The sequence below is a fragment of the Lotus japonicus genome, chromosome 4 (genome assembly GCF_012489685.1).
Source record: "Lotus japonicus ecotype B-129 chromosome 4, LjGifu_v1.2".
NCBI lineage: Eukaryota > Viridiplantae > Streptophyta > Magnoliopsida > Fabales > Fabaceae > Lotus > Lotus japonicus.
The window spans coordinates 69,594,026-69,735,671 of record NC_080044.1 but is presented as its reverse complement, the minus strand read 5'-3'; the positions used below and the strand labels follow the sequence as shown (position 1 = coordinate 69,735,671).

The window sequence follows — 141,646 nt, the reverse complement described above, 5'->3', positions numbered from 1 at the left end:
TGAGGCAGATATTCGTGCTGGTGATAGAGGCTCCGGCATGTGTTACACCTACAGTTGCAGTAAAGGTAGTGATATTAAAAATGTTCTGCATATCTGGATTTTCTTTTTACATGAAATGCAAATGAAAATTTTAATTTAAGTTCATTTAAATGCATGAGTCATATTTCGACTTTTCACCATGTTAGTATCCAAATTATGGCTTTCAAGTTTAATATAATTTCATTATCTGATCTAAGATGTTGTCAAATCCATGTTATGTGATAACAGTGCTAATATTATTTATATACTAACCTAGATATCAAGTTTAAGAAAACTAGAATTATTTGTGGCCTGAAGTCATTTGTTGGGGCTTTATCTTTTTTTCCAACACATTATAGTGTCATTATTTTGCCTTTATTATATACAGTGTTGAATCTGCAAAGCGTTAAGATAGTTCTTTGTCTAAATGGCCTAACTTTGTACTTGGCATTGCCTGAAACATGGCCTGGTCTTTCCATCTCCTTGTTTGTGAAAAGTCAAGGTACTGATTATCAGGAAAAACATGGGTACCATAGTAATGCAATAAGACTAATAAGCACATTTCACTATTGTGACTATGCTACTTTATTCATTTTCATTGTGTGCTTGCGCCTTCTACTTGTAATATTCCCATGATTAATGTCAGTGTTGGTAGAATGATGTTTGGAAATACAGCTAACAACACGGAATGTTGCCAAACTGTAGGAGCATTTGTGGGCGTCTCATTGGAAGGGAATATAGTTGCAACCAGAAGGGATGCCAATTTGCGCTTTTATGGTGATCCTTATCTCACCACCTCTGATATTCTACTTGGGATGGTGGATAGACCAAAGGCTGCTCAACCGTTGTACGCCAGTCTTCAAGCCCTATATTCCAGTTTACGCTACTAGCCCTTGTCCCAATTTCCAGTTGCAGAATTGCACTTGTCATTCATAGCATGATTGGTTCTGCAGAGTCTCGTATTCACATTGTTCTGTTTTGGATTGTGTTTCCATGCCATCACCAAATACCAATCCAAATTTGCAAGAGTGACAAACACTGCCCGTTGTATATACAAGTTCTAGCTTGTGCATGGAGTTCTGAAATGGGATTCTCATTGCAAAGTTGAAGTTGTTTTTATATTTGGTTCATTTGGATGAGGGATCTATGCGCTTATAATTTGGTTAAACATTATATTTATTTCAAATGATGTAAAAAGTTCAATACTCAACTTATATTGTGTATGATATTAGCCATAATTGTACATAGACAATCAATAATTATTTAACTTGTCGAGGATTTTCCCTGGGACTGAATTTTTAGGATGGTAATACTTAATTATTTGAAATCTGTTGATACCCACATGAAAATAAGAGTGCTGAACATGATTTGATGCAGAAAGGTTACACTGTCACATGGACGACAAGGCTTGGGAAGTCTTCTTCATAGACAGCTGTCTCATATATCTGAACTTTTCTGCTTTTCTTTTTTTGCTTGATAAAAATATTTGTGGCTACTATATTATGCATCAGTGTCACTGTCATGGATGTCTTAATAAATGGAGGGATCGGGTACAACTGTATAAGAAGGTGGAGGAAGGAACTGGACCAGTAAATAACATTATTTTTTAAGACTTCATTTATATTAATGTAAATGTAAGTTTGATGAGATAGGAAGAGAAAAAAAATCTCATATGTGAAGGGGAGAAAAAGGTTAAAGATGTTACTGTATATCAATCACCACTCAATAATTATTGGTAAAATTCCAGGCTGTTCAGAGGATAACTATGGTTTGATTCTGACTTATACCTACATGATTATTGGTTGGTCTGTAATAGAAGGACACGTTTCCGCTATTTTAGAGAAACTCGAAAGAGGGAAATTCGGTGTGCAAGAAAAATGGAAGAAATTAATATATCAAACTTTCCTCTTAACAAAAATATTTTGTCTTTATCTTATTTTTCCCCTGCATTAAAGGGTAACATACTAGCTGCAAAGTTGACTTTGAAGCTTCCATTCTTCCTATCCTATTCTCTAATGTTTGTTTATTGACTGAAGTTCGAAATTTGGCACATTGCCAACTACCAAGTTTGATCCTGCTGTTGGCACTCGGCAGATCTATCTATCTCCCATCAAGTTTTTGTTTTCAAGAAAAACTAAATGTATTCATTAAGAAGAAAAGTGATCATCAGAGTGCATTAAAGCGAGACCCCAGCTGAACGTCATCCATCCAAACCATAATACTCAAAGAAAAAGAATGCTTAGCTAAACTATCTGCCACAACAATACTAGTATGATGAAAAAATCCTAAAAGAATGTCATATAAGAAAAATTCCTAAAAGAGTGCTTCAACGCCACAAACAACTGAAAACAATCTGTCTCCATAAAATCAAAGTGAAAGCAGAGGTCATGAGCTAACGCTCACCGAAAGTCAAGGAACTCAACTAAAACAGGAGAAAAGGTCTCAACAAGAGAATGTGTCGTTGCTGCTAAAACCAAGCCATGACAATTACAAGCAATGAGACCAAGGCTAATCTGATTTGATGTTGAGAAAGAGACATCAAAACTGATCTTAACCACATTACCAAGAGGTTGATGGCTCGACGCCAAGATCCCGACTACTCCAAACTAGTATGAGATTGCAAAGAAACCACATACGATCGCGTATAAACCCGTTACTACTAACATTTTACAACTCTATAATGTGATTTATAGATTTTTTTTCCTTATATAAACCCGTTAAAGAAACTATGATAATTGCTCTTAAAAATTACTTTCATGAGGCTTACACTTATTGTCTTTAACAATAAGGATTTTCTTGCAAGGCAACAATTTGCTACAAATTTTTGACGAGCCTTATATTTAGTGGTTCATATTAATTCACAAAAATGTTGAAATTGACTCAAACTTTTACACATTTGTTATTTCACGGCTGCAAAAAACAACAAATAATCTGAATTTATATCTTCATTCTTACTAGGATGTAAGTTACCTTTCACTAAACCAACCCTTGTCGGTCAATAATAAGATTTATAGATTTCCTCAAGCACTGAAATTGACGTCCACAAATTTATATAGTTATAAAATTGAAGTCCATAAATTATTGCACTTTCTACTTATGAAATCTATGGCAATTGAGTTGATTAGTCAAATTTCTAATGTCAAAAAAGGAAACAAAGATAGAAGGTGGGTCAAGTTTCTCGTGACCATAATAAGAAAACATAAATTTCATCAACAATAATCGTGATCACAAGACAAAAATAAAATTATAAGTATACACAATAAGTGTGAGAGTAAATGATGTCAATTTTTTTTGTCATTAAATTATAATTAAAGAAAACACGTGTAATTGTAAAAGATGGTAGATTTACATGCGTGGCGGTTGGTTAACATTTCTTCCAGAAAAATCAACTTTAAACAAATATAATTAATTAAATAAATTCATATTCACAAAATAAAATAAAAATAAAAATAAAAATAAAATAAACATGTGGCGCCAAGTAAATAGACATTTTTTTTTCTATTTGTTTTTTTTTTTTGGTGTGACAGACTCTCTCTCTGTCTCTCACACACTGTGTTTCTCTTCTCAATTTCTCATCAATCATTCAAAATTTGTTAATCTCTCACTGTTTGTAATTATTGCAGTGCCGTTTTCTGTAGATCTGGTTGCAGTTTTCTCAGCTCTCAATAAGTTGTTGAGGTTGTGGGTTGGTGTGTGACGGAAAGGGGAACATTTCGGAACAAGCTTTTGTCTTGGTTCGTGTTTTTGCATCTGTTCATCGTTTTGAATTCAATTTGCTTTCTGGGTATGCTGGGAAATTCAGCCATTCAGCTGATTCATGGTTGATTCAGTTAGATTATGTTGTCTGAACTGGGAAGATGGGTGGTTTTTTGGTACCATAGCTGTGCCCATTGGCCTTTGCCCTTAATCTGAAAAATACCATTTGGTGACTACATCATGCTATTTGTTCCATTTTGCAATTTGTGAATTTAGAAGATGCAGGTTTATGTCAATTTTTTAAGTGATATTTCATATTTGGGGTTTGATGATTTGAGGGCTTTTGGGAACTAGCAATTGGAGTAGTTGACATAATTAGAAACATTACAAGCCAAGGTTTCCAGCTGTTAATAGCTTTTTAGGTTCAAATATTTTTGTCAGGGTTGATGTTTTTGGTTGTGGACAAGATTTTTTTAGCAGTATTATGCTTATTAGTTATTACTATTCCATTATTATTTGATCAGCATTAGAACTTAAAAAGTTGATTTATTAATGTTATTGTAGCTATTGATTTACCTTTGATTTGATTCCCAGTTCTTAACTCTCAGAATTAATTGGTTTCCTCTCATACTAGTCTAGTAGACTAGTAGTATATAACTAGTATTGATTAAATGGTTATTCTTATTTTGTAATAATTCATGATGGCTGGATTTGATTTGATTTGATATGGTAATGTAAGTTAGTACTGGTTTCCCCTAAGTTTTGATTTCTGAAGAATATTTATTTATTTACTTACCTGCATATGCTTTTGACCAGGATCATGGGCCCAGATACATGGAATGTTAACAAGGCTGGTCAATGAGGAACTCAATGAGTGGGCTCAGGTGGAATCACAGTCCATGGGCACCCCTGAAAAGAAAGTATCTGACTTCATTGATGTAGTTAGATCCTGGATCCCCAGACGGGCTGATTCACCAAATGTGTCCAGGGACTTCTGGATGCCCGATCAGAGTTGTAGGGTATGCTATGAGTGTGATTCTCAGTTCACAATATTCAACCGCAGGCATCACTGTCGAATCTGTGGTCGAGTTTTCTGTGCAAAATGCACTGCCAATTCTATTCCTGTGCCATTGGATGGGACAAGTACTGGTCGTGAAGATTGGGAAAGGATTAGGGTTTGTAACTTTTGCTTTAATCAATGGCAGCAGGCGGTAGCAACTGTTGATAATGGCACTCCTTCAGCCACCCCTTGTCTCAGCCCTTCACCATCTACAACAAGCTTGGTCAGCACTAAGTCTAGTTGCACCTGTCATAGTAGCAGCACTGCTGGTTCAGTTCCTTACTCAACCGGGCCTTATCAACGTGTACCATATAGTCCACATCAGTCTTCCGAAATGAATACAGTAACAGATGAGCAAGAAAATTTAAATTCTGGGAGCACAAATCCCTCTGCGGATGTAGAGAATTTGTCTTCTAACCAATTTAGTTATTGCTTCAACAGGTATCTGTTTCTCTGATGATTAATTATTTGGGGTTGCTGGATATGATTTGTCTTTCTGTCGCTGCTTTTCGATTTCAAATGGGAGACCTTTCCCCGTGGCGTTTGGTGCTCGTTTTGGGGGGTTTTTGGTGATGATGATAGGGGTTGTTTGTTTGTCATTAAAGCATGCGATTATGCTTGTGGGGTTTGTGATTGAGGTCCTTGTGGGTTTTTTGATTTAGTGGTAGGGTTTTTGCTAGCTTGTTTTGTTGGCTTGGTCAATGTACCCATGTTGAGAGGGGTTGTTTTTCAACTTTCTACATATTTCAATAAATTTTTTGCTTTCAAAAAAATAAATAAATTTGTCTGTCTCCTAACTATTCGGTTTCATTTGTGCCCTCCCATTTCTACTGCTGATGTAAGCATCTGTATCAAGTAAAAGCAAAATCAAGGATGAAAGTGAGCTAGAGTTCTGATCTATTGAGAATATTATCTTACAGAGATGAATCATAGTTTTGCAAATATGTGTTTATGTATGTGCGATGAGCTGTGGATTTTATATGGATCTGCAGCAAAATTTTCATGTAAACCTAATGGGGCAGATATATGGTGTGGTTTTTTGTAAATAAAAAGGGGGAGGTGGTGTAGATATGACTCATTTTCACATTTTTTCCAGATGTCATTTGTAGAATCCGATTCATTGACTGTTAGAAATATATTTACTAGCATCTCAATCTGTGATGGTTAATGTAGTTGTTATGCTCAGATATATTTTTTCCTGTTCTTACTTTTATCTTGTTTATTCTTCTGAATCAGGAGCGATGATGAGGATGATGATTATGATGTTGATACTGATACAGAATCAAGGCATTTCTCTCATGCCAATCACTATGACGGTCCAGTTAACATCCATGAGATAGACCGTGTCTATGGACCACATATAAATCATTCTGATGGTGATAACTTTCAGGAAACAAGTTCGAGTTGCCTAACAGCAACACCGAATCTTGATCAAGAAGGCGTAGATGGAGTTCAAGCTCCTGGAAAAGAAGCTGATGAGCATGATCATGATGGATGTGAAACATCTCCCTATCATGAGGAGAGTAGTAATGCGGAGCCTGTGGACTTTGAGAATAATGGACTTCTGTGGCTACCTCCTGAACCAGAAGATGAAGAGGATGATAGAGAAGCTGCTCCTTTTGACGATGAAGATGAAGATGAAGGTAGTACTGGAGAATGGGGATATCTACGATCCTCCAATAGCTTTGGCTCTGGAGAATCCCGTAACAGAGATAAATCAATTGAGGATAGTAGGAAGGCCATGAAGAATGTAGTGGAAGGGCATTTTAGAGCTCTGATAGCTCAGCTTTTACAGTCGGAGGAACTAAGTATTTGTGATGAAGAGAATAAAGAGAGATGGTTGGATATAATTACCACTTTGTCTTGGGAAGCTGCTACACTTCTGAAGCCTGATATGAGCGGGGCTGGAGGTATGGACCCTGGTGGATATGTAAAGGTTAAATGCATAGCGTGTGGGCATCCAAAAGAAAGGTAATGATAGTGGACTACTGGACTAAGAAAAGAAATGTTGATGGACTAACTCTTTAACCTGCATGCTGCTAGAGCTATTATTTTATTATTCTATTTCAGTCTTTTGGTATATTACTTGTGTGTCTGATTTTCATCTTTGTGCTACTGATAGCTCTGCATTACTTATGATTTCTTTCAGAATTTTCCCTGTGCCAGAAAAAATAAGAACTGAGAAATAATAATAATAATAGTAATATCTGCCTCCCCCCTCTGAAGACAAAAAAAAGAAATGAGAAAATGAGAAAAACTATGTGCTGATTTTCTTTTCTTTCTATTCTACATGGATATTTCATATCTGTCAAGGAGCTTTACGCTGCTTAAAGCCAATTTTTTGGACTTGATAGGTGATTCCGTTTTATTGAAGTACAAATGATTGTTTCGTTTCTTCTTTGTAAGGTCCTTTCCTCCTCTTACTGTTTGTCATATGAATTATGGTGGAAAGGACACACAAATAAGAAAAAAGCTGAGTTCATATAATTGCTAGTTCAATATAATTTACATGCACCTTTTGTCTGCTAAAGTGTATAAATTCTTTGTGCTTGTCCGGGGATGGGCTGCTGGGTCTAAGGCAATGTGATGATGGTAGAGTGTGTACTGGTGCAGGGCTATCTTCTTAATAGTAGAAGATACATGTTTTATGAGCAGGCTGGTCGATAGAAAAGTGTGTTATCTACTCCACATGATTCTCATTTTGAGAGAAGGTTTTATATGTTTTTTCATTATTTCTTCCACCTGTCTCTATAACCTTTGATGTTCTAATTTCTATTTCCAGTGTGGTGGTTAAAGGAATTGTTTGTAAGAAGAATGTGGCTCATCGGCGGATGACATCAAAAATTGATAAACCACGTTTTCTAATACTTGGAGGTGCTTTGGAGTATCAGCGTGTTTCTAACCAGTTATCGAGTGTTGACACTTTGTTACAGCAGGTTATCTCACACCCAATCCAGCTCGTAAAACTTGATAATTATATACCAATTGTTTGAGCATCTGAATTATTTTCACTTGGATCTGACTTATATTAGCTGACCCCATCTAGTAGGACAAGACTTGGTTGTCATTGTCTTATTGTCTGACGAAGTTCTGAATTTCATGATCTTTCAACTCTTCTCCAGGAGATGGACCATTTGAAGATGGCGGTTGCAAGGATTGCTGCTCACCACCCCAATGTTCTTTTGGTAGAGAAGTCAGTATCTCGTTATGCTCAAGAATATCTTCTCGCTAAAGACATATCGCTTGTTCTGAATATTAAAAGGCCGCTTTTAGAGCGTATTGCTCGTTGTACTGGGGCACAGATTGTCCCTTCAATTGATCATCTGACCTCCCAAAAGCAGGGTTATTGTGAAACCTTCCATGTGGACAAATTTTTTGAGGAGCATGGTACTGCTGGGCAAGGTGGGAAAAAATCAACGAAGACTTTGATGTTCTTTGAGGGTTGTCCAAAACCTTTAGGTTGCACTGTAAGTTCTATAACCTGACATATTTGGGGACATGGACATCATTGTCAGTACCTACACATATGTTGCACACAGTCTTGAACTTTTCTCTCAGTCCTATATCTTTGTTATCTTGAGAGTCATGGTTTATTATTTATCTCAAATGTTAAGTTCATATATTTCTTACCAATACATTCACATGATCTTAAGATAAAGATAACACAGGTGAAGACCACAAGAAGGGGAATTTTGTATTATGTATGTAGTTATTCATTATTTCTCTTTCAAACAGCGGATTAAATGTTACGCCGTATAACCATCCCAAATGATTAAGCTGGTGATGGAAGAGGGTACCAAAAATCGTATTGAGATCAGCACAAATATTTTAAAATTGCCGCTGCTGAAATTCATTACACAACTTAATGTTGTTGCAGCTACCCCAGTGAATTAAATGATCACAATGAATACTACTTTCAAACAAACAAAAAATCTCGAGCCTTCTGGATTTGATGTTTCTAGTGCTGCTGTTCCTAGCTATGTGTTTTAACTTTTACTTGTTTCAGCACTGGTAGAAATTCAACTTACATATATGCTGTAATCTGTAATTTCTATTTTTGATTGACATGATAAGGGTGTAGATTTAATGTAATTAGCATGGAATATCAAGTTGTAAAGAAAAGTTGAGTTGTTCTGTGGCTTCACTTTCTTACCCTATATGTGTTTATTTTTTTGGGCTTTACTTTGAAGATCTTGCTCAAAGGTGCCAATGGGGATGAGTTGAAGAAGCTGAAACATGTGGTCCAGTATGGAATCTTTGCAGCCTATCATCTGGCGCTGGAGACATCTTTTCTGGCTGATGAAGGTGCCTCACCTCTAGAGTTTCCCTTGAAATCTCCCATAACCGTTGCATTACCTGATAATCGATCTAGTATTGTGAGATCAATTTCAACTATCCCTGGATTTACTGTTACCACTCCTCGAGAACATCAAGGATCTGAAACTATTAAAGAGGTACCAAAATCTAATGATCGCCACAACACAGAAAGAACCCCATCTAGATGCAGTGGGTCCTTCGAAAGATCACAGGTTGGTGACTCCATCCACATGCATGAAGTCTTTGGAGAAGTCACCCGGCCAGTTCAGGATATGACATCTACCCACTGCAATAGTTTCCTCGCAGATACTGATTCTAAGGAGGATGTTAAGAAATGTCCCAAGGAATTTTTTCAATACAGACAAGATGAGAGCGGGGAAATGATGTTGAACAATGATCATATTTCAGATTCTTTTGGCACCTTTGAACCTTCAGTGCAAGAAGGCAATAACCACATCAAAGCTGTAGCATTGGCTTCACATCAAGGAGCTAACCCTGAGCCACCTATTGTAAAAATTGACAATTATAATAATGATGATGATGACATGCTACATTCGAAAGAAGATTTTCCTGCCTCAACTTCTGACCATCAGAGTATTTTGGTCTTTTTATCAACACGTTGTGTGTGGAAAGGAACTGTTTGTGAAAGGTCCCATCTTGTTAGAATTAAATACTATGCAACTTCTGATAAGCCTTTGGGACGGTTTTTGAGAGATCGACTATTTGATCAGGTATTTGTTTTTTCAGATTAATTTTGTATTAAATGAATTTTATTGCCAAAGGCTACCTTGTCACGTGAAAACTCAAATAAGATTAACATTTCCTTATTAGAGTTACACTTGCTGCTCATGCGAGATGCCTCCAGAAGCTCATGTTCAATGTTATACTCACCGCCAAGGGAGCCTGACAATTGCTGTTAAGAAACTACCAGAGTTTCCATTACCAGGGGAAAGGGATGGTAAAATCTGGATGTGGCACAGATGCTTGAAATGTCCTCGTGTAAATGGTTTTCCTCCTGCTACACGAAGAATAGTTATGTCTGATGCAGCTTGGGGCTTATCCTTTGGGAAATTTTTGGAGCTGAGTTTTTCAAATCATGCAGCAGCAAGCAGGGTTGCAAGTTGCGGTCATTCTCTCCACAGAGATTGTTTAAGATTCTACGGGTACGCTTCATGAATTGAATCTATGATAAATGGGGTATGGTTGAATATTATAATGAGCAAAAACTGTATAGAACTTGAAATGCATTCATTGTTGGTGCTTTTGTTTAATTAGCTATCACTATTCATTTAACAATGTATTCATCTACCAAGTCTAAAGTATCATAGAAGGATAATTTGATAGCGCCCCCTGTTGGCTTATTTCTTACTGGAATGGTTATGCACTGTACTCTGGAGAAATCGGAAATATTGCTGTGCAGGTTGCGACGTCCAATGCCTCCTCAATCCTCTTCATTCCTGCATGCTGCAACTTCTCCATGATTCATGGATTTCTCTATTTGCCTCCATCTTCCTCTTCTGGTCCTCTATCCTTTTCTCCAAAGCCTCCGGCGGGGCTTCATTCTTGACTAGGGATGGAAAAGGGTAGGATTTGGATACAGCACTAGAATAGTTGTGCCCATACTTGCAACTAAGAAAGGATCCATACTAAGATCCAAACCCACGTGAATAGCAACTTTGATGTCCATACCAATACCCAGCTGGTGCCTATGTACCCAAACTTGGACATGTCACCTGTTACCTACATTTAAATTAAATGAAATCTGTTGTCTCTTTGTTTCATCCTTTTTTTTGACAAACCAATAAAATAAAAATGCTATTTTATTGCTAAACTTAACTATGAAAAACTAACAAAACAAAGAACATTGACTAAAAGTTTAACATGTAACTCAATTTAAAAAATATTTCAAATCTTAAATATAAAACATTGCGGCTATGTATATTTGTGTGCCTGTAGAATATGGTTGTGTGTGTGTGTGTGGGGGGGGGGGTACTAATATACTGTAGCACCCATACAGGCACATTTTTGTGGTAATCAGCAAGGCCCATATCCATTAGGACCATACCTATTTAACTGGTAAAAATTCTAATTTCTCTCCCATGCGTTTGAAAGACCTGGTTCTCTTCTCTCTCTCTCTCTCTCGCCATCTGAAGACAACCGCACCTGCTATTGTGTTCTCTCAACAGTAAGATAACTACCTTTTACCTCTAGCTATTACTTAACAGTACCCAATGTGATAACAATACCAACAGTTATATGGCTAGTATGTTGTGTTCAGTTAAAGTGTATTCTGGTTCTTTATTGTTCTTCTATTCTTCCTAAAGTAAACTTTCTTCAATGGAGGTTTATTAACAGGTCACCCTGGGGGTTCAATCAGGTTGCTATGTTTTGGGGGTGGGTATGGGGTCAGTATGGCTGAATCACTCACAATTTTAGATTGAAATAGGGCCATCCTTCTTTGAAGTCTAGTATCAAACTATCAATAAGGCTTGATACTGAACTGTATCACTTAAGGCTTTGAATCACTTGAAATACGCATGGGCCCAATAAAAATGACATTCACATCCAACTTTTAATTGTCTTTTTGAATCATTATTTTCATTGTGCAGTTTCGGGAAGATGGTTGCCTGCTTTAGCTATGCTTCAATTCACCTACATTCTGTTTTTCTTCCCCCACCTAAACTTGAATTCAACCATGATACTCAAGACTGGCTACAGAAAGAAGCGCTTGAGGTTGATAAGTTAATCTTAGTTGAGATACAGCATCCACTTCTGAGTGCTTCTGTTTATGAGATCATTTTTCTTGTCTAGCAGGTACATGACAAGGCTGAAATACTTTTTAGTGAAGTGTGCAATGGTCTACATCAAATTTCAGAGAAGATTTCAGGTCCTATGCTGCAGGAGGGTGGAAATATTGTGGCAAAATTTAAGCTCCTAGTAGCTGAACTTAAAGGAATTCTGCAGAAAGAGAAAGAAGAATTTGAGGTGGGTGGTTTGAGACTTTGAGATTGCTTGCCCCTTTATCACTGACTCCCCTAATCCCCTCCATCTTCCTCGAAAAAAGACTTCCCAAATGATGGTGAAAAATTTCAACTGCATTTTTTGTTCTTATATAGACCTCCACTTACTATCAAGATTAATAGATATATTAATTGGGTTCGTTTAAATTTTGTTGATTTTCCTTGCTTGACTAAGAGGTGATAATACGTTGATTCTTGGTTTCGCATTTATCATGTTGAATTATTTAGGACTTGTTACAAAAGTTGCTGCATAAAGAGCCCAAAGCTGGCCAGTCTATGGTTGATATTCTAGAGCTCAATAAATTGCGCAGGCATATCCTTACTCATTCTTATGTTTGGGACCGGCGCCTTATATATGCTTCCAATCTAAGTAAAACTACTCTCCAAGAAGATTCAAGGAATTCCTATCTGAAAGAGAAGTCAATTAGTTCTAAGGAAAAGGTTGCTGAGAAAGATGCGGCTTCTAGGTTCACAAGAGGCCATAGCAGTTGTGACTCTCTTCATTTGGAAACAAAGCCTGATGGAAACCTTAATTTAGAAAACACTAGCCGCCTTAACCAGTCTGGTGAAGTGATTAAAGGCGAGGACAAAGGTAAAGACAAAAGTCATGATAAGGTTGATCTTTCTCTCTCTGGTGGTGCAAATGTCAATGATAAATCTAACTCTCTGGAGTTTGGAGGAGCTGGAAGGAGGGCTTCGCCAGAGGGGGGATCTCCTACTGTTGCTAATTTATCCGATACCCTTGATGCTGCATGGACGGGTGAAAGTCACCCTACAAGTTTATCATTCAAAGAAAATGGTTGTCTTCCTCCTGATTCAGCAGTTGTGACAGTTCATTCACCTGTGGCAAATATAGTTTCAACAACATCAAATTCTGATAATTATACTGCTGATATAGGTGGGACTGAGACAGGGCACATTAAGTTGCTTCCCAAAGGACTTGATGCTAGATGGAGTGGGATGCCTTTTGCAAATTTGTATTCGTTCAACAAAACATCTACCGTCAATACACAGAAGCTTGTTGAGTACAACCCAGTCCACATTCCATCATTTCGAGAGTTGGAGCGCCAGATTGGTGCTAGACTGCTTCTGCCTGCTGGTATTAATGACACCATAGTACCTGTCTATGATGATGAACCCACTAGTGTTATAGCACATGTACTCGTGTCAATAGATTATCACATACAAATGTCAGAATCTGATAGACCTAAAGACAGTTTAGACAGTTCAGTCTCATTGCCTCTCTTTGATTCAACAAGTCTACTTTCTCTTGGCTCTTTTGATGAGACACTTACTAATACTTACAGAAGTTTTGGCTCTTCTGATGAGAGCATGCTATCCACTTCTGGGTCTCGGAGTTCGCTGGCTGGGGATCCACTCTTATACACAAAGGATTTTCATGCAAGGGTTTCTTTTGCTGATGATAGCTCCCTTGGAAAGGTGAAATATACTGTAACTTGCTACTATGCAAAGAGATTTGAGGCTCTAAGAAAAATCTGTTGCCCTTCTGAGCTAGATTTTGTGCGGTCCCTTAGTCGTTGTAAGAAGTGGGGGGCTCAAGGAGGAAAGAGCAATGTTTTCTTTGCGAAAACCCTGGACGATAGATTTATTATCAAACAGGTTACAAAGACGGAGCTTGAGTCATTTATAAAGTTTGCTCAGGCTTATTTTAAATATTTATCTGAGTCAATCAGCACAGGAAGCCCAACTTGCCTAGCAAAGATTTTGGGAATTTATCAGGTATATTTTGTTAAATTAACTTCTTTTCTTATAGCATATAGAATTTTAACTAATGCCTCTTTTTGTATTTAATGTTTGTAAATTTAGGCTTAAGAGTAGTGTAATCTATTTAGGATATGTTTTCATATTGACCATCAGGTGGGAGTTTCTGGATCATTAGATTCTCCAAATATTTTTTGTGAGATTCATGTTCAATCTTATATTCTAGAATCTGTCACATGAGTTCAATCTTGTATTTGCATAATGCATCACAAATTTGGCTTGAATCTTTCCTGTGAAACAGCTTTTCCTGGTGCAAATGATTGATATATTTTTCAGCTCTCATTGGGTGTGCTTGTGTGTCTTTCTTTTCATTGAAGGTAACATCAAAACATGTCAAAGGAGGGAAGGAAACAAAAATGGATGTTTTGGTTATGGAGAATCTTCTTTATAGGCGTAACATTAGACGGCTTTATGACCTTAAAGGTTCTTCTCGATCAAGGTACAATCCAGATACAAGTGGGAGCAATAAAGTTCTGCTGGATCAGAATCTCATCGAAGCTATGCCAACCTCTCCAATATTTGTGGGGAACAAGGCAAAGCGGTTGCTCGAGAGGGCCGTGTGGAATGATACAGCATTCCTTGCAGTAAGTTTGATTGCCCTTTTTAACTTTATGCTTTACAAGTAGGATTCAAGTATGTTCATGCTTGACAGCTGCATTTATGTTCAGTGCATATTTGGAAACCTTTCTACAATTGTTTCTATAACTAAAATGAATTCAAACAGAATTGATTCTGAGGAAAGAGTAGCTACTTTCCAAATGCGTGCAGAATGCACTTTTCATCGGCTTCCTTTAGTACTTAAATTTCGGTGATGTAACATTGTTTTTATATATTGTTGCAGTCAATATATGTGATGGACTACTCATTGCTGGTTGGAGTGGATGAGGAAAAACATGAGCTGGTTTTAGGAATTATTGATTTTATGAGACAATATACATGGGACAAGCATCTTGAATCTTGGGTGAAGACCACAGGCATCCTTGGAGGACCCAAGAATGCTTCTCCAACTGTTATATCACCACAGCAGTACAAGAAACGGTTCAGGAAAGCCATGAGTTTATATTTTCTCATGGTGCCAGATCAATGGTCTCCTCCAGGTTTAAACCCCACTGGCTCCCAATCTGATCACTGTGATGAAAATTCCTGAGGGGGTCCATTTTGATTGATTTTGCATTATGTAAATGTCAAAGATTCCAGCTTCATCCCATTTATACCAGCAATTTTTGTCTGCTGCATTGTATTTATGTGATGCATGGTGCAGCTGTTATTTTGTGTCCATCTAGAGAACATCGAAGGTGCACCTTTGAAAAGGGTATGTTGGATCATGTCTATAAAGGGTAACTGTACAGTGAAATCTCAAAATTGTATATCGTGTATTACATCTCTTGCTTTGCGAGTTGTCTTTAGATTTTGATTTTTAAATATTCATAATTTAAGTTTTTCGGAAAAAAATAGTTATCATTTGATGTACTTGATTTTTAATTGATTTTATGTGTCCTGAAACATCCTGTTAAAAAAAAAGGTACAGGAAATAGAAAAAAATATATATATACATATATATTTAATAAAGCAAAAACTTATAATAATAATAGTTAAAAAAAAAAAAAAATCTAACCTAACCCCATAACCCACGCAGCCCCACACCCACAATTGCTTAAACCGTAAAAAAAAAAGCAATTCTTTTCTCTCTCTGTGCTCGTTGCTTTCTTTCTTCTCCTGTGCGCAGCTTTGGTTCTTTTCTCTTCTCTTCAATTTTCTTTCTTCTTCAAAGGAAACAAAATACTACACAATACCCCCACCATCAAATAGACGTTGGTGAAGAGAAATTATCTTGCAAGTGGAAAAGATGTTGGGCATGGTTTTGGGAGATAGGGTTTGTGCTAAAGAATGAGAAGAGTACCCACCGCTTCACGATTACTCAGTCGGGTTATTGAGGTATATCTATCACTTATTGATTTAAAGAATGATATTATAGTATATGTTAGACTTGAGTAGGATTATTTTAGGGGTTTGGGTACATAATTGGGGATTTCATAGTTGCTCACGGGTAGTACGACATAAGATAATTGTTGCTGAAGGTTTGAAGTTGATTTTTGGTGTTCAGATCTGCCGGTTAGTGGTTCGTTTGGTTGTCGCGCAGTTGTGGAGAGCAATCGTGTTGGTTCTTCGTAACTGTGAGTGGTTTTCAACTGCTATGACATATTTTTAACAATCTTATAACTGATTTAATTACTTTATCATGTGACCTATTTATCTAAATTGGGGAAACGTGTTTTAGTATGTTTGACTATCATTCTTGAACTCTGAAAGCTGATTTTATGAAACTGATTTTGAGCATGTTTTATGAATTGGTATGAGAAGAGAATGACATTGGGTTAATTTGGAAATTATGTGAAATTGAGATTGTGGACATAACTTTGATGCGCATACATTAATGCAGTATAGTTAATATAGTTCTATCTTCTGATTGTGGTATATGATTAGATTGATGGCTTTATGCGTATGAGAGCACTGAGATCACCTCTGATAGCATAAGATGGATTTTCTTAGAAATTCAAGAATCGTTTCGTAATAGAGAGAGCTAGAGAGCTTAGCAATTGATTTGAGATGCTAGGGCAGGCCGAGGACAGTGACTCTAGAGAGTGGTTCTAGTGGATACTTGTCAGGATTTGTTCAAAGTCGTAGAGTAGATTTTAGGGGTCTTTACAATCCATTTTTATTCTTAGAAGCATTTTGAGCAAGATCTACACGTTGTCCTACTTGTGTGAAGTTTCATCCCGTAGCTTGCTTTGGAGATGATTAGGTGTGCTGTTAGTGCGATTGAACATGTCATATTACGAGGAATTTCCTTGTGGTTGTGGTGCAACCTTTCTCTAGTAATGGATAAGTGTTATTAGGAGTAGCTTTAGCATCTTACCTGCTCCTACAACACTTGTTAGACGTGTTATGAGTTTTTTGGCCGAGGACGTGTAGTACCAAAAATTATGGTAAATTAAATGGTAGTTGAGGTTGATGATATGTTAGGAGAGTGGAGCTCGAGTCTTTGCTTTGACTCATCAAGATTCTTAGGCAACCAATGTAATGACAGTAAGTATACTCTTCATATGATCATGAGATGATTACGTTTGCTTAATGCTAAAGATCGATACTCTTTTTATCATTGGAGTCAACTTAGTGAATTATCTTCTTTCCTGAATAAGATGTTGGACGTTGCTATACCTCTTTGGGAGCATTTGGTAGTTGAGTTTGTGCACCATTCTTTTTAAGGTATCCATTGGAGATCGATTGAGAGTTGTTGATAATCGTTATAGCTTAAGACATGATTGATTTTAATGTGATCTTTGGATATAGATTGGTTAATCTTTTGGTCAACGATACTTTGGACTGTCATAAATAGGGTAGTGAGATTTAAAGTACATGGAGAATCTTTTTTCCCATTTCCGGGGAGCGAAGTGGACACCTCATAATCCAATTTCAGCATTGAAAGGTTACTACGAAAGAGTTGTAGGTGATAATTGATCTTGGTAGAAGATACTCAATTAGAAAAAATTGAAACAAGAAGAGATTTTTGTGGTGGGTGTTTTGCAGAATGTATTCCCTAGAAAATTTCTTGGTGTACCTTCCAATAAGGGGATAGAGTTTTCCATATACTTAGTTTCTGAACCAGATTTATTGTGAAGAATAGAGTCAAGACCATAGTTATGTGTTGACTACAAGCAGTTGGAGAATATGATGGTATTAAAAAAAAGGGAGACTTAGTGATCTAGGTACCATAAATGGAAAATTAAGAAAGAAAGAATTTTGAAGACCACTTACAGCACATGTTGTGACTGTAATGGGTTGTTGGTCATGCCTTTGGACTTAGTGACACCATTGCTGATTTAAGAATTCAGTGAACCATATCTTTGAATCCTTCTTTGAGCATTTTATGATTGTGTTTATTAATGATATTCTTAGTTATACTGAGGATAAAGAAGAGCTCTAGAAGCTTGTTGATAGTGGAGTTCCATTTGGGGCTTGCCCATTTCAACTTAATGTTGAGTGTTGACTTACATGCAAATTCTTTTTACTCTGGTAGATGTTAGAAAAAACTCAAGGTTAAGAATTGAAGAGGATTTTGATGGAGATGATGTTAGTGGTCCACCCAGAAAACAATTTTAACACTTATAGTTTTGGTGGAAAGAAGAAGCTTTTGCTGTAAAAAAAAAAAAAAAAAAACACCCTGGTTGGAAAAAAAAAAGAGAGAGACTTCTGAGTTTGCTAATTTACTGGTTAGAAGCTTTGGCAAATTGATCACAGTCATCTTCCTATTGCTTCATGTGATAATCCTAGGCAATCATGTAGTCCATAATTTCCTAATTATTGTATGGTTACTTGGTGCAACTGTGGCCATTACATCAGGTAGTTGCCTGAAGGATTCTAAGCCCTTTTATTCATTAGTTCCAGTAACACTTAAATATATTGTATGATAGCCTTTCAGTTAAAAAAAAATTGCAAAGGGTGAAGATGGAAGAGGATGTTTAAAGTGAAAAGATTTTATAGTTTTCATTAGACTTTGTTGACATTTAGTGATTTGAATGATAAATAGGTGTGCCTAATGTAGATTGTTTGAGGAAGAAATATTAGAGGAGACTCATCGTTCTTCATACACCATACACATGAATTCCATAAATGATTCAATACTTGAAAGCACATTTATTGGTGGGAAGGAATAAAATAAAATAAAAACGTAGTGGAATTTGTTTCTAAATGGTATGTCAAGGAGGTAAGGATAAGCACTAAAACCCAGTAGAGGTGCTTCAATCTATTGAGATAAGTGAAAGTGGATAGGTATTGCTATGAATTTCATGATAGATTTTCCTAGGACATCAAGGGGTTATGGTTCCTTAGGTGTGATTATAGATTGATTGTCAAAGTTGGCACACTTCTTGCCTGTGAGAGTACCTACACTGGAGCTGCGTATACTAAGCTATACTTGGATAAATGTGATTATTTACTTGCTGTACATGTGTCTACAATTATTGGAAAGCTCAATTCATTTCACAATTTTGGAAGTCTTCCTTGAATTGCTTTGATGACTCGCTTGAATTTAAATATTGTTTATATCTTGAGCTAATGCTCATACAAGCATGAGAGAGACTATTAAGATCTTAGAGGATATGCTTTGGGTTTGTGTTCTACAACAAAGAGGGAGTTCAAAGCAGTAGTTGTCTTTGTTTGAATTTGCTTATAATAACAATTGTCAATCTAGCATTTGGATGACACTATTTGAGGTTTGGTATGGTAAGTGATGCAGGTTACCAAATAGGTTGGTTTGAAATTGAATAAGCTAAACTTTTAGGCACGGAACTTTTCCATGATGTATAATTAGATGAGCATTTACCTTATGGAACATCCAGTAGCCATGGTTGATATGAGGGTGAAGTGTATGCATTCTAAGAGAATTGATTCAGTGAAAGTTCTTTGGTTAGGACCACGTGGTGAGGTGAAGAGAAATCTTAGGAACGTGGAGTAACCAGTATCTCTCGCTATTGGAAACTTAAAAGTTAGCTAAAACTATAAAATTCGAGGACGAATTTTTATAAGGGGGGAAGATTGAAACATCCTGTTAAAAAAAAAGGTACAGGAAATAGAAAAAAATATATATATACATATATATTTAATAAAGCAAAAACTTATAATAATAATAGTTAAAAAAAAAAAAACAATCTAACCTAACCCCATAACCCACGCAGCCCCACACCCACAATTGCTGAAACCGTAAAAAAAAAAGCAATTCTTTTCTCTCTCTGTGCTCGTTGCTTTCTTTCTTCTCCTGTGCGCAGCTTTGGTTCTTTTCTCTTCTCTTCAATTTTCTTTCTTCTTCAAAGGAAACAAAATACTACACAATACCCCCACCATCAAATAGACGTTGGTGAAGAGAAATTATCTTGCAAGTGGAAAAGATGTTGGGCATGGTTTTGGGAGATAGGGTTTGTGCTAAAGAATGAGAAGAGTACCCACCGCTTCACGATTACTCAGTCGGGTTATTGAGGTATATCTATCACTTATAGATTTAAAGAATGATATTATAGTATATGTTAGACTTGAGTAGGATTATTTTAGGGGTTTGGGTACATAATTGGGGATTTCATAGTTGCTCACGGGTAGTACGACATAAGATAATTGTTGCTGAAGGTTTGAAGTTGATTTTTGGTGTTCAGATCTGCCGGTTAGTGGTTCGTTTGGTTGTCGCGCAGTTGTGGAGAGCAATCGTGTTGGTTCTTCGTAACTGTGAGTGGTTTTCAACTGCTATGACATATTTTTAACAATCTTATAACTGATTTAATTACTTTATCATGTGACCTATTTATCTAAATTGGGGAAACGTGTTTTAGTATGTTTGACTATCATTCTTGAACTCTGAAAGCTGATTTTATGAAACTGATTTTGAGTATGTTTTATGAATTGGTATGAGAAGAGAATGACATTGGGTTAATTTGGAAATTATGTGAAATTGAGATTGTGAACTTGAAAAGCTTTGATGAGCATTGAAAAGTTGATATTGAGAATGTTATTTTGAAAAGCTTTGATGAGCATTTGAAAATGATTTTGAGACTGTTGATGAGACTTGTATTGGTTTGAGAAAACGGTTTTGGGGATCCTTGATAGAACCCCGTAGCCGTTAGCGGAGGTAACGACCTAGGTGCACCTAGCTAGTTTGATTCCGGGAGGAGAGGGCTATCCGTTAGATGAAGCCGCCAGTGCACGGAAAGGGCTATCAACGAGATGAAGCTTCCCCCGATGAGATTGATGAGATATGACATGATTTCGGGTGGAGAGGGCTATCCGTTAGATGGAGCCGCATCTTGGGTAAGATAATCCTTAAGAGGAAAGGGCTATCAATGAGATGTAGCTTCCCCCGATGATACGATGTGACTTGAGAAAGGAAAGGGCTATCCGCTAGATGGAGCCACCCCTATCGGAGAGGCCATCCCTTAGGAGGAGAGGGCTATCAGCGAGATGGAGCCGCCTCATGATTCTACATGTGTGACCCTATTAATTATATTTCTGGTTTTATGTTTTTCATATCTGTGCATGATTTTAACTGTATTTATTTGAAATGATTATTTATGAACTTTATGATTTTTGTCAAGTTCATAGTTGAAATGATTTAAACTGGTATTATTGATGATATAAATTGTTTATACTGAGCTGAGAGCGAAAAACTCGTGCCTAGTTTGTTTCCCCTTCCTGTTCATGGTGGTTGTTGACTGCTCACTAAGTCTTTGTGACTTACCCCATTCATTATTTCCCTTCACAGATTTTCAGGCAGCTTAGTAGCAGACTGTTGTCAGATTCAGATCATTCGACTTATTTCCTTTAGCAGGTTGTCATAGTGGTGTCTTTTATTTAATCCTGGTTATCTGCAGCTATAGGGAGTCCTAGGTGGATTTAGATTTAGGATTGTGATTTATTGTTATATTTTAAGAGTTGGCACTTGAGTGCTCGAGTTGGTTTTATATTTCACTTAAAATACTGGTTATGGAAGAACTTATTGGCAGATGTTGTTAATTTGTAACTATTGGAATTACAAAAGAGATTCTAGTGTTTTTATATATGTGTACAAAGATATTTTGAATAAATTGTTTGGAAAATGATTCTATGAGGAAGAGGCTTGCCAGGCTAGGGTGGTAGTCTGTGCGCCGGTCACAGCTTAGGATTTTGGGTCGTGACATGTCCAATCGTACGCATGTTAAGTAATAAGTAATAACTTTATAATTCTTTACATGCCAATTAAATTAAGTGTTTATGATAAGCAGACTCTAACTTATTGCTCCTGAAGTCTTGAGTGTGTGATAATGAAGCTCCTACGGAAACTAGGGGGAAACTCGGTTTCATTATGTTGGAATTTGCTGGAGAAATAGAGGATACATTTTACATGCAAGAATGCCACATGTGGAGATAATTGAACAACTATTCTCACATGATTATATGTGCATTACTTTAATTATTCTAAACTTGCGGATGATATAGTTCTGATTTAAAAAACAAGTAAAAGCGGTTAATTCTAAACTTGGAGAAAGATTTTGAAATCCAAAGGTTTTTGATTAAGCAAGAGTAAGACTGACAGTATATGAATTACAATTTCAATTTTAGTAAGACTGTTGCCTGTTGGAAGTAAAAGATGAAAATGAGATCATGCTACAAGATTCACAGTTTAAAGTACTTAGATATATTATACAAAATATTGGGAAAATGACAAATATGCTACATTTGAATTCAAGCCGAGTGGTTAAAGTTATCGAATGTTGGGGTTTAATATGACATGAGAAAAAAAGTTGGAGTGTCAGAAATGAAAACGGTAAAATAGATAAGTGGTTCTACTAGAAATAATAGGATACACAATAATCATATAAGATAAGATATTAAATCAATTAAGCGTACATACATGTTGTACAAAAGGACTTTTGAAGGCACCTGAGTAACATGTTCCTTAGTTCATCAAAGAGAGGCTGAGGAGAGCATAAAGAACATTTTTAGATATTGTTAAGAACGACGTCATTGTGAACAAAATCCCACAAAATTTGATTTTGATTGAGTGAAATGGCATCGTGTGACATACCGCCAACCTCTCTTTGTGGGGTTAAGGTTTTTTTTTTTGAAAAGGGGGTTAAGGTTTATGTCGTTGTACTATTAATTTTTCTGATAAGTGACATTTTTTCAAATCACAATATGATGAGTGGAAGTAAATATTTATTATTGGTTGGAGTAGAATACCAAGAGAAGAAATTTTGAGACTTTAAAAAATAGCACACTTTAAATGAAAATTTCAAGGAGACAAGTAATCGGAGACTTCTTACAACAAAATACCAGAGGAAGGCTGGGAAACTATATGGTTGGTTGCTGACTAAAGCAAAAAAAATATACAACAAAAAAATATCCACCAGTGTTCAGAAAAAGACACATCCGCGGCGAAACCACAACAACTCTGCCATCTCTTACTAATAATTCTACAAAATTATCTAGAATGAAATATAGTTATGTAACTTCAGTCTCTGTCTGTTCATAAGATTCTCCAGCGGGTAAAAATGGATATGAAGTCACTCAATGGTCTTTACAGATTAGAGTAAATTATCAAGCTCGGTTTGCAGATCCTGCACGGATTTCAGATTGATAATCTGGATATCTTCACTCGTGTATTCTGATTGTAGTAGGGATTGTATTTGGGTATGGGCTTCAACAATATTTGTCCTACATGAACACAAGAAAAATAGCACTTGATTGTTAAGATTCTGCATACCTAAAAAGTAACAAATTCTGAAACACAAACTCAAAATAATATCAACCAACATCAAGCAGTTGGCTCTAACCTAGCATTGTGTCATTACACGACAGATCAATAATCTAATCATCTGGTATTTCTACTGATAAAAAATATCAAGTCGAACTACTACCGCGTTTAGATTTTAGAAATTTTATTCAAGTGAAAGACATCAATTATTTGACAGTTTAAGCCATTCCCAAACTCTAAAAAGTAAAGAAAACCAACCAATGGGAAATAACTATCATGATGCACTTGTCACAGCACAGTATGTAGGAAAATGTTTAAAATGCAATTCACATTGTCTATGAACATACTTGATAGGTTTGAAAAGTATTGTTCTTGTTGATGAATTTTGTAGATAAAGCTTCATCTTCTCTATCACCACTGGCAGTTGCTCCTGAATAGCAGTCCTGACCTGTTTGATCACAGAAAAACAATGACGTTAAAAAGAACAAGATTCACTCAACAACATAAAATAAAAACTCATATAACCATGGATGACCAAGTTAAAAATAAATACAAATCTTGATGACGAGAGGAACATTTTTTCTTTTTTGACTTGTGTTTTAATTAGATTTGACTTCATAAGATGTATGAGTTTCTAGAAGACCACCTGTTATAAAAATTCAATTGGCGAGTGATGAACAACACAAGTCCTAGGAAACAGACCATCAGCCCTTATGGTTTATCTTAAGCTCGTGTCACTTTCGAACATAAGACAAGAAGCATTGAAGATAGCAAGGAAGTTTTGAAGAATGGAATGAAGTTCTGGCGCCCTTTGATTTGATATAAATAATTTTTTATTATCAACCAAGAGTGAGAAATCCTCAGGGTATCTTTTAAGAATAAAATGTTTTGTTGTCCAAAGAATAACTTATCTGAACAAGTACATATTTATGACCTACCTTCTGAACAAGTTCAGCCACCTTATCTGGGGAAGCAAAAGCCTGATCCTTCAGAGGTTTGGCCATTAATGACTCCAGCTTTTGATTCTGACCACCTGAAGATAATGCAACTTTGACTGCCGTAACCTACAAAAACAACACGAAGTTAGTTGAAATGTTTCTCTTTTGGAGTAATAAAAATAGTTAGACTTTCATAGCCATGGCTGTTTCAAATCAATTTAGTTACTAAAAAGAATAGACGTTACAACGATATATTATATATACTTGAATAAGAAATGAAATACTTCAGATGTAAAATTAAGACACATTTCAGATGCAAAATATTTCAAAATAATTGTACTAAACAAGTTGTATATAAAGTCTGGATTTGTTTTCAGTTCACCAGCTATCAAAGCAGCAAATAACTTGGTTACAGGCACAAACCTTTGTAACAAATGAAAGCAAAGGATCCACAACTAGCTTAGTAACTGCCATGATGAACTCTTCGCACGTGGCTTTAAGGCTTTTTTCCAGCTCCTGAAAGAAAATGTCAGAATGCATTAGATAGTAGTTTCAATTTTATTATGCAGTACAGGAATTAAAATAGCTGACGGAGATGTAGTCTATTATTTTAGTGCTTAATATTAACCTCTCATTCCTCATCTTCACTGAAAGTTCCACTTTAGTAATTATCCAATCAACTACTGCTGGGTATAGACTATCGCATATTCAATGGCTGATCACATATGTATGCACATCAAAATCAAATTAAATAGTTCAAGGGCCAAATGCCAAAGTAGATAATTTAAACTTAAATTTTGAGAGGGTTATGTCTAATCAATGTTTTCTCATCTAATTTTTGTATAAGGGGATAGTAACAAACTACCAATTTACCGCCAAAATGTTAAATATAAAACTACACATGTGCTTTCACTTAATTGTTTGTTTTTGAGATAGTAGGTCCATACTAGGGATGGCAAAATACCCGGACCCGCGGGTAAATACCCGCTTAGGTAATTGGACCCGCGGGCAGATGAAGCGGATATTTTTACTACCCATTTAGAAACGGGGCGGGTCCGGGTCCAGGTACCCACGGGTACCCATTTATTATTAAAAATTTATTCCAGGTGAATATTATTCAGTAGCATAGATATTTTTATTCCATTTGGTTCTACATATCAAGATATTTAAAGTTTACAAGAAAGAGCACTTTCTGCTACGTGAATAAACTCAACAAGTATTATTCATGATTTTAAAACACGCATAAAAACTATCTCTAGTTGCATCTCAAAGTTCTGATATATTTTCTACTCATCATAATGAACAACAATAACAAAAAGCTTTTTCCCCCAAGACCTATGCTCCAGAAAATTGACACACAAACCTGTGTTTCATGATTTTACTTTTTATACATCTGTGAAACTTTGAATAAAATAATTCCAATGAACAAATTCCCCAAAACAAAATACATGCATATTTGTGACTATTTTTGTGATATGTGAAAATTCTAGCATGAAGGATTTATTGTATATCTTAATGAATTTCTTAAAGTAAAGGAGCAGAAAATATTGTATGGAATAAATAAAAAAGAAAACAAAAAAAAGATATGGGGACCCGCGGGTACCCGGACCCGTTAAACGGGTACCCATTTATTCAGAGACGGGTCCGGGTAAATACCCGCGGGTAGAGGAGCGTGTCCAGGTCCGGGTACCGTTGCCATCCCACTCCATACAGTACTGGAGCTCTATAACCCAATGGTCTAAAGTTCAATTCTTGTTGCCCCCTTCAAATAAAACATGAGTGTGCTTTCACAAAATAGCTTGAACTTCCGTGTAATTGATGCATGACACAAAACATCAAGAAGAGATTGCTTTACAAGCAATTTGACCAAGTCATATTAATACCACAAAGTCACATACCTTCTTGGTATCAATTTGATTTTCCAAAACTCTTGGAGACAAGGTCCTCGCCAATGAAGTTGACCTTGACCAGTCAAATAGTGAGGCTTGACCTCTTAGAAGTCTTCGTAGATGCTCCTGAACCATATTCAATAAATTCAAATGTAAATATAGACTTTTCTGATGCATAATATATATGTGATGTTAAAGCTAAATCAGTAAACTCAAATCAAATCATAGACATCACAAAATATAAACAAGCAATCTCTATTACAAAAAGAAAATCTTCACAAAGCATCCACGTACTAAATTGAGAATTTCAAAACAGCAGACCCAAGGACACTGGAATCAAATGTATTATGAATAAGTGGTTCTTGTACTTGATTATATCATTGCTGATTTTACTTTCTAAATCAAATATATTATTGGGCTATCATACAGGATTTCGTTTCTTTCGTTATATTGTTTAATTTTCTTTTTCATCCCTTTGAGATTTCATGCCTTGCCCCGGTATACTTGTTATATACTTTGAAGAAAAGCTTTTCCCTATAAAAAAAAATACTTTCCACTTATTATTTGGTGCATTTATTCAATGGTTCTAGACATGGTAAAAACTGCAAGGATATCAGGTCAGGTCTTGTAACTATTGTTGTAGGCTTCCTTTAACAAGAATCATGACCATAGAAGAAGCAACATCTCCGTGTCCTAAATATTACAGTAGAGAGAATACTCATAACTACAGTAGTGCTTAATATTAAGTATTAACCTCTCAATTCTCATCATAATGAAGTTGAACTTTGACAAATGAACTGACTTGTACAAGACTTATTGGCCAAGTTCTTTCATTTTACTCATTCACAACATAGTGCAACGGAAACAGAAAATGAAACGAGTGCGAAGTTGATAAGTGTTTGAAGCAAGAAGCATTGCATTCAGCTCACAAAGCATTTTTAAAGGCGAAGAGACACTTACCAGCAAATGAGAGAAGTCAAGTTCCTTTTGTGTGACTGAAAATTCAATATTGAACGGTGCAATCTGGAAAACCAAAAACTGATTGATTACCCACAAATCATATAAAATATAATAATTCATAAAGGAAATTCGAACACACAGGATTACCTGCTCCCTTAAAATTAAAAGATGTTTTATAAGAAAGAGCTGCCCATCCATTTGTGATGATCTCTTTGCAATTAATTTGCTTGCTTTCTGTGGCAGACAAGAGGAAGCAGAAATCATAAAACAAGCTAATATTAGGATCTTGAAGAATGTCAAAATGTCCATGGCAGTTGTCAAATCTAAATACTCGACAACGAAAAGATAACATCAAGCAATTTGCCAAAAAGGCTTCCTCCTTAACAATATTTATATTACAATAAAGTAACCATGACATTATAGTCCAAATAGCTGATTTTTGCCTTACCTGAATAGATGTTGAACAAACCTCCACGGCTTCCTGATCGAAAAAACACTCCGGTTGTTAATAAATACTCCAAAAAAGAAATACAAGGTAAGAAAATTAAAATAGTTTAAAAATACCTGTGCTAAACCAGTGAATACTTCTGACTCTAAACAACGATACAGCTTTGAAAGACATGCTAGAGTTTTTTCTAGGGGTGGATACCATGTCTTAGATATATCTGGGTTGTCATCAGCCTGCATTATAAAGTAAATTGGAAATTAAAAAGATGGACACCAGAAAATGTCAAGCAATTACCACACAAAAATATAAGTCAGTTTGCCCAGCACAAAACACGAAATATGCTACATCACACATACAACATTATTTATGCATGTATGCGTGTAACAAGCACATGAGATATTCATTAATGAGTCCACAACTCTGAAAACGTACTACATGGAAAATGAAATAAGCAAAAACAAAAACACAGATGAATCAATTCATAGTTGTCACTAAGTTCACGTATGTAATTAAAGCAGCAGCGAACACCCAGAATACAAATTACTAAATTAGTCTACATTACAGGAAACTGCAGGGCTGAGAAGCATACACGGCTGATAAGCTAAAACAAGAAACTGCAGGGAAAGATACATTACAGGATTGATCTCCGATGTACTATCAGCAGACCTCTTCAGCCTTTCAGGATAGTCCAAGTCTTCATTAGTTGGTATGTAATTCGCAATCTGTAAAAAGATCCAGAAAAAAGGTTTCCAAAGTCATTTAATGGCCCAACTTCTTTCAAGAAAAGAAAAAAAGATGAAACTGCAGCTTGGAGTATATGAACAAAATTGACAGAGTTCTACATTTAATGGTCACTTTTATCCCTTTTAGTAGTAATAAGGAGGGCAAACGACCAGAAGGATTAAAAGGCAACAAAAAGAGATGTCTTCAACAGTCAAAATCAATAACTAAATAACAGAAGAAAGACTAAAAGTAACTCACCTCATCCCGTACATGAGTCCGAGCACGAAATGTCAACCGCTCATGCACATCTGCTAAAATTCTTTCAAATGTAGGACGAAGACCAGCTAGTGATTCACTCCTTCTACTATGATGTTCCCCCAGGACTTCCATTCTAAGTATATCAACAAGCTCACAAAGAAAATCAATATTTGTTTCATGAACAATTTTGGGACGCAGTGTATCATACAAATATGTTGACCTGCAAATTAAATTGATTAAATCATCAGGATTGCAGACACTATACAATAAGGATAGCATACAGAGTACAAACTAAACAATAAGAACAGATAATGAGAAAGATGGACTTATAAGCTGGAAGTATCGACAACCCTAGCAAGGTACTATATTGTAAGTTGAACATGTATTAAACTCCTTTCCATATCAATAACTACAAGAGCAGTAAGTTCCAACTTAGGCTAAGTGAGAGTAAAGGAATAAGTGGAATCCTTGAATAAGACAACCTTTTTTGTCTTATTTTGTTTACATTTTTTTTTCAATCTAGGCATTTCTTTCCTTTCTCCTAATCAAGGTTTCGGTTAAAAGAACATAAACCAAGTACACTTATGTAACAGGAAGACAAACTTACAGAGGATCCATTAATGGAGCTAAACTTGAAATATCCTTTGAAGACACAGGGAAAAAATGATCGAAGAGCTGATGTTCAAGTTGACAGACCTGCAATTCAAATAACAGCCAATAAGACTTTCCAAAGCAAGTAATATCATTTAAAAGTTCACATTTAGCATAAAAATTAACTAGAATAATTACATGATTTACATTTATTTTGCTGTTGGAAATCTATATGCTTTGCATAATATTGCAAAAAGTAAAAAATAAATTAAATAACACCAACTTGAGGCCTTGACCCCTTCAAACTTGGGGTAGGGTTAATAAACCCCACAGCTTTCAGTTTTAAAAATCTACTGAGACAGTCAATGGATAGGTTGGATTGTTGAAACGAAGATGAATAAAAAATCTTGTAATTTATGTGTGTGGACCACTATTTAGTACAGCCAACATCATAAAGCCATCTTAACACTTATATCTCATAGTGAAAATTGTCTGTATTAGATATGATCAAGTGCCACAAAAAGGCAGCATAATATCAAAAAGAACATACCTGTATTAGATATGCACATCCTGATCTGGTCAAGGATGGCAAGGACTCTTTCTTGGAAAATTCAGATATTCGTCGCTGAACTATAGCTCTTATCTTCATGCAATAAAACAACGAATCTTACAATCAGTTGACTATATATTTTTCTTAAAAAAAGAAAATTAGGTGTAATGACCAGCATGTAACTTCTCACCAAAGAGAGGCGCTGCTCACAGTATAATCTGTGGCATTCTGCAAGGATTTGACCATATTCTTTCCTTGAAGACCTACTTTCAATTTCTTCAAGCAGTGGCTTAAGCTGCAAAAGTCACAACAATTAATCAGCTGTGTAAAGTAGAGGACTAGAGGTAGAGATATGCTGCAGAAGAACTTTTTCTTCAAAGCTGACTATTGTGTTTTCTCTTTTTAGTCTGTAATACACCTTCAAATTCAAAGATCCATCCAAAATAGAAAAGAAAGGCTTACCTCACTTGCTGCTGCCTTGAAGCGAACATATATTACAGAAGCCTCTACTCCCTCAGAGATAGATGTTTTGCCATCCCCACTTCCACGAATTGCTTCCTGGACCTGATATGTAAAGGAATATTCCAAATTACTTTACCATAGTATTCAAAATGTTTCTTATCCTTGAAGTACATGTACATATATAATATCAACTCAACCTGTTAAATCAACTTAACCTGAGATGAGGCACCTTTAAGAACAGCAAGTACATGAGAACGCATCATGCCCAATGCCCGAGACTATAAAAAACAATGTTCCAAATTACTAAAAGTTAGATACTAATCAAACATGAGATATCACGGGAATTCCATCCAAAGACAGAAGATTAAAAGTAGTACATACTGTTTTCTAAAATCACGATATTCCTCATTGTAAAATTTATATACCTGGAGTTGCCGAAATTTAAGCAAGTAAACACTGGATTCAGCATACTGTGGATTGCTTTCAACATACCTAAAGAGTTAATTGTCAAGGAACACATTCATGGTCAACAACAAAAGCAGATGAGGCTAAAGTTAAAATTGACATTCTATACACTGAGCATACTAATGGCATAAAGTACAAGAATGAAACTGGATTTTTACTCACGAGATACATTCATCAAGCCTTTTGAGAAGAGGTAGAAAGTTTTCATTTCCAACATTCATGTTTGGAGAATAAAAATTGGTAGCAACCTGGGAAGAAGAATGTAAACAAATCATATGCACCACTTATAAAACATATTTGCAATTCTGCTTTACATTCACAACTTCTGAATAAAATAAATACTTTCAAACCCTATGAACAAGGAAATTACATAACTTCAATTTACGATAAAGATAAAATTACTACCTGCGGCACCAGCACAAGCATGCTGAACAAAGGTCACACGTAGAGTTTAAAAGAGTAAAGCAGTAGCAACAAATATGTTTTTGGAAACAGTAACTCTAAAGAAGTAAAAATTATATAAATTAAGTGACTGTTGTGCACAATGTTCTTACACCAAAAAATAAAATTTCCAATCAGTATCAGATGGTATAATTTGAGGCAACAAAATATAAATTGAATTATATATGTCATAAAAATTTCAAATGCTACAGAGTAATTATAACCTCTCCGAAACTCAATTTACACCATATTTCAAACTTCGCCCATTAGAACAGTAAAAAATAGCAATTTGATACAGGTTGTAGTTTTTCAACCCAGTCTTGGGCATTACATTAAAAACACATTTCACTATGTCAGAAGACTTTGGGAGATGATTTAATTACACGTTCCACAGGAAATGACTACTCTTAGCAGTAGCACTCGCTCATTGTTGTCTTTTCCTGGTATCTACTAGGATCATATAAATTTTGTATGGCCTCTCTCAGGTTGACATTGAGTTTCTAAGTCCTATTAGCATTTGTACATTCTCTAAAAAGCAATATGCTATTAGATCATGAATATAAAACAGGATAAGATGGAAAAATTAATCCAAGGAAAAGATCCAGTCAAGCCAGCAGTCAAACCTTACATTCTCCAGTTCATCAAAGTAATTGAGTTTACTACGAAGTGCTTCAGCAAAATCAATCAGTCTTTGCTTCTCCTGTACCTGTAATAGGGAAACAATGGAGTAATTCAGTCCTTCAGCTGAAGAAGAAATCTAAGGTGGCTGATTGGGGGGCACTACATTTTCAACTTCTGATAGCAACAATAGATCCAACAAAATGTGTTGCGTGTAACTCAATTAAACCCGGCTGATAATTTTCACAACCATGCATAAAGGGAAATGCAAAAAAGTAACCTAAAACGGTCACTTAGATTGACTTATTTTTCTGATTTATTAGTTAGCATGTACAAAAAAACCTATGCATTGTGGCCTATATTATTAAATGAATAGTAGACCACTGGAAACCATTACCCACAATGAACTTTCAATTCTTAACAAAATATGAGAAGTGAGATTAAGATGATAATAAGTAAGAAAACCACACCATTCGGTCACATGCATCGTGAAGTGTTTTAGTCTTTGTAGCTACTGCCTGATGCTGCAACTGCAGTTCATTGAATAAGTCTAGGGTGTCATCAACCTGCACGACATAAACGAGTCCAAATGGAAAAACAGTATTATGAAACAAATAGTCACCGCCGAATCAGATAGCCGCAACCAACTCAATTCATTCAACTAGATAGAAAAACAACCTGTTGGAGAATATCATCACATGTTTGTATGCGCTCGGTAAGAGTGTTCACGTAATGTTGATATTTCTCTTCTGTCTACAATTGAAGAACAAATTAAGTAAGAGTCCACAAACAAACCTAACAGACAGTAAAGCAATGGCAGTACGGCACAACAAAACATCGCTAACCTCTGATTTCATGGCAGATTCAAGATCCATAAACCATTTATAGAACTGCAACACATTCAATCAGGAAAAAAACTCAACTCAAGCCTTCAAAATTTCAAATCAAAGCACAAATCCTCAGATTGGAATACACAGCTTACCTGATTGGTATTAACCATAACAGCCTGAATAGCGCCGGAATCATCGAAACAGTTATCCTCAGTTTTAACCGACAACGTATTCTCTTGCACCGACGCAATCTCCTGAGCCTGCAAAATGCATAATCATGAACATTGAACACGAAGAAAGCGATGAAATCGCGGCTTGTTCGTAAATATCGAATTTGATAGATTGAATTGGCTTACGTGCTTGAGAGGCAATGGTCGTTCAGAAACTGCATGAGAAAGCGATGAAATCGCGGCTTGTTGGTGCTCTGTCAATGGAGCATTCTGCAGAAAAACGCAACGAGTTGAGAAATCTCAGATCGGAGTGAGATTTAGGGATTTGAGGAGATGATTGAATGGAATTGAAACTCGAAAGTGCGAGATCTGGAAAATTGAGAAGAGGAAATTGGAGGATACCTGTTCCCAAGTGAAAGCGAAGTTGTAGCCCCTTGAAATGGCAGCGGAATTTGGATGGGATTGAGGTGGAGGACCTCTGCTTCCCATTTTCCTCACTCACAGCTTCGTCGTCTTTCTCTGCTTCTGCAACTGCAACTGCAACTGCAACTGCTTCGTCTTCCCTTCTCTCCTTCCTTACATAACAGACTCAACAAAGCTCCCGGTTTCTCTTCAAACCCAAACGCTGCGTTTCTCTTCTCGAATTATTTATTATTTATTTATTATTGTCATTTAAAAAAAAAACTTGAATATGTTTGGGCTCCCTATAAAACATGGATCCTTAGGTTTTAGTCACTAATTTTTTTTTTGGGTTTTAGTTCTTGATTGAAAAGAATATGGTGGTATTAGTGTTTATTGTTAACATTCGTTATAAAAAATGTTTGCTAGCGGGCGGAGAGCGACGTAATCATAGGAGTTTATGAGACATCATTCATTTTCACTCTCTAGAGGAACTAAACCCTAAATTATTAATTGGTGCCCTAAACACTAACACACAAACATGATTGATCGAGGAAGAACGAAGGGAGGTCGTGAGGCGCGATGAAGGGGATCAACCCATCTTACCCTGACAAGAGGACGACATTAGTGTGATGCTCTTTTTCTTCATCTTTCTCACCATCATCCAAGGCGTCGTTGTGGAGCACGGTTGGAGTTATTGACATCTAAAACCTCCATAAACCCAAATAGACATTTATTGAGGTGCCCTAACTAAAATGCGAGTGTGTTTGATGTTTTGAATTTTTTCACTTTGCCCTAAAAGTTATTTATCCTCTATTGTGTGGTGACTAATATTTTTTCTTGAGTCTAGTATAATGAAACTATAAGTTACTATTGATATTTTTTTGTCTTGACCAATGTAACCCCACAATCGGTAGCCGTGAAACTGATCTCTCAGCCGTGTAAAAATTAACATAAACATATTATGAACACAAAAACCCTTTTTTTTTTAAGTACCAACACTTTTAGTTCATATTTGCTTAAAATTAAAGGGAAAAGGAAGAAGATACTTCATATTTTTCAAAATTGAAATTTGCTCGACCAATTATAGCTTTGCCCTGCTGCTTGTGTTTTCATGCTCATAAGTCACCAAGAGCATTGCCAAATATTCAATACAAGTATCAAGTTCTTACAGGTTTTGTTTCACATTTGCATCATTTTAATTTGAGTTGAGTAATGAGTACACTCAAAATTGATTTCATCCAAGTTAGAGATGCTTGATTATATTAGGAATTAATTATGGATTTAAAACCAACTTTGCTCTAAAACTACTCTTGGTAACTTCTGCACTGATCCAAATTCAATTCACTACTTCTTATGGTTAAATGGATTTTGAGGAATTGACCAAAAAAAATGGATTTTGAGGAAAGATTTTGGCATCAAAGCACGATTTTTCTTCATTTGTTTCACTATAGAAAGCAGAGTAGAAAAGAAAATTTTAAATTTATACTCAACCTAAAAGTTTTCATGCTTGTAGGGGGGCACGAAGTTGAGGGCTCCGTTCCCACAACTACCCTTTCCCTCCCTATCAATTTCTAGGGTGTGCTAGAACTCTAATAATCCGAGAAAACCATTGTTGTGCTTCTCTATTGCAACCGTGTCTGTATTTACCACCCATTTATTAATATCCATATCACCTAATGCTAAGAGAAACCAAGAGGAAAAAAAACTAGTAAAAAATGTGAACTACCAAACTGACAAACGTTGCAAAATTAGACATAGGATGCTTGCAAATCATCTGTTACCACTTACAAAAGGACAAAAGCAAACAAAAAAGAAACAAATTTAAGACATGCTAAAATTGTTCAGTCTTTAACATCCGAAACACCTTCAGCAAGAATCTGAAACCTTGCTTCAGCTTCGGCCAAACAAGGAGAACTTATCACTTTACAGATTCGTTCTTCCCCTCTACCTTTCCTGAGAGCTAACCTGTTATCAAAGAAATTAATTAACATCCAGGGTAAGAAACAAACTCAGAAAATAATAAAATAATTAAGAATGAACATTTCATATTTTGAGATTTAGACCTTGTTGTTGTAGCGTGAGCCATAATGTTGCCTCCAATAGGCTTGACCTGAGGTCCAGCAAAGACTGCAGAACCGTCTACTTGTGAAACTACTTGGTTTGTTATGACAATAGCCACACCAAACTACAATAGATAATCAAAACAATTTATTAGCTCACAATTAATTGTGTATATTAACTAAGAAAAGTTCACAATATATCAATAACTTCACATCTTAAGCAAAAATCTCCAATTAGTTCTAGAAGATTAAGTGCACTGCTAGCCTGACATGGATGTTTACCTCATCTGCTAATTTCTGAAGGCTCCTCAGGAACTTTGCTAGATGCATTTGCCGGGCTGAAAGCTCACCTCTTCCTGAGAAATCTGTCCTATAGAGGGCAGTAGCACTGTCTACTATCATTACAGCAAACCTGTGTGTAAATGCCATCAGAATATAAGCCTCAAAAGGAAAATTTTGGTTACCCGAACAGAAAAGAGCAAGAGAGTCCAATTCCGACAACCCCTAACACTACAACAAATGAACAAATGGAGCTTTTCTCACTTGCTGTATCAAACATCACTAGTAAAGAAGGAAAATCTTCCAACTATTGGCCGAATAAAAGAACGTGAATGAAATACTTCAGCTGGTGATAATCCTATTCCTAGCATACAGCACATGAGAAAACAATATAACAATAATCATGGTGTTATGCACTTGGGCCTCATTATGTGCATCTAAAAGAGAAATTCTTAACAATATTTGAGCAAAGGGGGTCATCAGAAGTCACACCTTGTTTCCACCATCATTGAAGCTGCTTCAAGCAAAAGCCGTGATTGATGATCAGTGTTATATGCTCGAGCATAAGCGACATTTTCCAATACATCAGCACCATTGAGTCCAAACCTGTAGCGTTTAGAAACATAAATACTTAAAGCACATATCACAGACACATGGAAGCGAAGTCATAACAAGATTCATTGTACCTATCAGCTATCTGTAAGAGTCGCTGAGGCCTAAATGTGCCCTCAGCATCTATGTACATAGCTTTTCCCTCACCACCCCCTTGATCTAGTGGCAACTACATCATCAACAATAAAGTCATATTAGTTAGACAAATGCCATAATATACTGACAGATAATTATGCATTCAAAACCTTCACAATTATTTTAATGCTAATATATCAACAATATGAACAGACAAGAACAACATCCATTCTGAATGATCATATCCTAACTGCTCTAAATCACAGGAAAAGAAGGTGTATCATTGTGTCTATCTATGCATGCTGCCCTGGACTATTTTAGATTATCATATGACAGAAAGCCCAAGAGCAATTGGTAATGCCACAAGAAGGAAAATACTTACTTGGCAAGTGACACACAGAGTGTGACACAACTGAGTCTTCCCGGATCGAAACTCACCATACAACTCAGTGATAGAACCTGTCTCAATTCCACCTGATAGAAGCAGCAATAACAAGATTAAGCAAGTCCCTTCAAACAGCGAAAAATACATAATGATCCAAATGCATACATTAACATAAACAATGTCTTTAGACTGACCATCCAAAATCTTGTCAAGCTCTCTTGACCCAGTGGTAATCTGAATAATTGATTCCCGCTGGACATGAAGCTCACTAGCACTAGTAAACCCCATCGGCACCAGCTTCGACGCTGTCAATAAACAACACAAATCAAACCCCACAAACAAGTAATGGGAAATGCCTAAACCCTAAACCCCAATCTTGAAATTGAACAGAATTGAAACAAAATTGAAGGTGAATCACTACCTGCTTCAACAATCTTGTCAACCTTTGCTTCACTGATACCTTTGATTTGCAAAAGATCTTTCCTGGGAGTGTAAGCGACAGACTCAACAGTGCAAATTCCTGCATCTTTCAGTTTCTTGACGTCGATGGAAGCTATGCCCGAAGCCTGATGATATGAAAAAAGGGGGAATGAATTGTGAAATTAAGGGAAAAGGGTCATCGAAAAGATGAAAAAGAAGGGATTTTGAGGAACCCATTAGGGGAATTCGTGACCTGAAGCTGTTCGATGGGTAGAGGTCCGTGTTGGATTTCTTCACCTTCTTCCTGTGGTTGTTGTTGGGCGGTTTTCTGGTGGCGCTGCTGCTCCATACTTCTGAACTGACCCGGCAACAAGGAGTTGCGATGCGGTGAGGGTCAGCGGAATCGGTGTGAGAAGGAGAGAGCGCGGCGATGGAAGAAACAAGAAAGGGAGGGAAATGGGAATTTTGAAGTGAAGGGAAAGCTTACTTCACAAGTTTGGTGAGTGAATAATAAATAATTAACTAAGAAAAATTAAGCAAGAAAAATCATGATTGGTCCAAAAAGATAGAGGGGAAAAAGAAATCCCTTTTTTAGTTTATTTTTTTCCTATTTGAATTGAAATTCCACTTATGGTACAAAGCTTAATTCCAAGTTTGGTGAGTGACGCACGTTTTTTCCAAAATTCTAAAAGGGTAATACTAAAAAACACTTTATATTTTCATTTCATCATTTTCTATCCTTATCATATATTGGCATTGGAGATGATTTTTAGACCCTAGAATAGTATACATACTTTGGACATATGCATTTCTAGCGGTTTGGGGCATAACTTAGCGAGTGACGGTTTAAAATCTCCACAAACTCGTGTGTTGATTGAATGTCCAATTTTGTGAGGATCTATGTATCGGATGTATTTGCATTATCTATAATGGACTACATAAGGAATTGCCCTAATATCATATTAGCAATCTGGTACACAGTTTCCAAATTTATGGTATAGGAAAAATTCTTTATATTTTAATATTGTTCATATAAAAAAATTATAAAAGTAAGAACAATAATAGAATGAAATAACCTGGGATTTTGGGGAGGGGAGTTTGAGCTTTGATAGTTAAAAATGAATAAAATAAGAGAAATCACCACTTTAAGCATTAATTCAATCTGGCCACAATGTTTCAACTAAAAACATGAATGTATGGAAGACATTACTGAATGCACATTTCAACAGGTAACCTATCAGCTATAACAACTCATTTGTGCCCCACCATGTTCCAATAATTTTGCATGCACTCAAACTAATAATTTTGTAATGGCCAGAGCATTACTACACAGTTCAAAGAAGTAACTGTTTCTCTTAGTAAGAGAAGGATTGGAATAATCCTTATTGCCATCATCAATGAACACCTCCTTGAATCCATCCTCACATGTCTCAGCATCTGACATAGCAGCAGACACCAATGTATCTACCTGGTCATAATCTCCTTCTGCAAATGCTTCTGCTGAGTCCTGCAAATTCTCTCTGGCTTCTTTGTATTCCTCTATGCAATCACTTAAGCAACGAGACATGTACCTGTTACTGTTGGTGACATTAGCAGTAGAAGATTTCAGCTTACACACATAGGACAATGTCTTTGCAGCATAATTTGAGCTCAGATTCAATGCAATCTCAGCCAGCTTTTTGAGATCTGAACTCTTGCTACTAGGAACTGATCTCAAGGAAGATACACACACTTTAAAATGAAGGGTGTGCTTGCAGGTTGCAGTGACCAAATCCTCTCCCTCTTCTGTGTTCTGCAGCCTAGCACATTGCCCCAGAAAAATAAAGCAAGTTATCAGCAAGACTGGCAGAATCAGAAACTGGTTCAAGGCTTTTCTTGATGCCATCTCTGCTTCTTGTTGTTTAGGGGCTGTGAGGGTGTTATATAATAAGGTTGAAGCTAGACTAATAGATTTTAGATACAGAAAAAATAAATTTAATAATTGAAACTTAAATGTGTGTCAGCTACTGAGTTGTTTAATTAATACATAATGTGGATGCCAGGCTTGATTGCAAATAGAATACTACTAGTTTATCACAAAGCGAGTAGATCAACTGCGAGAGATTGTTATAATTTAAGCAGAGATTTTAGGTTCGAATCTTTTTTAATACAGTTTCGTTAAATAGTTGTTAGAGAGAGTTTTTTTGTAAATATTGGTCGGTGGTTCTACCCGATTCGAACATGATTGCATGATTGCTAAGTATACTTGTGGTTTAATAAAAATATAGAAATGGTGAGTGAGCTGTGAATTATTTGAGTCGCTTCCTCTGTTTGTTCACAAGAGGTGTGTGGTTGATAGATCAAGACAACTCTGTGCATTTATTTTGTCTTATAGTATAAAATACTGTGGTCCTTTCGGCTACAAGTGCTGAAAGAAAACATAACACTCACTCATTGCAACTACTGAAAAATTGATTAAACATGGAGTGACTTTTTCTTTATTTAGTTTTTGTAGTTTTCATATATAAAATAATTGTAAATCCTATGAGTTTCATTGCGAGAGCAGTTTACAAGCCACAATTACTAAATAATCATAAAATTAGAAGCTCATGCTCAATTTTTAAGATGATTTTTGTAGAAGGGTTGTTTTTCTTTGCCAAGATGACAAAGTGTTCTCAGACCCAAAGGCATAGCACTAGTCTTATTAGGTCATTGTATTTACCCTATTCATGATGAGGACAGAGGAACTCATCAATTAGAAGCTGCACTGAGAGGATGACAATATTGCAAAATGGTAAAATTCTATGAACATATCAGATTTCAGATGGACAACAGGAACAGATAAGTACTTGTATATAATTCTATTTACTTTATCATTTGGTGATACAATCCTATGCAAGTTTTTCCATTCCACTGTAATTAGTCCAACAATACAACTCAAGATTAAACATTTTCAAATTTTTTATGGTTAAAAAGAAACAAAAAGTAGAAAAAAATATTAAAATTCATCAAAACCATTAAGTCACATGTCATTGGCTCAATAGCATTCAACTAAGTAGCATGGATTGAATGGTGCATGCATTTGAAGCCAATGTACCCGTTTGGACGCAAACTAAAGAACATTTAATGATACTTATTTAGTTCATTCTCTAGCAGATAAGCTCTGATAAGCTCTAATAAGTCCGCATCAGAACAGACTCAGTGTTTATTTGTAGAAGCCCTGCACAGCAGGCACACCAGAGCCCTGAACCCAAGAGCCTCTCAAGAAAGTTCCCACAGTGAACTTGCTAGCTTCATCTCTGTTAATAACCTTGTAGCCAGGCCACTTGACCCTAGCGTTGGTGCTTGCACCAGGTCCATTGTTGTTGAACTCAGCATAATACAATGTGTTGAGTGCAAAGTTCCCCATCCAAGGTGTCCACCCATCAGGATGAATGAAATCACCAATTTCAGATTCCATAACAATAGTTCTTGAGAACTCCTTCCATGGCCTCCCAAGGTAGCTTCTGATCTTGTCCTTCACAGGAATCAAACTGGGATCAGCTTTGATTGTACATTTTTGAAGAACAATTCCAGTGGGTTGGTGCTTGTCCATTCTCCCTTGAGCTGTGACCATGTTTTGCTGGTTGTCCATTGGTTTTCTCACAACCATGATGCAGTTTTGGAACACCACAGCTGCATCACCAAAGATGAAGTCTATTGTGCCTGCAACTATGCAGCTTCTGTAGAACTGTCTGTGGGTTTGTGTGTAGAGGGTGTCTTGGTATCCCTCAAAGCGGCAATTGGCGAAAACTGAGCGATCTGCTTGTACTCTTGCAGCCACTGCTTGGTGCCCTTCAGGGCCTGCAGTGTTTCTGAATCCCATTGCTAGGCCCAAGAATCCATCTCCAAGCACCACTGCACCATGCATGGTAAAAGGAGTTTAGTACTTTAGTTTTATCATAGATATCTATTTCTAAGACTCTCAAACATGGAACCAAGCACACATTGAGTACCTCGTTTGCACCACTTTTGTTTTTATGGTAAAGAGAGTTTAGTACTTTAGTTTTATTGTAAACTTACCAAAACTTGCAGTTTGGAAAGTTCTGACTCCATCCCTGAAGTTTTTGCTGCCAGTGATGATACTCTTTTGGGATCCATCTCCATACATGGTAACATTTTGCATTTTCTTGGTCACTGTCACTTGCTCATCGTACACTCCTTCTTTAACATAAACCACATACCTGCATTTTTTAAAACCACTAAATCACACCTCACATGGTCAAACTCAAACATTCCTAACATAATAAAAATGCAACTTAGGCATACATGTCTGATTTCAGGATTTGCATAGAATTCATGACATGTTAACTCAAAAGCTAAGTGTGTGTTAAATCAGCGTTAAAGTAAGCTGAAAGTGAAATGATTTATGTTTGGATACATTTATGAAAATGTAAATTTTGTTAGGTAATGTTGTGAAATCCTATCGTAAGATCTCACAATTGAATATGTTCAAACAAAAGCTATTCTCGCTAGCCTCTACCAAATTGATTTCGGATCTCAAATGAATTCTCTAAAATGACTCTAACATCAATATTTTCATCCATAATCAATTTTACTTTGCCAGATTTGTAAGTTCTAATCAGAAGCGACTCTTGAGCATTTCACCCTGGCACCACCAAACATGCTATTATTATCAATAGCAATAAGATGATGGAAAATGGTTTCAAATTGTGGTATGTAACCGCAATGTAACAGGTTTTGTTGTCCCCGCATCAGGAATTGCTGCCTCAACATGACCACATTAGGTGTAGGCCTGTTGGAATTGCAATTTAAAACCCTGGTGGAATTTCCTCTTCCATATACTAGGTGCTAATGTGAATTAGTTATAGAGAGTCTAGAGGATTGAGAGGAGCTAGCATTACCTTCCTTTATAAGTTGCAGGGATTTTGTTCAAAGCTTCAGAAATGGTTTTGAAATCTCCACTGCCATCTTTCGCCACGGTGACATTAGGTTTAGGCCTGTTGTCTGCAGCCTTCAACAACCTTCTGTCATCAACATGAACCCAAGAAGGAAATCCATCACTGTCCAAAGAAGCAGCAGGGGAATTGGAATTCTCAGACAGCAACAAACGACCGCTTGCAAGTGTTTGGAATGTAGAAAGCACCGTGGACACCTGCGAAACGATGGCGAGGGAGTTGCTAATGAACTCATTGGTACCATTGAAGAGACCCTGGATGTCATTCTTCAGCTTTCCCTCGGGGAAACCATCGACACAGGTTTGCTGGAAAGAGATGACAGCACTGAGCCAACTGTTCAAGTCAGGAGATCTTGAAGAGAGCTTGGAGAGTTCAATCTTGCCCAATTCTGAGATGGAGGTTGCTAAGTCGTCTTTCGCGTCGCGAATCAGCTGCTTGCAATCCTCAAATGCTCCTTTCTCTTCTTCAGATTCGAACTTGAAGGAGTTGGTTTTGTTAAAAGCCTTGTTCACCTCTTCCTCTGCATATTTCACATAAGTTTTAAGAAGGTCTTTGGGATTTGAAAGTTTTGGATCATCCTTCACTGCCTTGTTGAGAGGGCCTTCACATTTGTCCTTGTAACTTGCATTGCTGCAAACAAGTTTCACCATCTTCTCTGAATGTTGAACATGTTGTCTGCTGCTTGTGGATGAATCTTGGTCATGACCCTCTTTAGCATTGTTACCTCCAAAGCCATATTCTGTGGTGGCAACAAAGAATGCAGCACCAATGATACCAACAAGGAGAATGGTGGAGACAACACCAATAATGATCCTTTTCTTCAGCTTTTGCCTCTGCTCATTCCTTCTTCTTTCTGAGATGACGTCGAAATCTTGGAATGCCATTTTTGTGAGAAATTGTCTAAGGCAGAGGGTTGGCTCTCTCTGCCTTAGGGTGCAAACCAATCACGGGGAAGAGAGATGGTAAGGGATTCCAAGGATGGTTAGTCCTAAATTTTCCAAGTTGGTTTGTGTGATGATTTTGGAACTTTAATGTGGTTGGTTTGCATGGGTGACACCAAGGTTGGAGTGGACGAGAGAGATTTCAGGTGTTTCTATGTTTAGAAAGTTGGTTTAAAGGATGTGTGACAGAAAACTAATATTAGCACCTTCAATTCCATTCAACCTTGTTTCCCTTCATTGACACCAACTTTCAATATCCTTCTCTCCTTTTTTCTGTGACCAAAAGTAGAACACAAGTATAACGAGTAAACAAACCCAACATGGCATGCTGCCACATCTGTTCCCCAAGCAAATGCACACCAGCAAAATCAGGAACAACCTATCATGTTTAAATTTGGTTTATTTGTACCTTTAGTATTTTGATTCACTCTTCCTCCTAAAATTATCCATGCAGTTTGTCCAATCTAGCTAGGATCAAGTTTAAACTTATGATAGATAGATAGATATATAGCTCACCTTTTTCTATTTCAAATCACGCACCGTGCATTGAGTCAAATAAATAAAAAGTCCTCGTAAAAAAATAGTGCTTTCCACTGAATACTCATACACCTAATACATTACAATTTTTGGTGAAAGATATGGTATATTTCATTAATGTGGTTTAACGATTTATCCAATGTAATATACTGATATATAAGCAAATATTCAGACTTTATCTCATACTATAAAAGACAAATAGCCTCAGAACATAATAACATATATAAGAGCCTATGGTAGTATGGTTACGATCTTGATTGTTGTACAACCTTACACTGAGGTAAGTATAGTAATGTGATGATGACATACAATTGAGAGGGTCCTATTAAATTTATTTGTTAGTTAAAATTCATATGAAACTCGCTAAATTAGAAGTGAGATTCATATTTCTAGAGAATCTCACATAAATTTCAATCAACCTTAAAATTTAAAATGAATGTTGACTATTTTTTTTTAATGCGACAAAAGTTACTTTACTTTGACCAATATTGTAAACTTAGATGGGAATATACAAATAAGTTTCCAATTTTTCACAGTACTTAATTTAGGCTACAAATGTTGGAGTTCCTATAAAATAGAGGTCATTTGACTTTGGTCTCTATATGACGGTTTTAGTCCATGCTGTTAATCTTCTTTTAAGGAACGTGACGGAGCTAACATGGGGTGACATAGTTATTTAACACATCATCAACTTTGCCCTATCATATCCTACATGGATATTGAGTCCATGTGGCAAACAGTACATATAGAAATTTGTTTTGTTTCAATGTACAAAGTAAAATAGAAAATGTACAAAGCTTGAAAAATTATATATTTGTCCTTGCAGTAAATATATTATCCTTGGAGTATATATATGCTATTTTTTTAAACATATATATGTTCTTTAGTACTTGAAAAATACTTAATATTAATTTTTTTTAGAAAACATGCTCTCATTTCGACAAATAGGGATTCATCATATATAGCAAAAATACTTGAGATATGCTGTTATGTTTTATTATTATTTTCCCACGTTCCATTTAACTCTTCCTGTTATACTCCTTGCAACATACAACAGATCATAAGCTTTCCAAACCAGCATGCTCTAGCCATCCCTTTTACTAAAGAAACAGGCAGACATGTGAATCAAGAGCTTAGAAACAGGCACATATTAAATACTAGCAGTGCCAGAACCTTAGCTTATTTGCAATGGTTGATTGAAGAACATGTATTTGTCATCCTCAAGGATCTTCCTGAATCTGGCATTTCCCAGCCTCGGCCACCCATAGATCAGTTGTTTCCTCAATGTACCCCTTTAAACCTTGGTATGTCCAGTCATCAGTAGTACAAATGCCTTTACTAATCATTTCTTTGAGGAGCTCTTCAGCGTGTTCAACTTCATTTTCTTTGTACAAGGCTACTATAAGTCCATAATAAGTGGTAATGGTAGGATCAAATCCCATCTTCAACATTTCATCACGGACTCTCAAAGCGTTCTTCGCGCCACCTTTTTCATAAAAATAACCACCAATGAGTAAATTGCAACTAATATAATCAGGTTTGATCCCCCTTGTCTTCATCTCATCAAAAACTTTCTGAGCTTCCTCTATTTCCATACAGTTGCAGTACCCTAGGATCATATTATTATATGTTACATGATTGGGCTGAATCCTTTTCTCCACCATTTCATCATGAAGGCTTATGTGATTACTCCGATTCTTGCGTCTGGCATAACCGGTCATGAAAGTGTTATAAGTATAAACATCCGGCTTCAATCCTTTTTCTTGCATTTCTTTGATCAAATCTTCAGCTTCCAATTCACTCCCTACATCAAACAGTAACTCAATCAACAAAGTGTAAGTGACAAGAGTTGGCTCTATCCCTCTGCTTATCATCTCATCTTTGTATGCAATAGCCTTATCTATATCCTCCTTACAGCATTGCTGATGAATCAAGGCATCATATGTCACTGCATGTGGCACCAATCCTGACTCTGACTCTAACATCTTTGCAAGTGAATCAGATGCTTCCTCAAGCCTTCCTTCTTTGTACATGACAAAATTATAAGAATTAGAGCTGTAAGCATCCAGACAAAGTCCTGAATCCTTCAATGTCTGAAACATGACACAAGCAACTTGGAACTTGTCTCCTCCATAGTGTAGGAGTGTGTTATACTCATATATAGCAGGCTTCAGCCCAAGAGTGTCCATGTGCCTAATAAACTCCTCAGCCTGGTTTCTATTCAACTTGAGGAACAAGTCATTACAGGTTTCAATCTTTGGCAGAAATCCCTTTTCCTTCATCAAGTAGAAGGAGTTGAGAGCCTCATCGGGCTTGTTGAGTTCACAATAAGCCGTGATGAGAGCATCAAAGAGGTTGAGAAGCTCCCGGGTACGTGCCAGTTCGTTGAAAATCGACTCTGGGTTGGCGGCGCCGGTGAGAATGAGGGGGTGAAGGAGGCGGTGGACTGAGGGTTTGGGGTATGAGAAGCGGTAGAGGGTGCAAAAGGAGAAGCATCGACTGGTGAGGTCGAAGGAGGTGAGAATGGAAGGGGTGAGGAGTGGGGCAAGGTGTTCGATGAAATGCCGCTGAGAAGATTCGATTGAACGCAGCAGGAGTGCGGATTCAGTGATTGGTGGTGGTGGTAATGTGGTGGGCGTGGGACTAGAAACAGCAACGGAGGAGGAGAAATAGCTGCGAGTTTTGGAGAGCGATTTGAGGATGAGGCTTCCAAATCGCCGCCGCACCATAACCGACTGCATCTCTCTCTCTCAATGTCTAGTAGTAAGTGCTTTGTTGTTCCCACATTAGCTGAGTCTCAAAGGATCTATTTCTTTGCACTTAAAGTCTAAAACCAACAAAATTGAAGCATAGGAACCAAAGTCAAGTGACTAATAGGGACCTCAACTAAAACATTAAAATCAGCCATGCAATTTTTGTTGTTAATTTTACATTGTTAAGGAGGACTGAGAGGAACAAGTTAAATCTATTCACTTTGTCTCTTTTTTAATCAAATCCCTTCATCATAAGGGAAGGAAGTAGAACCAAGCCACTCATCCCCAATAATGAACTCTGAAACAGTGAAGTTATAGGCATCATTGTAATCCATTAAATGGTACCCAGCCCAATTCACTCTGTTCTCAGTCCCTGCCCCAGGCCCATAATTCTCATACTCTCCATAGTACAAAGAGTCCAATTCTTCATCATCAGAATCAGACCACTTAGTCCACCCTGTAGGGTCAATGAACTCATCAATGTAAGACTCAAGAAACACAGTACGAGAATACACCCTCCATGGTCTCCCTAGGTAGCTCTTGAAGCTCCTAGAGTTTGAAAACAAATCATCCGTAGCTAAAATTGAGCAGTTTTGGATTGAGATTCCTGTGTCCTCATCAAGGGAATCTCTTGATTGTGCTGTAATGACAGTGAATTGGCCAGGTAGTGGCATTCTAGACACAATGTTACATGCTTGTAACACCACTGCTGCATTGCCAAATATGAAATCTATGGTCCCAAAAATGTCACACTCTCTATAGAATTGCCTGAAGGAGTGAACATAAAGAGTGTCTTGGTAACCAAGCATGGTGCATCTGTAGAAAGCAGTTAAGTCTGCATTCACTCTCAGTGCAACTGCTTGATGCTTCTCTGGCCCTGCCGTGTTCTCAAAAGCTATGTCACGTGCTAGAAATCCCTCCCCTGAGACAGCTGAAAAAGAAAAGAAAGAATGATTATGCTATTGAAATTTTGGGGACTTACAATAAGAAACATGGGAGAATTTTCTGTTTGAAATTAAAACTATAACAAAAATGTACTACTAATATTTTTGAGTGTTTGAAAATCATTCTAATGCAAAATCGATTTTGGAAAAAAGTTTCAGTGCGTAGCTTCTAAGTATTAGAATTAATTTTGAGTAAAAAATAACCTAATTCAAAGGCATAATTAGATTATATAGTGTGTTTGAATAATCATTTTCAGAATTGACCGTGAATAGAATTGATTTTGTAGAAATTGATCATGATAAAAGTGAGATAAAAAGTGAAGTGATTTATTTATATTTGAGTACATTCATCGTAAAGGTGAAATTTACAAGGGTAATGTTTATACTTGTGAAATCTCATATTTGATTATGTCGATCTATAAGCTATAATTTTAATATGTTTGGATCAACTTATTTTTTCTCATAATAAATTTTTGCACCCTAAAGATACTCATAAAAGCTTCTCCCTAAATTGATTTTGAAACAAGAATCAATTATGAAAGAAAATATTCAAACACACAAAAATTGATTCTATGAATCAGTTCTATAAACATCTCTATCAAAGTGGTGCATGTTCTGAAACGTTTATTGATTCTGAAGTTATAGTTGGGGAGAAGCTTTTATGAATAGCTTATGGGTTATGGGGAGAAGTTATCAACATTTCTTTTACATTCTTTTCCTTTCCTTATATTATGTACTATGGGTTTGGATTTTGGAGTACCCCTTATACTCTCCCCTAATACAATTTTGCTTATAAATAAAAGGAATAGCTTTTTTTTTATTACATACGCCTAAACCCAACAAACTACACTCTCAAATAGAGAAGCATCAAACATATAAGGAATAATTCAAAAAGAAGGAAGAACATCATAAATCCTCATATTCATGGCTTTCAAAATTAACTATGATGAAATAAATCTGAACCAAACATGCAAAAGACATATCAGGCACATTGGTAGTTTCAATAAAGGGTTTACTTACCTAAAGTTGCAGATCTGAAAGTGGTCCAGCCATCAACAACACTTCTATTGCCAGTAATGGCAGTGACATCCCTTCCATCACCAAGCAGAACAATATTGGTCTTATAAGTAGGGATCTCCACATTTTCCTCATACACCCCTTCTTTCACATAGATTATTGTCCTATAAAAGCTGTTATTTGGAGCAAAATCAATGGCTTCACTTATGGTGCTAAAGTTCCCTGTTCCATCTGCAGCCACAACCAGCATAGGCACTTCATCACTGATTTCAAGGTCTTTTTTGGTTGGAAACCATGTTGATGTTGGAGCACTTTTCTCAGGCTTAGGAATCATTGAAAGAGAGTTACTGACATGTTTATAAGTGTTGATCACAGAATTCACAAGCACTGGCTTCAGGGTACCAGAAGCAGAGTCCAAACTTTCTAGACATGTGTTCTTGTTGGTGAGTGCTGCACTGAGGTAGGTTCTTGAATCAATTAGCTTCCTTGAGTTCTTGGAATGGATCCCAGATAATGATTTTTTTAAGGAAGCCAAGGTGGATTGATGGAGTTCCCTGCAGTCTTGGATTGTTCCTCTTTTGTTCTCTTTGATGTCTGAGTGTTCTCCTGCATTGTTGAAAAGTTCAGATAGCTTTGTGGTTTCTGATATTGCTGCTTGGAGGGACTGAAGAAGGGTGTTGAGGATGTTTGGATTGATGTTTATGGAGATGGAAAGCTTGGATGAATTGAAGCAAGCATCAGGGTATGGAGTAGTTTTGCACAAAGATTTTAAGGAAGAGAGATTTGCATGAAATGTTTTTGTGGATGCATTGGAGGAGTAGCAGGAGATTGCTAAGAGGAGGAGTAGGAAGAGTTTAGGAGATGAAGTAGCCATGAAATTTCATGAAAACTAAGAAGAGAAAAAAAAATGTTAAAATGTATTCACAAGTTGAAGAATTTCAGTATTTAACTCCTCTAAATAATATACCTAGTGAACATTGATTAGAATCTAAAACAACACTGACTTTTGTTTTAAGTGTGTGTTGGTTGAGTTGTGGATACAAAGCCAATACACTTCTACCCAAAAGCTATATACTCTAGAACTTCTAGATTGATTTTAAACTTAAATTGGTTTGTAAAAGCTAATTACATTTTAGACTAGTTACCAAGGTAGTCAAATCGAGATACGTATCGTGTATCGTTAGACCCTAATTCTGTGTCGCGTATCGTATCGTAACGTGTATCGTAAGATACGGACACAAAAAAAATTAAGTCATAAATTAAATAATATACTAATATATCATCTAAATATAGTTCAAAATAATCAAAGATCCAAGTCATAAGTAGAAAAATAGTCTCACAAAGTTCAAGTTCAACCTAATTTCAAGCCATAAGCCAAACTAAAGTACTAAACATCAAAGAGATGAAATTAAATGCCCACTCCCTAATTCCAAGCCATTAAAGGGCTGCTGAAGTTGAACGTGAAACATGAAAGGGCTGCTGAAGTGAAGTTGAACGTGAAAGGGTGAAAGAATAAAAAAAAACATCACTTTTTAGAGCAATTTACTAATTTTTAATGAAATTAAATGCCCACTCCCTAATTTTTCTAGGGGAGTAAGATGAAACGGCATTTGAAAAACTGTTTTTGTATCGTATCGGGATACGTATCGTGCGATACTCATGCGATATGTGCGATACAGGTCACGATACGAACACAAAAAGATACATACATGGGATACGTATCGTTTGGTTGATTTTCATATCGTATCGGGATACGTATCGTGCGATACGCACGATACTAACTACCATGCTAGTTACCATTTTCTCAGGTGAATTTTCACGCAACGGTAAAGTTGTTGCCATGTGGCTTTGCGACCACATGTTCAAGTTTGGACTCACCATCTTGCGAAGATGCAATGTAAGACTGCCTATGTGAGATCGACATAGTCTTGTCCAGTCCCTCCTAGACCTCGCGTATAGCGGAAGCTTTTTAGCACTAGGTTTATATTTTAACTCTTTTCTCATAATCAAACACACTTTAACCACTTCATTTAAATTGCCTATTTGACTGAGAAGCATGAAAATGAGCTTATGGACAGGGCCACAAGGGGGTTGCATGGTGCACAAAAATTAAAACCGGCCTCACTAATTTTCCAAGATTTATGCTCATTGCTTTGGGTGGGTCACATGTTTTGTTTTACTTGAAGACCAACTCTTCTACTATTCCCAGGTAGAATGTGAAAGCTATGACTGAGGAGAAAAAAAAGGATAAAGGGGAACCATCTTTTCACCAAGTTGATGGTGGGAACTTGGGAAGTTGCTCTCAGAAGATACTGCAATCTTTGATGCATGCGGGTGAAAGAGAATAATCTCAGACAGGAAAACATTATTGACTCCTTTATTGGTCATTTCTGTTTGGGGTTTTTATAGCTAGCAATGAAAATAATGCAATGCTTGGTGAGCAACTGTTAATCAACTTGTTTAAGAAAAAGAAGCTGCTTGTGAGTAGATTTTGAGAGTGAGAATCGATTCTAAGAGGAAAGAAATGATCCAAACATGCTATAGCATAAATGATGCCTTCATAGATATGGTTAAAACTATGTCCTTAGAGTATTAAACTTTGACAAACTTGAACATGTTATAATTCTGCAATCTATGCAGGTATGGACACGCAAAAGTATTTTTCAATGAACATATGTATATTTTTTGCAACTTGAGCTCTGAGCCGTAAAATCACGGGATAAGTTAGAGAATGTGCAGGTCACTTGTCACTAGGTGAACAAAGTCTGCTAAAATCTCACATGTATATCTATGAAAGTTGAACAATAATATATAAAATTTAGTCAGCAAGCCGGTTCTTATATTATCAATTTAGAAAAACTCTTACATCATTCTGATTGCCGCTTTGTCTCGGCTAATTGATGAATGGGTAATTGTTCAGTTAATAAGAGATAAGAGATAACAATGTGTTATAAAAATACTAACATTTTAGTGATCAGTGAGAAGAGGTGGTGAGGGACACAATCCTCTAAATTAGAGAGAACATGAAAAGCTACCCATTAATTTACTGCCTCCTGCCTGAGTGTGACGCTCAAGACAAGAGTGATCTCATAGAAATGAGAGTGCACATTCTTTTTTTTTTTTTTGGTCAAAGAATGCACATTCAATTACATAATAACTTTGATGAAAGAGGTGGGCTTAGAGGTCTGAGGAACAAAACGCAAAATAACTACAAGTTTCAATAGTAAATAGTAGAACCGTAGAAGCGCACTATCTAGAAGGAAAGGCCCGAACGAAAATTTAGCAAAAAATAAAAAATATTGTCCTCCGTCATTAAGCCCAGCCCAGCCCAGCCCATGTTGGGCCAAAGAGTAAGATAGTGGGTGCAGTTGTCCCCTTTGCTCCTATGTGCATCCGCCCTTGTTACGTGAGAGGTGTGTTAAAAGAAGTATAATGTGTTGAATACCTGTTGATGATAGCCTTGTAGCAGAGATTGCTGACGGCAGAGCCGGTAAGGTAGAAGAAGTGACGTTTAAAGCTGTGAATATTAAATTTTCACTTATGTTTGCAGCAGATCTACTTTGGAATTGAGCTTTGGAGTCGTCGTCGTTTCTCGTCCGCCACTGCAACTGTTCTGCTACCGTCTAGGGTTTGGAGACCTAGGGTTTGTTTGGCCCAGTTTACATGGGCTCAGTGCTTTGGGCCTGACTCCTGGGTTGTACTTGCAAGAGTTCTTTTAATCTCCCTTAATTCTAACTCAGTTTAAATGTTTCTAAGGAGTCACATGCTTAAGTGTTAATGAACTGTCTTTGTAAGTTAGTTTGAGCTTATGTCCCAATTTTCTTCATTCAATATGTACGATGATATGTTGTAAGTGTCGTTTGGCAAACTCTTTGGGTATTTAATGAATTATGAACCTTTGACAAAAAAAATATGAAGTATAGTGTAAATAAAAATGACTAGTGTGTACCATTTCTCGTAATACATATAACACTTGCAGTTTGATTGTCACAAACTACATAGTTTTTTTAATTTGTTCTACAGTTTGTGGCAGTTAAAAACCGTCACTCAAAACAAATTGCAGGTGTTAATGGTGTATAAAAAACTCGATGTACACCACTCAACTCTGTAATATGAATGTGTGATTTACCTGACAACTTAAATAATTGAAATAATTATTTCATGACATATATCTCATTCCTTCAACTTTAATTAGTTTTAAGTATTTTTTAGATGAAAATTTAGCATGCCTCCAATTGAAAAGTTGGAGTTTGCTTGTGTTTGAGTGGGACTGCTTGTGTTTGAGTGGGACTGGGAGCAGCTTATAGTCTATCTTCTTGGGAATGAAAAGAAAGTATAAGTGCATTATAATTGAGTTGTATTAGTGTCTCAATGCTCGTAATTTGATCGTTGTTAGTAAATCTCAAGGTTATGAACAAGTAGAAAAATTAATGAAAGCAATTATCTGATGTTTCAGTGATTAAATTTTCGTTGCGTGATCTTGATGTATCAGAATCATAAAGTTAATAATTGTTAATTGAGGATCTAAACAATTACAATCCAAATAACATTGTGATTGCTTAAACAATTTTTGAACTAAAATCATATATAGTACTTAGTTAACAATGCAATAAGTAAAAATGGTACTTTTCCTTACAATTGTATTGATTTGATGAACTACTTGTCAATTGATAACTCAACTTTTGTTTAGTGAACCTATAGTTATCATCACCTTTCTTTCTTTTTTTGGTTAAAATAATTATCAACAGCTGTAATTGTAAAAATTAAGAGACCAAGTCTAATAAAAACCTGAAACTACAAATGGGAAAACATAAAAATAGCATCAACCCTAATTATAATGCTTTGAGCATCAAACCACTCAAGTCCTCAAAATAAAAAACATAAAAAGGAGCCAAAAAATCTCATCTGGCTCGATACCTTTCTTAATAGGACCACTCTGACCTGTTTTGCCATATATAGAGTTCGTTTATTTCAGTATCCATGCAGGTAATAAGCATATTACCCTTGTATTCAAACTTTTTGCAGTTTTGGCCCAAAATGTGTTGGGTGCTGGGCCCATTAGATGGTGGCCTGAAACTACAACCAAGTGGATACATACAAGCACTCTGCCATGCCATGCTTTTTGTTGGGATGTCATTAGCAATATCTATTTATAAACTAATTTCTCGTGCAGTGATTTGCCCACCACACCTCTAATTAAACAGAAATTTTTGCCAGATTGATGAAATATTGTTGAGGCTCATTAAGGCCAAGTACAAAACTCTTTAACCCTGCATAAAGTCATGCCAGTAGAGATGCAAGATAAAGTGACAAAAAGTTATAAACAATTGATATTTTATCTCAAGTAAGTAAGTAGTTAAATTTTCCACTCTAAACTCTGGTTAATAGAAGAAACTTATTGGGTTGTTCCTTCTCACTTAGTGTGTTGACTGTGAGTCCGGAATTAGTCTCATAATTACGAGCGTTAACCATACATCATATAAAACAAAAATATATGGCGAACTACATATACATTGCTTCAGGCGGATCTAGACCTTATATATCAGTGTGACTAAAACCATGAGAACAACAGTACAGTAAAGAAACAAAAACAATAAAACAGGGATAATGTATTGTATTGGATGACTTGATGAACACAATAATTTGAGTGAACATTAATTTCATGATGGATATGAACAACAGACACAGTATCAAATACATTCAGGAAGAGAATAAAATGAAAGCAACACACAATTGTAAGAGACTTGGTTTTTTTTTATCAACTAAGGTAAGATGTATTGAAATGGGAGTACTAGGTGTACTCCAAACCCACTTACGGTAAGAAAACACAGAACTGTGAAAAGCAAAAGAACAAAGCAACAATTCTGTTTTGCTTACACAGACCTGTTATCCACAAAACCCAAACTCAAACATAACTGCATATACAAAAAAAAAACCAACGAACACAAGTTTCAGTATAGATACAATTGCCTCACAAACCAGGGTAAAATCTTACACATCTAGGATTGTGAATTGGATAACACAAGTTTTAACTCATAAACCAACACGTCTCACCTAAAATCTTACACAACCACAAAAAGAACATGCGTGAGAGGTTTTTCTTTTGTCATATTCTTTTTTAGTAATGCTTTGTCAAGCATATAAATTTTTTTTAAAAAAAAAAAAAAAAACTGGAAGCCACACCCTGCCATAGTATGGGTCCGCCCATGCATTGCCTCATCCATCCCAAAAAAAATAAAAGGAGCAAACAATTTATTTAACTTCACATTAAAATCTTATGCATTAAAATCTATCTGGACTCTCTTCCTCATAAGCTTAACTTGAAAATTTGTTGAATTTTCAACCATATAGAAACTCTCAAGTCCCAAGAAACAAAAATCTTTATTAATCAATCAGTAATTACTAAGGGTGAACATTCACCCTTCACCCTTTTCTTTCAATCTTTGTTCTTAATTTGATACAATTTGAATCACACTAACAAGATTACTCAGTTTCTTTCAAACTAACAATCCAGCATTGTAACTTACACCTGTGGAAGGCAACCACAAATCCCCCTTAATAAATTGATTCACAGTGAAGTCCATAGCTTGTGAATTATTCAACACATGATACCCTCTCCATTTCACCCTGTTAGCAACTCCACTACCTGGTCCTTTATTCTGGTACTCGCCAAAGAACAATGTGTCATCATAAGTCGTATTAGTCTCCCACTCTAACCACCCTTCTGGATGTATCATCTCACTCATGAACGATTCCATGAAAACTGTTCTTGAAAAATTCTTCCAGGGTCTTCCAAGGAATGTTTGGATGGAACCATTTGAAGGTTGAAAATCAGGATCTGGAATAATGGTGCAGTTATGGAAGGAGAAGCCACTGGTTTGATTCGGATGTGTTCGACTTTGTGCAGCAATTGTGTTTTTCTGATCCTTCAAGGGCTTCTTGGGTTGGATTAGGCAGTTCTGGAACACCGCGGCCGCGTTGCCGCAGATGAAATCAACCGTGCCCCTGATTCTGCATTCCTTGTAGAATTGCCTTTGGGAGTGAGCGTAGAGGCTGTCCTGGTAGCCTTTGATCCCACATCGGTAGAACACAGAGAGGTCGGAGTCTGATCTTAGTGCTACTGCTTGTTTATTCTCTGGCCCTGCTGTGTTCTCAAAGGTGATGTCTCTTGCTATGAAGCCTATAGCACTTACAGCTACCCATGCACAAGAAATGGAATTGTGTTAGGATGTGGATTTTGCTATGGGTTAATGTTAATAATAGTAAAGTTGTTGATACCATAGCAATTACATTTTTTATCATTAATAATAAACCACTAGAACAGTGATGTGCAAGTATGATTTATGGTTTCAATAGTACTTCACCCATCCTAGCATTTTTACTCTTTTAAGTCATCCCTCCAAATAATCATGCTAATTTTTACAATTAAATTATACTTTTCATATAATCACACTCTTGTGAGGGTCTGTTTTCACACTAAGTTTACACACACAGTTACTATTTTTCCCATAGGTCAAAGTTTTTCTCGCCTTGAAATTTGTACTAAATTTGAAGAATGTGTGTAGAAATAATATAGAATTTCACCTCTTTTACCATAAAAAAAAATGTACACCTCAGCCTTTATAACATGTGTGTTTTACTTTTAATTTTAAATGATGCGGCACAATTTAATTGGTGAAATAGAAAATGAGTCATTCGAGACTAACGATTAACGAAAGATAAGAGAAATGAATAATGATAGAGAGTGAGTGATGTCTTCTCCTTACCAAATGTAGCTGTTCTGAAGGTGGTTATATTGTCGTGACCATAGCTCCGGTTACCAGAAATAGTTGTCACATCCATGCCATCACCAACAATCATGATGTTCCATTTCTTCTTCTTGATCTCAACATACTCCTTATAAATACCCTTCTTCACATGTATCACATAACGCGTCATGTTGTACTCAGGTGCATCCTTCACCGCATCCATCACCGTCGTGTAGTTCCCGCTCCCATCCGCCGCCACCACCACATCCGCTGGCGGCGGCGGTGCATCCTGTTGCAGAAGCTTCTCATCCTCTGCTTTGACCCAAGAAGGAAATTCACCACTGTTGCTAATGTTTGACGGATCAGAGTCAGGGACCACTTGAAGAAGTAGCTCATTCTTCACCAATGATATCACCTGGTCAAGTCCACCTGATACATGATCCTTCACATTGCTGTTTGTACCTTCGAATCCATCAATGCAAGTCTCTTGATAAGAAAGTACAGCACTTATCCATGTTCTCAAATCAGAGCTTAAGTTTCCAGTGCCATTGTTCTTATTCCCTGGAATGTCTATAGTAAGAACAGGGGAAAAAACAGAGCATGTTAGAAAATGTAAGAACAGGGGAAACAGAGCATGTTAGAAAATGATGGTGTTAGTAGTGGAAATGGTACCTTGGTGGTTCTGGGTAGCGGAAATAGACCATTTAAGATTTTCGTAAGCCATGTCAAACAATTCTAGACAGTCAGAAATGGCATTTGAGAGACGATTATCATTATCCTGATTAACTTTGGTGAAGGGTGAGAGATTGTATGAGACATTTTGAAGAAGATTAATGACTTTGTTTGCAGAGTCAATGAATCTGTTTGGAGAAACTCTGAGACATGATAATCCTGAGAATTCAGTGATGGTAGAAGCGGAAGATGGGGTGGTGCATGGTTGAAGAGACATTATCAGCAAGAGGATGAGTGTGGGAGTGAGTGTTGAAGAGATAGCCATTTTGGAAGGAGGAAGAAGAAGAAGAAGAAACTGAGTTTTAGGATGCAATGGCTAGTGAGAAGTGAGATATGGTGAGGAGTATATAAAGGGAGAGAGATTGGATGGAATGCAGCTGTGGAAATTTCAGAGCGTGGGCTCTGAAATTGAAACGAAGTAAAGAACAATGAATGTGTCAAATTCTTTGATCTTCACAGTTCACACTACATTTCAATACCATAAATGTGAGGCTGATAAAATAATTAAGAAATTAGAGAAAAAAATACATAGACTGAATATGAAAAAGAACAAACAATCTCAGATAAAACTGAATCACTCTTAGTTGGCACCAGATGCATGAACTTTGGGATATCTCTATATTGGGCTAATAGTGCAAACAGATTGAATATCATTTTTTAACTCAATATATTAAAAGTTTTTATAGGTCATATTTCTTATTTTGTCTTCATCACACACAAATGTGAAACTTTAACTCACACTTAATTCTCAATATTTACTCTATGAATCACCACCACATTTTCTACCTCTCAAGTTTGAGCTACTACCACTTGTAAGGAAGACTTTCGATATAACTAGTTATCATCGTAATCACATCAATCATCGGCTTTGATAATACTCTGGGCTATGAGATACGCAAGCACGGACAAAGGGTTCTCTACACTGGTCTAAAATGCAAACAATAAGTGGATTAGACACCACATTTTTAGTCAAAACCTTGAGACATTGAGTGTATGAGTCATCTTACTTATAAACTGCTTAACATTTTTTCACTAGTGTGAGATTTCTTATTCACATTTGTATCTAGAATTTCATCATTGTTAATAGTGATTAATCCTCTCACAGTGTGTGCTCGCACTAAGAGTAAACAGTTGACCATGAGATGTGATAAATTCTCATGGGTAGAATTTGATCTAACCTCATAGTCAAGCGATGGGGTCACAACCACCACACCACAGCTTGTGGTTATGTTCTCGCCTTTTGTTGGTTTTAAGGTAACTGTGGCATATCACTTAGCAAAATGCAAGAAACGATAATTTTATACGCTTAATCTTTTATTGACATCCCAAATCAAACGACACTAAGAGAGATATAAAAAATGAAAAAAAAAAGAGAGATTTGGTGTGTGATTTGATAAAAAAAAAAGTAAGAAGTACAGAGTATTATCAAACGCCACAGTGATATTGATAATGTTATACCTTTTATTAATTTCTTTTATATATATAATTATAATAGTTAAATATGTATTTAGTCACTCAAAAGTGAATTGGATTTGATTTCTTAAAATCCACCCTGTTATTATCTAATAAATTTGAGACCTCACTCTCACTCTGGAGAGTGAGGCACTCAAACAACACACTCTCCCTCAGAAATTAACACGTCAGCTTTTAAATAAAAAATACTCATTCTCTCCCTTATTTCTGCAAGTCGTGTTTATCACGCGCTGTGTTTGTTTCTGGTTTTCTTTGATTCGGTACTCCCTTCTATACTTTCATCAACTCTTTTACTCTCCCAAAGCTAAAATCCCTCATTCTACTCATCAATTTTACTATCCCAAATCAAATCCCTGAATCATCTCCCAATTTAACCATCTTTCTTCAATTTCAAATTTTATTTATCTCTTTCACCCTCCCAATTCGAATCCATGAGACAACTCTCAATTACGGTCATTTTACAATTTCAAATTCCGAATCTCAATTTCGGTCATTCTCCTTAGTACCTTTTATTTTCAAGACGTTCTTCTTTGGGTGCTTTTCTTCTTCATTTCTCTGTTTATGTTTCATGTGTTTTGAATCCATATTCTTCCAATTTGACTTACACACTCTGTAATTAGTTCTAGAGATCTGAAACCGCTCAGTTTATTTGTTTCTGTATGTTTAATTGTTTAGTATTTCAATGTTTCTGATAGATGAGATTTGCTTTGTGGAGGGTGCAATCATAAGGGGGGACACATGGAGTTGTTGTTATTGATTAAGATTTGTACCTAATTCCAATTGACACTATGAAAATAAAGGTGAAGGCAAGTATTTACTACTTAACAAATTTGTTATGAATGACGTTGAAAATCAGATGGATGTTCGAGGAGCTCTTGGTGATTTCTTTCAATCACAACTGAAGCTCTTTTACCGTAGCTACAATGCTGCTGCTGTTAGGATACACAGCCAAGAGCTTGATATGAATTTTAGATGGCTTGGAAAGAAAAATTATTGTAGTATTTCTGTATCAATCTTTTCATGAAAATTTTGTGCTTGCACTAACAGTTTTGTAGAAAATTAATAGAAATGTAATTCTCAAAATTGAATTTGAGAATCACCAATCTCTGTTGCTCAAGCTGGATAATGGTATTGGTTGGGTTCCCAGCTTTTAGTGCCTCATGATATGAAGCTAGGAATATTTGCCTCTGACTTGCAACTTGCAAGGTGAGGGTATTATGAGAAAACCAAAAAGACAAACAAGATGGAATTTGAGGATTATGCCATTTTGTGTGCAGCTTAATTAAATGTTATGATTCACCAAATACACAGCTTGGTTGTTGTCTTCTCTGTAAGTTACATCTTAATATATCTGTTAAGTATGAGGTGGTAAAGAAATATATGGTATATTCTTTATTTACCTTAATGAGCAGAGGTAGTGAAGTTCATTATCTCAACAATGTAAATTAAATTTTTGAATGACAGCCACATAATATGAGGGTGGGAAAATGTACTTCCATATATGATAGAACCAATGCTTCTGTGGTAAAATGAGGGTGGGAAAATGTGCAGCATATGAGGGTGGGAAAATGTACTTCATAAACAAGGTTTTTTTTGTTACAATACTCTTATTAGTTTTGAGACTATCTAAAATATTTGTGTCTTTTTAATGTCTCATAACTAATAATAGGGGTTAAAAGTAAATGATAAAACAAGAGACAATTTTTTTTTAGCACCAAGCGAATCTAGAGCTAGAAATCATGTGAAAAACTTCCTGATGCTCTGATATATTAAATAGGCAGATTTTTTCTAATAAATATTTCTTCATACAAACATTGAACAAAGCAATAAAATAAACAAAATTTCTTCATAAATAATATAAAATGAAAATTTCAATATACTGAAATTTTCTTATGTTCAATTTTTTTTTAATATATTAGAGTTAAAAACCCGTGCATTTGCACGGGCTATGTGCTAGTTTTTTATAGTTTTAATCCGCAACATTAATGAAATAGATGATGTTGATCTATATGGTGTTTTTTGTGGCAGTTAAAAAACTGTCATTAGTGCACAAAAGTCGCCACAAAATAAAAACATGACTAACTTCACATATTTCATTAAAGTGCCCACTAGGGTGGACAAGTTTCAAACTGGTCCACCATGCACCAAGAGGTTATATGGGTAAATTATAAAATGAAAAATATATTAAAAATTCAATTCTTAAAAAGAAACACTCTCTCTCCTCCCTCACGCCTCTCTCCTCTCTCTCTCAATCCTCTTCACGTTTCTTCTTCTGGAAAATACCCACCACCATGGCCTTCCTTCTTCATATTCTTCTGGCAAATCACCACTACCATGTGAAAGCACGAGCTCTATCTACCTTGCTCTATCTTGCCTCGGGTTTTCCCCTGTTTTTTTTTCCTGTTTTTTTCCAATCTGTTTCCCTTGGTATGGTGTTACTGTCTTATTTCTTATTTTCTTTTCCTTGTGCCAGGAGTGAATCGAACCCAGATCTGAAAGGAGGAGTGAATCGAACCCAGTTTTGTAAATTGGTTTTTCCCTATCTACTTCCATCTGATTGCACGATTTTTGAATATTTCTAGGTTTATGTGAATGTGTGTTGTAGGATCTGCTTGATTTATGCCTAGAATAAATGGAAAATTATGAAGAGGCAAAGAAAATACAATTAGCCTACAGCTTGGGAAAAAAGTGTGGACAAGAAGTACTGTATGGTAAAATTACAAATGCAGGGAGAAGAGGAGAAGTAAAACAAAAAATAGAAACAGATAAGAAAATGTGCCCAGTGGAAAAAAAGAAAAGCAGATTGTTCCTGCGATTCAGTTCCAGCGAGAAGGGGAAGGAGTGGGGAAGAAGTGTTTGACATTTACATTTTTATCCTTTTTTCATCCATCCATTCTTGACCATCAAATTAAAGAATATTCCAAGATGCCAAGATCTAATGGTGATAAATTATGGTGCACCGGTGGACCAGTTTGAAACTTGCCCACTCTAGTGGGCACCTTTCATTAAAGTTGATGATAAAAATCTGTAGAATTCTTTTGGAGGGATCAAATTCAATTCACCTCTACTTTATAATGACAAAATACTTATATACCCCTACTTAATGATTATGTGAATGACACATTTTAATTATGTAATAAATAATGTCATCGTTGTAATCAATGTATTCACGTATATTTTGTGTTCTAAATGAAAGTAAAATTCTTCTTGCAAATGTTAATTTTCAAAAGGATTTTGTTATATCAACATTTGAGTTTCTCTTTTATCATATTTCCATTAAAGTTTGGGTGAGTTCAGCTCTGATCACCCACTGTGAGTCAGGGCATGGCTTCGAGGCCCCAAATCGCTTACTGAGTACTTAAAGATTAACCGTATAAATTGAACACACATTTTTTTGAGAGAAGTGTTTTATTCTTACCAACTAAGTTAACGTTTTTTTTTTAAAAGACTGCAATAATGCTTAAATTGAAACCGGCATCGACGCCAAAGTATCAGAGATTACAAAAACAATAGCTTCAGGAGGTACCTCCTCAATGCACACTAAACCGGCGAATGAGGAGGCATTCCTGGCTAGAAAATCAGCAACCATGTTCCCAGAGCGTCTAACAAAATTAAAAACCATAGAATTAAAAGAACGACTAAAAAGAGCACACTCATTAAGAATTGAGCATAAATATGATCCTCCGTCAGGTGGCAACTTCCATTGTTGAAATAATTGGAGACAATCCGTCTCAAAGCAAACTTTGCGAAACCCAAGTTGGAGAGCCAATGAAATCGCCCATCTGAATGCCAATGCCTCCGCCATCACCGCCGATGAAGCACCCACCGGAAAATCAGCCGCTGCCGCGAGGACCAAGCCCTCACCGTCACGCGCAACCATCCCTATCCCTGCTCGAGAATCTCCTCTGAATGAAGCATCAAAATTGATTTTTATTATGTCCATAGCTGGCCTGGACCAGGTCGCGGGAAGCCCAGCTGGTTGCCGCACCGATTCCACCGCCAAACCGTCCACTGCGAGCATGGCTGTGCGTTGCAAGGCAGCCTCACACGAGAACCGACGACCTTCAAACATGAGCTTATTCCGGGCTTCCCACAGAACATATGAACCTGTTTGCCACACAACCACCACCTCCGATTCGGCCTCTGCTAGAAACCTCTGTATAAAATCAGATAGAGATGTGAACAAATCCAGCCGCATAGAGAGAGGGTGAGCAAACCAGAATGCTCTAGTAACAGCACACTCCATCCACACATGCTCTACTGTTTCCTCAGCCATGCCACATAATACACAATAAGGATCAACGTCCAAACCTCGCCGACGTAACACGCTCCGCACCGGCACAAAGCCATTACATATTCGCCAAACCAGCTCTTTACATCGAGGCAAAGCCATGGTGTGCCAAAGCTTCTTCCATAACCCGGGTTCCAAGACCGCAACAGCTGAGGAGGCAGACGAGGAGGCCAAGGTTCTCTCCTTGAAAGCTCGAACAAAAGCATAACCTGATTTTGAAGTGTAAGAGCCATTCACCGTGTCCGGCCAAAACAAAACATCATCACCACCACGCATGGGTATAGGCAAGGCTAGAATTTGTGCTGCTGTTTGAGGACAGAAAACAAACTCCACAAGGTCCTTGTTCCACACCCCACCCTGAGCAATAAGATCACCAACCCTGTGTACATTAAACTCCTCAAGTAAATCATCCCGGTAGCTAATGGGACAGCCATGTGGTAACCATTTATCTGTCCTCACGTTCACTTTGCGACCATCGCCAATCCTCCATCTAGCACCCTCTTTGAAGATCCAGCTAGAACTCAGAATACTGGACCATGCGAAACTCGGTCTTGACCCCTTCTTCGCCTCCAAAATTGAACCATTTGGGAAATACACCCCTTTAAAAACTTGTGCTAGTAATGTCTCCGGATGTGTATATAGTCTCCACCAATTCTTGCCAACCAACGCCAAGTTAAAAGAATTAAAATCTCTGAAACCCAAACCGCCATCACATTTAGATCTACTTAAGTTATTCCAAGTAGTCCAATGGAGGCCTCGTCGAGCCACATCACCACCCCAGAAGAACCTAGCAATCATTCTTTCAATTTCTGCACAAAGACCATTAGGCAAGACAAAACATGACATAACATATGATGGAATAGCTTGAGCTACTGCTTTAATTAAAACTTCCCTTCCTGCCCGAGAGAGAGATCTCTCTTTCCACCCCTTTAGTTTCTTCCAGACACGGTCCTTAACAAAGTTAAAAATTTGAGATTTAGACTTACCAACAATGGTCGGAAGTCCCAAATATTTGTCAAAACTTTCCACGGCCTGAACTCCTAACAGCTGTTTCAGCTCATAAAGTCGATTCTGAGGCACATTGCGGCTAATTGAAAGCATTGACTTATCCAAGTTAATCACCTGACCGGAAGCACGTTCATAGGTGGAAAGAATGTGTTTCACACTCTCCGCCTCCTGATCCGTGGCTCTAGCAAACACAATACTATCATCTGCAAAGAGAAGATGAGAAATCACAGGCGCACGTTGCGCAATTTTTATACCATGTAAGGCACCTGAAGCAATAGATTTTTGAATTAATGCAGAGAACACTTCACCACATAAAATAAATAAATATGGGGAAAGGGGATCCCCTTGACGGAGACCTCTACAAGGTGAAAAACCCGGTTGAGGGTTTCCATTAAGCATGATTGAAAAGTTCACAGTAGTCACACAGCTCATAATTAAGTTAACCCAATACAATGGGAAACCCATCTTGAGCAGGACACCTTCCAAGAAGGGCCACTCCACTCTGTCGTAAGCTTTTGACATATCAAGTTTCAAAGCCATCATGCCATTCCGGCCACAAATTTTCTTCTTCATATAGTGAAAACACTCATAAGCCACAAGTGCATTATCAGTTATTAAACGCCCTGGAACAAAAGCACTTTGAGAGATACAAATGAGGTCATGAAGAATAACCTTTAGCCTATTTGCAATGGTCTTAGTAATAATCTTAAAAATCACATTACAAAGATCCGGTAAGTTAACGTTAACCGTTGAAAAGAAGTTAATTTAATTTACTATTACAAATGCAGATTTTGCTCACTTTTTTTTTGAAAGTGATTGCTCACTTTAAAAGAAGTTAAATTTCTTCCACATTATGGTAAATGATTTTTGCAACTAATCAAAAGTTAAAAAACTTGCTCTGAGCTGCAGCAAAACACATACTCATTTGGTTGCCACATCCATCCCCAAAAAGAAAAGGTATAAAAAAAACAGCATAGTTTGTTTCACATTTAAAATCTTCTATAATTACTTTTCTGGTTTTCCCTCCTCTCTTGGTAGCTTCTTTCAGAAGCACTTATACAGTTCCATACATGAAAATCTTTCGAATTTCCATACATACATACATAAACTCCCAAGTCTCAATCCAAGTAAGATAAATCTCTAATAACTAATTACTTAAGGTGATCAAACATCAACCCCTTCTTCACCCTATAATTTCAATCTTTGTTCATTGATACTGAAGGAAATATTTTCCGTGCTTATTATTGATAATAGACCGAGTATTTATACAAAATACAGTTGACTAAATAATATTGACTAAACCTAATTACTAACGTAATTACAGGAAATAGAATAAATACATTATTCCTATTATTCTATTCTATCACACCCCCGCAGTCGAAGCGGGAGGTTCACCGACGCTGAGACTGGAACGAAAATCATCAAAGAGGACCCGAGGAAGGCCCTTGGTAAATATATCCGCAATCTGATGGCGGGAAGGAACATGAAGTACGCGAGCCTGACCACGCGCGACCTTTTCCCGAACAAAGTGGATATCCATCTCTATATGTTTAGTACGCTGATGGTGCACTGGATTTCCAGAGAGGTAGATGGCACTAACATTGTCACAGTGGACCAATGTTGCCTGAGAAAGAGGAAAATGAAGCTCGAGAAGTAAATTGCGGATCCAACAGGACTCGGAGACAACATTAGCAACACCCCTGTATTCAGCTTCAGCACTAGAACGAGAGAGGGTGGGTTGCCGCTTAGACGACCAAGAAATAAGATTGTCACCGAGGAAAACACAGTAGCCAGAAGTAGAGCGTCTGGTGTCAGGACATCCCCCCCAGTCAGCATCCGTATAGGAAACAAGTTTCGCAATAGGGGAGGGATACAAGTGAAGACCATAAGTCAGAGTGCCACGAACATAGCGTAAGACACGCTTGAGAGCAAGCATATGCTCGGTGTGGGGAGCATGCATGTGCAAGCACACCTGCTGAACAGCATAGGAAATGTCAGGACGAGTGAAGGTGAGGTACTGTAAGGCACCAGCAAGACTCCGATACAAAGTGGCATCCTCACAAGGAGTCCCAGAAGAAGAACTGAGCTTCTGCTTGGTGTCAACCGGAGTAGCAGAAGGGTTGCACGACGCCATGCCGGCGCGGGCAATGATCTCACTAGCATAAGTGCTCTGACTGAGGAAAAGGCCACCGGCATGCCGAGTGACAGCAATGCCAAGGAAATAACTCAGAGGACCCAGATCCTTCATAGCAAATTCTGAAGCAAGAAGTGCCATAAAGGATTTGCGGAGAGCATGAGAAGAAGCAACAAGGATGATGTCATCAACATATAGCAGAATATAGGCAATGTCAGTACCCCGCCTGAAGATAAAAAGGGAATGATCTGAACTGCTGTGTTGGAAGCCAATAGAGGAAACATAGTCAGCAAACCGCTGATACCAAGCACGAGGCGCCTGTTTCAGACCATAAAGAGACTTTTTCAGACGACAGACATAGTCCGGGTGCTGAGAGTCGCGAAAGCCCAATGGCTGATGCATGTAGACAGTCTCATGGAGATCACCATGCAGAAAGGCATTCTGGACATCCAACTGATGAATGGGCCAGGATTTGGAGAGAGCAATGCTGAGAACTGTCCGTATGGTAGCCGGTTTTACCACAGGGCTGAAAGTCTCGTCACAATCCACACCTGCAATCTGAGACCTGCCATCACCTACAAGACGAGCCTTATAACGCTCAAACAAACCATTAGACTGCTTTTTATGGCGAAAAATCCACATACAGCGAATAACATTAACATCATCACAAGGACGGGGAACCAACTCCCACGTATTATTTCTAATAAGTGCATTAAATTCAGACTGCATAGCGGACTTCCAATTGGGATCGGATAAGGCTTGGTTTGGGTTACGAGGCAAGGGTGAGATGGACGGGTCATCAATAGAGACCGAAAGGCTAAAAGGCTTTTTAGGTTTGGAGATGCCGTGCATGCTACGGGTAGTCATGGTCCGTACGGGTGGTGCAGGTGGGACCGGAGGCAAAGGCAAAGGCGATGGAGAAGCAGGAGGGGAGGCGGGAGCCGGTAAGGGAGGCGAAGAGTCAGTGGGACTCGACGGCGGGACCGAAGGGTCAGGTGGTCGGGATGATACGGTTTGCCAATGGTGGATCAAATAAGGAGGGAGGTCCTCGGTGAAGCACTCATAAGAGGGGGCAGGAGTCAAGGAGAGGTCAGCAAAGGGGAATCGGGTTTCATAAAAAATGACATGCCGCGATATTATAATTTTTCTGTGTGACAAATCATAACATTTATAACCTCTGTGATTCATCGGATACCCCAGAAAAACACACGGAGTCGATCGTGGTTGCAATTTGTTTATTGTAGCTGAAGGAAATAGAGGAAAACATAGACAACCAAAGACACGTAAGTGTGAGTAGGAAGGGTCGCGATGATATAACAGCTGAGTAGGAGAATCATTCTGAAGAGTCTTACGTGGCAAAATGTTCAGAAGGTACGTTGCCATTTGAAGGGCATGATGCCAAAATGAAGGAGGAACTGACGAATGAGCTAGGAGGGTGCGGATCATGTTGTTAATGGTGCGAATTTTCCGTTCTGCTTTGCCGTTTTGAGAAGAAGTGTGAGGGCAAGAGAAGCGAAAAATAAGGCCATTAGCAGCACAAAACCGATGAAAGGATTCATTGTCATATTCACGTCCATTATCACATTGAAGACATTTAATATTTGCTGAAAATTGTGTTTTAATAAGTGTAGCAAGAGTAGTAAACAGTTCATAAACCTGAGATTTCTTGCTGATCGGAAACGTCCATAAAAAATCAGTGTGATCATCCAAAAACAAAACGTAATAACGATGACCAGCAGTACTTAAAACAGGAGACGTCCATAAATCACTATGCAAAATATCAAATGGTCTCAAAGTAATAGTTTCAGATGAACTAAAAGGCAACCGAACATGTTTGCCTAAAACACAAGAGTCACAAACAGAATTAGAACGCGAAGGTGACAATTTGAATAATAATCATAACTTCTATAATAAGTACACTATTTCCAGTTCCCTTCAAACTCACAATCCACCAGTGTAAGCTACACCTGTAGAAGGCAACCACAGATTCCCCTCAATAAATTGATTAACAGTGAATTTCCCAGCCTCTGAATCATTCAACACATGATACCCTCCCCATTTCACTCTGTTACCAACTCCAGCACCAGCTCCATAATTCAAATACTCACCATAGAACAATGTATCATCAAAACTTGTATTCCACTCTAACCACCCTTGTGAACTCACCACATCACTCATGAACGATTGCATGAAAACTGTTCTTGAATACTCCTTCCACGGTCTTCCAAGGTACGTTTGGATGGAACCAACTGAAGGTAGAAGTTCAGAATCTGCAGTGATATTGCAGTACTGAAACGAGAAACCAGATGATTGACCAGGATCTTTGCGCCCTTGAGCTGTGATTGTGTTTTTCTGATCCTGCAAGCCTTTTCTAGCTTGGATGTTGCAGTTTTGGAAGACGGCGGTGGCGTCGCCAAAGATGAAATCCACCGTGCCGGTGATTCTGCATTCTTTGTAGAACTGCCGCATGGTGTGAGGGTAGAGGCTGTCTTGGTAGCCGGTGATGGAACATCGGAAGAACACGGCGAGGTCGGAGTCGGATCTCAGGGCTACTGCTTGGTGTTTCTCTGGGCCTGCCGTGTTCTGGAAGGTGATGCCTCGTGCTATGAATCCTCTACCACTGACAGCTACACATGCATAAGAAGAAATTGAGTTGGGGTTAAGGTTTTTAATTGTGGCACATGCTCATTAATTTGATTTTAATTAGGAGTTAGTTGTGGATATGAATTGTGTTAGTTGATGTTTAATGTTAAGATTTGAGGTCCTACAAGGTGTTTGTTGAAAGTTCAATCTATTTTTAAGATTGCTTACCTGCAAAGGTAATAGAAAAGTGAAACCCCTCTTTTTTTCCAACATAAAATAGACGAATTGAAAGAGATATATCCGGACTATTGGGCAGGATGCTAGTGACATGTTGGAGAGAGCGGCAAATGCTCACTCCTAGGCATGAGCACTAGTGACATGCTGGAGAGTTGCCCACCAACTAAGATTTTAATGACAGCAGGAGAACTCGAACCCTTAATTTATTGGGAGGTGAGAGTTAAATCTTGTTAATCCAAGTTTCTTGAAACCCTCTTTTGTGGGTGTGAACAGAAGATTGTATCACAAATCAGTGCATCTTTTGAATTTTCATCATATTAAATGCTTGTTTAGATATCCAGTTAGCTAAATTTTCATTAGATTTTTTCCTAAGCTTGCTTTGTTGCAGTAAGATGACCGACCTGTCTGAAAGCGCTAGAGAGAAGATAAAGCGGTAAAAACCCCGATCATTATGATATCAAAATCATAATAGACAGAAGCAACTTCACTTAACTTTTGCAACTGTCCATTATAATTTGGGCTTTACTAATTATGTGTTATGTATCCAAACGCACTAAATTTAAATTGATGGCAATTTTCATTTCTTAGAGAAATTTTTAGCCTATAATAATAACTAGGAAATGAAAGAATGAGAAGATAGATGATGAGTTGTGGTGAGTGAGCAGTGTTAGTACCAAATGTAGCTGATTTGAAAGTGGTCCAGCCGTCCCCAAAGCTCCGGTTACCGGAAATAACCGTAACATCCATGCCATCACCAACCATCATGATGTTCCATTTCTTCTTCTTGATCTCAGCATACTCTTCATAAACACCCTTCTTCACATATATCACAAAACGTTTCATGCTATAATCAGGTGCCGCCAGCACCGCCTCCATCACCGTCGTGTAGTTCCCGCTCCCATCCGCCGCCACCACCGCATCCGGAACCACCCCATTTTCCTGTAAGAGCTTCTCATCCTCTGCTTTAACCCATGAAGGAAATTCACCACCCTTGCTAGTGCTTGATGGATCTGAATCAGGGACCACTTGGAAAAGAAGCTCTCTCACCAAGGACATCACTTCCCCTAGTCCACTTGATACAAGACCCTTCACAATGCTGTTTGTACCTTCAAATCCTTCAATGCAAGTCTCTGGATGTGATAGTACAGCACTCAGCCATGTTTTCAGATCAGAGCTTAAGTTTCCAGTGCTATTATTCTTCCCTGCAACAATTAAAATGTAAGAACAGGGGAATAACAGAGTATGTTAATACAAAACAACAATGCTATGGCCTATTATGAAGGAATATTGCAAGAAATTTTGATATGTGACAAAGATAAATGAGTTATTTAATGGAAATCATGGGTTAACTAGTAACTTTTAGTATTTTCTGTTAGAAAATGTAAGAACAGGGGAAATAACAGAGCATGTAAGAACAGAGGAAAAACAGAGTATTTTAGAAAATGGTGGTGTTAGCAGTAAACATTGTACCTTTGGGGTTCTGGGTGGCGGAAATAGACCATCTAAGATCTTCAGAAGCCATGTCAATCAAGTCCAGACAGTCAGACACGGCGTTTGTGAGACGAAAGTTGTGAAAAATTCTGCTGGCGAAGGGTTTGAGAATGGATGAGACATCTCCCAGAACATCAATGACTTTGCTTACAGAGTCAATGAATCTGGTTGTTGAAACTCTGAGGCAGGCTGATCCTGAGAAATCAGTGACGGAAGCAGCAGAAGATTGGGTGGTGCAGGCTTGGAGGGACAGGATTAGCAAGAGGATGAGTGTGGTGGGAGTGAGTGTTGAAGAGAGAACCATTTTGGAAGAAAGAAGAAAATAAAAATTAAAAAACAAGTTTTAGGATGTAATGAGCAAGAAAGTGAGAGGTGGTGAGGAGTATTTAAAGGTAAAGAGATTCGATCGAATGTTGATGTAGGAATTTCAGAGGGTGGGCTCTGAAATTGAAAAGAAGCAAAAGAACAATGAATGTGTCATATTCTTTCATCTTTACACCACATTTCAGTGGCGTAAATGTGAGGCTGATAAAATAAACAAGAAACTAGAGAAAAGATATAGACTGAATATGAAAAAGAACTACTCCATGCATGTACTAGTAATTTGTAATCAGTATCAATCTCACATAAAAAAAAACTATAGTACTAGTAATTAATTAGTGACTAATCATCATTTTGAATAATTAAAAGCTGTGAATGAGTTACACTGTTTCAATTACCAATCCGGTTTTTAAAACATGGGATCAACCCATGCATGTACAATCATATCCTTGGTCAATAGTCATCAGACAAAGGAGCATGGCCGGTCCCCGAATATGATGTAAATTTCCCAGGCCAATGGTCTTAGGCAGGCCAACAGGCCAAGATTTTGAATTCCATGGTTTGAGTAAAGTTAGTAAAAGATGCAGACATGCACTCTAAAATTAAAGTATTCCAGTCCTTGTGATAATTAAATAACAAAATTCATGGAGGTATAATTTTGTTAACTTAATAGACCTGTGATCATGGATGGTTGAAACTTTTATATATATCAAAAATGGAAAGCCCAGGCTTAGTCGGTTAGTCCAATGCATGATAGTTTAGTGTACCCTACAAGTCTAAAGGCTTTTGAATTTGCAATTTTTCGGTTTCATTTTTCTAATTTGTTAACTAACTGAGTATCTATTTTAAAATTTTTGTACATTTGATTTTAATTTGCCAATTTTACCTTAAGATTTAATTTTATTTTCAAGTATATTTGGTGGTCATGGCTGCTGGAGAGATTTAGGGAGAGACTTTTACTATTTTGGATAAGGGGAGAAGGGAGGAGTAGAGATTTGGAGGAGAGGAAGGGGAAAGTTTAGGTTCCTCAATTAATGGTGATTTTGGAATGAGTGGTCACGGCGGCTCACTAGAAATAATGTTGGGAGAAAGGGTGGTGGTGGGTGAGAGGAGGTGAGGAAGAGGAAGAAAACGGGAAGGAGAAAAATGATAAAATATGATCAAAGAAATTTTTGGGGACTAAAACGGATGTGAAAGGGCCATATAAACAGTCATATGTGATATGACTGACTAATTACTTGATAAAAAATGACTAGCATTATAAATTTATGGTATCACGTGTCATTATTTAAAAAAGAATAAAAACTTTGTACTAGAAGCTATGAATTTTTTCCAATGCCATTTTAAACTCAAGTATATTAGTGAGAGACCATAAACATATTTAAAACTTATTATTATTACTACTAATATCTAAAATCACTTTGTCATCAAATTTATCCTTACGAAGTAAAAGATCATTCTGATAGCCGACAACATTTGCAAAATGAACATTTTTCATCTTTCACGTTTTTTCCTTTAGACTTTACAAATCTTCATGAATTATGGATATTTAACTTGTATGTGATTAAGCTCTCAGCAATAAAACACTTTAAATTATTCATATCTCTAAATTGAAATGTACTCATGTTACTTATCATATTTCTTCCTTTCATCCAAAAAATCTATCAAAATTCAAAACTAGTCATTTTTTATAGGCAATTGAATTACTTGGGATACAAGGGTACCCAATCCATAGTTACTAAAAATCAGCACACTCATAGAGCTAAAAATCAGCACACTCGTCATTTGTTGACTTTTCTTTAACAAGCTGCAGTGTACTCTTCCTGACTAAAATTGAGTGCACTAGCCACTAGCTAGGTGTTTATAAGATTTGGCGTGATGCCATCAAAAGCAACACTTGGCTCTTCATCTTTGATACTCCCCCTCATTCATTAAACTCATTAATCAAACACATTACCTCCATCTACTTATCAAAAAAAAAAAACATTACCTCCATCTACCATCTTCTAATTTGTGGAGCAAGCTAAGTGTCAATCAAATTTAGCTCACGGCCTTTTTTATGGATTGAATCCACTCTAAATCTTTCATCTCATTAGCTTTTCTTCTTCTAAAGCTCAGTCAAGACCCGTTGGTCTAAATAGTCTTCTATTGTGCATTGCTAGCTATAAAGAGAAGTCCATCCTCCTATAAAAAAACTACTTCAAAGTAGCTAGCCATAGCACGTCTCTAAAAAAATGATAATTGATGAAAACCAATCTATATATCTTCAAATGACTAGTGCCGCACATCATTGTTTCTCTGTTCTCTTGAACCTCAGCTCTTATACTATTGTTAGATTATGGGATGCCTAAACTTTAAGAAATGTTTGGTAAAAACAAAACCACACTAGTGAACTAGATATCATATATTTTACCTAAAACCTTAAGACATTTAATGTATTAGTTATTTAATTTCGCTTTATACTACTTAACACTTTCTTTTTTAATTAATGTGATATTTCTCACCCACATTATATATCACAACAAAATTAAGAATTGTGATTCATTAAAGCTACATTCATAAGCTTTATTGAGCGTGGAATCAATTTCGATCTCTCACATGAGAAACTAAGCATGTACTAGATTTCTAAAGTTAGATCCAATAAAAATAAATAAAAGAACTCCAAAGTAGTATCAGTTGGTTTTTTAAAACTGCATGGTTTTTTTTTGAAAAGAAAACTGCATGGTTAAAGAATCTTAAATGATCAAATTTTGTAAGAAACGTCACAGTCCTCTTGGAAAAGGAAGGCCTGCCGTCCAAAGAAGATAAATAAATAAATAAAATATATGTGTCAAAGAATAATAAAAGTGTGTTTGGATGCCGAAACACATTATTTCAAAAGCGTGTTGATAGTACATAGTTTCTAAGAGTGAAATCAAACACTCACTAAATCATCAAAACTTATACGTGTAAATCATTGAAAAATTCTCTCATGTTTTCAGATGATGAAGTTTTTGTGTCTATCTTCATTTTATATGTACTAAATATTTAAATGACATTATGTGAATGTTTATTAGGAAAGAGATAGATATAAAAACTTCTAACATGTATGAGAAAAGTGAAAAAAATTCACATGAGAGAGACTCTCACATATTATGGATAATTAATAGGGATGGCAATGGGTAGGGTTTAGGTAGGGTACTATAGTACCCATCCTCATACCCGTGTTTTAAAAAATTACCCATATTACCCGTTCCCATACCCGCATGGGTAGCAACTTGAATGCCCGTCCCCAGAGGGTACCTATATGCCCGTACCCGTGCCCATTACCCGCAATTTAGCTAACAAAAATATATTTTAATTTTCACTATTTTTGTTAATAGAAAACAAAAAATACAACTAACTTTTTAAATAAAAAACACTAATATAAATACAAAAGATTATCTACGTAACAAATAAAATCATTCAACTAAGAATATATTTTTTTAGAACGAATAAGCAAGAAAGATATAACTTAATTTTTATTTTGGATTTATAATATAGTCCTAAAGTTGTAGGTTATTAACTTACTAATTTTAAAAATAAGTGGGAGTAAATTAGCAATGATTATGAATACTTTAAATAGTCACATATTTTTTAAAATAATTAAGTTTGAAAGCTATAGCTTAACTTAATTTGTTCATATAATACTAAATAATAATAATAATAATAATAATAATAATATGTGTGTGCGGGTATGGGGCGGGTTGGGTACTATAGTACTCATACCCGCACTCATACCCATTACTTTTTACGGGTAATTATCCATACCCAACCTCATAGCCATCTAGCGGGTTTTTACCCTACCCATAACATGTATTTTTTACGGGTATTCTATGGGTCCAAGACCCATTGCCATCCCTAATAATTAACAAAAATCATTAATTAACACTATCAAAAATCATATTTCTTGACAAAAATAACAGATGATGGAGTAAATTTGTAGCAAAAGCATAAAATGGTTTAATGAAAATTAATTGCACCCAACCATCGGATATCACGGTAATGAAGCTAAAAAAAAGTCAAAAGTATAAAGACATAATCTTATCTTCAGCATAATCTTCCCCTCATTATTTATGTCATAAATTATTAATACACATATGACCTATATAGACCTGGATGCAAATGCAATAAATAACTTTGGAGTAACATCTATGCATACCTTAATTAATTATGATGAGTTGGGTTAAGTAAGACAGATGTGCATGTCATCTCATGAATCTGATTTATTAGAGAAACATCAACATCGGAGGTTTGGTTCATAGCAATATATTCATAGTCATCCCAAAACAATAAACATAGTGTGTGTTTAGATCGACGTTGCACAAAATTAATTCTATTAAAGTTTCGTATGTTAAATGTGGTTCCCACTAGGGTGGGCACTTTATAAAACTGGTCCATGGTGGACCAATGCCTTAGAACCCTTGGATATAGGAATCTAAGAATATTTTTAAAATGGGTGGTTAGGATTGAGTTAATTTAAAAAGGGTAAAAGTGTCATATCCTCTCTCTCCCTACCTGAATTCTTTTCCAAACTTTCCTCTGTCAAAAAACTCACTCTGGCCGGCCTCCGCCTCCTCCGCCATCATCCGCCACAAGCCAAGGTCGGGATGCACAGAGAAAATGGGGAAAGGGGAACCGCTTAATCAGGTATAAAAAAAATTGGAAATTTTTAGTATTGTGCTAATGGGTTTTGCTCCTTGATTTGCTTATCTTCATCTTGAACCCCTTTCTTCTCATGCAGCACCCTTTTCTTCTTTTTCCTTTCCCTTGGATTCATGATGATGAGGACGATGCGTTAAGGAAGAAGACCCATCAACCATTTTCACAAATTAACAGAGGTTCCCAATAGTCAGATCGGAGTGAATCTGACCACCGCCCTCTCCTAACTCGCGCCTCCGACCACCACGCAGACCACAGCACCAGCGTTCTCTGCGAGCTTCGGGTCTTGATCGGAGTGGCTCATGCACCATGTGAATATGATCAGAAGCTGCTTCTGGTTGAAGAGGATTGTTCGGTAGACAGAGGAGAGACCGAAATTTGGGAGAGAAAATCCAGATCTGAAGTCAGTTTGTAGATCTGAACGAAAATCCATCATCTCTTCATAAAAAATCAGAAACCCATCCCCTCTTCATCCAGCTTGTAGCTCCTGTGACCGAGTGGTAGCTCGGAGCTCCAGTGATCGACGCTGCCGTGCTTCACAGAGGGGGTGAACAAGTTGAGCGGCGGGAGGAGGAGGGGGATATGGTATGGATGAGAAAGTGGAAGAGAAGAACAGGAAGGGGGAAAAGTCCAGAATAACCCCTGGTCCACCGGTGGACCAATTTGAAACTTGCCCCACCCTAGTGGGAACCATTAAATGTGAGTAAAAAAATGTGATTTATGTTTGAATATTTTTATTAAAAAATAGAGTAGATTTTGTATTATAATTTTATAAAATTTAGTTGTAAAATCTGTTAATAATATGTTAAGGCAATTGTCAAGTAGAATTGATTCTGTTTTACAGGTGGGTCCAAACATTATTTCAACTTATTAGAATTGATTTTGACCGACTAAAATTAATTTTACATAATTGATTGTAGCAGGGCCGGCCCTGGGCCTGTGCAAGCAGGCCCACAGCCCAGGGCCTCCAAAAAAAAGGGCCCTCAAAAAAAAAATTGAATACTTTTTACAGTATTTTTACTTAAAAAAGCGCTGTAAATAGTCAATCTTTTATAGCGCTTCGTACAGCTGTATACTATTTAACAGCGGCGAGAGGTCCGAAGCGCTGTAAAAGGCCTTTTTTTTTTGGCTTAGTGTACCTATTAAACTTTCTTTAAAAAAAAAATTTAGGGGTCCATTTTTATTATTAATCCAGGGCCTCCAAAATGTCGGGACCGGCCCTGGATTGTAGTATCCAAACATGCTCATAGTAAAATGAAAAGGAAAAAGGTCAGAAACAGAGGCATGCATTAAAGCCAAAAGCGACTTGCAACTTTAGAGCATCTCCAATGGAGTCCTTATTTTGAGATCTTAAAATAAGATCCGGATCTTATTAGATCCCACCATTGGAGCTATCATACATGGCATGAGATCTTAGCAAAAGCTAAGATCCGTGCCTTAGCTCAGGTACTCTCAAATGTGAGATCTTAAATAAAATAATATTTTTTTCTCTCTCCTCCAATACCATAACCAAAGTGAAAAATAAAGAGGGAAATAAATCATATAAATATATTGGGTATTGTGGGCCCGGTCAAAAATAAAATAAGATCTCAACCACTAGAGTGAAATGTGCATAGAGACCTTATGAGTGTCTTAAATTCTATGTGGCAATCTGGGCCCACAAAAAAATGAGTAAAGTCCCAAAATAAGTTCCTACCATTGGAGATGCTCTTAGAGAACAAGTTCTAACTAATGCTAGCTACAAAAACAAAAACGCGTTTATACAGCTTGATTTCATTTCCATTTTGCTTTATATATGCATTCTAAAGCATAAAAGGAAGAGAAGAAAAGAAAGATGTTAGTGTTAAAAAAGAAAAGAGGATCACAAAAACGCGGAATCTGAAATCTATTTGTGGATCTAGCATGTGTTGTGGTTGGGGCTGGGTCCATTAATTACAGTCAAGCTTATCTCCAAATCAAAATCAAAATTAATTAATGGGTCAGTTTGACTCTTTATTTAAAGAAATTAACTTTTGGGTTTATTGTGTGGCCCTTCATCCATATTTTTGGCAATCTTAATTTTTGATAGAACATGTTTAACTTCCACATTAATTAATAATTGCATACCAGTAGCTGTGTGTGTTAAATTAACATACATTTCAACAATTATGATAAAGAAACTTATTCATATACAGTACAATTTTATAAGTTACTACAATTATATACTACTCCTTAATTTGTAGATACATCGACAAACAAGTTTAGATAAAAGTAGGCCTCCTTGTTATAAAATGCATAATAAACTTTTTAGTACATTGACATCAAAATGCCTGAATAATAGTGTGAACAAATTTTTTATGCATGGGTGACAGCTAAATTCATGAATATAAGCTAGCACTTAAATTTAGAATATATATACAATCAAGCAGGGATGTATCATATAAAAAAATACTTTTATATGAGAATACAAGAATAAATTACGGCCGTCAGATCTAATCGTAAATGGTAAAGATTAAAATATGAAGTTACATGACATTTTTAAGTGATTATGTGACTACTAAATTATTTTAATCTTAACCATTAACCCACTCTTTGACAAGCACTTGAGCCTAGTATTCATGGTTAATGATATTTTGGGTATAGAATTTCTTATGGGTGAGAGATGACGATATTAAATATTGGCATTGTCAAAAAATTTAGTTAGTTATTTTAAATTTTAATATTGTGTCTCTGTTTCAAAATAATTACTCATAAAGGTAGGAAATACACATGCATATTAAGGTTTTTAATGTAATTAATACGATTAAATTTTTAAAACATATTATTTATTTTTCTATTTTACCCTTTGAGATAAATTTTAATCTCTCACCTTTTATTATTTTCATAAGGGTATTATATGAAAATACATCAACTAATGCTTTCTTATAATTCTTAGTAAACAATTATTACAAAACAAATTTTTTCTTTAAGTAAACAGTTATTTTGAAACGGATTGAGTAGTTACAACTACTATCTTTAAAAAATTATTAACTATTTTAATTAGATTCAATTTTAAAATTTATTTATCTCAATAATCAGTATAAAAATAAAAAAGACACCCGCAACTCTAGGTAAACACACACCCACACAAAATTTAGATTTGGAACGGTCATTTTTCTTCTTTTTCTTTTAACATTATGGTTTCTACTTTATTATTGTTTTTCTTGGATAATTTTTTTTAAAGTAAATTCGGCTTCGGTCACCGCCACAACCAAAGCATACCTCAAGAGTCAAGAACCATAAACGCTTATAGAGATTTTACAAATTACCCACTAATATATGGAGAGAAGTTTCTTTCAAAAAACTAGTTAGTTTATCATGAATAGTTAAGTAATAGTTAAAGTAATTTTATAATTTATGTATTACTCCATGATGAGTTTTAACTCTAAGTCTATATTTCTTTATCATGCTTTAACATTTATTCACCTATCTATGTGTGTAAGGACAAAACTACATATGTTACAAATGCAATAGAATCTGAAAAGAAAACAAAAGCTTAACCATCTGAATCAATTAGCATCGTACAATTTCAAACACCTTACGTGAAAGAGATGAATTCCAATGAGTTGTATATTCTTAGCAAAACATGAAATAGAAATATCACCAAATTAAATCACATTTGTCATCGATGCTCAATTTGGTGCGTAGCAACACGCTTCTAATCTCAAGTTACTTCACGCCTGCGACTAAATATTGTTTCTTGTACTTATGCAACGTGACAAATTATTATTATTGCACAGAATGCATTTTTTACTTTGATTGATCATCATATTAAATTTTACAAAAACTAAACAATAATAATTGGAATATAAGAAAATTAATGAAGATTATAATATACATGTAAAATTTGATGTCATAAGTAAAATATTGTTAAGTTTCATATTAATGTATAATTTTATACATATGATCTTATTAACAAGATGCAAGTAAGATCTTATTTTATTAGGTTGTCAATAAAATTTTAAAAAATACTATTAAAATTAAAATGGGGAAAATAGAAAAACTTGAGATTTCAGAACACGGTTTCTCTTCCTTATTTTCTATATAGCCAGTGTCATTCTTGACATCTACTATGTGTTTGACAAATTTACAGAGAGACTTGGAGGAAGGGGAAGGAGTTGTGGAGGTTGAGGAATGGAGGGAAGAGGGAGAGGGAGGTCTGGGCTTGTTGGAGGTTGGATGGTGGTTGAATGGGAGGAGGAAGAGAAAGAGAAAGAAGGGGAAATAGGAGGAGATGGACCAAAAGTGATTATGAAAATTTAAGAGGGACTAAAAGTTTTTTTTTGTGTGCGGTCAAACTCTGGTTGGTTTTAGAAAGGAACATATGGGCTTTTCCTCAAAGCCTGAACTTGTTTGGTGGGTTTGGCTCATATCCAGCAAGTCAGGGAATAAAGTTGGGCCTTGGCATCATTTCATTTGGGCCCAATCCATGCCATGTACAATTTTGACCCAAAAATATATATATATCCATCTACCGACAATGAATTATGAAAGTATATTTATTTTTTACATGAAGAAGTTTTTCCTGTTGGTAATATTGAGTCATCAATTTGTTGTTAGTGGATATAGAGTAGTGATTAAAGTTAAGAAAATATAAGAAATATATTAGAATTCTCCTAGAATTCTGTTAAAAAAACAAAGAATTCTCCTAGAATTCAAAGAAATAAATACCAGATGTAAAGGACAAAATACAAACTTTACTTTAATTTCAAGTGAAATTACCATAAAAAAGAAATGAAAATTAAAAATAATATTGATTAATTAAACATTAAATACGCATTAAAAAATGAAAGAACAGGTCACATGTTATCTAGTACTATATATATGTCCTTTCCAAATTTTTAAATGTATAAAGCAACGTGAAGACAATATAATCATGTTTTTTAAATAGGATAAATAATCATAAATAGAAGAACATGAGACATTAAATATAGTCATGGGTACATTGCAATATATTTATACAGTAAAATGGCAAAATTCCGCAAATGATAAGAGTAGGACGACAGATATTGTGCTTATCCAATTTGGTATCGTACAATTGTCAATTAATTATATGAAAGAAAGTTACATACGTAAAGTATTTCAATATAACACGTGGATAAAAATTAAAGATTATTTCTTCTTACATAGTTACATCTATAGATTCAAGTATTTTCAGATGTGTGTAATTGTATCTTAAATATAGGTCAGATGAAAAGTTAAAATATATTTATTCAGTTATTTTAAATGTTTATTTTATTTTATTTGAGGCTCTTGTATTAGGTGTTTGATGGAGTTGAAAATGTTACTAATAATGATTATTTGGAATAAAAATAGAAAAATAAAATAAAAAATAGTGTTTTAATTGTTTAAAATTGTTCATGTGACATGACCTCTAATCTATATAAGTTGATAACTAATTACCTGAAGATATGATGTGACTCAAGTAAAAGAAATGTAACGACGCGATATTTCATGCTTCAATTTTTATACTCTCTTTATTTCTTAATATGTGTCAATTTAAGGTTGTGACACATATATTAAGGAATATCATTTAATGTTTTAGTTTTATTAAAATTATCATTTAACTTTCTAATATACTCCCTTCGTTCCTATATATAAGTCACAAATAACTAATTCTCTTAGATTAAGAAAAGTAGTTAATAGTAATAAATTTGTAAAAAAAATGATTTACTTTCCTAGATTACTCTTATTTACTTTCCTATGATTTTCTCTCTCCAAGTTAATACTTCTAAAGTTTATCATATCTTTCATATTAAATATGATGGTGAATTTGGAAAAAAATATTTAATGCTTCCTAGATATTAGAAATTGACTTATATTTTGTAACAAAATTTTTTCAAAAAATGTGACTTATAATAGGAAACGGAGGGAGTACTTCTTATCTCTTTTATTAATTATATTTTTTAATTCTCCTGTCATCAATAATTTAAGGGTACAATTGATGAAGTATAATTCATGTTTTTTAAAAACTGTAAAAGTGACGAGTAAATATGAAAAACAAATTGATTAAAATGGTGGCAGTTTTATATAGAAACATAAGAACATGAAAAGTATATTATAATAGATAGATATTCCCTTTGAAGGATAATTTGTCACAAAGCTAATCTGTCAGGATAATTTGGAGTCTGCACCCATCTCTTTTGGTTTTTGTTCATGGATGGGTAGCCTTTTGTTTTTTTTTGGGCTTAGTCCCTCATTCAAAAATAAAATAAAATAATGAATATATAAATAAATCATTTTACTAGTGGGTCACAAATTAATAAATAAAGATATCCATAAAAATTATTTGTAATGTAATAATACCTTACACTTTTAATGATTATACTATTTTATTTTGTAATCATTATACTTGTATAAATTTAATAGTATGACATTATATATTAATATAATTTAAAATTTTAGTTTTAGTTAATCTTTTAATTCTTAATAAATGCAAGAAAATCCTTGATCTTTATCTTATTCTTAAAATTTAGCATTAATGTTCTTTTAAGCAATAGATAGGATCCTAATCATATCCACATGGATAAATTCACACTAACCCATCAAATTAAGATAAAAAAACGACTCATTTCAGCTGGAAAAATGTATATTGAGTCAACCCATACCTCAAATAGAGAGTGATAAAGAATATGACGAATGAAATGATAAAAAAATTAATAGAGATATGAAGATTGAAAGTGGATAAACATGAAATAACAAAAAAGAAAATGGGTTTGAAACTCACTCACATTATTCCCATCACAATCACATGTGATTGTTTGGTCACTTGTTAAGTTGTTTTGCCTTGTCAGAGCCGAATTCTGCAAAAGTTATATGTCTTGTTACGTATCTTCATTTGATTCTTAGTCTTACCTATGATTCTGAATCATTCACATTTTAAGGTTTTTTCATATTAACACTAGTCTTTCAAGCTGACACAGGGACAGGGAAGGAACCTTCTGCACAATCTTCCATTCATTCTAGTCTTGTTTTCTCTCATCAGTTGATTATACACTGATCATATACTCCTCCTTCAACTGTAAGAATATCTTCTATGTAACTCTTTTCTCTTCTAGACGTAGTTTCACTCTGCTATCATGGTTGTTTTCCCCATCCCCTGTACTCAGTGTAGTTTTTTATCATAATCAATAGTAGGAAGAGCTTGGATTTTTATTTGTATATTGAAACTGGGGGTTGGTTTTTTTTGTGTTTTTGTATTTGGGTTGATGAAGGATTTAGCATAATATGTAGCACAATTGAGTGTTGTATTTGTATTGGAACAGGTAACAGGAGTATGCTTGGGAACGGGGTTGTTGGGATTCTAGCAGAGTCTGTGAACAAATGGGAAAGAAGGGCACCGTTGACCCCATCACACTGTGCTCGATTACTTCACGGTGGCACAACCGTGTCTAGAATTATTGTGCAGCCTTCTACTAAGAGAATTTTCCATGATGCTCTGTATGAGGAAGTTGGCTGTGAAATATCCCAAGACTTGTCACAATGTGGTCTCATCCTAGGGATCAAGCAACCAAAGGTTCTTTTTTCCCTTTTTCTTGGGTTAATTTAGTTATGTGTGGACTGTGAAAGTTTCTTGTTGCCTGTGTTTTTAGCTGATCAGATAGATTTTTGATATATATGTGTCGCATTTTGATATATGGTTTTTGATCGAACTCAATGACGTAATGTGATTCATATGTTTGACCTCACTTAGTGGGAATAGCTTACGACATACCTATAAGCTGTTTTGAACTTTTTTTGTAAGCTGCTCAGAATAGCTTATGATTAAGTACTTATACTTACTTGTAAGCTATTTTAAGCATATTTCAGGAAGCTTCTCAAATTGGCTCAGGGCTTAATTTAGTTGTTTGCCCAGACATACTCATGATCCTTCTTCTTGTGGCTTTCGTGCAGCTAGAGATGATATTACCAGATAGAGCTTATGGCTTCTTCTCCCATACCCATAAAGCACAGAGCGAAAACATGCCTTTACTAGATAAGGTACTTTATCTAATTCTTCATGTTTGAAGCGTGAGTTAAAATTTGTGGTGTTTTCTTGCCATTTCTAACTTGTTGTTATGTCACCCACCTTTTTGTAGATTCTAGCTGAGAGGGCATCGTTATTTGACTATGAGTTGATTGTTGGGGACAATGGGAAAAGGTTACTTGCATTTGGAAAATTCGCTGGTAGAGCTGGAATGATTGATTTTTTACGTGGATTAGGACAGCGTATGTTTCTCATGACACAATTTTTGTCATATTTCCTAGTTGAGTGACTCTGAGTGTTCTTCAAACTTTACATCTTATTTGTCTATGTTCCAGGGCTTTTAAGTCTTGGATATTCAACACCTTTCTTATCACTGGGATCATCTTACATGTACCCTTCCTTGGCTGCTGCTAAGGCTGCTGTCATTTCTGTTGGTGAAGAAATTGCAACCCAGGGATTGCCAGTGGGGATTTGTCCCTTGGTTTTTGTATTTACTGGTTCTGGAAATGGTATGGTAATAGAGTCTTTGAATGCGCTTTTGTTAGTAAATGATACTGTACCTTTGCTTATTGCATGTCCTTTCTTCAGCAGACATAAGGACAAGTGACTTTAAATTGATCCTTGTGGTCATGAAGTAATGGTTTCTGATATCCCAGTTACTTCTCTTCCTTATTAATGTTGAAAAGTGACTCTTATGCGAAAGATTGATCTCTTCCTTTCTTGTAGTTTGTTCTGGTGCACAGGAGGTATTCAAGCTTCTTCCTCATACCTTTGTGGATCCATCTAGACTGTGTGAGCTAGAAAAAATGGTAAGCTATGATTGGACTATTGGGATCACTATTGTCTCAGTACTTAGCCTTATTATGGTAATTTGTGGATCCACTTACTAATAACATGTTTGGATTAGCTTTTCTTTCCTCATATTCAATTTAGACAGCCAAAAGCTACTCACAGAAGCTTCCCCCTATAATTGATTTTGACTTTAGAATCAATTGTATAAGGATTTCCATAGATGCACTACGTCTTATTATGTTTCGGTTTTAGATTTTAAGGCTTATGGTTTAGGAAAATATAAATAATAGAGGTGCATAATAAAAGCCTATTATTGTTATAAATAAATGAAATTATTATAAACTCGAGTTTACATCTGATTAAAGTAATCAACTGATAAAACCTTGAAAATGTTTTGTTGTTGTTGCTATGGAGATGCCTAGCATGTCTCTTGTACTTTTTCTCATATGTCTTTTGTTTAACAGGACACAAATCATCCAAGGCATGCATCAAAAAGAGTTTTCCAGGTTTATGGTTGTGTTGTGACTGCCCAAGACATGGTTGAACCCAAAGATCCTTCGAAAGTGTTTGACAAAGTGAGTTAGTTGATCTTGATCTCTTCTATGTCAAGCAGGGGGTGTGATTTAAATCTAGTATACTAACCTGATCTGCTCATTTCAGACAGACTACTATGCACATCCTGAACACTACAATCCCATTTTCCATGAAAAAATAGCACCATATGCATCTGTTATAGGTAAGTCCTTTCATGCTTGTTACTGATATTGAGGCAAATTATATGCTATTACTTGTCACGCTGAATTATTATGGACAGCCAATAATTTTTGTTGTTGTTTTGAACTTAATTTATTATAACATACTAAAATTGCTTCAATTGAGTTCTTCTTGCTCACTTGTCAAAAGAAATATTGAAGAAAATCTAAGTCTGCAATGTTTTATTTTATTGCTGAAGATACATGTTATTCAGTCTAAAGGATTTTAACAAGTCTGGAGTTACCTCACCAATCACCACAAATTAATGTTTTTGTTTTTTTATACATTAGCCTGAAATGCTTCATGATAAAAATTATTTTTTCTCAAGTCTTTTGTGCTTTTCCATGGAAGATATATCTAATTCATATGTTGCTAGATCAAGAAGAACTAGAACAACTACTTCACCACACCATGTCCTAGTAGTTCTGTTTTTGATACATTTGGCCTAAGAAGTTTCTTGATAAACTATTTTTCTTAATAAGCAATATTACTCACATTTACATGTTTTAGTCAATTGCATGTATTGGGAGAAAAGGTTTCCTCCATTGTTGAGCTATAAGCAGACTCAAGATTTAATGAGAAAGGGGTGCCCGCTTGTTGGAATAGCAGACATAACATGTGATATAGGGGGTTCTATTGAGTTTGTTAACCGCACTACATCAATCGATTCACCCTTCTTCAGGTATACAATGTCACTATTTTGGGCATGTCGTGTACTTTAGTTTCATCTACACTATTTCTACGATAGAATTTATCTTAGAGACTGATAGTTTTGCTTTAGAGTCACTGAATGTTGCATTGAATGTCCAGCATAAAATCTTGGATTTTTATACACCATGACGCCTTAAAAATTTCTTACCATGCAAACCAAGTCCTACCCATCTAAAAGATAGAAGAGGAGGCCTAAGAAGTATGGTAGACCATAATACTTGATTTTCTGTTTATAGCAGCTATCACATTTGTAGGTGATACTTGGGCATAAATATTATTTCGGCTTACATTACAATGTCTATTCAATTGTGAATATTTACGTTATGATATTTTTATCTCTTGTATGTTGTCATATTGTTGTTAGATATGATCCCATAACCGATTCCTACCATGATGACATGGAGGGGAATGGTGTGATATGTTTAGCTGTTGACACCCTTCCAACAGAATTTGCAAAAGAGGTAGGTGCTTTCTCATTTGCTATTTCCTTTACATCCATTGGATTAGAGAATGCTACAGGTTTGGAAAATGATTGAATATGCAATTTCATTATGTTTAGGCTTCCCAATATTTTGGAAACGTACTGTCCCAGTTTGTCATAAGTTTGGCTTCTGCTACAGACATTACAAAGTTGCCTGCTCACTTAAGGAGAGCTTGCATAACCCATGGAGGTGTACTAACCTCCTTATATGATTATATCCCTCGCATGCGGAACTCTGAATCAGTGTATGTGTCTGTTTTATATTGCTTTACTTGTTATCTGTAGCCTTACCTTTGAATTTGTGAAAGGTCCTTTTCATTCATTTTGTTGGGTACTCTTTTACGGTTCCTGTTATTCCCACTCTTAATAATAGGAACATATTTTCTTTTGGCTTGCAGGGAAGTATCAGACAACTCAGAAAATTCTTTAACTAACAAGAGTAAATACAATATATCGGTGAGTTCCTTAGTTTCAATATTATTATCCAATTTGTTGTACTGTACATGCCAAATTAACTTGTTTAGTAGATAAGCATGGTAGTCATACTAGTTGCTACTTAATCTTCTGATCTAGAATGCTGGCTATAACTGACAGGTATCTCTGAGTGGTCATTTGTTTGATAAGTTTCTGATAAATGAGGCGTTAGATATTATTGAAGCTGCTGGAGGCTCCTTCCACTTAGTCAACTGCCGTGTGGGTCAGAGTGTTGATGCTATATCATACTCCGAACTTGAAGTAAGTAGCCATCTATTTATTTATGATTCTTGTATCAAGTATAAACCTCGTGAACCTCTTATAATTAATGATGTATCAACATGCTGTGTTTTCAATAGGTCGGTGCAGATGATAGAGCTGTTCTGGATCATATCATTGATTCTTTAACTAATCTTGCTAATCCAACTGAAAATTATAATTCTTCAAATCAAGATTTAAATAAAATTTCACTTAAGCTTGGTAAAGTCCAAGAGAACGGTATAGAGAAGGAAACTGATTCAAAAAAGAAGGCTGCAGTTTTAATTCTTGGTGCGGGTCGGGTCTGTCAGCCAGCTGCTGAGATGTTATCATCATTTGGAAGGCTTTCATCCAGCCAATGGTATAATACATTGTTGGAACATGATGTTGAAGACCAAATTGAGGTTGAAGTCATTGTGGGATCTCTGTACCTGAAGGATGCAGAGCAGGTACTTTGACTAAAATATTTGCTTTTACATCAGTTCTTCCCTGGAAGCAGAACTGGTTTTTTCATAGGGATCCTATATTTGATATTAGAATAATCGTGCAGATTGTTGATGGAATTCCAAATGTTACTGGAGTTCAGCTTGATGTGATGGACCATGCCAATCTTTTTAAGTATATTTCACAGGTATAATTGTCTTTTAGATAATAATTTCTGCCATTATCTTGATTGATTCATGAGAAAGCATCTTGCAATAACATACAAATAATTGAGATAGGATTTGGCTGGATACAACATCTTGAAATAACTAAATAGTATTAACCTATATTATAGTTACAATTTTAATTTTCCCATCATGTGTTAATGCTGACTATAATTTCCATCTCGAGACATGTTTCAACATATTAATATCTATTTTGTATTCTTGAGGTCTTGATAGCAGCCTTAACATTTTTTTTTTCTTTGTCTGCAGGTTGACGTTGTTATAAGTTTGCTGCCTGCAAGTTGTCACATTGTTGTCGCAAATGCCTGCATTGAGGTGCTTCACAGTATTTTTATGTTATTATTCAATATTGAACTGAAATTATATCTATTCAGAAAGAGGAAAAAGCAATAAAATCAATGACATCAGATTTTGGAAGAAGCATATCCTGAATAGATTATTTTTAAGGCTGCAACAATTGTATAATTCATAAATTCGCTCTTATGATTCGTGATAAGGTTTGAAATAAGTTAAAGATTGGTCTTCCTCAGGGGAAAGGAGATCATAGAAGTGATCTAGGAAAATTTCCCCACTCTGACCCAATGCTTTCTTTAGTTCTATGGCCAGAATCTTAGAAATAACACATGTCCCGACTCCTGAATTGTATTAATTTTTTTTTGGCTAAAAATCCTATTGGTTGTATATGTATATGACTATTCTTTTTTCTTGCTTAATAAATACATGTTTCTTGATGCAGCTGAAGAAACATCTTGTCACTGCTAGCTATGTTGATAGCTCTATGTCAATGTTAGATGATAAGGCTAAATATGCCGGTGTAACAATTCTTGGTGAGATGGGCTTGGACCCAGGAATAGGTATGGGCTTTTCTAATTATCGAGATCTGCTTCCAGGGCTTTTGCAACATAAATTAGTCTTATAAGAGTTCAGCTGGGTTGATGTAAATAATATAAAGTCAGATATTATATTTATAACTATTGTTATCACTTCTCAGAGAGATTTTCTTTGAATTTATGATCTTGGCAATGCACCAGCTTAACTATTGTCTTATGTTTATTTTCTGATGGTATGGCTGACCAGCCTCCAATACTTCATCAGAGAAATTTGAAAGATATCCTTAGAAAATATATATTTAATGGATTGCATGTTATATACATGACATGTCGTCAAACTTACACAAATTCCTTAAAAAATACTCACTTACTTACTTTATCCCATCGCACTGATTAAAACAAGCTCATAAACTTCTAGAAGCTGGTCATATTTCCTAGAAGCTTATTCTTGTTTGATGATTCAGATCACATGATGGCAATGAAGATGATCAACCATGCACGTATGCAGAAGGGAAAAATAAAGTCTTTCACTTCTTACTGTGGTGGACTTCCATCTCCTGAAGCTGCTGATAATCCACTAGGATATAAATTCAGGTACTTCTTGGAATGTCTTGTACCAACGTAATGAAAACTCTATGTTTTGATAGTTTAAAAGATGGCATTTGGAATATTATGAGGGTTGTAAGTTTTCCTTCACAAGAGTATCACTTATTGATTTGATGTGATGACATAGTGGTCAATAAGTTCATATCATAGTTGATTTTATGCAACATGAACATTCTGAATGAAAACGTATTCTTGTCTCAAATATCTTAATATCTATGTTGACTTAAGTAATGAGCAACTATATACAAATATCTATTATCTTCATTCAGTGAAAGCTTTGTAATTGAGTTTGGTTTTGAGGTTTGCAATATGTTACCTTAAAATCCCTCCCAAGAGATCGCATGGTGTTTTTTAACTTAAATGCCTATGAACTATGTGATAAACAATAACTGATTTTAGTATATATATGATCTAGAGGACATATGGATATTCTAGTGACCAAAACCCAAGTGCTTTTAAATTTCTCTTGACTTGTAGTTTTCATCCTTAGGTAGTAAAAAATTTGATGGTTGTTGGTAACTTGGTATAAGAATTAAGAACTCATTGGTTACCCATTATTTCAGTTGGAATCCTATTGGTGCCATCCGAGCTGGACGCAATCCTGCCACCTACAAATACCATGGCGAAACTGTACATGTTGCTGGTATGATTTTAATAAATTGGGAATATAATTCTATGAAAGCAACAAGTTAAGATATATTCTCTGTACTTTTATTTGTTTTTAGGATCCAAGTCTTAAGTAATAACATGCTTCTGTAACATGTATGCATGACTCCCTTTTAATAACTAGCATGGAATTTTCTGTATTTAATTTCAAGAGAAGTCTTGCTTAATTTTGGTTACTTTACTTTTTCTGCATCACATGAGTCGTTCCGACTTCCGTCCCAGCTGACTCAGTCTCTTTGTTACATTTGCTTGAAATGTTAATAACTCACTACATGATACTTTCTTTTGGGACAGGGGAAAATCTTTATGATTCAGCTACAAGACTAAGGATACCTGACTTTCCTGCTTTTGCTTTGGAATGTCTCCCAAATCGTGACTCTTTGGTTTATGGAGATTTATATGGAATAGGATCTGAAGCATCAACAATTTTTCGTGGAACACTCCGTTATGAAGGCATGGTGCTATATGACACTATTATTTTCAGACAAACATTTGACACTCACACTGATTTATAAATAATACAGTTCTCTAAACTTGTTTAAACTACAATAGTCAATATTTGGTGAAGTTGTACCATTTCTGAAACATCTTCAATTTAACTATACCTGATAAGTTTGAGTATACAGTGTTTATCTCTCAGGAACTTATTTGTGGTAACTCTGATGTTCAGGTTTTGGTGAGATCATGGGGTCACTTTCTAGGATTGGTTTATTTAACAATGAAGCTCATCCGATTCTAAAGAATGAGCCGAGACCAACTTTTAGAAAGTTCATGTTTGAACTTCTGAAAGTTGCCAGTGACCATCCTGATGGACCATTGATGGAAGAGGAGGACATCACGGAAAGGATATTAAAACTAGGGCATTGCAGAGATCAAATTTCAGCAATTAAGACAGCAAATACAATCATGTAGGCAATTTTCCCCTCGAGCCCTCAGTTATTTTTCATTTGGAAAATTATTGTTTTAACTTGTTTGAATTTCTCTCATGTAGATTCTTGGGACTTCTGGAGCAAACAGAAATTCCTGCTTCCTGCCAAAGCGCTTTTGATGCTGTCTGTCTCCGCATGGAGAAGAGGTTATCCTACTCTAACACAGAAAAGGTATATTACTACTCAATTATATCAAATCGCAAGTGATATTTAGGAACGAAATGTTGTTAAACAAAAATATTAGCAAGTTTGGATCAGCTTATCTTTTCTCAGAATCAATTCTGACAATCAGAAGCTACAAACAGAAGCTTCTCTTGAGAACTAATTTTAGTTTTAGAATCTATTTTAGAAGTTCCAAATATACACGGTGACTGCTTACTAAAACTTCTCCCGACACGAACAATAAACAGTTAATTTTTGTTTCTATGTTCCACATTAAATACTGCTAAAGTAACTTCTTTGCAAGGAATGTGCAGAGATTACGTATCAAAGGATACATTTCATGTCTAGTTCATTAATTTCTATCTGATTTTAAGCAGGATATGGTGCTTTTATACCATGAAGTAGAGATAGAATACCCTGACAGCCAAATTACAGAGAAACACAGAGCTACTTTGCTTGAATTTGGGAAGACTCACGATGGAAAAACCACCAGTGCCATGGCCCTTACTGTTGGTATTCCAGCTGCTATTGGAGCTCTGGTACTTTCTATCAACATCTGTCACTAGAAACTGTATTTCAATTAAATGCTTTAAGTGAATTAACTTTATCCGTTTTTGCAGCTCTTGTTGACAAACAAAATTCAGACAAGAGGTGTCTTAAGGCCTATTGTACCTGAAGTATACACTCCAGGTGAATGCATTATGTACTTTTTGATGTTTGTTTGTTATGAATTTGTTGAAAATATTTGGCTCCTCTGAATGGAGTGTCTCACTTTAGATCAATCAACGGCTGCGATGACTTACTTTACCAAACTAATGAGCATACTTGGCAATCACATGGTCATAAAATCGCAAGTGATCATATATCCACATGATAGTTTCATTGTCTTGATTTTCTTTTTATTAGAAATTGAGATTGTGCATCTTTTTCGGATCATGATTCTTTAGTTTCTTATGGCCTAAAATGATTCAGATTCCTGTGTTTTCTGCTTATTATTCTCTTTTATTTGCAGCGCTAGATATTATACAAGCTTATGGCATCAAGTTGATTGAGAAGAATGAGCAAATTGTCTCTGAAGCTGGCGTTTGATGTATTTAGGTGTACATAATACCCCATCCAGCATTTGATGTAAATAATAATTGCTGTATTAATAGAAACGCAACTGCAATTGTGCACAAGTGTCAGAAATGACATCATCATGGCTGAAAAAGCACCCTTGGAAACTCTTGAACTGAACAAGCCTGATCCCCATTTCAATAACAAGCTTTTTACTGTGCATAATGATGCACAATGGTCATGAAGAATAATTCTAAATGCTGGTTTGAAGAAAAGTTTAAATAACCGCCATTGAATGCGATACTGCTGTTCTTAGATTTTACATCAACTTCTGGATTAGATAACTTCTATATATTAGAGAAACTATTAACTTATGTTACTTACAAATGACTCATGCCTATGTTGACACCGGTGCAAACGAATATCAACACACACTTTAGTATAAAAAAATGAACAATTTTTTTTCTTAATTGACATTATCAACTCGGAGTCGAAGCACAACTATCATGACATACATTTTACCTGCTGTTTTTAAGCTTAAATTCCACTAAGTCCAAAAGTTAAGTGGACCAAAACACATATTAAACGACATTAAAGTGTACCTATAAGAGATCATACAATTTGATGAGCACGATTAATCATAAGATTGAACAACCATATAATTTATGTTCCACTTCTACATTCATGGAAGGCATTAAATAAATCTCTAACTAATTATTGATATCCAATGCACCATCTTTCAGCTTTTCGCGAGCAAAATGTCATAAGTTTAAAAATAGGATTTCTCAGTTTAAGATGTAAACCGGTAATATACCAAGACTATGTCTTTTACTTTTATTATGATGGACTTGGAGTCAAAGTACTACTTTATCCATCATGTCATACATTTTACTTTACAATTTTTCGGCTTGAATTCGCACTAAGTCCAACAATTAGGGTTTGTTTGTTTTACAGTTGAATAAAATTAAGTTGGATGAATTAATATTTAATAAAATGAAGTTTACGATAATAAGTTTGTGTTCAAGAATGTGTTCGAAAATGGTATATGAAAATTAAGTTTGATGAATTAATATTTGATAAAATAAAGTTTACGATAATAAGTTTGTGCTTAAGAATGTGTTCGAAAATGGTATGTAAAAGTAAGTTTAGAGAAATTTATGTTATTTGGATAGAATAAAGTTAAATCATTTTTAAAGATAAAATTACTAAATTGGATATTGTGGGTAATAGTGAAAAGTAGTAAAGAAAGGAAAATATGGTTAATAATGTAATTATACTACTAAATTGGAAAATGAAAAAGCGAGCGTGTCTAGTTAAGCATTGAAAGTAGGTTAAAAGTGGTTAACCCGCTTCCCGATGCACATTGTTCTGAAAAGCCAAAAACACCATATTTGTCCCATTAACAAAAAGGACTTTCACTTATTACAAAACATTAATACAAACATAAACTATAACCTACCTTAAATAAAAGTTGGTTAAGTGAAATGAAGTTAATATTACTTCATTTAAAAAAGAAGAAGTTAATACTACTTAAACTTTTTCCAAACACCATTTCAAAAAAAAAAAAAAACTTTTTCCAAACACAAGGGTCAAGGGACATTTTGAAAAACTGAAGTTAAGGTTGGAAAAACTGAAGTTAACTTTACCACAACTATAAAACAAACAAGCTCTAAGTGGACCAAAACACAGATTAAACCACAATAAAGTTTACTACCAGAGATCATACAATTTGATGATCAAGATTAGTCATAAAATTTTACAGCCATATGATTCAGATTCCACGTCTCCATTCATGGAAGGCATTGAACAAATCTCTAACTAAATATTGATATTGTAAAATCAGGAGAAATTCCACAATAATGAACAACTTCCTATTCCAATCTTCATCGAAGTTGCTCAAAATGGGAAAAAGAATCTAAACCATGTCATTTATATATTTATTAACCATATAACCCTGTAGGTGGTCTCCTTGCAGCCACCTCAAATGATTTCACTTCTTCAAGAATGTACATTATACATGGGTAATTTCAACAAATCCTTGCCATCACTGACATCAATTGTTGTTCCACTTCTTCCCAGTTCTTAACTTTGGTCACCAAGGGGTGCTTGTCAACAGCTTCATTCTTGCTCCAAGGATATGAGTTTTCATAATCAAATAGTAGGACTTCAATTCCAGCTTCAGCACACTCTGTGGCATACCTTGGGTTATCGTCAATAAGAACCTTGGCATTTAAAGACCTGTTAATGGCAGTACCCAAGCAATTTATCAGCAATTAAACATTCTAAACAGCTAGTGAAGAATACTTGAACAAAGAGCATGAAGGTTTTAGGCCAAATCACAGAAATGCAGGTGAATAAGTGTACCTACTTCACCAGAAATGCAGGATTAAGGGTCATACCTACAAATCTCTGACTTTGGTCTTGACAACCCATCAAGTGCAAAGTGGTTACCAAAGTGAATCTCATGAAAGAGTCCTGGATAATTCTTCTCTATCCATTCAATTGTGTGGTCCTTAATTACATTCTGCCGAGACCTGATCATATAAGAACAATTTGGGTTAGTTGATCCTGATAATATGCCTTTGAAGGTTGAAGAAAAAAGTTCAATGCCAAAAGCATACGTTACAACTGAGAGGCTACAAAATCTTGATAACTTTTGAAGTGCTGTCTTAGCACCTGGGAGAGGGTGGATCCCTGATTTGAAGTATGGTGTCTTGAAAAACTCATGAACACGAATATCAGCTGCAGAACAAGATTTTGATATCGAACGAGTCCATTAGTCATTTGGAAGCATAAAATAATTTCATCAGGCAAAATAAGAATATTATTGAACTGCTTGACCATTTGAGCAACCCAACATCATACATTTGAAATAATTAGTCCCCCTTTTTTGGATTACTAGGGGTGCTCCCGTTGAAATTGTATTTTCAGGAAAACAAAACTATTAGAATTGCACTCAGTTGACAATTAAATTCATGGAGAATCTGATCGCGAGAAAGATCCTCCAGATTTCAAAACAAGTAACACTTAAAACAAAGTAGTTGGTATATCATAAATGGGAAGGATTTTTTTTATCATCCAACAGATTTACATAAGAAACTTAAGAGCAAAACTGTAGAAAAATAGAATATGGCAGTCTGATGGATACACAGTTTACCTTCATCGCGTGAGCAGTTCCATATCTGCAGCAGAAATAAAGGTTGCATCAGGCTCCACATTCTAACATGCACAAATATATGCAATGGCTTACATTAGATGTAAAAAGTAAAGATTATGCTTTTAGCAGTTAATTTTTCTTTAATAGCGCCGCTAGTGCACAAGCCAATCCTGATGCATACAGTAAGTTGCAGTTCAAGACAATAATTATAGACATACTCAGAAAGGAGGAAAGTATAATATCTGGAAATTCGAATTAATGCCATCAATGAATTAAATTATATGAGTGTCCCTAACTGATGTTTAAAGGTACATGGTTCAACATTTTTGTCTCGGGATATCGTCTGTGGTACCATAGGCAAATGAAACAGTATAAAAAAAACAAAGATGAAGCCTTAATACACATAAAGCACTTTAAGTGGCAATTTAATGATGATACTCTATCTCATTATGCAAAAGGAAGTTCCCCACTCATAATCTATTGGTAACATGAAAAAGAAACTGAAACCCACAATTCTAACACCCCAATCTGACAAAACCATGATTTTGATGTGTACCATCATTAATAGTAGATTACCATTAAGATTACATTCTGGAATATAAACACCAAAGAAAATTAATGCAGCACAAGTTTAATTTCAAAGGAAGACAAAAAAATTCTAATGCTACATTATTATGAAAGATGAATAGGGGGCAAAAATCAGCCTCTGGAAGAACATGCAAGTTCCTCTTCATTTACATTGTTTAATATTATTAAAAATTTGCAAAACTCAAACTCGTATCATGAAGATATAGAAGTAACAAATAAGCGAACAAATAATACCTTAAAGAACTCGTACACATGATATTCAGAAAGTGAATGATTTGATGAATATCGATCTGCAATGAACTTGTTGAGTGCCGACACGAAATTTCCTAATACTGCTCACAAAAAAAGAACACGAGCAACATACACATCAGAAAAAACAAAAGTGGATGATAAAAAAACTGTATTAGCAAATCTACAATAGAGTAAAAAATCAAGAAAAGAAACAAAGATAATTTAAGGTGGTACAATGCGACAAAGATGAAAATATTACAATGGACTAATGGAGAGTATTTACACAATGCAAAATAAAATAAAAAATGAAATCACCAAAGAAAACATATGGATAGACTGCATTGAAGAAATTGTAGAATTAGATAATTCAGACACTTATGAAAACGACACATAGAAACACCGGTAAAGAGAGAAGAGAACAGTCCAATAAATAACTAGAAACATAGGAAAACCAGGAATAACTACATGTCTAACCATTAAGAGAGATATAGATTTGAATGATCTATCTCTAGACTCGGTTCATGACAAGACTTTACGGCAACATTTAATCCATGTAGCTAACCCCACCAAAAGGGAAAATAATTTGATTGTTGTTATTGTTATTTTATCACACACACTGTGAATGTAGGGGATCATCAATCATTATACACACACAGAGTTGACAAGTAATCATTATTTAGGGTGTGTTTGATTTTCAGTTGGGGCATCCAAAAGTATTTTGGCTCTTATGTAACTTTGTGCCACTATGATTGGCAAATTAAAAACCACATTCACCCAACCCACTTTTAGCCCCAAACCAACTTTCATCTCAACTCACCAAATTGTGACTTCTACATTCATCTAACACACTTTAAACCCCAAACTCCATTTTGAAATAAAAGTATCCAAACATAAATCACATTACAACAACCCACTTTGACCCAAACTCTGTTTTGCAAACCCACATTCACTCAAACTTTGTTTTGCAAACTGAAATCCAAACAATAAATAAGAGTTGAGTTTATTCACATTAGCAAGGAAAACCCAAGTCATACTGCTCAAGAATGACACTATTAATCAAGCCCTAAGCTAGACAAGAATTTTGCAGCTATCTATCAGCACGAATCCAAAAAAACGGATCAACATATCAGTGCCACAGTCAAGATTCTGCACAAGGTCTTCATAATTCAAGTCGATAAAGTAATGGTGCAAAACATATAAAACTTTGAAGACATGCTATGATTTTTTTTTTCAGAAAGTCAAATGAATATATTGAAAACTAGGAAGCACAAGGGGTGCTTCAACCCCATTACACAACATCCAAATACATTTTGAATTCACATACCAAGCCTCCTATCCCAGAATTCATAAAATCAGCAAAGGATAGAAAGAACTAAACTAAACTACATCCATCAATCAGAAGCTATATATATTCTACCAGTTAAGCATACATATGGTTCCCTCTCCCACTCGTGAAATGTGTACCTAAAATCGAAGACATGCTATGATATTAAAAACAAAACAAGAAGTGGCACAAACACATGCAATTGCATAGGACAATGCACCACCACTAAAGATCATGAGTATCTACTAGCTCAGATTTTAGAAAAAAAATTGGTGACGCATGTGGGAACAAGTTGTGTAATCAATTTCGAACGCAAAGGAAAGGTCACGAGATTATCAATTTGAGTCAAGAAACTCCACAACTAGAGTTTTTTATTTGCGATCTTCATGGCAAGTGACAAAGATGAGTGGCTACAACAAGAATGAAAGGTACCCTCATCAACATCAACAGCAACAACAAGTTTCTGGGACAAATGCTGATCAACATCATAATAAAAAGAAGTTGAACAAGCACATACAATTGCATACATGCCCTCATCAACATCAACAGCAACAACAAGTTTGTGGGACAAATGCTGATCAACATCATAGTAAAAAGAAGTTGAACAAGCATTTACAATTGCATACATACCCTCATCAACATCAACAGCAACAAGTTTGTGGGACAAATGCTGATCAACATCATAATAAAAAGAAGTTGAACAAGCATATACAATTGCATGCATACCCTCACCAACATCAACAGCAACAACAAGTTTCTGGGACAAATGCTGATCAACATCATAATAAAAAGAACTTGAACAAGCATATACAATTGCATACATACCCTCATCAACATCAACAGCAACAACAAGTTTCTGCGACAACAAACGCTGATCACCGAAGCTAGCAGGCTCAGTAGGGCTTCCACTCAGTGATCCATCATCCACCTTAACCACAGCAGCATCACCATCACCATCCCTAACAGAATTCCCTTGCTCCAAACCAGCTAGCATTGGCTCGTCACGACGAGTAGCAAAGCCGCGAGGCCCTGCATTAGCCCTCACAGCAAACTTACTACCAATGCCACCACTGGTAACAAAGCTGCAACCCTTAGGACCCAATCCAACACTTCTCTTACCCCCAAAAACATTAGCACAAGCCAGATTTCGGAGAAATGGCGAAGAAATGTAGGTTCCACGATCAGCAGCAGGAAGAGCAGGGTACTGGGAAAAGGCCCTGTTCAATCGGAAACAAGGATCAAAGCCCATCAAATTGGCCATTGGAATGTGAAGGTTGGGTTGATGCAGAGCGAAGCGAGCAACAACAACAAGGGCTTCAGAATTCTTGAATCTAGACATAATAACTTCAGAATTGTGCTTTTATATCAAGCATCAGCACAAAAAAGGAAAATTGAATGGATAAATCTCACCAAAAAAGTGCAATATTCACTTCCAAAAAAGAATCTATTGGGTTGAATTGAACAGCCCAATTAACAAGGACCGGTGTTTTTTCTCGGTCAATTTCATCCGGAGGAAATGGGAATCAACCGACATGAACCCTAGATTTTAAATTGGGGAAATTCTAGGGAATTAAAAATCAAATTTTGACATGCATTGGATTAATTAAACAAATACCCAGAAGAGAGAACATTGAGGGTGAATGGAAATGATGGAAAAGCTGAGAAATTTTGGTTGGGTTTACAGAAGATGCTTGATGATCACAATTCACAACACAGTGCTTAATGCAGTAGCTAGATTGAGATTGTGGTATTTGTTTGGTTTCCTTATATAGAATCATTGCATTGGGAAAGTATATATAGGCATTGACATGCATTGAGATTCCCACAATAGAATTAGATTAATTGAAGAGGCTGTGTTGAGTTTAGGGGGAAATTTGAAGAGAAAACATCTGAAAGCAAAAGAGGAAAGAGGAAGATCATTACAAAGTTTTGGTACTATAGCCTATCACTCACTCTTTAGTCTTTAGAATTTCTTTTTTCCGTAAGTATCACCGTACTTAATTGTCAGACAACTCTCAAATATGGCGTGTTCCGGTGTCGAACACCGCACGAGTCCCCGAAAAATAGCTCAAGTAGTAAGAGCTAAGGATGTAAGGGTGGGGTGGAATGAAAAATGATGGGTCCCAGGTTCGAACCCGGAGAAGGGATTAATTTACTAACATTTATAATTCTAAGTTCTAACAACTAACATTTACCTATAAAAAAAAAAGACAACAACACGAATCGATACACGTACGATACCTACACAACACGTGTCAGACATTTTATCGCGGTGTCCGATTAAAAAAGTATGAAAGAAATTGCTAATACATTTTAGGACACTTATTTTTCAAAAAAAAAATTAAGAGTGAAGTATGAAAGAAATTGCTAATATATTACTTGAAGAATTAGAGTCAAAGACATTTTCAATGATGATCAATAAAATAATGAACAATTAGCTTTTTTACACATAAAACATCAAAGCGATTTCCTAAGCTTTTTTTATGACAATAACTTGATAAAGAAATACTAAGATATATATGTATATATATTTGCGGTGTCCCCGTCTCTTGCTTTTTGAATTTTAGTCGTGTCACGGTACCGATGTCGTGTCGTATTCGGTGTTTGTGTCAGAGTTCGTGCTTCATAGTTCATGAGATTGTCTCCTCAAATTTTGAGATCATATTAAATGAATGTATGACATTTCTTAATAATGGTTCTTTATACATACTACATAATGTCCATAATCGAACTTCATACTAAGGGTCCGTTTGGTGACCAGGACAGAATATGATAGGACAGGATAATAATCATATCCTGTTGTTATCTGTTGTTTGTTGCGTTAGCAGGATAGGATAACATTATCATGTCTCTTATCATATCCTGTCAATCATGTATAAAAGTTATCCTGAGGGGGGAGCTAGAATAGAACATGATAGGATACCAGTTATATATTTTCTTTTAGTATCTAACTCCAATTAATTTATTTTAATATTATATAATTTATAATTTATAATTTATAATTTATAATAATATTAATTAATAAATATAAAATTATTAATTTAACTAAAATAAATGAGATTATTATTCATAAATAGTAAAATAGACTATTCACTTACAAATATTGATTTATTAATAATAATAAGCTAATTTAATATTTTATCTCCTATTATTTAAAAGTTATTTATCTACTTATATAATAATTTAAATATAAAGTATTTTTGAAATAATAATATTTTTAATTTAATTAATTTTTATTGTTTATCACATGTCAAAATTAAGTGTAAACCATTGATTACAAATATTGATTTTTTTAATAGTAATAGATTAATTCTTTATTTTCATCTCCTATTATTTAAAACTACTTATATAATAATTTATAATTTAATTCTAAAGTAATTTTGAAATAAAAATATTCTTAATTTAGTTAATTTTATTGTTAATTATCACGTGTCACAACTAAGTGAAAACCAATTGGTTAACTGCATAATTTTATTTAAAATACTATATTCAAAACAATAAAATAGGCTAATTAATAAAATTTAAATTAATTTTATTTATTTTAAAATATAGACTCATTCATTAAAATGTAAATAAATTAAATTTAATAGAATGATCAATTTTAAATGTATTTTTTATTCAAATATAAATCTGATACATTTTTCCTTATCATATCATGTCCTTATCATGTGCATCTCAAACACAAGATATGATAAGAGTCTATCATGTTCTTATCCTATCCTGTTGCTATCATATTCATATATCATATCCTATCATATCTTATCCTGACCACCAAACAGGTCCTTAATGTCTAAGAAACTATTTTTTTATTATCTGTCAATTGTTTTATCTTATTGGTTATGCAAAATACTTATGATGTTCTGATTTTTTTTCTTTTACGGATATGGTCATCCGTTTAGAAAACAATTATATGTACCATAAACTAATACATTTTTTTGTCTCAATTTTTAAATTTTAAAACACTTATTTTTCTTTATTTTTCTCTATATTCATTTTTTATAAATCATTAATCGTATCCCTCCTATTATTTTTGGATTTAAATTATGTGTTACTGTGTATAGGCTATATAAAAAAAACTGAGAAAACAATTTTTTATTTTAATTCAAAGAAATAAGAAATGTAATTGTTTCTAGAATGAGATTTTATGTAGCCCAATATAATTGGATGTCAATGGTGCGTTGAAAATATGTTTGTCTTTTTTCAACTATTATCTTTATTTTTATAAAAATGTGTAGTAATTTTTTTTTGTTGTTAGATGAAAAAGAGTGTAGTATACCGACATTTATCCTAACCTATTGTCATAATGATGATTTTTTTTATTATTTTGGTAAATTACTTCTCCTCCTTACCATGTTTTCCTCCTAAATATCTCCTAATTTTTTTTTTGACAACAAAATTCATATTATTGAAGGCCCTAAAACAGGCAAAGAAACATGACCAACAACTAGCAAACCTGCTCAACTAGAGTGAACAAACCTCACCCAATGACCACAAAGAAACTTTGAGATAGGGCCTCATTAAAACCTTCCTAGGAAAAACCCAATGAGAAAAATCCTAGGTAAGGAAAAAGAGTACCCAAATCACAAAGAGGTCATCCCTTACAAATGGAATCAAATTAAAATATCTCTCCTAAGACTGAACATAACCTCATCAGACCACACCTAATCATATATTTAGATAGCAAGTACAATAAGCCAAACTACATGCAAATACATCTGGCCAAGAATGAAACACCATATTAGTATGTAACCTCCATATTATAAGTCCAGCAGCTGATCCCACGAACCATATTAGTCCCCTTCTGCTCAATCAAAATAATGCAACACAGCACCAGCTCCCAGAATAGTCATGATATTGTCATAATGCCTCAGCTAAATAACCTTGTTTTAATACTGTACCACCGCATTGTATAGAAACCATGATCTGCAATAGTTAAATCCTTCAAAGACAGAGAATAAATTAATCCCTGCACAACTTAACTAGATACCAATGATGCAATGCAGTAAACCAGACAACACAATGGTAGGAAAAGAATACTTCAGTTACACAACTGCCACAGCACCACTCTGCCATCCCTCCCACTCTTGGCCAAAAAATCAGCTACCTCATTAGCCTCCCTGAGAGTGTGCCTAACCCCTAAACAGTTCACTGAAGGCATAAGTTGATCAATTTTATACAGTAGCTGAAAAAGCCTCCATGGTCTCCTCTCGTTGCTCCCCACCCAACGAACTGCCACTTTCGAATCACTTTCAATAACTACCGTTGTGAAATTGAACTGCTTACAGAACAGAAGAGCATGATAGATCGCATGTACTTCAGCCTCAAAAGCCCACATTTGACCCACCTCCAAAGCAAAATAACCCAGCGCCACCCCCCGATAGTCTCTCAACACCCCACCCACCCCACTCCTACCTGGGCCTCCTAGTGTCGACCCGTCCACATTAAACTTTAGGATTGGCGCAGCGGGAGGAACCCATTGCTGCACCGTACGCATCTTTTTCTTTCTAGGCAGCGAAATATGCTGAAATCCCAAGACAATTTGATTTGCACTGTAAGGACAATGATTCCACCACGCTCTCACCCATCCTGTGATACGAGCAAGATGCATGTCCCAAACAGCTTCAGCACTGAATATCTTGTCATTAAACACCATGTCATTCCGCTCCACCCACACTGACCAGCATAACGCGAAGGGAGTCATATCCCATAAGATGACATCAGATTTAACCTTTAGCTCAGGCCACATCAGCAGAAGGTCCTTTACAGAATGAGGCATGACCCAACAAGTCCCTTCTCTCTTTATGATTTCACACCATGCAAACCATATCGCCTTACAGTGAAGAAACAGATGGGAAGATGTCTCTAAATCTGCCACACATAGGCTGCAAACACCTTCATCTGGAAGGCTGAAACCTCTTGACAGAAGGCCAGCCTTAGTTGCTATTCGATCCAACTGTAGTTGCCACATGAACGTAGACACCTTCGCAGGCACCATTTTTCTCAATTGCCTAGATACCACCCAACCAGCTTCTGTAAACCATTTTTCCTCCAAAGCACTACATAGACCTTTCACCGAGTAAATACCCATCTCATCCCCTTTCCAGAACAGCTTATCTGAACCTCTTTTTGATGCAAAAAACTGTATCAGCTGCAAAAGATTATGATACTGATCTAATTCCCAATCAAAAAAGCTCCTCCGGAAGCTCAAGTTCCATTCCCACCTCCCCTCAACCCAATTTCCTACATCTGCCACTGCTGCCCCCTTGTTTAAAGACAATGCATAAGGCCTGGGAAACATCATCTGCAGCGACGAAACGCCACACCAAACATCACTCCAAAACCGCGTTCCCCTTCCATTTCCGACCTGGCAAGCTAAGCCATTAATGAATTCACTTACCAACGCATTTTGTTCCCTCCACAGAAGCATCAAGGCCCTTGCTATACACGATCCAGAAGTAGCTCGCACCCCATCTAGGTGCGGCATGACAAACTGCTCAGGCAAGCCAAATTTGACACAAATTAGTCTTTTCTACATCGCATTCTCCTATGAACCAAACCTCCAGAACCATTTGAGCAACAAAGCTTTATTTTTCCACTCAAGGGAACCAATCCCAAGACCGCCATATCGCACACTTTTGCAAATGTCAGCCCATGCCACCCAAGCAATTTTGCGATTTCCAGCAGATCCCCCCCACAAAAAGCGCCTCATCATCATTTCCATCTCTTGAACTACACCTTTTGGGGCTCTAAAGACGGACATGTAATATAGTGGAATGGCCCCAATTACTGATTTTAACATAACTACTCGGCCGCTCAGTGATAAGAATTTTGAGCTCCAGCTTGCCAGCCTAATTGCCATTCTATCAATTACCGGTTTCCAGAAGGCTACTCTTCCTGGATTCCCACCCAGCGGAAGCCCCAAGTAAACCACTGGTAATTGTTCTCTATTGAAACCAAGAATCATTGCAGCCTGAGCCTCCACCTCATGAGGAGTGTTGACACCAATCAGAGATGATTTACGAAAGTTAACCTTCAAACCTGATACAAACAAGAATACTTCCATTACCATCGCAAGACGCTTCACCTGACCCAGGTCTCCCTCACAAAAAAGCAATGCATCATCTGCAAATTGCAAGTGATTTAATCTGATTCCTCCACCAACTACCACACCACATGGGCTCTCCCCTACTAGTGCCTGATTTAGCATGCAGGACAACCCATTAACACAGAGATTAAACAACAATGGTGAAAGGGGGTCCCCTTGCCTCAACCCTTTCTGAATTCGGAAAAAGTCAGTCGGTGATCCATTGACTAAAACAGCTAGAGTAGCCGTTGACACACAAGTTTTCATCCACATCCGCCATTTTTCGCCAAATTCCATTGCCTTTAGCACATCCAGCAGGAAATTCCATTCAACATTATCATAAGCTTTTTCGAAATCTACCTTCAGTAATAAACCACCCCCTCTTTTCTTTTCAAGGTATCCACTATCTCATGCGCAATAAAACAGCAATCAACAATTTGTCTACCTTTTGTAAACGCGAACTGATTTTGTGTCAATAAACCCGGCATTACCTCCCTTAGTCTGTTTGCTAAAACCTTAGCCAATAGCTTATACGCGCCCCCTATCAGACTGATTGGCCTGTAGTCCGACATTGATTCTTGTTGGTTGCCCTTCGGTATCAGAGCTATGAATGCCGAATTTAGCCCTCTGACTAATTTCCCATTAGCATGAAATTCAGTGAAGAACCTCATCATATCATCTTTGATCAGATACCAGAATTGTTTGAAAAATGCCATAGTAAAACCGTCCGGACCTGGCGCTTTATTTGCATCACAACTCTTGACTGCCTCCCAAACCTCTTCAGAAGAGAATTCTGCCTCCAAAAAATCATTAGCCTCCGACTCTACCTTATGCAAGTTGTTGCAACGAATACGAGGCCGATGCGAAGAAGGTGATGTAAAGAAGTTTTGGAAATGCCGACGCACTGCATCCTTAATATGATCTGGTTGTGTCAAAATCTGCCCCTCCACATGCAGCCCTTTTAAACTCCGCCTTGCTGCTCTTTCTTTTGTGACCCGATGATAAAAGCGGGTATTTCTGTCCCCTTCTTTAGCCCATCGTAATCTTGATTTCTGTATCCAGGCTGCCTCCTCCGCTCTATACTGTTTCCATAGCTCTATCACGATTATTATCCGCTCGGCTCTCAGTTCCTCAGACGAGCCTTCCATCTCCATTCTGGTCATAACCTCATGCACTTTTTCCTCCAATTCGCGAATACGGTTCACCCCCCACACCCCCCTCATCTTCCGCCATTGATTTATATTTCCTTTCAGTTCTGATAATTTTTTCAGCAATACATAACCACCCCACCCTTCCACCACTGTGGATTTCCACCAACCCTCGACTAAATCATTGAAACCCTCTTCCTGCAGCCAGTGATTAAAGAAGGCGAAAGGCTTTGGTCCGAAATCCTCTAGGCCCAACGAGAGTGCCACTGGTCTATGATCAGAGGTTCCCCAGGACAACGCTTGTTGCGACAGATTTTCAAATCGCAGCATCACCTCCTCTGAAAGCAACCATCTGTCCAAACGACTCGCCAAACCATTATTTCTGGTCGATGACCAAGTAAACTGCATCATCTCCTAAATATCTAACAATATTTCTTCTAAATATCTAACAATATTTCTGCATATGTTTAATTTCTTTAACATGGAAAAATATTTAATATTTTTGAATTAATAAGAAGATTATCAATATAAAGAGTTATAAGGATTTGGAAGTAATCTTATTGATATTTTTCCTCTCTATTTGGTGCAAATGATTTATCAATATGTGCTCTTGAGTCTTGATCATCATTGAAATTGAAAAGTGGAAGGCGGTTGCTCATGGACGCACATCGAAAAGTATAGTTATGTCAATATTGAGCGGTTGAGGGGACATTATTACACACAACCGTGAGATTTTAAGGGTATAATTGGATCCATTTTATGGTGTTTAACTAATCAAACGTGTTCGGTTTGAATATATTTAAATTTTAGGCTTAATACATCAGAAGACCCCTGAAATTGTAAAAGGAATCAGTTTCAAGACCCGTAAAATTTTTGCATCAAATTGGGTCCCTAAGAATTTTTTTTTAATTCAATTAAGGCCAAATGCTGCCAGACTTCAATTTTGTCCTAGTCATCAATTACACGTGGCTTTTATATTTTTTTTTTAATTAAAAAATTATAAAACTTTATTTTTTAATTCCAACTCATATTAAAGCATAAAAAAATAAAAAACTTAATAAAATCTCTAATCTAAAATCACTCAATTTCCAGAACACAACATCAACCCAGAACATCGAAATCAAATAACCTTAGATAGAAACAAACATCAACACTATCTAAAGAGAACCAAATCAGAAAAAGGAAACATCTAAGGGAGAAACAATGTAGTCCACGCCTTAGATAGAAACAGGACAACAGAGAAAGCAAAGTAAGTCTTCTAGATTTTCTTTTAAAACACACATCTCACATAGCAAAAAGCTTGGTTCACCGACTCGGCACATCCATGTCAGATTAGAAGGCTTTGTTGATACATCTCTACAAGGGCTAGGCTTCATCCTTCTCCCAGCAGATTTGCACTACATAGGCTTCACGACTCCTTCTTCTAAGATGGATTATCAATGATAATAAGACCAGATAGCATTTGCTCTATTGACATTGACTCCTGACCATAAATAGGCACCGACCCGAACCCAAACGGAACTGAACTGAAATGGGTTTCAGCGAATCGAGCCTCCTTCTACCTTCGGGTTCCGGTTCATCGCCGGCGAAGAAGGTTCCAGAAGACAAATGGCAGTTAGCATACATCATCTACTTCACCCTCGGCCTCGGTTACATGCTTCCATGGAACGATTTCATCACCACCGTCGATTACTTCTCCTACATCTACCCCGACGCCAGCGTTGACCGCATCTTCGCTGTCGTTTACATGCTCGTCGGCCTCTTTGGACTCTTCCTCATCATCCTTTACCTTCTTCTGAGATGGATTATCAATGATAGTAAGACCAGATAACATTTGAGGGTGAGGTGGGTTTATGGGTTCAGTGGTGGCTTTGTTAAAGGCACCACAATCATTCAACCATGGCCTTGGGAGAGAGAGAAAGAGAAAGATGATAGAAGGTGAGGGGAGAGGAAGGGGTGGCAGCTGAAGATGGAGAACTAGGGTTCTGGGGAGAAGATGGTTCTATCTTCTTCCACTCTAGGGTTGAAATTGGGGCTGAAGAATGAAGATGAATAGTCAGGGCTTAATTGGGGATTCTCATATTAGATTAGGAATTAGTATTTGATTAGAGTTGATTTTTTTAAGTTATTAGGTTAGATTAAGTTTTTTATTAAGTTAGTTGGAATCAAAAAAAAGATTTGGAATTAATTGTATTAAAAAAAACGAAAAAGCCAAGTGGAAATGCTGAGTGGGTTAAAAATCGAGCCACATCACCAGCTGGCACACTTTGACCTTAATTGAATTAAAAAAAATTTCTTAGGGACCCAATTTGATGCATAAATTTTACAGGTCCTGAAACTGATTCCCTTTACAATTCGAGGGGCCTTCTGATGTATTAAGCCTAAATTTTATGATTTTTTATTTTGGAATCGAACCGAATTTACTCGATCTCAATTGAATTGGTTCGGTTCGAATTATAATATTAAGAATAAAAAAATTAATATTTTAAATTTTGCACAAATATTAATCTAAAACAGTAAAAAATTATAAAAAATATAGAAACTTCATATAATTCAACATATCCAAAAGAACAACATTCGATAATATCATAACGCATATGATATAATATAAACATACTAAAACTAACATTTTTGATACAAATATAAATAGGCAATATAATGTAAATCTTAACATAAAAAAGAAATATTAACTTAGGTCCTAAAGTATTTTTACTCTCCAAGTTGTCATAAAAATAAAATAGGAAGCATAATGTTAAACAGCAGTGAGCATGTCTCCATATATCTCGTCAAATGTAAATTATGTAATGTGTTGCAATCTTTGGTCTCAAGTAAAAAAAAAAAAAACTCAATACTACTGGTTTGGTTCAGATTCATCGTTTTTTCAATCCTCGAATCTATTACCCGAACCGATGGTGATCGGATGCAGTAAAAAAAATTCGGTCCGAACCAATGATGAAATCCAACCCACCATAATGCGTTCGAATTCGATGGGTTTGATTAGGTTTGCGTATCGAATTGTACCGCTTACACCCCTAGTGAGATTAATCTTTCGTTCTATAATTATTGTACTAAGCGTTATGGTTGATCAAAGAAAAAAAGGACACTATGAACGGTAAGGATTTTCTAAAATTTAAAAATATTAAAAAATAATATATATGTTTGTAGTGTAATAAATTGGTCTAATTACTATAGATTGACTTTGTAAATAAGTTTTACATAGTAATTTAATTAGAATCTCTAAGTTTATCATGTTATAATTAAATTTAAATTATAATATAAAGAGATATATTTCACAGTTTCACTTCACTTTAGGTTTTGAGAAAAAGGGTTTTGTGCTTGAAGCCTTGAACGGCCGTTCTGGTTTTCTGAATACTGCTATTTATGAATTGTAAAGATTTTCTAAAATAATTTAAAAATATTAAAAAACAATATATATGGTTTTAGTGTAATAAACTGGTTACACGATTTTGAGAGTCCGGATATAGAATTGGGATTTGAGCATGACTATTAAGCAGATAGCTAGGGACAGAAATATAGCTGTAGATTGGCTTGCTCGGAAAGTTTCTCGCGAGAGCACCTCTCAAGACATTTGGAGATTACCTCCCTCCACGATCATCGCCTCGTTGTGCCATGACATTGTATCATAGTTTTTTTTAATCTTTATTTTCCTATGTAACAAAGAAAATTGGTCTAATTTACATTGATATTGTAAATAAGTTTTACATAAGAATTGTGTTATTTGTTATGACTAATTTCTCGAAGAAACGTTGTGTAGTGTTGTTGGAGAAAAATTAAGACTCCACTAACCATACATAGTAGAGTTTGATCAGAGAAGTGAGTTTAAAACTGCTCATTCCATAAATCATTTGTACTAAATAACATTATTTACATAATCATCTTATTAAAAGAGAAAAAAATGCATGTTACCATGTAAAGTTTTTTTACACGGTTAACCAATTAAATTTTGTAAATGTGAGAAAGATAAATGATTTATTTAATTAAATTACTGATATGATAAATTTTTAAAATCTGATTGATTAACGGTTCACGATCATCAAAATTGAACTCAATATTTAAAAATCTGATTGATTGATTGATTGATGGTTAACGCTCGGTTTATAAATATAAAGAGATATGGTTTCACGGTTTCACCTAGGTTTGAGAAAAAAGGGTTTCGTGTTTGAAGCCTTTGAACACTGCCATCCCGTTCCGCTTGTGTCTGCCGCCGGCGCGCGAGTCCACCACCACCTCCACCGGGTTCCGCTGCTCCGTTCTTCTTCTTCTTCCTCTTCTTGCAAGTGATCAAAATCTCCGTTTCACTGATTTCGGGTATTTAATCAACCAGCATATATCACAGTGTCAATTGCAGACAGTGTTAATTAATTGACAAAGTAAACAATGGTGTTTTGTAGTCACTGTTTGAAAAACGTTCCCGGAGATCGAACCCCCGATAAAAAACTATGTTGTAGACTATGTGGGAAGGTATTGGAGGAGTTTTATTATTCTGATGATCCTGGCTTTACAAAGGATTCATCTGGGCAGAGCAGAATATCAGGCCAGTGTGTAAGTTCAATCCAAAGTGAATTCTCCGCCTCGCGGCAAAGGACTTTAGACAATGCTCATGCATATATCAAAGCTATGAGTTGCAGCCTTGGAGTGGATGATGAAAATATGTTCAACCAAGCTTTAGCTTTCTATAGAATAGGACTTGAGAGAAATTTCACCAAGGGACGTCGATCGGAACTAGTACAGGCATCTTGCTTATATATCGCGTTCCGGCAAAATAATAAGCCATACCTTCTTATTGATTTTTCGAATTATTTAAGGACTAATGTGTATGTTCTAGGTGCAGTTTTCTTGCAGCTTTGTAAATTGTTGAGTCTTGAAGAGCACCCCATTGTTCAAAAGCCTGTGGATCCTAGTCTTTTTATTTTTAAATATACGACGAGTTTGTTGAACCATAGGAATGTTTGTGTCACTCAAACTGCACTCAATATTATTGCTAGCATGAAACGCGACTGGATGACGACGGGGAGGAAGCCGGGCGGGTTATGTGGTGCAGCATTGTACGTGGCTGCTCTTGCTAATGGTTGGAAAAAATCTAAGTCGGAGATTCAAAGAATTGTCCATGTATGTGAAGCGACGTTGACTAAGCGGTTGGTGGAATTTGAAAATACAGAATCTGCTAGCTTGACAGTTGAGGAGTTGAATACGATGGCGAAGGAGCTTGAAAACAATCCTGCTCCTGTTAAAATACCAAATGGTGAAGGTGAAGGTTCAAAGGATCTACTATGTGAACACAAGGCTAGTGGTAAAGTGCCCTATTTTGCTCTTGGGTTATGTGAAACATGTTACAAGGATTTTGAGAAACTCTCTGGTGGACTTAGTGGTGGTTTGGATCCTCCTGCATTCCAGCGTTCTGCAAAATTACATTCTGAAGAAAGCGCCAAGAAATCCAATGAAGATTTGGTGAAAGCAACAAATGAAGCATCATGTGAGAGTCGACTAGACAAAAATTTGCATGCCTCTCAGCCTGAAAGTATTAATTGTGAGCATGATGAGTCACATAGGGAAGATGATATGAATGCGAAAACTGACGATGAAGAATCAGAAAGTCTTTCAGATATTGATGATCTGGAGGTTAATGGCTACCTTCACAGTGAGCAGGAAAAGCATTTTAAGAAAATTATTTGGGAAAAGATGAACAGAGAATATCTAGAGGAACAAGCAGTCAAGGAAGCAGCTGCAGCAGCTGCTAAGAAAGCTTTTGAGGCGAATTTCGAAAACTGTTCTGAGGATTTGCTTGCAGCGAGAGAGTTTGCTGAATCTACTGCTGCATCTGTGGCAAAATCGAGAAAGGAAATGAAAAAGAGACGAGCCGAAGAGGCAAAAAGCTTGGGTCCTCCTCAATCTGCTGCAGAGGCCACTAAGCAAATGTTGAGAACAAAGAGGCTCAGTAACAAAGTCAACTATGATCTCTTGCAATCATTATTTGATGAACCTGTTGCTCCAGAGAATCCCAAGAAAGTACGATTTGAGATACCCTCTGATGATCAAGATAATTTGAAGTCCAAGTTTGGGGACAAGATACAAGATGATGAACTGGGATCAGTGGACGAGTTTGAGGATGACGATATGCACGGAGATTATTATGGAAATGCCGACGAGGCATATGACTATGAGGATGATGGGTACAGCTTTGATTATTAGTTAATGGTTCCTTAGGCTCTTTCTACTTTAGTTATTTGTGACTCTGGAATCCCATTTTCAACATGGCTGGCAGTGCCTGGCACCAGAAATCTTTGGATTCTGACTATCTGAGAGTCATCCAAGAGACTAGAATCACTGATTAGTTTTACATCCTCTGTCCTTGAGTCCTTCACTATGACTACTCTGCATTAGAATTTCATTTTCGTCCAATCAATAGTCACAGCCTTAATTCCATGTGTCTTGAGAGCTTTGAAGTTAGTTACAATTGCTTCTCATCATGTAGTTATTTACCAAACTCGTTAATCAACCTTACCATCTGATGAAATTTTGGTGTTCAGTTTGTCTAAAAAAATAATATTGAGATATGATTGGATTCATGTGTATTGTATTATCTTTTACCATGCTCCTGCCTTATAAATTAAATCCTAAGTATAAATTTGTTATTGTCTATTATGCAAATTTGCAACACCAACAGACTAAAGAAGTTGAGACAATAGCACCACAATATGGCTGGGGATTAAAATTTTAAAAAATGAGAGTCACTATGAAGAATAAGATCAATTTATACATACTTTTTTGGTCAGCATGCTAGAGACAAATGAAAGCAAGAACGTGCCTCAAAAAAAGAAAAAGAATGTTGAAATTTTGACACTCTGCACAGTACAAATAGAACTAAATAAATAGAAATAGCATGACAGTGAACATGAAGCTTGAAACCAGCATGACCATTGAGTTTATCTCACTTTTTGGTGCTGCCAAAGAAGTGGGCTTACTTTCATGCTTCCCCACATCGATCATGATCCTAAATTTGCAAGTACCTTGAGGAGGTGAAGGATCAATGTTAGTAATCACTGAAAGACCATTGAATTGACATGAATCTTTGCGCTGATCCATGGTTTGATAGTACATGTTAAATGCATATGAAGCGTTTCCTTTTGTGTCAAGCCCACTGCAAGAAGCACCAGGAGCAAGAGAGGTGCAATCAGCATAAGTGCATGCTTTGCTCATACTATCTGCCAAATCTGAAGGATTTGCTTGAGTTGACATGACACACCATTGCTTTGTCAAATACCTCACCCCCTTTGCAGCAACTAGTGATTTTCCTCCACCAAGATTCAAAGGGTATTTGATTGATCCATCAAAATTGAAAATTCCCCAGTGTCTCTCAAAAGGGCCTGGTTCAATGCTCTTGGCATCCTCATCAACAAGTGAAAAAACATAGATTTCTGGTGGGGTGGGTCTCTTTGGAGTTCCTTGTTTTTTCACTATTCTGTCAATTAAGCCTTGATTGAATCTCTGAGCACTCTTGATGTTGGCATTGGCTGATCCATCAGTAGGCCAACCAACCTCACCAATTATCACAGGCATTGAGCCAAAACCATTTTTTTCAAGAGCTGAAATAAGAGTGTCAAAGTTGGCATCAAAGACATTGGTGTAAGATATGGGGCCATCAACTACAGGGGCTGCAGAACCATCAAAGAAGGCAAATTCCTTTGGGAAATTGGGATCTGCATCAAGGCTGAGGAAAGGGTAGATGTTGAAAGTGAGAGGGGAATTGCTTTGGCTGAGAAACTTGATTATGGAGATCATTTGGTCTTGAATGTCTGGCCTGAAGTTTCCTCCTGATGGAAGACCACTATCACTCTGGTAGACATCAGCATTTAAAGGAGTTGTCACCTTCACTTGCCTTCCTAATCCAGCTTTTATGAGAGCTGCTTGAATGTTTTTGATGGCTGGAAAAGTGGATTGCACAAATCGACCATTGTATGTTTTGAGAAAAGCTTCATTGCCCACAGCAACATACCTATGAATTTTACAAAACACTAATTCAAAAATGCACTTCACTTGGAACTTTTAAGTGAGCGTGTTTTGCAGACACCCTAATCGGGTGCGGATCAGAAAGAGAAGTATAAATGTGATATATGGTATGATTTGATAGAAAGAAAAGATACACGAGCAAAATGAAATATATGTCGAATGTCGATATTATTGGGGTGTTCAAATATCGGAATTGACTTTTAAGTTTCCTCAAACAAAGTTATGAATTTATAGCACAATAAGCATAGTACTATATATTATTACCTTATATCAACCCCAACTTTGGATATGTAAGAAGATACATTTTGGCTAACCCATGCAATTGCAGCATCAACACTGCTAGCAAGGGATTGCAAGAGATCATTAGGAATACCAACCATGACCTGAATGCCAGAATTCCCAAGAGCCTTCAGTGCCATTGGATCCGCTTCAAAGAGCTTCACTTTGTTGAATCCATTGTCCTTCAAGAGTTTCACAGTTACTTCAGCTGGAAGAGGATGCGTCAAACGCGTTCCCCAGTTACAAGCAAAGCCAAGAGCACCTTTTGCAAAACCTTGGCTTAGTATGCAAAGTGCTAACAAAAAGCACGTAGTAAAATGTTGGGTGCCCATATGGTCTTTTTCTTTTCTTTTCCTTTTCCTGCCTTGGCTTAACTCTTTTTCTGAGTCCCCTCTGTCCCAACACCTCATCTATATGAAGCTTATGATTCTGAATATATAATTTAAGAAAAAAGTGTCCTTTTATTCAGTAGAAAGTTACGTAAAGAATTGAATGAAAACTCAACAAAGCATGCGATACCAAAACCCAATGGATGACACCAAGGTATAGCCTTTTTTATCCCCTTGAAAATGCATACGTGGAAGGACTTAGGAACTGGAGATTAACGATCTAGCAAAGAAAGGTAGAATCAAACTAAAAGGCAACTCAAAATTCAGATTGTACTACTACTATAAAGGTAAGCCTTAGTTTATTTTCATTTTTATTCCATATTCCTTGCTGAATTTGGGCTTGCCCATGGATCTTGTCAGAATCAAGTGCCATTTTAAAAATTATGACTGAACTAAGAAAAAAGCTTTAGAAAATAAAACAATTTCTTTGATCATGTGAAGAAAGTTGATCCTATTATTAACCCAATTTCTCTGTATATTCTACTTAATTTTTTTAATGTTCATTTGCCGTGTTTGATTGGAATTCTCACTTCAAGGGTTAGCAAGATTCAGCTCAATTTTAACCCATCATCGTACATGATACGCACGGACAAAACATTAAAAAGAAAATATAAAATCGCAAAAACTAGCAGTGACATATCGATTATGATTCATAAATTCAGTCACCTTTCTGTACCTCCAACACGTCTTCAATAGAAAGGTGTAAGGTCCACATTAAAGGTCTGAACATTAAAAAAGAAAGGCCAAAAATGAAAGTACACAGAACTGCTATTTTGCCCGTGTTGTATACATTGTGAATAGTTTGTAAAATTCTCATGAAAGAGGTAAGGGTTTCCCTGGTAAACAGCTATTATGATACAACAAAAGCCTGATTGGAAACCTCAACAAGAGCTTAAGCTATTTTTCCAAATACTGCACAGACAAATGGAGTTAAGTGCAAACGAATGTTGGGATGTCAAACCAAAATTACATTTCTATCGACTTTCTACAAAACTGTTAGTGCAAGCACAAAATTTTCATGAAAAGATTGATACAGAAATACTACAATATTTTTTTCTTTCCAAGCCATCTTAAATTCATATCGGGCTATTGGCCGTGCACTGAAGTATGTATCTCTGAGGATCCTAACAGCAGCATTGTAAGATAGCTATGGTAAAAGAGCTTTCAGTTGTGATTGAAACAAATCACCAAGAGCTCCTCGAACATCCATCTAATCAAAACAAAGGGGTTATCAGTTTATCACAATAGAAGGCATCCACCCTCCCCCAAGAAAAGAAAAGAGAAAAAATTCCGACAGTAATTCTTTAATGGAATCCAATATTTTAGAGGCATTGACATCATAATTATTTTCAAATTATCATGTCTTAGTGGGTATTGCTAGTATTTACTTATTTAGTTTAATGTGCAGAAGCTATCTATATCCATGTTGCTGTCAGAATTCAAAATCTGGTTTAATTTTATTATCTTGCTGGCTTTCTTATAAGAGCAGTACATTCTGACTGTTCACCCCTCTAAGTAGTAGTTGCCACTTGCCAACCATAGCATCACACCTGAGCTGTAATCCTCTAATTTTATTTTTCTGGGAATATACAATCCGGACAAACATATTATACCCAAATGCAAAAGGAAATTAACAAGTGTAAGATCTAAATATTGAGGGCTTGAGGCCAGTTGGCTTTAAAAAGATTCGAGTGTAATAACCAAAATTGAGTCCATGTTAAGTTGTTGACCACTTACCAATTACACCAAGTGGTTGGCAAAAACATGTAACTATTTGTGCTTAATTGATAGGTTAGCTAGAGGAGACACCCATTTTGGTCTTCCAAAGATGTTTTCAGTTTGGTCCTCCAACAAAATATACATCAAAATTGTCCTTCAGTGTCAATTTTGTCATCAGGTTGACCATTTTGATGTATTTATTATTAAATGACCAAACAAATGGCAACCAAATATTACCTGGGAGAGGCATACATGTACCAGCAGCTGAAGAATCCCCAGACCCCAATACTACCTTATCATTTTTAAATTTTACGAGAACTTTTTTTGACAAATCAACTGATGGAAATCTGTTAGATAGCTTTTTAGGTTTTTTTTTTCTTGAATTTGGAAGTGTCCTTGTCCCAATACTGCTTGTGATGCAATAGAAAATAACTTCCTTTTCTATAGGGTAGCATCTCATTTCCTTAAATCTTAGCTAGTGCATTACACCCAAGAAATATTGCTAACTATGCGCCTTGAATTATTGCGGAAACAAGAAATTACCTGGTCACAGCAAACAAGTTTAGTTAGCAAAGGATAGAGTTCTCTTAGGTGTCTTCTGAAAATCTTACTGTTCATAGAACACATGCTTTGGATCACCTGAAAGGGCAAGGTTAATCAATAGTTTATTAATACAGGAATGAACACATAAACTGCAATAAATTTCATCCAATTAGATGGAAAAGCAAGTGAAAACTCAAGCTAAGGACCCCTTTGATTAGTTTTTTTATACAAAAAGGAAAGTTGTAATAGAAAAATATGTACAGAATATGTATCCAAAGCATTTAAAAATAAAACGATGATAATATTAAAAGAAAAACAGAAAGGAGCAGGTAGAAAACCAAGAATGTAGCTCAACTGCGCAACCTCTTTACATACAGGATATGGCAACACCCCTAAAACAGCCATGGGCAGGACATTGTTGATTATAAGCCTTTTGAGTTTTGACTAAAGATGTGATACATAACAATGAAGACAGACAGCTAGAGAGTTTATCCTACTTACATGAGGATAGCAAAATGTAGCATTTTTACAAGAACTAAAATCAAAATCAATCTACAAATACATCGTTTCTAAGTAAATTTTGATTGAGCTTCCCACTAATAAATAATAATGTCAATTTTTAATGCAAACTACAAACAAGAAATGCCATGTCACGATAATAATCAAGGCTTTTAATAAACAATAAAAGCACAAAAGTTTTTAAGAGGTGACATCATATTGTTCACTGTCAGTATAATACCCATTACATGGATAACAATAAATCTTATTTCTTAACAAGTCCTTATTTTATTCAAATTCAGCTGGAATATTTACAATGCATTAATGATTAATCAAGTATATGATAGGCAACACCATGACATTGAATAGAAAGCAGGTCAACACCATGACACATACAATCAAGCAGGATAAAGTTTGTACCTTGATAATAATAGGAGCACGAAGTTCCAAGACACGATGAATATCCATGTTAGTGGTTTCTCCAGTACTAGACTGGAGGTCAGATGCCTCCCTGAGCACCTGTTCACAGAAAGACACCAGTTTCTCCTCAGCTACCCTTTCAAATTTCTCTTCCGCGTCAGAATGTTTAATACTCGAGCCATTGTCTTCCCTAGAATCAACATCTTGAAATCCAACTGAATCTGGACTTTTTTCTTTCTTTGTTTCAAACCCACAAGTTGACTTCTGTAAGATGTCCAGATATATGCCAGTACCAGCTAGTTCCTGACGAAGAAGATTTATAGGTGGCCTGTCCAAGAATTTAGTGATGCTTAAATATCTACCCCAATTGTAAAGATATTCCAACAGAATGGACACGGGTGCTGAGTTTTTTACTACCTTTCATCAGGAATTTGGTGCATGCGAGTTCTTAGATTGGTGGATGAGTTAAATGAAGCAGCAAACTCCAACAAAGACAACAAAGTGTCCATTACAGCAATCTTCTGTTGCGCTTTTAACATTGTCCAATATTTCTTCTGCAAATAATTAGAAAAACTTAGCTGGGAGAAGATATTGGACCTTCCCTTTCCAATACGACAATGCTCATTGCAACCAGGTTAAAGACAAATTTCACCTGACCATCAAATTCCCATCAAGAAAATTTTCGCTACAGCTAGATGGGTTCTAACCCCCCACCCCCCCACTTCACTAAGTCTATTTAAACGGATGAGATTTCAAATTACCTTCTACCTCATTTCTTTGCACTGAAGGTTATCGATTGTTGAGGTTCCACAGTGAACAAAGATATCGCCAAAGCCATCCTTCGAGAGTAGGATAATATCATCCCTAAGCTAGGTTTTAGGCTAGATTTAGGTTCAGACCTGGGTTCTAAGATTAGAAACCTATCTTAGATCAGTTATTGGGGCCTCCTGTAAATGTCCATTTCTGCAAACTTCGCACTCCATATGTTCAACCATGTGTATGAGTGGGCGTGTTACGGTCCTACATTAACTAGCAACATGACCAAAGTAGTTCTTTTAAATGATATGTGTGGCCATCCTAAGCTAGCTTTCTTAGAACTCGGATTTGAGCCTAACTCCACCCCTGACGCTAGTTAGGGACTTAGGGGTGAGGATTATCCCACCCACTTTATAATGATTGTTTTGGTCATTTCTTTAGTTAATGTAGGACCTAAACACACCCCATTAATCGTGGCTGGACATCCGAAGCGTGAAGTTTGCATAACTGGACATTTGAGGTGGCTCATCTATGGGTGGCCAAATATTGGACCTATGATAGGTTAAGATACCATCATCAAACTCTGATCTGGGCCTAACTTCTATATAAGGCCTTTTATTGGAGAGCATGAAAAGTGGCCAATCCTTCCCCTCTTCTCCCGTTTGGACTCTAAGCAACCAAATCATCGGCAGCAAAACTAACAAAAATATCCGCATATATTTCAAATGCAAAAGCCTTAAAAAATTTCAGGCTATCTATCTTTTTTTCACATGAACACAAACTCGGGGAAACCTGAGAATAAGAGATTAATCAAAGAAAAAATATAAATATACAAACCTGAATACCATCAATTGCACCAAGGAGCAATAATTGGGTGATGCACTTTCCCCTGATAGCTGCTAGCAAAGGACTCTCTTCATTCTTGGTATCAGGCTCTACGGTATCAATAACCTAAAATGGAGGAAAATAAGGGATGTATCCACGCAGTAGTCCAAAAGTAAATTTTACATTTTCACCATAAGAAGGCATATACCGTTACTGGGGAAGATGGTTGTGAAGCATCAGATACACGGCCTTTAGATTTTGAAGTAAGATTCCGAAGGAAGATATTTTCCATAATCCGCTGACCTAAGGTTTGACTCCGTTGGAGGCCTCCTCCATCTGCAGCCTTGGGAGTTCTTCCTGATGGAGATGGAAGGCCTACAATAATAAATAATTCAATGCGAAGTCCATTTTTTCTTCCAATGCCATTAATGCCGAGTCCCCACCTCATTTTTCTTTTTATAGTATCTTCGAAAGTCCCAGCATGAAGCGGAGGGATTTAAATTAAGCCATTTCAATTTTATGATTTCTTTCAATAATTGAAATTGCTTCCCAGTTATTTTTACTGAAATAAGAGCATTCTCAAACACACCCAACTAAAAATTTAAGATATCAAACCTTCAGACTGATCTATATTTGTCTGTGATACTGAATCTTCAACTCCATCAGCATTTGCATTTGAGGATGCAAGTGGGGATAAGTTCCCATTACTGTTGACCTCATGTTGATGGTCACTCACTACCTCTCTGTCAGTAGACTTAATGGTAACACTGTCATCTGCATTGTCCTCAGAATCCCTAACAATGCCCCCATGGTTTCTGATATTTTCAACACTCAAAGTATTAAGCAACTCTAAAGGTTGCGTTGTGTATCCAGCATCTCTGGAGAAGCAAGAATAAATAAATGCACAATAGTTAATTTCAGATTAATTCCAATGCATTTTCACAAAATAGGAAAGGATTTGCACCTTATGCTTTTAAGTAGCATGTCCCAGTCACTTTCACTAAATTGATGACCACCTACTTCAATTAGATGCACCAACGCACCGAGAGATATTGAGACCACAGTTTGATCTGTCTTTTTGGCACAATCTAAAAGCAAACTCAGCAATGGCGGCAGCATAAAACAAACCTCCTGGAAACAAGATTCCTCATGAATAATCTTCTTTAAAATTTAACAGCAATTGTATAATACTGAAACTAAATGCCCTAAAATTCATATGATTTGATAAAACATAGCAGATGGATCAAATCCAAGAAATTAACAGTCAATGCAGGTTCCAAGTAAGACCATGTCCAATAAATTTACTTTTAAACATAAAATTTACAAAAAAATTCACATGGATGTACATAAATAGTAAATTATAGAAATTACTATATTACCTAAAATTTAATCTAACATATCTCTTTCCTGTTTATTAATTTTCAATAAAGAAAGGAATAGAAGAAATCAGTAGAACAATGCTCATAGTTCTATTGATACTTGTTAATAGGAAAACAATCAATATTCAGAAATCACTGGAGTCTCTAAAACAACTCTGCAAATAAAGGGTGGAAACAACTCTGCAAATAAAGGGTGGAATTTTTCCTTTATAACCAACAAACGGACCAACAACAGCTCTAAAGTTGCTGGTTGAATTTTCCTATAATAATAATAATCTCCATGTTGTATGGAAGTATGGAACAACATAATTCACTGATTTTTTATATTTTATATTTTACAGAGAATTCCATGCCAACTCCAGCAATATATCAAGAAAGCACCCAAATCCCAGAAGCGAATGTTGCATCCAAGAGTTGGTGTCAAATGCCAACCCTGTGGTTGGTACTTGAGTTTTGTGCAAGTACTTGAGTTGTTGCATTCATGATGCATTTGATTGCATGTACTAAAATTTAATACCAAGCTTAACAAGCTCCCGTTTATGCATATAATGTTAAACTATCAGGCCAATAAACAGTCAAAGCTAAAAGAAATAAAGAAAGAAAGAAATACTGTTTTAGTTGGTACTTTACCTTATAGAATGTGTTGAAAAGGTTGCAAAGCAACTGAAGCGAATGTATGCTTGTTTCACGAAACCAATCATCATCAGTAGAAATAAAGCTCTCTTTTCCAGCATGTCTCACATGATCAAAAATTGGAAATAAGACTCGATGGAAAATATTCTCCCAAAATGGTGTAGAGAACTTGCTACCTCTTTCATTCAATAAATCAAATAAGACTTCAAGTGCACAACTTCTGACCTCTGGTCTATGATCTGATGTCAGATCAGATAAACCAGCCAGCATTGGGAACCAATAATGCTCAGTTACATCCAAAGTCGCATCCAATGTAGCATCAATAGGCATCAAAGTGCCTCCAGGAATAAGGCCCTTAGCAAACAAATAAAACCACTTAGAGGAGGGCAAGACATACACACACAGACACAAACACATATGTATATATAGTATATACACATATATACACACACACATAAAGACACACACACACACACACACACACACATATAATATGTAAATGTAATTTCCAACTGATAGCTCAACAAACCTCTGCAAGACGGTCCTCACAGATCCGCAAGAGTGCAATAGCCTTCAAACTAATTCGATGTGATGTTTTATTGTTGGCAAACCTGATGAGACAATTTACGCAATCCAAGAAACAGTCTCCCGCTACTTGATCAAAGTGTTCTAAGATGACTGTAAAAATTCAGTGTCAGATACACCACAATTGCAACAAAAGACAGCAACGACAAGATCAAAGAAACTCATTCCTACCCTGCTCAACATTTTCAAATGCACTCTCAACAATTGATTCTAGTTCATCATCTGCAGCAGCCGTAAAAATCATAAATACACTACGCCACCCAGACTTAATGCTCCCAACCTTAGATTTTATCATCTGCAATAGGCAACAGTAACGAGTGAATTTAAGTAAAGATATCCAATGATACTAAGCACAAATGGAAGAATAAAACCTTATGACCACTACACCTGAACAATGCAATCAACAATTAGTCTCCTTTTGGATTCACTTTGACTATTCCGCATAAGAACAACAAATGGTTTGAGAATATCGTTTTGGAAAGTAAAATTGGCCAGCTCATCACGCTCCAAATACTTCATACCAAGTTGTCTTAGAGAATCTATGGCATACATAGCAATTTTTTCATCATGATGACTCCCAGCTGATATAAAGTGATTTGCTAGAACAGACCAGATTCTGGCCCAGACCTGAAAAACATAACAATTAGAGCTTAGAAATGCACCCCAGAGCAGTATCGCAAGGCACTATTGGTACATGGAATGGGAATGTGCAATAAGTCAACAAATTAAAAGGATGAAACTAGTGGGTATTGATGTTAATATAACAGATAGCTTGAGCAAAATCACATTTTCAAATCAATCCACTGTGGTTGTCAAAAACTTACACAGGTGCATAGAATCTATATTGATAGAACTGGCATCAAAAAATAAGAAAAAGAATTGATTTTATTCAAGAAAAATGGATACAACTACTGAGAGTTTTGAGAGCCTTAGCTTCTCTCCCTAGAATTCCCCAATCTTACAATCCGAATACCCCTTATTTATATTACTATAACTAACTATCCTTTCTTGTAACTACTAACCAACTAACTATATGTTGGTTACTGAGTTAGTTGTACAATGAAAATGAATCCTATGGGCTAGGATTCCCTAAAGCTCCTTTACATCTCCTTTCATAGACCTTAATTGGAATTTACTCCTGACATACGTGCATGCATAGCATATGCATAAACTAATCCAATCAATTAACTTAAACAGCTTTTCCTCTAAGTAAACAATAAATTTGAGCCAATACAACTCTAAGTTGGTTACCGAGTTAGTTGCACAATGAAAATGAGTACAATGGGTTAGGAATTAGGATTCCCTAAAGCTTCTTTAGATCTCCTTTCATAGACCTTAATTGGGATTTACTTCTGCCATATGTGCACTCATAACATATGCATAAACTAATTCAATCAATTAACTTAAAATGGCTTTTCCTCTAAGTAAACAATACATTTGAGCCAATACACTGAAAACAAAATTTAACAAAATTAAAGGTCATTAGCCCCCCCACCCCAAAAAAAGGAAATTTATAAGATGTGAAATATCAAAATGAAAAAGGAAATATGTGCAATTTGATTAAAGGATTTACCATACGTATACGAGCCATATTGTAATAGCTAATTTCAACAAGCTTTTGCAAGCTGAAAACACGAGCTGGGGTTTGTTTTAGCTCCTCAGCAGATACACCACAGAGAGCCGTGAAGAATTCCACAACTGAATCACTAGGTAGTTTAACACTATTCATGAAAACTTGTTCAGCAGGTTTCCCAGATAACTCTCTCAGAGATTGAACAACAGAATCCTTGGAGATTTGATTTGATCCATGCATGACAGTGGCAGCAATTGCAGGAGTTGTTGTTATAAATTCAAGGCGAGAAACACATTCTAGAACTGCATTCCATGTGTCTTGAAGGGCGTTCATGTCTGAGTCACAAAGAACCAACAGTGTCCGTAAAGCTTCCACATTTTTACTACGCATTTCCCTTGGGGCATGCAGGAAAGTGAACCTGAGTAGTCCAGAAAGAAATTAAATGTTAAAATAAAGAAAAGAAAATAACTTATAATAGTAAAAGTGACAACTTTTCGGGGATGTGAGGCGATAAAGGAATGTAGGAAAATATCATACCTGACCAGAGATGTTAAAAATGCATAGCGCATGGTATCCATTCCAAGTACAAATGTGATGTGTATTCCAGCTCTAAAACCCTCCATCAACAGAACAACACGAGGCTTATTCTCACCTTCCTCCATAGTTACAGAGAAAGTAGCAAGCAGAGCCCACCCAACAGCATCTACCATGGGCCTTACAAGTTCAATCTGTTGGGCAGTGTAGAAAACTCCTCGTTTCACCCCTTGATTCCTGAATATAGCTTGTGTTTTCTTAATGATAGCCTCACTTTCAGACTTGGCATCTCCTGCTGACTTACTTTTGGGGAGTGCCAGGTTAAGAATACTGACAAGGCGTCCTTCTTCACCTTCTGATTTCTGTCTGCTGCTTTTTCCCAGAAAAGATGTGTCATCTTTCATTTTAATCTCTTCTTTAACAATGGAATCATAGATCTCTTCCAGTAGTTCCCTAGGCGCACATTCATCTGGATCATCTCTAGCATTCATACGAACAAAATCTGACTTGGACATCTTAGGCCATACCATTGGGTTATGAGCGTCAGTATTTAACATAATGACAGCATAAGCAAGAACGTATGCTGTATCTGCATTTTTAAAAAGGCCTGGATTGTCTGCACAGTATCTGACATAGACAACATGCACAAAAAGACACTGCTATTAGTACAAAAAGTATATATTACCAGTAAACGTAGAATTCTCATTATATAAGACACTTCATGCATAAAACCACGTTTTGAACCAACTGAAATTGGTCATTTTGACCTCACAATCAACGAAGATTTCACATATAAGGAAACGAAACATACAGAGAGATCTTAATCACAGGTTACTTGGAATAATTGGGATAAACCCATCATAATTCTAAAGACAGACAACCACTACCTGCAACTTGCATACACAAAAAACATTACCTCTCTGCAAATTTTTCCATGATTCGATCTATCTTTTGAGCTTCCCCAGGAAGTCGGAACCCTTTAAGAAACTCCCTGATTGCAGTATGAAATTTCATCCCAGAAAATTTCATGGAATCTACATAAGCATGCATCACAGCAAGGGGGAACTCTTCATGTTGGCCTAAATAGTCACCAATGGTAGCCTGAAAGCAACCAACAGTTATATAATCAAAACTAAACTTGAAAGTAATGATTGAACAAAAACTAAATTGTATTATTTGAGAGTTAAAACCTTATCCAAATTTGGGGTGTTTTTCAAAAATTGAGCGACTGAAGCAGGTGTGTTTTCCACCAACTTATTTGATATTAGATACTCCACCCCTTTCATTGGCTTCCTGTTGAACTAAAAGACGATTAAAACCATAAGTCAGCCCCCAACTACAGTTTGATCATTATGCCAGGGAAGGATAAGACAAATTTCACCTCCCTCTTAAGAAGCTTAAAGAACATATGATCTATACCTCAGCAATGGCAGCCTCCAATGTTGACTTATGAGCCTTAGCCTTCTCAAAATCACTAGTTACATCCTCCCTGGATCTTACTTCAAGAGAATCTTCAGCTGAAACCCCTTCTTGCTGATCACTCTTTAACTTTATCAGCTCCCGATGTGATTGTTCCCAGTCAACCAATGATTTAAGCACACTCACAAGGCCCTGGAAAGATTTAAAAAAATGGAGTCAATCAGGTACTTTATCTGTTCATTAAGAAAATGTCAATCGATGAATCAATATTTTTCAATGATAAAGACAACAACTAAACCTACTTGAAGTGATGAACCTTTAACTGAAGCAGTTTGAGAAACAGCAGCTGAATTCGGATCAGTATTTTGAGTCCCTTGTGCTATTCTGGACAGAGTTGTAACCTACACATTTAATTGGAAGACAGCAGAGATTATATTCACCAAAGAACACATAATTAATTTAAATGCTGTCAACAATGCCATAGAAGATCATCTGATATCATACCATTCGTTCAAACAAGTTTGGCGCCTCAAGATCACAGTCATAATTCACAAAGATGTCAACAAGCAGCTGTGGATCCTTACATACTTTCTCTAGCATCCTGCAAGCCCAAGCTAAACCAGATTAATAAATTTGAAAGAATAAATCCATAATATTATTTCTCGATTCAAATTGTATACAAGTTATTTACAGTATGTGCTCATGCTAGCAACTACTCTCTCCGTTTCTAAATAACTGTCCACTTAGGGAGAAAATTTTTGTTTCATAATAACTGTCCACTTATAATTCCAATGAAGCATTAATTGGTGTTTTTCTATATAATGCCCCTATAAGTAAAATAAATGATGAGATAATAATGCATTTTAAAGGGTAAAATAGGAAAATACATATAATGTTTTAAAAAGTTAACAAAATTTATTGCATTCTTAATATGTGTGCATCTTCACTAAGTGGACAGTTATATTGAAACGGAGGGAGTAGTTTTCTAGAATAGATATATATTTCAGGATGAAAATCAGTCCCGATAAAAAGAAAACAAAGCAAAAAAAAACTGTACAGGACAAAAAAAGGGGAAATAATCTGCCCTAATGTAGTACTAATTACAATAATACTCAACAGTACATTCTCTCTCAACCAAGTGAATGGAATATCTATCATTCCCAATTTATCAGAAAGGTCCTAAAAGTCCTCTGATAAGAACCTTGACAATACCGGACCACAAAAGTTAGCCGTTGTAGTTGGAGAGCTCATGGCCTTATAAACCCCACATCAGAATTTCATACTTCCAATGTGGGACTTAGTCTCATACCTTGAAATTGGATCCTAACGTTCCACCATGCTCCGCAGCCATACGGGCTGCTAGCTGTGCACTAGCCCCTTCGACTAGTCCCGGGCAAAGACTGCAATGTTGGCATCATCACCCGCACCGCAGGTTTGCAGCCAAGAGACAGGGTAGAAGGTTTTGCTACCAATTGATAAGAACCACGTAACTTTCCACCATGCTCCGCAGCCATACGGGCTGCTGGCTGTGCACTAGCCTCTTCGACTAGTCCCGGGCGAACACTGCAATGTCGGCATCACCACCCGCACAGCTGGTTTGCAGCCGGGAGACATGCTAGAAGGTTCTGCTACCAATTGTTAAGAACCTTGAGAGAACCATACCACAAAAGCGAGCCTTTGTAGTTGGAGAGTCCAAGGTCTTATAAACCCAACATTAGAATCTCACACTTCCAATGTGGGACTCAATGCTCATACCTTACAATTGGATCATAATTCCTAACACGCTCTATGGTAGTCTTTTAGTTCAGAAATATCCCAATTAATATCCCAAAGCAATATTGTTGTAGTCAAGCAAGATATCATTGTCATATCATTATGGCATGGTTCAACAATGACATAAAATAGTTCTATTTAATTAATGTTCAACAAATAATAAGGAAAAAATTACAAACAAAACATCATGAAGGTTCATCAATAGAATTTTTTAGACAGGAATTTTTAATCAATTAGGAAGAACATTATACCGAAGAACACTAAGTTTTTGGTTGACAGAAAATTCTAATCCATCCAGTGGTCTAAGAACTATCAACGGAAAGAAGATGCATATTTCACCCTGAAAACAAAAAAGTAGTGAAAATATAAATAAGAGTCGTCAAGTTAACAGCATTTTTCTGCTGAGAAGCTTATGTAGGATCCTCAAAATGGCTTGCATACTTTGAGACTCTCCCTGAATCGCAATAAGAGCACCAAGAATACTCCAGTTGCATACTGCCACAAAAGAAGATTGATATCACAAAACTTACAAATGAATCCTAAAACATATGCAAAGAAAGATAATCTAGTTCTACAAAACCTGAAATATGACAGGGGATTGTGAAACTGAAGCTCGCAACAATGCATATGAAAGATACGCCTTCACTGAATCGATAAAATGGAAGTTCTTTGTAAATGAGTGGCTAACTCCCTCCAACAAACCCTGAGACACGACAAAAGTGTAATTGTGAAACCTGAACAGTCAATACAGTAACTCTCAGAAGAATGAAAAACTTGAATATCAAACATAGATGAACAAGTATGGATATTTATATATCAGCCTTTCTCCTATAATCTACTCCCACTTAATGCTACAGTAACAGGCACAACAGGAAACTATATTAATCAGCAATAAGAAATGAATTGTTCCGTCTCAGTGTGATTATTCAACATGCCATTTCTTGAGCTAACAGTGCAATTGCAGTAGCTATTGGTAGTATTATAGTGCACTCTATTTCTGAAGATTTTAAGCCTTTACTTTTCATCTTCTATCTTTCTTGGAGGAATCTTTAAGTGGCTAACTATTGGGATACATTGTCAGGAAAGGTTGCCAAAAAAATTTGTTAACTCATAAAAAATTAAGGTAAATATTAAAAATACAATAATCTCATGAACAAACTATCTCAAAACCTTAGGTTATTAGGTCTCGCACATGATCAAGAACCGATTAAGCTTGAAGTATGGACAATGATGTGAAATTCAACTTTTCATTAGAATATTAGGGGTGGCAATGATCAATCTTAGGCCACTTAGTCAAAGAGGCTCTTTTACCATGTCCTAAACTACGTATCTCAAAATCTTAGATTGTTAGGTGAAGAGACAAATAGCTTTTATATTATCTGTAGCAAATAATCCATGGACACTAATACATGGACACTTAATCATGCATTTTGATTAAGATATGTACCGTTTTAACTTTCATTAATAACATGATTTATTTAAAGTATCCAGAAGGAAATTGATGTAAATATCTACCGTGTGGGTGAAAAAAATCAACCACTTGACACAGCTCAAAAGGATTGTGGTAACTGGTAATTCTAGTACTATGAAGTAATTCAAAGTAGTCCGCCCAATGCATACACAACTACACTTCTGTAAACTAATACCTAAAAAAATCTCTTTTTGTTTTTGGCTAAAAGAAGAATTAGAAAGTACAACAAGGCTCTTAAAAATTGCATTAAATACAAATAACAGCCTAAAAAATAATATTATAACTTTTCTTCCTCGCATTATCCCTACAATAAATGTGAATTTAACTCAACCAAAGGCAACATCATTGAACACCTTAGTCTGTCACAGAAAATAAAATACACCAGCAAGTTGGCCCATATAAATTAATGCAAACAATAACTTCTACGACATTACAGGTAACATAATATTCTATTGCATTATACTGCACTTATTAATTTAAAGTAATATCAAGCGGAAATCACTGTATAACCTGCAGAAGCTCAAGGGACAAAATCCTTGTCTTGGTTGTAACTTCATCGTTATCTTCCTTCATACCCATCTGCCAAATTTAAAGTAGGGAGTATAAAGATCTTCACAAGAAATTAACCACCATGCTATCATTAAAGTGAGGGAACCAACCTTGCAGAGAGTTCGGAACACCAGCAAAGCGTCACGTTGTCCTATACTCATGCTCTCCAAATCAATCCCACTTGACAGAATTAAGTTTAAAAGTTGAGCAACCATTCTGAGTAAAAAATACAATGGATATCACAAAGTACTATCTCATATTCATACCGTGTTATTTTTTTACCATCTTCGGTATGCACAGCCTTGTCGAGTACAGCTTCAAGGCCCTATGCAGGACAATACAATCTTGTCAAAATAAGGGCAAGTTAAAGTGGATTCAATATATAACTATTCAATTGATTTACCTTGATATCAGCACCCCCGGCAAGATTTTGAAGTTCCTCAAGAGATGTTGGGGATGCATCCTTGGCTTGACTAAGTGCATCACCTAAAGTCATTTCTTTTTCATTTGACTCTCCCACAGAAGTTTCATCAGATTTTGTGTTTAAATTCTCTGTTGAAGCAGCTTTTGTAATTGTGTGTCCACCAGAACCAGATGAAGTTTCAACCTGGAAATTCTAAGGCATTACTCACAAAAATTACTGCAAAAGCAATATGCCAAACATGCATAACATTAAGCAAAAAGACCCACGGGATTAGTTTCCATTCTCCTGAAAACGATGCTGATCATCTGGGTCAGCATTGCCTTTGATGTTGCTTGGTTTATAGGACTCTTGCTGCAAATCCAAACAATGCAACTCAATGCTATAGATTAATAATATTAATAACAACCCTTGAAGACAAACTAGAAATGATTAATACCTATTCAGAGCAATATTATAGCATACTCTGATAACTCCCAACAAAGGTTCGCCATGTACTGAACAACATAAATAAGGATTCAAAATCACAAAGTTATACATAAATATATTAAAAACAAAGAAAAAGCATCCTAGAGCACCACAGAATGCAATAAACATCTACAAGTTGCAAAAGGTGGTTCTCTTGCCAAGATAAATGATTAGGCTGACGTGGTGAAAGGACAATACAAGCACAGAAAATGCATGCAGTACAATACATTTAATTTGTACAGAACCCATGCTCTGAGTCTTAAACTGTACCCATAATTATAAAGTGCATGAAAGGAAAGCAGGAATGTATTAGTAATCTTGTCTTTTCTATTAATAAAATTTCCTTTTTACTTTTTCTTACACAACAGTTAACCATCAAGTGTTTTCAAATCATGCCTAATTGGAGCATTCAGCATTGCAAGTTTCAGTATACTTGATTTTGATAAAAAGAGCTACAATAAAATGAAGAAAATCAAGTCAAATAAAAACCTAAAGGCAAGCAGCAGAACCCTGAGGCTAGCAGCATAAATAGGCAAAGGGGTCCTAGCTGATTAAATTATCCAAGCTCATTCTTCAAAAGTGTCAACGCATCAAGAATTGCCTCTACAACATAGGCATGAATAACATGATATCATAAAAACTATTGTCGAACTTCAGTTGCAACTCTAAATCCCTGTTTATGCCCCCAAGCCCCAACCTTTATTCAGAATTTGGAGGTGGTAAAGTCCAGAAGAAGGCCTCCAAAAAAGAAACACTTCCCATGAAATGTCCTTCCCCAACCCAAAAAATGAAACATCATCTATAGTGAGAGAAACCAGTGATCAAAAAGGAAGTGAATCGATAGAGTTCAAAATTAAGAAGAATTACATCAATCACTGTAGTTGGTATTTTCAAGTGGCCTTTTATTAACAGACCATACCTCCATTAATGGCCAAACTTTAGACTAGAAGCTTCGTCACTTTTTCAGAGATAAAACAGAAATTTACAACTTAAAAATTAAGGAAAAACGTAAATTGATCTACGATTTCCCCCTCTAATAAAAATGCAGCAAAACAAAAGTTCCTTACTTCTACAGAAAAACTACATATGATGATAAGATTAAGCCTACTATTTTACCATCACTCTGCAATGGTAACTTAATGAGAGAAAATTCTTGAAAACATTGAGAACAGAATATCACATTCACTTAAACATACAAATTAAGCTCCATTTGCTAAAACATCCTTCTATGCTTTAAATAGACGTCACATTAATAATTTACACATACAGAAAAGTTATTGATTTACCATGCACAACAAATTGCAAGATACCTAGTACAGAAACTTAGACACTATATGACCACAGACTGTATGTCCACATATAGACATTACATCAGCAGACATACATAATAGATGAATCAATTTACTTCCGTTAGAATAAACATACCTCGGAATTTTGCAGAAGCTACAGCAGTAAGAAGTACCTTCAGCACTTGGAGAATAGTACTGCATATTGATTCTTAAAAATGAATAGGTGTGACAAGAAACACATATCTAGTCAGGTTGCCTATATGAAGTGATTTGCATACCTGTCAGGTGATGAATTGTCGATACAACTGCACACCATGTTTAAAATGTCTGTAAACAATGGGACATTTTTACCACCATCTAACCCAGGATCTCCCTCTAAATGGTCATACGCAATAAGTTTCTGTATTAACAGGAATTAGCCAGAATAAGTAAGCTTTTACCAATTTAGTATGATTACAAATCACAATCGCTAGAACCAATGTTTAAACAACTTATTGAGTAGAGTCAAGAAAGCATGCACATACATGAAGACAATCTAAAGCCGGTTCTAGGATTTTCAAGCTCTTCGTCTCGAATGCAAGACGGAGCGGATTTAAAACAAGTTCTGCATCAGCTCCTTCGAGCGCATTCCCAGCATTAGCTAAGATAACTGTGATATTTCCACTATAAGCCTTATGTGACTGATCTGCTTCTGGTTTAGTTACCGCTCCATCTTCAGTTTCGTTCGCACTAGTACCAAATCATAATAATTCAAATGTATAAATCAATACGAACCAGGTCCATTAACAGAAATCCGATCTCATTTCACAAAACAAGGATAATCCATCAAACATGATTTTACCTCGCGGATTCAGGTGACGGTGCAGCTTGATTAGGCTCACTCTGCTTTCTCTGGCTAGCCTCTTTCGTGATATCTGTAACGAAAACAAAGCAGGAAACAAAACTCAATAACATCAATCAACAGCATCGTAACTATTGACACCAATTGAACACTAAAATATCAAAATACAGATTGAAATTGCGATGATTGAGGAAATGAAAGAGGGATCTAGGGTTAAAAACCTGTGAAATTCTGAATAGCTTTCTGAAGTTCAGGAAACTTCTTGCCAGAACACTCCTTGAGCATAGAATCGAATGCTCGAGTGAGAAAACCACCGGCGGCACCACCAGCCATTTTCACACACTCTCTTGCGAGCAATCAAATGCTCGCACAGATCAATGACGGTGTTGAATCCGGAATCGAAATTGGAGGAAATGCAGGTGAATCCAGATCATCCGAAATCGAAACGAGATCGTGAGTTTTCCGACGGCGACGGAATCCGATGCCGGCGAGAGAGATCTGAGAGATGGATGGAAGATGAAAAAGAGAGAATGAAAGGTGTAGATCTGTTTCTCTTTGAGTGTTTCTTCACCCAGTGCCCAAACTATGTTTGAGATTTAGAACGAAGCTCAATTTTGGAAGAGGAAGGAACTACAGTGCAATATTCTTTTTTTTTTTCATATGCAGGGAATTGCTTTTTACACGTTTGAAGAGTCTTATTTACACATCCACTAACAAGTTATTGAGTGATTGGTCCCGTGGTAAGAATTTCAGAAAAACACATTTATTTATTAAGAGAGATATATAACTGTTTTCTAAATAAGAGATGATATTTGTCATTGACTAAAAAAAACTTATCTACACATCCTAAATATGTTTCTCAACATATTTTTCAACTTCATAGATGGTAAATGTATGCTTACTAGAGTTTCAGATGTGTGAGTGTATGTTTTCAACTTTATCACTTGGGATTTTGTTTTGTTTGCTTTGAAATAGACTGCCTTAAGCTTTATTGGTGGTGGAAGAAATCAGATCTCAGAGAATCCTATTTAGCTATTAATATTAAAGATTGTTGTCGATTTGCTTCTAGCTCCAATTATGTTTCATTATCGTTTATGCGTCAGTGTGGAAATCGTGTTGTGGTTTTTTGGAATGGAAATACGCTACTTATTCCTAATTTTGTATGGTTGGAGGAGGTTTTGCCGAAGCTTTTATCCTTGGTAAATGTTGATATAATGCCTTCTATACCTTCTCTTTAATGCAGTTTTGCTTTCCTTAAAAAAAACATAAAATATAGTTTTTTTTCATTCATTGCTTACATTTTCGGAAATGCAAATATAATTTCAGAAATTTGAGTTAAAAAAAAATCAATTTCATAATTAGATAATGTAATTTTGATTTCAGATAGCATCTCTATAAATGGACCTTGTCCATAATGGATTAATGGTCTCTACATTGTTTATAAAGGTTGGAGAAGTTTTGTCTTGGCCATTAGATTAGATATATTAATAAAAAGGCTTAAATGGACAAGATCAAACAATAATTAAATGGCTAAGTTACATAAACAACCTTCTTTCCTCACAATATGTCAACTTTGTCTTCGATGTGCCCCATCTACTTTGTCACCGGTGCTAATTTCATTCCTCTATTGTCAACCTTATTTCGTTCCTCCATCGTCAATGCACCATGCCTCCTCGACTCCTCTGCCACCATCACACCCTGTTGTCGCCTCTGCCGCAGAGGCTCCCACTTCTTAAACCATGTCTCCCATGGTGTTGGTTGCTCAAAATTCCATATTTTTAGTTGTTTGGTTGTCCTATATTGGCTAAGTCCCTAACCATTGAACCAATAGGAGTAAAGGAACTCGTGATCAACTAAAGACTTGTTACCTACAAAAGAGAGGGCAACAAGATAATAATGATTAGAATTGTTAAAAGAATTAGTTGCGGTATGCAAATCAGAGTGTGTGTCGATATTTATCGATGGGTATTTAGTATTTTAGAAATTAAAAAAATATATGAAATAGCAATTGTAGGTCTTTGAAAACAATGTCCTAAATTTCAAATAAAAGAAAACAGTGTCCTAAAAATACATAGAGTCAAATAACTTCGGGCCTATTGAATCCACTTTGGTTCATTTTGGATCTCTGTGTGGACATTAACGTACATGGTCATGAACTTTAGTGAGAACACAATTTTGACAAAAAAAAAAGTGAGAACACTATGCAATGCACTGAACATAGATAATTTTAAAGGGTAATTTGTGTTTTTAAAGTGATTAATATTTGATTTTAATCAATACTTTTAAAATATATCTCAGGTTAGTATCACTTTTTTTTCTGAAATAATTTCACTTTCATCTATCTTGCGTGTGCTTTTTTATTTTTTTTTTAGTAAAATTGGTATATATTGAACAACTGTAATGGATGCGTGGTATCACAAATATTATTTAGTATTGAAACCAATTTTTTGTATGTTTAATTCACGGACTAAATTAAAATTTTAAACTATCAGATCATACTGTCTAGGCGATTTAGTGTATATATGTTTCCGGCTTATACATGGTGAATTGATGATGAATTCTGGTCATAGAATGTGGAAGATGATCAGGAATTGAGTCGTGCTTGAAAAGTTCATTTTTTGTTTTGGCCGATTGAAATAATGCTCTTTCAATTAATTTTAAGAGGCATCACTGTCATCTTAGTGGTATTGTGAACTACCCAAGGTGTGAAGCTCCCACCGAAGACTTGGACCACTTGTTCTGACATTGTCCGCACTTCAGGGATGTTTGGGTTGTACTTAGCACATTTCTCTTTGCGATTCCAGAAAATGTAATGTTTTCTCACTAGTTTTTCATGTTGTTGCAGCAACGAAATATCGGAGCTTTGTATGGTGGATTTGGAAATGGAGAAACAATCATATATTTGAGGTTCATGACTAGAATATCAAGTTCGTTGTTCATCGGATCTTTATTTGTATTCACAAATGGCAAAATTGGAGCTCGTTGCATCCAACTTCGACTACAATTGTTGAGCTCAACAAGGAACTCACAGTGGATAGAAATTGGTTGAGCGATGCGAACGAGATAGAAGTAGGAGGGGCTCTTCGCGATTCTTATGTGAGATTGATCTCAGGCTTTTTGGGTAGTTATGATGACGGAGTTCTTTTCTTGTGGAGTTACTAGTTGTGAAGTTTGGTCTTTGACACGTATGACGGTTGAAGTATCATGATATTGTATATGCGTGTGATTGCAGCCTGCAGGGAAGTTGTTGATGTTCTTACTAATGATGTAGACGTTTATAATTACTAGTTGAGGGAGAAGATAATCACAACTCAAGAGATATTGAACTGAGATTAGTTTAGTTACTTTCTCTCATGTTCCCCATGAGCTTAATCTAGTTGCAGATGTGTTCGCTTATTAAGGGTCTCGTGATGCATCTAATTGTTGGATATGAAAGTTTTCTACTTCCAACTTCATCTTTTTTGTGTTTGGACTTTCTGGTCTAGTTTTGCCTTTTTTTAAGCTTTCTTTATTTTTCTAAGTGTAGAAACAAAAACCTATCAAACCATAAATCAATTAACTAGAGTCTGCGAGACCCATTTAAAGTGAAGGATCAAATGACGACACCATGCGGCTTGCATTCTTGATATGCAATACAATACTACCACAGTGGATCTTACATAAGTCGAAGATTGCAAGTTGAGGAAAGGGAGGAGAAAATATGGCCCCTATTATTTTTACAATACTTAGATAACCATAAATTCAATTATGGAATATATTAGAAGCAATATAAGTTAAATGTGAAACTTATATGTACAAACACACAAACTCATAGCTAGCTAATTTGTGTGGTGGTATCTAACTTATTATCTTGCTGCAGCACCCAACAAGGCAAGAGGATTTCAACTCAGATAATATTTGTGACGATGATCACAGTGAAAACTCAACAAATAATGAATTCCCTAATCTATCTTTGCATAGTTTATAATTTCATAAACAAATCATCAGCATGTTTAGATTCGCTTCCCTTTCCTCATAATCGACTCTGACACACGCCCGAAGCTGCTCACAGAAGCTTCTCTGCGGAATTGATTTCGGCTTCAAAATCAATTGTAGTAGAAGGTTTTCCAAACACGCGACTAGCTAACATGGAAGCAGATCATCCCCAAAGAGATAGAGAAGTCTCTCCACAGCCCAGCTAGGCTGAGGAGGAGACACACAGCTTGAGCTCTCTGATGAAAGACAACAAGAACTCAGTAAAGGGGCTCTGCATAGAGGGCAAGTAGGGTTGTGGTTTTCACTCTCATGGTCATGCTCCACCCATCTATCTATGCATTCCTTGTGGAAAATATGGTAACAATTCATGAGCTCCCTAACTTCATCTTCAATTTTCAGCTGGTTCAAGCACACAGCACACGTGTCCTTAGTTTCTGGCAGCCTCTCCATGATCTCACCAAAAGTGGTCAAAGGTAGAGGGTTGAAACTGGAAGATTCCCATGATGAAGAAGAAGAAGAAGGTTCAGGTGGGGTGTGAAGAGATTGTGTCCTAGATTTCATAACTCTGAAAGCCAAGCACATAACCCATCTCAGAACTGCTATGAGTAGAGCTGCTTCATATATACCTTGGCCTATTGTGAAACCTCAGATAGAGTCTTCAATATTGTAGAAGCTCATTGTGGAGATGTATTATCAGTGTTAGAGTCTCACATTGGCTAGAGATGTGGCCAAACAATTGCTTATATATGGTTGTGCAAACCTTAACTCTTGAGCTAGCTTTTAGATTGAGTTAGGCCTCCCAATAATCAGCAATGGAGTAATTGAGAGAGAAGAAAGAGGAAAGGGGGAAGTTCAAAGAAGCATGCCTTCTTTATAAAGCCAATGTGTGGGTGGGGTGGTGGTGGCTACTCTGTTTTTTTCTCCTTTTTTTTCTCCTTTTTTTTTTTCCCTCTTTCTCTTTTGGCTTCTTTCCTTGTGCTTTCACACTATTCTACACTCTTTCTTTGTTTTCCTTTTTCAAATGATCAATGTTATTTATGCACATTCAATTCAATCTACTAAAGTGTAACTTTTTTGAAAGGAAGAATACATTAACAATCACAAATCGTGATGATATTAAATGTAGGAACTAATTTGACTAACGTTTTATTCCATTGTAAAAAATAAGTTAACGGCTTATAAAAAGAAAGTAAGTTAACCTTTATTTAACATAATAAAAGATTGCGAGGGGTATTTTATTAGGTGCTTGCTGTGGTACCTTAAGCCAGATTAAGGTGTGGTACCCAGAATGATATAAATTAATAGAAAAATAAGGCAATTTGAACTGAAAAGAAAATGATGGATGAAGATTTGCAAGTTTCAACATAGGTGAGACATGGAGAAAGAAGATCCTGACAAGAAAGGATCTTAGATGATCTCTCAAAGTTGAAAGTTAAACTTAAAACCCTAATTTTTCAAATCGTGCATTGAACAATATAAACAAACTTAAATGCAATATGTTATTAGTTCATTGAGTCATTGAACTTAAATTCTTAAAAATTGCAACAATAAATCTTTAATTTTTTTTAAGAAAATAACAAAATTATAATTTAAAGTACTATACGAGGTACCACGCCCGAAAAAAAATACGGGTACCACAGAATTCACCATTTTATTATTGTAGAAACTATTTTACCCAACTTTTATACTTTGAGAGAGATTGAGACTTCACTCTGATATATGTTTATCCACCGTCCTTTTGTGATTAGGAATAAAGGGTCGCCGACTAGTCTTTGAGACTCTTCCGCGTGTGATTAGCCGGTCAATATCAGAGGCCAGTGTATTAAAATCTTAACCAAATGGCTCACCACAGCTAATACAATTGGAGCAACATTTTATATTCAATGGATATGTAAATTCTATTCTTGGGGTCATTTTTTCTCTCCCTTTTCTCCCTTTCTCTCTCTCTAAATTACTAAGAGAACTATTATATAGCCCCACAAACTTTGGTACTAAAAGTAAGGAGAGAATATTCAACCAATAAGGTGTGAGAATACATGAATGATTTAACAGAAAATATGATGGGAAAATGTTAGTTATATTATAAGCGAATTTTTTTATACTAGAAAGCTCATGTTATGCGCGAGATTTAAAGAGTAGTCAGATTTATTTTGTGGTCACATGTTAAGTTATTTTACCATCGTGCGGATATACAAGGTAAAATTTATATTTTAATGTATCTTTTATATATATATATATATATTAGTTGAATACAACGTGAACGAATTTTAATCGTATTTTTTTTGTCTTCACAGTACCTCATCCGACAACCGTGAAATTAATTCATTGCCTAACGGTCAACACACAAGCAATAGAGGCTAGCTAATGAGTTCTTCCATTCACAACAGTTGAGAATTGAACTCATAGCTACTTGCCTAACGGATGATGCGCTGAATCACTACGTCAACTCTCTTGGTTACTTTCATCCTAATTTATAAAAAAGTTTCAATCACTTTTATCTCAAATGCTCTGTTTGGATGAAGAAGGAAAAATGAGCGGAAGGAATGTAAGAGGAAAGAATATATGAGGAAGAAAAATGATGTGATTTTGAAGATGTTTGGATTGAGGGAATAGGAAAGAAGAAGGAAAGGAAAAGTGAGAGCAATGTTTACACAATTACTATTTTACCCTTTTTACATAAATCGTTAAATATTTATATAAATTAAGGTATTTTTAAAATAAATTTATAAAACTTAAAAAATATCATAGTTATATCCTTATATTTACTTTTAAAAATATTATTATTATAGGAAACATATTATATTAAAATCATATTTTAAATATTATAAATAGAATGTATACTTTAATGCTAGACATTTCACGGCATTACTTAATTCGAAAAATTAAAATTGCACTAGTCAAGTTATTTAAATGGAATTGAGAAGGTAAAAGATAAAAATCAAAAGAAAAAAAAAAGTTGAGTAAACGTAAAAATAATACCTGTACCAAAAAAACGTAAGAATAATGCTATGTAAAAAAAACCGTAAAAATAATACATGCGAGAAAGAACACAACAACCATAAGGACATTGATGTCTTTTACATAAATCTTCTTGTCACCTTCTTGTTTTCCGTCCACAGTTGTGAAGGAAAATGATTTTGATACTATTCATGTACTATATTCATCCTTCCCCTCTATTTTCCTCTCTCTTCCAAACACTTCAAGGTCACTTTTGGCAATTTAGGATCTGTTGGGAATAAAAGTGCTAATGATTACTGTAAGACCCCGAAATAAATAATCAACTTTTGTTTGTTTTCTTTATATTAATTAATTGAGTGTTTTTATCCTATTATTTTTATGTTATTTTCCTGACTCGAATTGTATTTCGAATCATGGGAGTTATTAACTTAGAGTTCATTTCAACATATTTTATTTTCTAGAGTTTCCTTGAAAATAGAAATAATATTATAGTCTTCTTATTTTTAATAAGTCATAACTCTTTGTTTTATTTGATAAACTCAATTCAACGCTGCTTGAGTTATCTAACGTTTATCTTTCCCCTTCCAATGATAATAAATTATTATTATCATTTTCCTTATAATTTATTCTAGCTTAGATGTATAATATGACAACGTCATATTTGCTCTAACGGTGCATACTTGGGTACCCATAAAATCAAATGAGTGTAGACTACAAAAGTGAAGTGTATCAATAATCTTTGTCCATTTAATATGACGTGAATAAGTAAGAGCTGACTGGATTCTTTTTTACGTTATCACCCCAGTTGAATTTTAGTTTACTAAATATATGTCCAATGTTTTTTAATAATTACCTCTATAAATTTAGTTTTTAACCACAATTAATATTTAGGGTTCCATTATTTGCTTCCATCGCAACACACAAAAATAGGAAAATGGTTTGATGTTCTTCAAACCCAGTATTTGTAATCCTTACAAATTAGGCCCCAAGATGCCAGTCCTGCCTTCCACCGTGAAGCCACCACGCCGCCGGAGATGCCAAACTGCCACCGCGACCAGGAACACCCTGTGCGTCCTCGCTGCTCTGTTCTTTTATTTCTCCCTCACAATCTCCTTCTCTTATCCTTCAGTTCAACTCCTCGCTACTGCGAATCGCTTCTCCCTGGAACCGGCGCCGCCATTCTCCCTCATCACTGATCTCCTCTTTGCTCTCTTCTCCTTCGCTTCTCTCCCTCTGTTTCGACGTCACCACGCCGCACACCGTGCTCAGGGCTACCACCACCAAAGGCTTCGGATCCTTCACAAAGCACTCTCTTCGCTGCCGCGAACGGCATGGCTGAGCCGCCCAGATCTCTCTCTCTCCTCCGCGTGTGCCCTGTTTTTTTTTCCTTTGTTTCCTCCCTTTACTTCATTTTTTGGCCGTGTGTAATAGAGAAGAACTATTCATCTGTTGGAAAAATTTCAACTTTTTACCTATTTGCTTTTCCCCTATTACGGATTATATTGGTTCTTTTGTGTTTGGAAGTGAATGAAAAAAGTAAAAGATTTTGGGTTTGTGCTTACTTTGTCTCCGTCAGTCCTGTGCCAAGATTTTTTTTTTTTTTTTACCCTAAACCAGTTGCCAAACGAAGAACAGATGTGAAAGTAGATGAAAAAATTATCTGAAAAAGTTAATCTAGTGTCCACAATTTTTTCACCTAACAAGAGGACTGAATTCGAAAAAGAGAAGGTTATGGGGTTAGTTTATAATTACAATAAACTTATAGGTTGATTCAGAGTTTTAAGAAGTCCACAATATTATTAATTAATAAATCCAAGTGTAATTTTTCTATTGGTACATGTCACTCCTGTATTTGACCCATAATTTTTTTGCTTGTACCAGAGAAAATGTCTGCTCTAACTATCTCGAATCATTTGTTGGCTTAGTTCTTACTCTTTTCCTTATTCATTGATCATTTTAATTTGCTCGAAGTAATCCTAATTCATATTTTATTAATTTATAAAGCTCTCCATAATTTTTGGTATAGTATTATACCATCTCTATATTTTCTCTTTAACTCTATGAGTAAAATCCTACACTATATAAATCAATCTCACACTTTTATTTATCTCTTCATTAATGTGACACTTTCAGCCTCACATTTGGTCTCCAACGTGCTGTTAATTGTGCATGTTTGCCACCTCCTACTTGTTACATATTTCTATCTAAGCAGCACCTCATGCTTGCATGCTGCAAGTACTCCACGTCCCTCATGCTGCATGCTTCCCACCTCATGCTAGATTTGCATGCATTACACCTCCTCCTTGCTGTAATTTGGACGTGGCAATTGCTACCTCATTTCCTTCACCCTTAAGCATTGGTTGGAGCCTATATATATGTACCCATAAGTGGCTTAGATGTAGCATCACACTTTGAAGCTATTGTAACATGTTAATCCAATTCCTTTCTTCATTCTTTTACTTTCCCTTCTCCTTCATGAATTAAATGGCCACCAACATGTTCTTCTCCTTTGCTGCCCACGCACGTACATGCACCATGTTTCTTCTTCCTCATCAACATCATTTTTCATCTTCTCACCATGGCTATTTCTTCTTGCTTCTTCCACGAGCCACCACCTTCATTCTCCTTCTACTGGTTATGAATGGAGAGCTCCATAGAAAGGACCCGAGCACCATCGTGAGCTCCACCACGCAGAGGATGCCGTCGGCGCATTACCTTCTCATTTTCATGGTAAAAGCCTTAATTTCTTAATTAGTATGTCTTTATATTTGATCTCTAAAGTCACTTGGGGTTGAGATGAACCAAAATGGTTTGAAATAGTGTTTTGGTGCTGAGAACATGTTGGAAATTGCAAAATCACGTTCTGTTACGAATTCCGTCACAAACATCAGTTTTCCGTCACTAATTGGAACCTGCAGGGGACAATTTCCTGTTTCGGTTCTCCAACTTGAAAATTGCATAACTCTCTCATCTTTTATCTGTTTTAAGTATGTGACCACTTTTTAGAAAGCCCCAAGAGTCTACTTTAATATAAAATGTATTTGAAACTCTTTTAACTTCTGATTGGCTCAAGAAAATTTATATTTCAAGTGTACTCTGTTTTGCTAATCTCTTTATAAAGGTTGTTGTGGTTCAGTAGAGTTCCCTGTTAATGTATTTAGTTTTCTAAAAAGTTGAGGACTTGTTTGTCAAATTGACTTTTGAAAGACCTTTCTTTAATACTAACAAATATCTTCGGTTTGGACTTTTGTCCTTGAAATATAAAGCATGTGCTTTTAGCCTAAGTGAACTAGAAAGTTTAGCCAAGCTTGTTTTGGAACTTTAGATGTGACCTTAGAGGCTAAGTTTTAGCATATGAACTTGTGAAGGATACGAAAAACGAAAGCGTCTTACGACAAAGCTAAAAAATAGAAGGAAGCGAGCCGACGCGAAAAACGAAGATGTGATCGGATCAGGGTTACAGTTTAGGAAGGAAAGCACCTAAGGTAAGGGTAACTCAGTATAGAAGTGTCATTGAGTCTTGCCTGCTTTAATTTCACTGCATGTGTTTGAGATTAAGGTGTTTAGTTTGATTGCGAAGTTGACATGTTTTACTGTGATATATACTTGCTTACGCTTTCGTTTCTGAGGCTTCTGCTAAATTTTTTCTGAGGCTTCGGCCATTGTTAAATCTTAAGGCTTACGCCTTTGTTTTCTTGGGCTTAGGCCATTATTCATTGCATAATGATTTACTTAATGAACTAGTATGCATAATTGAATTGATTTTTGCTTGTTGAGAATATGAATAACATGTGGTTACTCTGACTTGATTATTGGACTTGGAATTGTTGGTCGAGTGACTAATGAAGT

The 141,646-nt window shown here is 36.0% G+C and overlaps 16 protein-coding genes across 20 annotated transcripts in view; 4 read left to right on the top strand and 12 right to left on the bottom strand.

Annotated features, from left to right (window-relative positions):
• The window catches only part of LOC130711339 (uncharacterized), a 3,885-nt gene extending 2,582 nt beyond the window's left edge, over nt 1–1,303 (top strand). For all 3 annotated transcript variants that reach the window (XM_057560911.1, XM_057560913.1, XM_057560912.1), the window contains 2 exons: nt 1–65; nt 724–1,303. The exon at nt 1–65 is cut by the window's left edge and continues 131 nt beyond it. In XM_057560911.1, the coding sequence (XP_057416894.1) occupies nt 1–65; nt 724–908 (250 nt within the window). In that variant the 3' untranslated portion in view covers nt 909–1,303. The remainder of the gene's footprint in view (nt 66–723) is intronic.
• A 2,225-nt stretch (nt 1,304–3,528) lies between these two features.
• On the top strand, nt 3,529–15,299 carry LOC130710199 (1-phosphatidylinositol-3-phosphate 5-kinase FAB1A-like). Its single transcript, XM_057559381.1, has 12 exons — nt 3,529–3,752; nt 4,531–5,215; nt 6,011–6,745; nt 7,557–7,710; nt 7,897–8,241; nt 8,965–9,822; nt 9,923–10,254; nt 11,701–11,824; nt 11,906–12,076; nt 12,340–13,851; nt 14,211–14,477; nt 14,735–15,299. The coding sequence occupies exons 2-12, from the start codon at nt 4,554–4,556 to the stop codon at nt 15,038–15,040; spliced, it is 5,466 nt and encodes a 1,821-aa protein (XP_057415364.1). The 5' UTR covers nt 3,529–3,752; nt 4,531–4,553; the 3' UTR covers nt 15,041–15,299.
• Nucleotides 15,300–22,665: 7,366 nt separating this feature from the next.
• On the bottom strand, nt 22,666–33,134 carry LOC130711213 (conserved oligomeric Golgi complex subunit 3). 2 transcript variants are annotated; one of them, XM_057560734.1, is made up of 25 exons: nt 32,913–33,130; nt 32,697–32,780; nt 32,493–32,600; nt 32,356–32,400; nt 32,189–32,263; nt 31,981–32,076; nt 31,521–31,598; nt 30,614–30,699; nt 30,412–30,478; nt 30,202–30,264; nt 29,987–30,088; nt 29,715–29,819; nt 29,525–29,617; nt 28,991–29,079; nt 28,384–28,603; nt 28,038–28,124; nt 27,519–27,635; nt 27,403–27,435; nt 27,102–27,188; nt 26,955–27,017; nt 26,004–26,120; nt 24,529–24,621; nt 24,106–24,231; nt 23,515–23,615; nt 22,666–23,127 (listed from the first exon to the last, which is right to left on the bottom strand). In XM_057560734.1, the coding sequence occupies exons 1-25, from the start codon at nt 32,997–32,999 to the stop codon at nt 22,998–23,000; spliced, it is 2,352 nt and encodes a 783-aa protein (XP_057416717.1). In that variant the 5' UTR covers nt 33,000–33,130; the 3' UTR covers nt 22,666–22,997. The 2 variants fall into 2 exon arrangements, 1 of the variants encoding a protein (XP_057416717.1); XR_009010605.1 differs by lacking the exons at nt 22,666–23,127; nt 23,515–23,615; nt 24,106–24,231 and adding an exon at nt 24,734–25,867 and having other exon boundaries at nt 24,526–24,621; nt 32,913–33,134.
• Nucleotides 33,135–34,618: 1,484 nt separating this feature from the next.
• Nucleotides 34,619–37,230, bottom strand: LOC130715184 (DNA repair protein RAD51 homolog 1). The gene is made up of 9 exons (XM_057565257.1): nt 36,997–37,230; nt 36,745–36,889; nt 36,518–36,628; nt 36,321–36,412; nt 35,938–36,032; nt 35,744–35,857; nt 35,255–35,384; nt 34,976–35,097; nt 34,619–34,877 (listed from the first exon to the last, which is right to left on the bottom strand). The coding sequence occupies exons 1-9, from the start codon at nt 37,090–37,092 to the stop codon at nt 34,754–34,756; spliced, it is 1,029 nt and encodes a 342-aa protein (XP_057421240.1). The 5' UTR covers nt 37,093–37,230; the 3' UTR covers nt 34,619–34,753.
• Nucleotides 37,231–37,871: 641 nt separating this feature from the next.
• On the bottom strand, nt 37,872–38,666 carry LOC130715185 (putative invertase inhibitor). The gene has a single exon (XM_057565258.1). It carries the CDS (start codon nt 38,626–38,628, stop codon nt 38,035–38,037), a length of 594 nt encoding a protein of 197 aa, XP_057421241.1. The 5' UTR covers nt 38,629–38,666; the 3' UTR covers nt 37,872–38,034.
• Nucleotides 38,667–39,653: 987 nt separating this feature from the next.
• Nucleotides 39,654–42,695, bottom strand: LOC130715141 (putative pectinesterase/pectinesterase inhibitor 45). The gene is made up of 3 exons (XM_057565194.1): nt 41,627–42,695; nt 40,785–40,945; nt 39,654–40,619 (listed from the first exon to the last, which is right to left on the bottom strand). The coding sequence occupies exons 1-3, from the start codon at nt 42,562–42,564 to the stop codon at nt 39,928–39,930; spliced, it is 1,791 nt and encodes a 596-aa protein (XP_057421177.1). The 5' UTR covers nt 42,565–42,695; the 3' UTR covers nt 39,654–39,927.
• Nucleotides 42,696–44,378: 1,683 nt separating this feature from the next.
• LOC130713253 (pentatricopeptide repeat-containing protein At2g15630, mitochondrial-like) lies at nt 44,379–45,887 on the bottom strand. The gene has a single exon (XM_057563038.1). The coding sequence runs from the start codon at nt 45,885–45,887 to the stop codon at nt 44,379–44,381; it is 1,509 nt and encodes a 502-aa protein (XP_057419021.1).
• A 138-nt stretch (nt 45,888–46,025) lies between these two features.
• On the bottom strand, nt 46,026–48,867 carry LOC130715522 (probable pectinesterase/pectinesterase inhibitor 12). The gene is made up of 2 exons (XM_057565628.1): nt 47,876–48,867; nt 46,026–46,842 (listed from the first exon to the last, which is right to left on the bottom strand). Exons 1-2 carry the CDS (start codon nt 48,744–48,746, stop codon nt 46,148–46,150), a joined length of 1,566 nt encoding a protein of 521 aa, XP_057421611.1. The 5' UTR covers nt 48,747–48,867; the 3' UTR covers nt 46,026–46,147.
• A 5,038-nt stretch (nt 48,868–53,905) lies between these two features.
• LOC130715924 (pectinesterase/pectinesterase inhibitor PPE8B-like) lies at nt 53,906–56,848 on the bottom strand. Its single transcript, XM_057566081.1, has 3 exons — nt 56,293–56,848; nt 55,639–56,190; nt 53,906–55,067 (listed from the first exon to the last, which is right to left on the bottom strand). Exons 1-3 carry the CDS (start codon nt 56,615–56,617, stop codon nt 54,370–54,372), a joined length of 1,575 nt encoding a protein of 524 aa, XP_057422064.1. The 5' UTR covers nt 56,618–56,848; the 3' UTR covers nt 53,906–54,369.
• Nucleotides 56,849–66,997: 10,149 nt separating this feature from the next.
• LOC130712050 (pectinesterase/pectinesterase inhibitor PPE8B-like) lies at nt 66,998–70,055 on the bottom strand. The gene is made up of 3 exons (XM_057561878.1): nt 69,549–70,055; nt 68,753–69,280; nt 66,998–67,885 (listed from the first exon to the last, which is right to left on the bottom strand). The coding sequence occupies exons 1-3, from the start codon at nt 69,871–69,873 to the stop codon at nt 67,200–67,202; spliced, it is 1,539 nt and encodes a 512-aa protein (XP_057417861.1). The 5' UTR covers nt 69,874–70,055; the 3' UTR covers nt 66,998–67,199.
• An 11,219-nt stretch (nt 70,056–81,274) lies between these two features.
• Nucleotides 81,275–91,191, top strand: LOC130709866 (alpha-aminoadipic semialdehyde synthase). Its single transcript, XM_057558997.1, has 26 exons — nt 81,275–81,411; nt 81,512–81,609; nt 81,854–82,104; nt 82,482–82,568; nt 82,667–82,796; nt 82,890–83,063; nt 83,281–83,363; nt 83,811–83,921; nt 84,007–84,082; nt 84,610–84,781; nt 85,175–85,271; nt 85,370–85,536; nt 85,690–85,747; nt 85,886–86,026; nt 86,125–86,472; nt 86,574–86,654; nt 86,941–87,006; nt 87,428–87,545; nt 87,986–88,115; nt 88,691–88,770; nt 89,088–89,246; nt 89,464–89,701; nt 89,785–89,893; nt 90,262–90,423; nt 90,505–90,574; nt 90,897–91,191. The coding sequence occupies exons 3-26, from the start codon at nt 81,865–81,867 to the stop codon at nt 90,971–90,973; spliced, it is 3,174 nt and encodes a 1,057-aa protein (XP_057414980.1). The 5' UTR covers nt 81,275–81,411; nt 81,512–81,609; nt 81,854–81,864; the 3' UTR covers nt 90,974–91,191.
• A 1,439-nt stretch (nt 91,192–92,630) lies between these two features.
• Nucleotides 92,631–98,214, bottom strand: LOC130709867 (uncharacterized). The gene is made up of 6 exons (XM_057558998.1): nt 97,066–98,214; nt 94,920–95,017; nt 94,098–94,122; nt 93,562–93,682; nt 93,340–93,474; nt 92,631–93,178 (listed from the first exon to the last, which is right to left on the bottom strand). The coding sequence occupies exons 1-6, from the start codon at nt 97,577–97,579 to the stop codon at nt 92,968–92,970; spliced, it is 1,104 nt and encodes a 367-aa protein (XP_057414981.1). The 5' UTR covers nt 97,580–98,214; the 3' UTR covers nt 92,631–92,967.
• A 10,417-nt stretch (nt 98,215–108,631) lies between these two features.
• On the top strand, nt 108,632–111,065 carry LOC130710842 (transcription factor IIIB 60 kDa subunit-like). The gene has a single exon (XM_057560216.1). The coding sequence runs from the start codon at nt 108,871–108,873 to the stop codon at nt 110,680–110,682; it is 1,812 nt and encodes a 603-aa protein (XP_057416199.1). The 5' UTR covers nt 108,632–108,870; the 3' UTR covers nt 110,683–111,065.
• A 140-nt stretch (nt 111,066–111,205) lies between these two features.
• Nucleotides 111,206–113,289, bottom strand: LOC130710843 (glucan endo-1,3-beta-glucosidase 5). Its single transcript, XM_057560218.1, has 2 exons — nt 112,765–113,289; nt 111,206–112,486 (listed from the first exon to the last, which is right to left on the bottom strand). Exons 1-2 carry the CDS (start codon nt 113,187–113,189, stop codon nt 111,355–111,357), a joined length of 1,557 nt encoding a protein of 518 aa, XP_057416201.1. The 5' UTR covers nt 113,190–113,289; the 3' UTR covers nt 111,206–111,354.
• Nucleotides 113,290–113,918: 629 nt separating this feature from the next.
• LOC130710841 (brefeldin A-inhibited guanine nucleotide-exchange protein 5) lies at nt 113,919–131,533 on the bottom strand. Of its 2 annotated transcripts, none has more exons than XM_057560214.1 (33): nt 131,086–131,533; nt 130,865–130,937; nt 130,548–130,752; nt 130,302–130,423; nt 130,160–130,218; nt 128,706–128,763; nt 128,536–128,620; nt 128,249–128,461; nt 128,112–128,170; nt 127,956–128,025; nt 127,807–127,875; nt 126,406–126,528; nt 126,267–126,320; nt 126,077–126,165; nt 124,557–124,653; nt 124,355–124,453; nt 124,053–124,244; nt 123,824–123,934; nt 123,550–123,734; nt 122,637–123,260; nt 122,100–122,517; nt 120,914–121,153; nt 120,698–120,821; nt 120,471–120,619; nt 119,939–120,295; nt 118,894–119,060; nt 118,545–118,807; nt 118,138–118,304; nt 117,942–118,055; nt 116,766–116,902; nt 116,349–116,676; nt 115,431–115,526; nt 113,919–114,378 (listed from the first exon to the last, which is right to left on the bottom strand). In XM_057560214.1, the coding sequence occupies exons 1-33, from the start codon at nt 131,195–131,197 to the stop codon at nt 114,316–114,318; spliced, it is 5,322 nt and encodes a 1,773-aa protein (XP_057416197.1). In that variant the 5' UTR covers nt 131,198–131,533; the 3' UTR covers nt 113,919–114,315. The 2 variants fall into 2 exon arrangements, with proteins under 2 accessions (XP_057416197.1, XP_057416198.1); XM_057560215.1 differs by having other exon boundaries at nt 128,249–128,452; nt 131,086–131,532.
• A 3,061-nt stretch (nt 131,534–134,594) lies between these two features.
• LOC130711985 (RING-H2 finger protein ATL64-like) lies at nt 134,595–135,695 on the bottom strand. Its single transcript, XM_057561800.1, has one exon. It carries the CDS (start codon nt 135,419–135,421, stop codon nt 134,987–134,989), a length of 435 nt encoding a protein of 144 aa, XP_057417783.1. The 5' UTR covers nt 135,422–135,695; the 3' UTR covers nt 134,595–134,986.
• Between the last annotated feature and the right edge of the window lie 5,951 nt (nt 135,696–141,646).

Coding starts and splice junctions, on each gene's coding strand:
- LOC130713253 (XM_057563038.1), bottom strand. CDS start 45,887: ATGGTGCGGCGGCGATTTGGAAGCCTCATCCTCAAATCGCTCTCCAAA.
- LOC130711213 (XM_057560734.1), bottom strand. CDS start 32,999: ATGGGAAGCAGAGGTCCTCCACCTCAATCCCATCCAAATTCCGCTGCC. Junction 32,401..32,492: donor TTATGGTTAATACCAATCAG/GTAAGCTGTGTA, acceptor AATGTGTTGCAG/TTCTATAAATGGTTTATGGA. Junction 30,089..30,201: donor TTAAAGGTGCCTCATCTCAG/GTTAAGTTGATT, acceptor TTTACATATCAG/GTCCAGGAAGCAATTCGTGG.
- LOC130715522 (XM_057565628.1), bottom strand. CDS start 48,746: ATGGCTACTTCATCTCCTAAACTCTTCCTACTCCTCCTCTTAGCAATC. Junction 46,843..47,875: donor TTTCAGATCTGCAACTTTAG/GTAAGTAAACCC, acceptor TTTCTTTTTCAG/CTGTCTCAGGGGAGGGATTT.
- LOC130715184 (XM_057565257.1), bottom strand. CDS start 37,092: ATGGAGCAGCAGCGCCACCAGAAAACCGCCCAACAACAACCACAGGAA. Junction 36,890..36,996: donor TACCCATCGAACAGCTTCAG/GTCACGAATTCC, acceptor TCATATCATCAG/GCTTCGGGCATAGCTTCCAT. Junction 35,858..35,937: donor CTCTTACAGATAGCTGATAG/GTACAATGAATC, acceptor TAAACGCTACAG/GTTTGGACTCAATGGTGCTG.
- LOC130715185 (XM_057565258.1), bottom strand. CDS start 38,628: ATGGCATCAAGAAAAGCCTTGAACCAGTTTCTGATTCTGCCAGTCTTG.
- LOC130711985 (XM_057561800.1), bottom strand. CDS start 135,421: ATGTGCTTGGCTTTCAGAGTTATGAAATCTAGGACACAATCTCTTCAC.
- LOC130709866 (XM_057558997.1), top strand. CDS start 81,865: ATGCTTGGGAACGGGGTTGTTGGGATTCTAGCAGAGTCTGTGAACAAA. Junction 86,655..86,940: donor TTTTTAAGTATATTTCACAG/GTATAATTGTCT, acceptor CTTTGTCTGCAG/GTTGACGTTGTTATAAGTTT. Junction 90,575..90,896: donor ACCTGAAGTATACACTCCAG/GTGAATGCATTA, acceptor TTTTATTTGCAG/CGCTAGATATTATACAAGCT.
- LOC130710199 (XM_057559381.1), top strand. CDS start 4,554: ATGTTAACAAGGCTGGTCAATGAGGAACTCAATGAGTGGGCTCAGGTG. Junction 5,216..6,010: donor TTTAGTTATTGCTTCAACAG/GTATCTGTTTCT, acceptor CTTCTGAATCAG/GAGCGATGATGAGGATGATG. Junction 14,478..14,734: donor ATGATACAGCATTCCTTGCA/GTAAGTTTGATT, acceptor ATATTGTTGCAG/TCAATATATGTGATGGACTA.
- LOC130709867 (XM_057558998.1), bottom strand. CDS start 97,579: ATGTCTAGATTCAAGAATTCTGAAGCCCTTGTTGTTGTTGCTCGCTTC. Junction 95,018..97,065: donor TGCTGTTGATGTTGATGAGG/GTATGTATGCAA, acceptor TTTTGTGAGCAG/TATTAGGAAATTTCGTGTCG. Junction 93,683..94,097: donor GAACTGCTCACGCGATGAAG/GTAAACTGTGTA, acceptor CTTGTTCTGCAG/CTGATATTCGTGTTCATGAG.
- LOC130710842 (XM_057560216.1), top strand. CDS start 108,871: ATGGTGTTTTGTAGTCACTGTTTGAAAAACGTTCCCGGAGATCGAACC.
- LOC130710843 (XM_057560218.1), bottom strand. CDS start 113,189: ATGAGGTGTTGGGACAGAGGGGACTCAGAAAAAGAGTTAAGCCAAGGC. Junction 112,487..112,764: donor AAAGTTGGGGTTGATATAAG/GTAATAATATAT, acceptor TAAAATTCATAG/GTATGTTGCTGTGGGCAATG.
- LOC130712050 (XM_057561878.1), bottom strand. CDS start 69,873: ATGGTTCTCTCTTCAACACTCACTCCCACCACACTCATCCTCTTGCTA. Junction 69,281..69,548: donor CGCCACCCAGAACCCCAAAG/GTACAATGTTTA, acceptor TAATTGTTGCAG/GGAAGAATAATAGCACTGGA. Junction 67,886..68,752: donor TTTCAAATCAGCTACATTTG/GTACTAACACTG, acceptor ATGCATGTGTAG/CTGTCAGTGGTAGAGGATTC.
- LOC130715141 (XM_057565194.1), bottom strand. CDS start 42,564: ATGGCATTCCAAGATTTCGACGTCATCTCAGAAAGAAGAAGGAATGAG. Junction 40,946..41,626: donor CCTGCAACTTATAAAGGAAG/GTAATGCTAGCT, acceptor TAAAAAATGCAG/GTATGTGGTTTATGTTAAAG. Junction 40,620..40,784: donor TTTCCAAACTGCAAGTTTTG/GTAAGTTTACAA, acceptor TGCATGGTGCAG/TGGTGCTTGGAGATGGATTC.
- LOC130715924 (XM_057566081.1), bottom strand. CDS start 56,617: ATGGCTATCTCTTCAACACTCACTCCCACACTCATCCTCTTGCTGATA. Junction 56,191..56,292: donor CGCTACCCAGAACCACCAAG/GTACCATTTCCA, acceptor TTCTTACTATAG/ACATTCCAGGGAATAAGAAC. Junction 55,068..55,638: donor CTTCAGAACAGCTACATTTG/GTAAGGAGAAGA, acceptor GTGCATGGGTAG/CTGTAAGTGCTATAGGCTTC.
- LOC130710841 (XM_057560214.1), bottom strand. CDS start 131,197: ATGGCTGGTGGTGCCGCCGGTGGTTTTCTCACTCGAGCATTCGATTCT. Junction 124,654..126,076: donor CAAAAACTTAGTGTTCTTCG/GTATAATGTTCT, acceptor TTGGGCTTGCAG/GATGCTAGAGAAAGTATGTA. Junction 120,822..120,913: donor TTGTTGATTGCATTGTTCAG/GTGTAGTGGTCA, acceptor TGCCTATTGCAG/ATGATAAAATCTAAGGTTGG.